At 41.2% G+C, this 121,896-nt stretch overlaps 3 long non-coding RNA genes across 3 annotated transcripts; all 3 read left to right on the top strand.

The window, feature by feature from the left end:
- Positions 1-542: 542 nt before the first annotated feature.
- On the top strand, positions 543-3,973 carry LOC139596606 (uncharacterized). Its single transcript, XR_011681368.1, has 3 exons — positions 543-674; positions 2,399-3,254; positions 3,938-3,973. It is a non-coding gene; the product is annotated as an uncharacterized lncRNA (long non-coding RNA).
- A 7,723-nt stretch (positions 3,974-11,696) lies between these two features.
- Positions 11,697-19,160, top strand: LOC139596769 (uncharacterized). The gene is made up of 3 exons (XR_011681450.1): positions 11,697-12,267; positions 17,073-17,259; positions 19,085-19,160. It is a non-coding gene; the product is annotated as an uncharacterized lncRNA (long non-coding RNA).
- Positions 19,161-27,909: 8,749 nt separating this feature from the next.
- LOC139596768 (uncharacterized) lies at positions 27,910-62,815 on the top strand. Its single transcript, XR_011681449.1, has 3 exons — positions 27,910-28,096; positions 38,939-39,058; positions 39,844-62,815. It is a non-coding gene; the product is annotated as an uncharacterized lncRNA (long non-coding RNA).
- Positions 62,816-121,896: the final 59,081 nt, after the last annotated feature.

The raw sequence follows: 121,896 nt of genomic DNA, 5'->3' as shown, positions 1-121,896 counted from the left end.
AACACCTGTCTGCTGGTGCATCTCAGGACCAACACTTTTGGGAGCTCATTCTTTGAGGACAAAATAAAAATTGTCAATCGCGTTGGCGTCACACTATTTGGAGGCTTTAATTACATTTATTTGATTTTTATTCCTCTCTGCAACTCTACTCATCTGTTTCCAGGCACAGTGGAGTCAAGGAAACCTGATGTTGTTTTCAATTTACCAACATCACTTTGGAAAACAGACCCATCTCACTGTAGAAATGTTCTGAAAACAAATTGAAACAATTCCTTCTACCCCCAACAAGAGCAAAAAGTGCCAGAGCTTTATTTTACACTTTGCTTGGATAGTATTTGGACGTAAATAATACCTGGCAGTTGTATGTTCATTGACATTGTTTTTTTAACATTTCAGGTGATTAAGCTGGACTCATAGACATTTAATTTTTAATTTTAAGAAAAAGCTTTCTCATGACAATGGAGTGCATAGTTTCAAGATGAAATTCAGCCTAGGAAAGACCTGTGGACTGGCACAGAAAGTGTGAAACACCGCATGAGCTCTGCTAAGAAGTCAGCACAGTTGTAAGAAGTCAATGCAGAATCAGCTGGTACCTGGGAGAAGAAAACCGCCAACACATTTCTCCCTGCAGAGCATTTCCAGCACACCTTAAGCCTGTGAAGGACGCTGGCATGGTGAGCAAATATTGCTGTCTGTGGGTTAAAGTTCAAATGCATCACTTGAGCAGATGAGGAGTTCAACCAGGGCAGAACAACTTGCCATTTCCTTCAGGGAGTGGTGGCCGTGGGGTGGGGAGGGACGTGGGTGTGAGAGTAGGATGCAGACAGTCACAGCCCTTCTACAGCAATTACCATAAAGATTAAATAAATACAATAGCCTAATTTCACATGGAAGTACACTTTAATTAAGTCTCTGCAGAACAATGAGCTGCTTCCATGAGAGCCGTGAAAATCATCACTAGGGACTGTCCAGAGGAAGAGAGAAACAAACAAGAAAAGGTCTCTTTGTATAGAAAATATGTACAGGAAGTATTTTGAAAAGCTTGTCCCCAGTTAATTTACTTAGGAAGAATTAATGACAAACTCCAGGGTTTTGCTCTGGTTTTATATAAGTTTCCCATCCCAGAGCCTCATGGTTCTTCCCAGACTGAGGGAGACAATTCATTTGCAGACCAGTACAATTTTTTCTTGCATTTCCAGACATTGCAAGAACATCACAGCTTATTGTGTGTGATGCATGCCAGTGGGTTTAGCTTGGCTGAAATGCTTCTGGGAGGCAAGGTTGTGCAAGATAAGCTCCAGGTATACAAAAAAAAATCAGTTCTCTCAACTCAGTTAATGATGCATTCCCTGTGTCAGTATGGTCAGGGATAGAGTTAGAGGGAGGTGTTAGGGGGAACATCACCTGCAGAACCTCCCTTCACCCTTTCCATTATTTTCTTTATCTTCCTGTATGATCAGGGATCCTAATGCACAAGGACTACATGGAAATGAACCAATTTGCCATTACCATTTTTACAAATACCTGGCTGCATTTTCTGAGTGCAGAGAAGTTTGGTCAGGGTCATGGTTATTCTCTTCCTGAGGTTAGGATGTTCAACAGAAAATGGTACAGCTGCTGGCATCACATCAACCACCCATGACTTGTGATGGATTTCAGCTCAATAACACCTACAGAAGAGGCACCTTCATTGCAAAGGCAGAACTGAGATGTTCCCTAAATCCCAGCCAGATACAAATCTTCACAGAATGTGAATGACAGGGCAGCTTGATGTTTGTGAAGGAAGATTTTGCCTTGAAGCTTGGATGGGTAGTGGGTGTAAATTGCAACTTTTTTTTTCACCTCAGAATCTATTATAAATCTATTTTAATCTATTACACTTTAAAAAATAATATTATTGCTTTAGAGAGTGCCATCTGGTAGCTATCAGCTCTGCAAGGCTCAGGAAGGTTAGACCTGGGGAAGCACAAAATCACTTTTGTGCTTGATGCTCATCTCACACCAAGGTTGTGGAGGCTTTTGGTCAAGCTCTGCCTTTGTTTGTTTTCTTTGTTTTTATGCAGCTAGGAAACATAGCTGGGCCCAGCTCCACTGAGGGTGTCTTGGGCATGGCTGCACTGCAACCCAAAAATCATTACAACCAGACCATCAGCTCTCAGAGCATGCCAGGGTCTGCTTTTTCTTTGAAAGGGAGTTGAGGCACTTGTGGAGGTTTAATCGAAATCTGAATGCATGTGACTGAAATTGGCTCCCTGTGATTATTTATACAAGTAAATCTCTGCTTCTCACAAGTTCCCAGAAATCAAATGCCAGACTTGTATGATCATTTTTTTTCTTAAAGAAGTAAATATTTGTTGAAAATTCTTTGCTGTATTAATTTTTCTCTGCCTTCTCTCAGGCAGCCCCGATAGCGATGGAGAGACTCCTGGTGTGCATCAATCAAGCCAGAGAAGAGGGACCAAAATTGCTGATTACTGGGTCTGTGATGTCTTATCCTCAGAACAAAACCAAATTTTCAGTTAGCTTTTAGCATGGCTTGTTTTCCTCATCCATCTGCATGCCCAGCTAAAATCTTCCAGGAAGCGATCCTTGTTTCAACAGTAGGTACATCAGGTACAGGTGTTTTAAGGAGGAGGCAGTTTAAGCCAAGGGCTGCATATTTCCATGTTTTTCTAATCCCCAGGCAAAAGTCCACCTGCCACTAAGTGGTTTTATAACTTGAGAGTCAGCCACCACTATTTTTTAAAATGTTCGATAATGTTTATAATGTCAGCCAGTCCCTGTTGTTAACCTTTTCTTTTTTTTTTTTTTCTTTTACTTTCTTTACTTTTTTCTTTTTTTTTTTTTTTTGGTAACCCTTTTACCTTCTTTTTCCCTGCTCAGACCCATTAGCAGGATGTTGTGCAATATGGTGCTTGTCATCTGTTTCAAAGACACAGTGATGAGATACAGGTATGCCAGATGGATAAACCTAGTGTGACTAATTATTGTGTATTTGCCTTTAATTATTATCATTTATTACCAGAGAAAAGACAATAGAGGTTCCCAGACTCGGAAGGGAATGTCGGCAGAAGGGGAATTTTTGTCTTTTTTGGTTTTTTTCTTTTTCTTTTTTCAAGAGACTGGCACATCAGCAAGAAAAGTTTTCTTCTCGGAGAGAAACGCTGCAAAACATCCGAGACAAGAGGAGACAACATGACCCAGGGAATACTTTCCTTTCCCTGGCACATACTTGAGGATCAGATCTCTCACAGGTAATAAATAGGTTTTGTGTAACTATAGAACAAGTATTCTCTTGGCTGAATGTCCACTCAGGGCATAAGGAATTTATGGATATCCTTCAGTGATCTCACAGACAGAGATCTGAGTTCAAAGCGACCTCCAAAAATCACCCAGCCCAACCCCCCTGGAGCTGGCAGGGACACCTTCCACGAGACCAGATTGCTCAGAGCCCCGTCCAACCTGGCCTTGAACACGGGCAGGAATGTGGCATCCACAGCTTCTCTGGGCAGCTTGTGCCTGTGGATAGGCTTCAGTCCTCTCCAGTCTGGTTTTGGAGATGTTTACAGCCCTGACTCTGCCCTTTTGGCACTGAAAAAAAAGACTAAATCATAAGATGTACATTATGTCCTCCATGGAGAGATGACACCTGAGGTCCTTAAGCAGCAATTTCTGACAAAATAGGCTCAGAGCAGCAGACACTGACATTGGTTTCTGTGCCATCACACTGAGCCTTCAACCCTTGAAATGAAATTTGCCTCCATATCTTGCCTCCTCACACACAACATTTCTACATTGTTTGGCAAAAATGCAGACTTTCTTATTTTCAGTATTATGATCTTATTTTCAATCAATCCCTTCACAAACACACAACATTTACAAACATGTTACAAAACAAACATTTTAAAACAAAGGGGACATTGCTGTTGCATTTCAGAAGGTGCCTACCGAGGACAGGCACTTCACTCAACTCAGAACCCACAGCTCGGCATGCTGGATGATTTCTAAAGGGTCTAGAAGGTTGACAATGGTAAGAAACTTTTGGAAATGTTTAATGCTCTGGTCCCAAAAGCTGCTTTCAGGTTACAGCTGAATCAGCTGCCATTTACAAGTGCATAGTGGGTTTATGATGGCTCATAAGCCTGATCTTGCTTATGGGGCGCTGCACTTTAATTTGAGAGCAGCCGCGCTGATTTGGTAAACAGATTGAGGAAGAGCTTCAGACTCCAGGCTTTAAAATTCATGAGGATCTGATTTAGTACATTTTACACTGGTATTTTAACATATTTGCTCTATGGCTAAATTGCAGTGTAACCTAAAGGACCAGTCATATACCACAATCTACCACAGATAATACAAGATATAATCAATGTCACCAGGCTGCTGAGCTATTTCTATATTTAGTATTTGTCAGACAAATACATGCAAAGGCATTAAAACAACAAAGTCCGTACATGGATGATTTGTGAACGGGAGAAAAGGCTAAATTTGCCACTGTTTGCTCTGAATAGCTTACCCAGATTACAGGCCAATTTTGTTTTGGACAGAAATATTTTCCATCACAGAGTCTGCTGAAGTCAAGAGAGTACTATTCCTTTGGCCACAGGATGGGCTGAAGGGCTGGGCTGTATTTTGGGATTGGCAGCTCTGACTGTCTCCCTTTAACCCATTTGAACACAATTTGATTGGGATTTGACTGAGCACTTAATAGTCTGTGATTGCCTTGATTGTGGACTTCTACTTTTAAACCAAATGCAATGTCATTATTATATATCAAGAAAGAACGGTCCCTGATAACCAAAAAAATATTACATTAAATTGGCACGCTGAGAATTAAATATGCAGATTCAGCCTAATGAACTATCTTGCCTTTGGTTGCAAGAGCCTTCATCATTCTTAAGAAGATTTAATGCTAATCTGACTTGGAGCTGTTTCAGTCCAATAATTTTTGAGCTTTATTTTTTCTTTTCAGCAGCATTATTCCATCTTGACAGTTTTTATTTTGTTATTTTTGTGGATATTGAGTAAATGGGAAACCAATTCAGAACCATTCTTAAGTAGAAATGAAATGCCCTGTAATCCAATTTTGATCAAAATTCATCTTCGCTTTTCGGGGACCGAGCAGCCTGTGCAGTTATCTCTGCACTGCACAAGTTGATAATAAAGCAAAGCAAAGCTCACATTCTTTTCCCTTTGCACGTGGTGGGAACTGGGCATTGTTCAGCTGGAGAACAATGTGCTGCTCCCCCAGCATGTGGCAAAGCAGCAGAATGGCAAGAAGAAGATTTCTCCCTGGGCTTCTACTCCTGTTTCTCTAATGTCTGAAGTAAACCTTTCTTCCCGCCTGTGGGTGGGTGGTTCTCTTCCCTGGAAACCTTCCTGTCTGCCTCCCCTGATGTCCTGTGTTTGCAGGAGATAGCTCAGTGCTGCAGCACCTTTCCCAAAAGCACTCCTAGGGAGCAGAGACACGTTCAGCTCATGTCACAGACCTGGTTCACAGCTCCTCTGCCTTCCACTTCAGTACCCATTGCCTTTTGGTTATGCACAGATACAAAAGCCAAGACACATCACAAAAATACAATCCCTGTCCAAGCAGTGACTGGACAAAGAGGCCTCGTATGTCTTACACGGTGCAGGGAGGGATCCCATACAACACAGGTTTTTGCTTTATGTTTGCTTCAATGACTCCAGCTGAGTTCTTAACTGGCTTTTATTCCACTTTGCCTGGCAAAAGCAATACCTCAAAGAAGGCTTTTCTGGTGCAGCATCAGCAAAAATTGGTGGCTTAGGAATGGCTGTTTGCAGTCAAGCAAAGCTGTTCCATTCCTCCTGAAAATGTCCTTATTCCTTCCCACCACTCATTTCTTCACCAGCTCCTCCTACCTACAGGCCAAGCTTTTTTTCAATGTTCATTTCATTTAACTAATGCAACAGGCATTCTTCTAGGATGAGACAGAACATTGAATATCAACAAGTTTTCAGGCATCCATCCACACTGGCTTCTAAGTCCACAGAATCCTGTGATAGGTCATAAAGGAGGGATACATCATTAAATAATCATCTCAACATTGTCATCACCTGTCCCCAAAAGGAAAAGTTAGGAGAGGGAACACATCAGTATGAGAGATGATTAAATATAAGTCTGTGGTACCTTCCCAAGACACAGAGCAAATGCCTTCTTTTCCTTGGTAGCAAGAAGCTCATTCCTGAGGGATAATCTCTTTTTAAAGAGATTGAGTTGTCTTTCCAAGGCATCTTTATGTTCAGCTACCCTTTATTAGTTACCTTCTTGATTGTGTCCAGTCATCACATCTCGTAATTTCTTGCTGCTTCACTCTTTCTGTTTCCTCACCATCTAACCTTAGACCATTCCCTTTCATTCTTTCTCTCTGAAAATCTGCCTGCTGGTATTTTCCATGAATCCATCTGCATTAAATTATTTATAGATACAATAAAGTCCGCTTTTGTCTAGTGTTTATTTTCTTTAATAACAAGAAACATGGGGAAAATGTTCCAAAGGACTGAAAAAGGACTTGAGTTTTCCTGGACGCTAGGCAACAGTAGCCAAAAAGTACAAAACAAGATGTAGGACGTTCATAAGATGCAACTAAAAATAATAATCTTAGTACTTTGGTATCTAATATGTTCTTTGAATATGCTATATTTCCCAAATCTGAGCCTTGGTTTTAATGCTATCATGACACTCTGAAGGTTTTAATGGACAATGAGTCACTATGGAGGCAACCAGGAGCAATAAGTAGATGGATTACTGCTGGTGCAGCCAGATCTCTGCTACCTTTTTTCCTTCTCTCAAGTGTTTTAAATAGGTCATGGAGGTCTCTTATGCTGGTCATTTTCCCAACCATTGGGCTTGTCTTGTACCTGGTAAAAATTAGAACAAACAATATATCTTGCTAAATGAGTCACTGCTCGTCCTTTGTTACCTTTTACTGTTTGTTTGAATTTACTTTCCATCATGAATTAAAGGCTTTTTCCCATCTCCTTTTCCAGTGGAGGGTTTATGCTTCTCATTGCTTCTTTCTTCCCTTCAATTATGCGAGCCATGCAAGCATTTCCCCTTGAACACTTTCCAGCTCCCCCACCCCGTACCTCACCCACTCCGTGTCCTCCCCCTCGTTTACACAGCTCCCTTCTCCACTGTGTTTCCTGCACTGCCTACACTAATTGCACTTAGCATGGATGTGGTGGGGGAGGGAGGCTGGGAAGGGAGAAAGTAAAGAGGGGACTTCTGAGGAATCCGTGTGAGTTTCGAACTGGAGGCTCCTCTGCACATGGAAAAGATGGAACACAAAAAATAGGCAGCAGAAGGAAGAGGAGAGAGGAACAGATTCAAGTTCCAGGTCCAGAGTGACCAGAGACAACCTCAAGGTAGGAGCATGTTGGTTCTCACCTTTTTAGAGGGAGCAAGGCAGCACCTGGAAGCTGCAGAGATGGGAGCCCAGGAGATCCAGCCCCTGCTCTCCACAGCACCCACACAATGCAAGATTCATGGGGTAAGGCTTGTGGAGCTCTCCCTGCCACCTCTCCTGGCAAAAGGTTATTCAGCATGTGGGAGAGGTTGCTCTGTTTCTTACTTATTGTTCCACACCCCTTGACCACTCACTTGACTGCAATTGCTTGTCTAAAATACTATTCACTGCCCCTGTCCCCACTCCCATTCCAAAACCACAGGAAAAAGGACACTGACACCACAGAAGCAACGAGCTGCACGTCGGGGCCATTCTTGCAGGCTGGGGATGAAATCTGCCTGCAGGACTTGCAAAATTCTGTCCCTGCTCTCCTCACAGTGGGATGTGGATGTAAACATCACCTCTTTCTCAGAGCAGCTTTTAAGGGTGAGTATTTGTCTCAGAAAGAACAAGCACACACCATCAAACAACAACCCAACTAACAAACAAGCCCTCAGAGAACAGCAGCTCCCAAAAATCAGCCCTCAGTACTCTCTGAAACTTCACTCATTTGGATTCAAAGGTACCTGGATGCAGAACACTTGAGCTAGAGAAACTGCACATCTGTGGCATGTGTTTATTTATTTATTTACCTGGTTTCCAATCTTGCACCTGCCTACTTTAGCTGATCTCTAGCTATCAAATTGTGATGGAGCAAAAGTAATAAAATGCCTGTAGGATAGAAAAACCCTGCCTGAAGTTCTCCCATAGCTCAACCAGACCTAGAAGATGCACAATTCAATTAAAAGAAATATAAAGTTTTTCTCTCTTCACCTTGCCATTTTCCCCTTCTCTTCTGTGCATTTCACACATCCATATATATATATATATATATAAATAAACACACACATACACACACACATACGCACACACACACAAACCCACCCCTCCCCTTCCCAATCCTTCCTTTAAGGTTTAATTTAACAATAACATTTGCGATCGGGGTCCTGAGCATCTCAAGGGCATTGCGCTTGAAATTGCACACACTCCGCACCATTTATCATAGCCTGACATGTGTCATGTTCCAGACTGCAGCTCCAAGAGGTTACAGCTCACGACTGCTCCTTTGTTGATCAGCTGCCGAGACAACTGAGGCACCTTTCTTTCTTTTTTTCTTCCTTTCCTCCTTTCATTTTTTTTTTTTTTATTATTAAAGCTGCACCGTCCTCTTTTCGTAGGGTTCATTCTGGCACAATGGAAAAAGAAAACAAATCCTTCTCTGCTCTGTGCAGTTCCCTCACCAGATCTTCATCAACCCAAATTCTGATCACATTTTATTTGGGTTCAACAGCAAAGCTTTGGCTGGTTAATATTACTGCTTAATACTGGATATAAGAGGGATAAACTGCTTTTAAGATAGTTCTGTGCTTGAGGAGAAGATAGGGTGTGTAACTGCTAAGGATATTGGGGACAGTGCTAAGGCAGTCCCAAAGTGCTTTCCTGTGGCAGCATCCAGGCTTGCCAGGCCAGTGAATTCCTTCCATTGCTAAACTTCAGTCTTGCAACTTCAGGGAAATGAATTTTTTCTTCTCAAGAGTTTCTATTTCATTTACTCCACCTCTCCTCCTTCACTTCCTTGGTGCCTTGCAGATTTCTTGCTGCGTGCAGACCACCTGAGACCTGCGTGTATCTTTGCAGGAATGATGCATACAGCAATTCAGCAAACCAGGCTGTTTTTAAACAAGAGCCACTGAATTGCATTCATAAATCACTTGGAGATCCTACTTTTGCCAGTCTTCATCCTGCCAATCAACATTTGTATAGGGTATGGGTACGGGTGTCACTGCAACTAAATGTGTAAAGGATGCAAGGTACTACTGATAGCAGGGAATGGGGTCTGAAGACTGCTCTAAGATCTGAACAAAAGAATTGTATTGTTCTCCATTCTCAAGAATGTCAGCATATCAGGTGAGCTACAGATTTCTTTTTAAACTATTTATAATGAAGAGTTCTTGAAGGCAGGAAATGCTGAACTGCAGCCGATTTCTCCATTTCCTCTCCCTATTTTCACGTTCTGCTCTGTCCTGGAAGACCTCAAGCCTGAAGGTTCAGATCCCAAAGTCTGTCAGTGTTTTGGAATGATACTTGATCTTTCAGATTCCTATTCCCCTCTGAGCTCTAAATCACGCAGTGTTCGTCACCACCTGTTAGCATCAAGCACAGCCTCTGCCGACACAGTTGGAGTTGTCTTACTTTCTCTCACACTCTCAGCTCTTGTCGATGGATATTTTTGGAGGTTTCCTCGGTTTAGAGGCACTTGATTAATCAGTAGTAGATGCCAGATGGGAAGGCTCAACTACTGCCACCATGTGTGTGTCACACGCCTATTAGATTCACTAACAGAGGGTTTTCTTGCCATTGGCCAGCAAGATTTTGCACTTTATCCTTCATTGTATGTTTTTTGCCCATGTCAGACCTCTTTGCCTTCCAGTTTAGCACTCTCTCCTCTAGAAGTCTGATCTGAACAGCACTTTGCTGCCTGAAGGATGCCTTGTTTGCTCCCTGTTTCTGAAGTAGAGAAAAGGCCAGTTTTGTGTCTGTGGCTGGGTAGTCCCACATTCACAGCATCCTCTCTGAGCTGCTCCCAGGCTCAGCCTGAAGGATGCCTTGTTTCCTCCCTGTTTCTCAAGGAAAGAAAAGCCCAGTTTCGTGTCTGTTGCTGGCTAGTCCCACATTCACAGCATCCTCTCCCAGCTGCACGGAGCCGGCTCCCCGCTGCCCGTGATGCATTTCCCCCTTGCATCTCTGCTCGCGTTGCTGACCTTGTGATGCATTTTCCCTTGCATCTCTGCTCGTGTTGCTGACCTTGACTCGTGTTTGATCCCTGCCCTCCCCCCGTGCCAGCGTCAAGGCTCCTGCTTGGCCCTGCAGGGATGATGCAGTGCCACCAGCTGGGATGGCGTAAAGCCGCGCCGGGGCTCGGCTGGCTTCCAGTCACATCCCTCTGCCTGGCCTGGGCACAGCCACCACCTGCACAGCCCCACCTTCCCCCACACTCAAAGGTGGCAGTTCAGCAAAAAAAAACAGGGCAAGGCACAGGGCACAGAGAGGCATGAGGGCAGAGAGCACCATAAATGCTGCTTCTCCATTGCTTTGCCACCCTAAAGCAGCACTTGTCAGTGTGTGCCTGACACTGGCGCTGCTCCTCTGCCCCCAAGCAGCAAGGGAGCTGCTTGACTGCTCAGTTTTAAAGGAATATGATGTCTCCCTAAAACTCTTAGGGAGGCTTGCTGAGGATATTTAAGAGGGTCGGAGTTCTGTTATTTATGGAGGGGCTGTGCCCAGGGTGTGCCTGTGCCTGTCTCTCTTTTTAGGACACCTGTTCCCATGAAAGCTGCTGTGGTGTTTTAATTCCTCACTCCAGACCACACAGGGGCCAGTCTAGCCCCCAGCAATTTTAAATGAAAGATGAATAATTTTAAGGGTATTTTGTGGATTTATAAGGAGGAAGTAAGGAGTATACACAAAGGGAAAAAATAACAGTCTATGGCAAAAATATTAAAAATAACTAAAAACCCACTGAAAATTAGAACCCCCCCTCAGCTTTCCCTCTCCAGCTGTGGATATTGTCATTATAATACTGCTCAGAAATGGGGTCTCTTTGGGCTGGGAGTGAAAGTGAAACGCAGATACTCTGAGTGTAATAGAAAAGCAATGAGGAAAGCAGCACACCCAGAAATCAGGTGAGCAGAGAGGGTTTCAGCTGAGACCATCCTCTGAATATCTCAACCACAGAGTAGAGCTAAGGCTGGATTCAGAACTGGCTCAACATCCTGGTCTCCCTGTGGAAGGAAATATGGCTACAGCAGCCTCTATTTATTGGGATGGCATTGGGGGATGCTGGAAATTAATTGGCTCCTCGGAAATGAAGAATAAAAGTAACCTTGGGTCTCTCTGCTAAAAAGAAAAGGAGAGAATCACCAAACCAAGCAACATATAAATAATAGGAGATCCAATAATGACTTAAAAAAAAGTATTTAAATGCAATCAGGCAGAGTGGAGGAAAGAATAATGACATGTGTACGGTAGACACAATGTAGATTACAATTTATAACAGGATACAGGATGGAGCCAGCACTTGATTAGGGGACCATGTTACAAATTTTTCAGCATATGTCCTCTGTTTTTCTTTGCCTTGGCATAGAAGGCTGGGCACTGCTGGTAAGTAAATCAGATCATCAGAAAATGCCCATGTTGATGGGAATTGCAGGATCCAAGGAAATTAACTTGACTTGTATTTTAGACAATTCTGCCATATCCATTCCTTGCCCAGAGCTGTCAACTGAGAAAGAGTTGTGCCTGCTTACAGCTTTAATCAGAGATAAAAATTACCCCTAGTTCATGAATATGTTTATCATGGAGATAAGTCAATGGCAGAGAATAGATTCTCAGCACACAGCTCTGCGTGTCTTGCACTAAAACATGTCATATACTGATGTGTTTTGCTCTACAAATAGCACCCTCACACTCCACTCATGGTCCAGACACAGACAGAGCCTGGGCAGGGAAAAGTCCTCCAGAAGGAAGCACAAGGAGCTTTTGCTGATGAGCTTGGAGGGCCTTAAAGCTCCTTGGGTGTCTGCTTGCTGTGGCTTGGCCACCATCTGTGAACCCTTCACCTGACTGCCAGGGGAGAGGTGAAGAGGGAAATTATCATTTGGTCTGATCACAAAGGCTGTTGGGGCTCCTTTGATCATCATCCTCTGTGTCTTGAGGCTCCGTCTCCCTCCTGGATGTGCTCCCAGCTGCTGTTGTCTGGACCCAACACTTCAGGCATGGCTCTTGACCATTAAAACCAGTAAGTCAAGCTCTGTGGCGGGGTGGGGGGAAGATGTGATGTGCTATTTCTTGTGGGTGGTCAGGCTATGATAAAAGAAACCTTTATTCATTAATAGAGTAATTTTTTTCCACTTTTAAATGTCTTTTTTCTCCCCAGCCTGGTAACATCACATCCCTCAGAGTACCCTAAATTAAAGAAAGTACTACCAGAATAACAACAAAAGCAGGAATGGGAATGACACAGCAGCAAACCAGAAAGCAAATGGCTGACAAGGGATATTTATATGTTGCATGGTGTTATTTTGGCTGCTCTGTTTGTCCAAATTGCCCTAGAAAACAGAAAGAGCAAAAGCAGCTAAATGAAGGCTCCTTGAAGTTGGGGTTTTGCTGGATCCTGACGTGTGTGTGCACTGGGTGTGGGTGTATTTGTGAGTGTACATTGGGGAAGAAGGAAGATTGTTATTGTGATCTCTTTCTAGACAGGCATAAACACCCCTGTTTATTTCCAGCATGCCATCTAAATTCAAAATTAGCATAAGCTGGTGGTGTTAATTGATTTATATGCATGCAGGCAGTGGTTTATCAAAGGTAGAGGGACATAAGGTCACTCCCCTAAGGGCCTCCTGGGAACAAGTATCCATCTGAGATAATATTGAGATTGGCATAGTTGGGAATATAACTGTGTCCAAGTATGAAGAAACTGAGTTCTTTGTCATTAGCAGCAAAATAATTTTCCTATTAATATTATAATTCTCCTTTTAATAAAGGCTGCTCTCATTGAGGTCTAGGAAAGTGCCCTCCAGGTCTGCTCTGAAGTGGCCCAGGCTGCAGCTGCAAGGCTGGCTGCCTTCCCAGAGAAGGGAAAAGTCCTGTCCAATTTGCCATCTGAGCCAGGCTCTCGGAATTTTGTTCCTTTCAGGTCAGTGTACCTCAGCCATTGTGGAAATGCCAGAATGTTTTCTCAGAGGAGGTCAGCAACGACACAGAGGCAGCAGGGACCAACAGGGACTTCTTTACTTTCTGAGGAAATTTCATTAAAATATTTTCCCTGAGCTGTACCAAGAGCAAAGCCAGAAAAGGGCCATGACTTACAAGTGTAAAAGGAGGAAAAATACATCCCCTCTTGCAGTGCTGGCCCCTCAGAAGGGAGGAAAGGAGAGGAGACAGTCTGAAAATGCTGTGTCCAAAATGTCTGCTATTGCTATTGTTCTTCACTATCTATTAAAAAAACCTTTGTTTTTTTCATGAAAATGGGTTAATCTGAACTGAACTTTCCTTTTTCCTTTCTCTCTCTCTGTTTGTTTGTTTGTTTGCTCGCCCCTCACCTTTTCCTGGGTCAATCTGGGGAATTCAGATGTGAAATCCATCTAAAAAAAGCATCCTTCACTTGTAAGCAAACCTCCCCTGCCTGGCAAATTGGGAATTTTGCCCTCTCTAGTGGGAGCTGTAGTATCTGATTGCTCTCTGACTAAGTAGGAGCTCAACAAGGCCACCTTTACACGGAACAATCCCATATATCAGAGGCCACCCCTTTGAATTCAATGGCTTTTCTGGTGCTAAGAGAGGGTATTGGAAACTTAGTCTGAAATCACACCTTTCATGTAATAAGCAGCAATGAATGGAAAAGAAAAGGAAACAGAAGGCTTATAGGATTTAAGGAGTTTCTTTTGAAGAAAGAATCCACCCTGCTGCTGATGGCTCATGTGGGTGTTGAGATGTGCAAATAAAGCAGGGTATAAAGCTGTTAGCAATGGTTCACAGCAACAGACCAGCTCCTGTCAAGGAGAAGCAGGTTAGGTAAACTTTTCAGGTGTTTGGAGGTGAATCTTTTCATTTGTGCGCAGCCCTTGTTTGACCCAACCATTTCACATCATTACCAATTGCTTTGTTCGTACATATCCAACTTCCTCCTGGCGCTTTATTGGTTTCTGCTCCTGCTGACCTCTTCCAGCAGTTTAGTTTCTAACATCCTGAATGCTTCATCACGACTGTTCAGCACACCTCACCGAGGGCTGAGATTAAAAGTTGAAAAAAGAGAAAGAGTGAACACAACAGGAGAGGAAACAGAAGAGCTTTTGGCAGCAGCCTGGTGACACCCTGGGGGGAGTCAAATGGGATGAGTAACCACCCGAAATAATGGCAGAGGGGAAAAAAAAGAGAGAAGAGACTCAAACAGCAGGGCCTGAGTGAGAGAATTAGTAGGAACATCAAGCTGAGAAGGCCAGGGGAGGGGAGGAAGGCAAAGTCTATCTCTCCATCTCAGCTCTCTGTTCCAAAGAGAGACACTGAGCCCTGTTAAAATAGAAAATGGGACCATTTAGTTTACAACACTAGGCACAGATATCTTGTATTCAGAGTCTGCTGCACTCCTGGACTGAAAGTCTGCTTGGCTCTAAGGTATAAGAGCAGTCCTGGGGAATTCTGAAATGAGGACAGAAAGGGGAGAAGGTGGGAATTATTTTTTTTTTGAACAGGGGAAGAGCAGATAGTGTCAGACCCACCTGCAGTGGCTGCAGGGCACTGGTGCAGCACAGCCAACACAGCACCAGCAATATCCTCCCTCCATAGGTGCTACAGAGCTGCATTTGTGTCCCCTCCCTGAGCACAAGGATGCAGGGACACAGGGAAAGGCTGAGAGCACATCAGCCTGGCCAGGGCTCACTCTGGCTGAGCCCAGGACCTTCTGCCTCCTCTACCCTGGCAAATCTCAGTGGGGTTATGTTTAGGCTGATCAGTACTTGGTGAAGGATAAACATTTCATTTATCACAGGGAGGATGAGATTTGGGAGCCTGGCTCCTTCTGGATAGAGTGACAATGGAAACATTCAGTACTCATGCCAGGAAACATCATAAGATTTATTTAGTGTCAATAAAAGAAAGAAATATTTTGACAAAACCAGAATATTTTACTTGGGTTAATTTTTTTTTTAATAATTCTCTATTATATGATAGAAAATTAAAATGTAAAGCCAAATATTGTTGTGTCCCCCTCAAAAAGTTGGCATGGGTTCTTTAGCACAGTCAAGATCTTTCTTCTAGTTTTCTTCCAAAAAGAAGCAGTGTCAAAATGAGTTTGAAGTTATGAAATGTTTCAGTGTTGATGGAAGCACCTAACTGATAGCCAGGGTATGTGTGGCTATCTCTGCTGTTAACATTACAAAGAGCCTGACCCCCAGGTGCTCTCCGAGGTTTTCAACTCAATTTGCAAATTCAGGCTTTTCTTTAGGTTTACAGTACCACGAAGCAACATAAAGTTCAGTGATGATTGGATTAGGTTTTGACAAATATGAGAAAAAACGTTGAGATGTAATGTTAAAGCAGAAGGAACTCCAGGAAAGAGCAACTGGAGGTCTATTTTCTATTTTGTGAACATACTGAATATGTGGCTACAGCTGCAGCAGATTCACACTGCATAAAGTCTCTAACAAAAGACATTATGTAAACTTTGCATTTGAATAAGAAAAAGAGTATTTGACCTGCATTCTTTTCTCATTAAGTACATTTTTTCTGTGCACATTCTGGTTCTTTTTTTTTTTTTTTTTTAATGCTAATGAAGAATTAAATTGTTACATCTTCAGACTAATGACTCTCATGAAGATTATTTTAACAATTCCTTCCGAGCATTTTCAAGTCCTGTTTCATGCTTAGGAGGCACAGAGAGTTTAAGTTTCCATGTCTGCCTTTGGTATTTCTACCAAGTGCAGATTTGTGACATGTGCTGCCATGTCCCAGGGTACATAAAGCTTCACTTTGGTGTCCTTGACATCTTTGGTCCTTTTTGTGGCTATCTCATAATTCATGCAAGTGATGCCATACAACTGTAAGTTTTTCATGAGGTCATAAAACTGATTTATAGAGGTTTTCCCATAATCTCCAAGCAAATTAAAGAAGGTTGATGGAGCTATGCAACTCACTGTTGCCTCAACAATGGTCTCATTCAGAAATGACACTGAACAAGATTGAGGTATTAAGATATCAAGAATGTCCTTAAGAAGCCTTGTCTGTCTGCAAAAAAAATGTGATGCCTACAAACCAAGAAGGGCTGTTTCTTCTCTACTCTTAGTTGATTTTAGCCATTACATCTACCTTAAGATTAGCCAGATAGTTTCTTACTTCACTTTCTGCTTTCAAATGGAAAAGTCTGATTAATCCAATGCAGATCAGCACTTACAGAAATAGTCTGAGGTTAACCTCCTTTCCCTTTTGAGATATTTGAAGTTTTAGATTATCCCTTTTACAAACAGTGTTTTATTTTGCTTTTCAGCTTTTAAAATAATTTTATAATAAGGGAAATATTCCAATAAAGAAAAATTCTAATTCCAAAAATTCCAATAAAGGAAACGATATTTATATATATTTATATATATATTTACCTGTATATATTTGCATATATATATATATATAATTCTATATACATATATATATATATTTAAAAACCAGATATATCAAAGTATATATTTGTATATCTAAAACTGTGGGGGTTTCACATATATAGATATTAAACTATTTAAAATGCACATATATAAAAACTAAACACAAACCTCAAACTCTATTTGGAAACTGTTAAAAGTGGACATTTCAGAATTGTGGGAACTTTATTCTTCCGTCTTTATTTCTGAAGCTGTTTGTGAAGCGCTTGCATTTTGACAGAACTATATAGTCCAAGAAAATGAGCTTTCACTAAACTGCCTCCAACTTCAATATATGCCCTGTGTCAAACTCAGAGAGAGCTTCCAACCTCTGTGGCTGGGGCTGAGTGCCAATTACACTGCACCCAATGGCCTATAACTGTCTTTTTTGCTTCTGTGAATATCACTTTTCTAGTTAAAATCTTCAGGACAGCTTGCAAAGTGTCTGCTACTATTGCTCTGGAGTTAAAAGTAACCTTGAAAACATTTCTCCATGGTAGTAATCGAGGTGATTCTTCCATCCCTTCTCAAAAATGGCAGCATATCATTCGTATCTTTCCTCCTCAAACTCTGCCCAGCAGGCTTCTGAAGACCTTTTTAAGGTGGGTGTTATCCTTTTTATTTTCTTCTTATTTGAATATTTCATCTCAAACTTCACAGGGAGATGACTATCTCCCAAGTGCATGAAACCAGTCAGGAGTGTTTTATACATTGTAAAGCATTTGATGTAATCTGTACTGTGATTATACACAAATAAGTAAAGAAAATCTTTTTTAAATCACCTTTGTATTGGGATGAGTGGGTCTTTACCAAAGAGATCATACAAACTAAGAGAGTTCTAAAGGTGAGAAATTCAGGCCCTTTAAAGAGTACTTGAAATAAAACCCAGGAAGCATAGACATTATAAGTATTGGTTTTATTATTAGAGTGAAGAAATAATTAGAATTATTTCCTGAGTGATTTAAAAGTGCTAATAGAAGTATTGAGCCATATTCTGATCACACAGTTTTGTAAATTGGAAGTAACTTAATAATATGAGTTCATTAAAAGGGAGATGGCATCAACCTTGCCATATTCAGGCACCGTCCAAAGAGATGTAAGTGTTTCAATAAAAGACAGACACATAACAAAACTATAGCTCAAGTTAATACTGCCTTATGGCCACTGTATTGCAACAGGCTGTAAAAGAAAGTAATGAAATCATTAGATACTGTGTCCTTGCATTCTATTTTCTATTTACATGATAATAAACCGTTATTAATATCATCATCCTAGTTATTGTTCTAGTATTGTGAATTCTTGTCATTTTCTCATTATTTTCCTTAAAGCCTTAGATGCTGGAATCAGGTGATCACCTAGTAAATTTCCAACTTCTTTTTTTTTATTTAAATGTAATACCCTAGTTTTCCTAGTTGTAGGAAGAAGTTCAAAAGCACATTTTGAGTGCAGCTCAAATCACCTAATTTTATGTAACTACATCAGATGAGTCAAAGCACAAAATTTATAAAATCCAGGCAGTGTGTGAAGCACAGAAGCTGCCCTGAAGGTCCCAGCATTTAAATGAAACTAACTCCGTTGTCGCCAGTGCCAGTAATTACAATAGGCCTGGCATTTCTTGTTACCCTGTGAAATTACCTGCAAGGCCTTTTCATATTGTCTCCATGCTGTTGTTTTCATGCTCAGCAGAGCATTCAGAGTCAATGATGGGCAGCTCTTGTGTTTGACTGCGAATCGTGGGGCATTTTGCTTCGGACTCTATAGAAAATCCTCAAGGTGTTTATTGACAAATGCTTCCTACGAGCTGCTGTAATAGAGAATTCTCCTCTCCGCCCGCTCCCCAGCTCCTACAAGGCCAATCTCCTCCACATCTAGGCATGCTGTTGCAAAAAAATATATTTTTTCCAGTAGCCTCCGTAATGTGCCTTCAACAGGAGCTATGGATCAAGCGTGCTCCAGACCAAAGGCACTCAGTCCTCCAGCTCGGAGCTGTGTGCTGCCATTTCCCCTCCATTTGTTTCTATGGAGCTGACTGTGTGTGCGGTCATCCATAAGGGTGCTGAGATACCCTGGAGAGAGGAGGAATAGCTGCAGCTATTTTTCATTATTATATACTTCACTTCGTAATAAATGAGATCCATAGCATGTGAACGCCGCTCTTGTAGATCATCGTATCGGCAAGCACGAGGAACCTTGTGTGCCGCAAAGCTAAATAAAATAAAGTAAGTAATCCCGAGAAAAATAGGCTGGGGGGAGGCCACTGAGTGTTCACAGTGCATCCTGTCAGCCTGAGAATGACCTCAGGACTTGCAGCAGCAAGAGAATGTGTAGTTTAAAAGCTAAAGCCATGGTCTTCATGCCTGTCTCATCTCTGTCTCTATCCACACACAATGCAGAAATGTACAGACTTGCACTTCCATTGCCTTGCAGGTGTCTTTGGGATAACAGGGACCAGCAAACAACTTGTGACCCAAGAGGGAAATAGCAGCAGCAGCAACTGGGCTCTCTCCAAAGCTCATGATAATGGTGAGTGCTGAGTGTCTCTATAAAGTAGGGCAGATCACATGTGAACTTTTCAGACCAAGTTTATGACAAATCTAGTTTTGCACAACCCCCATGGTCTTGCAGGTAGGGCAGGTATTTGTCTGCAGTGCAACACAGCAGATCTGGATGGTTCTGCTAAGAGTCCAAAGTGAGTTTCTCACCTGTTAACATTTTGACCAATAACCCAAAGATGTGAGCTATTGAATACCCAGTCAGGGCTAAAAAAATTACAGATATCTATTTCCTGCACGGCAGTTGTAATTCAGGAGAGGAACTTTGGTGTTATTTCCATAGGCCAGTGATGTTTTGGTACCTTCTGCCTTTGTAAAGTGATCTATTTATTGGGAGGCATAAGGAACCAGTCCTAAAGCTGGGTTTGGTGTACACAAGTGTTAGCAGGAGGCTCCAAAATACCAAAACTTAGTTCTGGAAAACCACACTCAGAGTCATAAAAAGAGTGAAAGAATGGAGATAGAATAAAATGTAGCTCTTTTCTGGAGGTGAGGATTCTACCTCTACAGTTTATTTGTCATTATAACACTTGTAAAATCACAAACAAAAATTTACACACATACACACACAAACAGAATTCTCCCGCTGTTCTAAAACACAGTGATTTTCTTCACTGTTTCCTTGGGTGTGAGTTGAGAGGATTCTGGTTTGGTTAAACTTTCTGCCTCTCAGATAAAAAACAGCAGCAATTTTCTGCTTGAATTTCTCTGTGACTAAATCCATTGATCATCCTTTCTCTCAGTGAGTGAGGAGTGTGTTTTCTCTTTAATAACTACTATCCTTCTCCCTGAATATTTTTTTCTCTCCCCTTCAGTTGTTTGTGTTGTGTTGGTCAGTCCACTGCACTATTCCTCTGAGAGACAGAGAGAGCGCAAAATTGAAGTTATTTTATGCTTCGTCTCCCTCGGTCCCAATTTTCAAATCTTCATGTCAATTTTCACACATCAGTGTCATATGGCGAATGCTATGGAAATTTCAGTGGGGTCCTTGGGACACAATTTATACATGACCCTCTATTCCCTCCCCCAGCCAGGCTGCAGACCCTGCCTTTACAAAGAATAAGTGGATTTATAATTAATGTGGATTTTAAAATATGAGTACATTTGGAAATTTTCCTATTTGTTTGCCTCTGTTGCAGTACTAGTTCAAAGGAATACAAGCTCTCTCTCTTTCTCCTTTCCAACCCTAATAAATTGGCCAAGTTAATTTAAAATTACCTTGTGTTGAAGTAAAAGATCAACTCATTATTAACTTTACTTTTTTCCCTAAAAGTTATGCTGATGAAGGTTTATCAATGAAATAATTTGGTAATCACCAGTTAGCAAATGCACTCATTGCCACCTACTTAGGTGGGCAAGGTTAGGAAGAAATGGAACATGGTGAGCTTGGATGGGCAATTATATCTTCTCTTAAATTAATGAATGTGCATGGTGTTAAGAGTCCTTGGTGAGTGAAATCCTAGGAGAAGATACAAAGGCTCAGCTGACACCAGAAGAGCATTTCAATCATTGACCTTAAAATGGGCCCCTGACATCAGAAAGGGGTACAGTCACCTGCTGAGTTTTACAGTGTTAATTATCCTCTCTTTGGGCAATGAAGGGATGACAAGTTTTCCAGGTTACATCTCAAAACATCTGAAAACTAAAGCCATTTGTGGGGAGACCTAAATTGCACCCAATCCCCACTCTTTAGATTTTACTTACAGATGGTACCAAAGCATCACAGGTACCTGATTTTCTGTGTCACCCACCACCAGCACCTAGAGAAGATTTTCTACCATCAGCCATGAAGTTTTGGATTGTTTGTTTCAGTTTGTTCTTTTTGTTCAGTTTGTTCTTTTTGTCAAAACCAGCAAATAATAATAAGGAAAACCTAATGCCTGACTTTGAAAGAGCTCCATCTTCCCTCCCGTTTTTTGTGGGCACTCAGCACCTCTTGCAGATTCCCTGCTCTACCAAAAAGAAATTTTTTTTAAATCCTTCAATCCCTTATATATCCTTCACCTCATCTTTGTCTGACTTTTTTTCAGTTTTGGAAAACTATCTTAGGAATTGCAGTGGTAGTAGAATGGTTGAGGGAGATTTTCTTCTGAAAAACTCTGGGGATTGGGCTTTGCAATGCAACCTCTCATCCAGGAGGTGTAGAAATCAGAATCACATCATCCTCCAGTTTATTTGAGTTGCTTCAAAGCCAGCTGCAACGTGTACAACAGCACACTGAAACCCTCCACCAAGCTTGCCTTCCCTGGTGATTTTGTGTGCAACCTCTGGATGAGATAGCTTTATTGGAATTGTTGTCCTCCTCCAATGTGGCCAGAGGGAAATGAACTGGATGAGCATTTTCTGTGCCACACAGGGAGCAGCCAATGCACTCCACGTGTGTGCAGGTAAGAACACACTGCAGTTTGAAGTAACATGACCCTCAGAAGGGCTGCAGAAAATATATTTGTTTGGCATGCTGCCATTTTGCTGCTGGCTGCAATCTTATCACCTCTCCCAGTCTAGGTCAGGGGAACCCCTGCAGAACAATTCAAGAGGGGAAAAAGAGCATCTGTAGGTCCTGGGGCTGCCTCATCCCTTAAGGTGCTGTTGTTTCTGGAGGCACCACTCAAGCAAAATCAGAGTTCCTCTGAGATGCTGAGGGCTGCAGGGATGGTCTTATGTAAAGCTGAAAGCTGCAGGAAATGTTCACTGTGAACCTCGTGAAGATCTCAGTTTTTTGCCTTGCTGGAGAAATTAATCTTGGAAGGAACAGTGACCAAGATTGCCCCAGTTTATCCAGGACATGCCCATAGCACTTCTCTAACAAGTCCTGTGGTGGTGGATGAGGTGCAAACTCAGACAACTTTGCACCATGCAGTCACAGGAGCATCAGTTGAGAGCTGCAAACCCGCTCCACTGAAAATCAGAATTGCCTGTATCTAGGGTTAAATGAGGCATTTTCACTGCTGGAGCAGCCTGCTTTACACTGATGTAGCTGGCAGAAGGATAGAGCCCTCAGCTATATTGTATATATTCCTGTAAAGACAGGGGTAATCCACCAAATTGAGGAAATAGGACATAACTCAGAGAGTGGGCACGTGCCTCTGCGTGTGTGCCTGCACCTGGGTGTGTGAGAGACAGAGGGAGAGATGAGATATATGGGGAAATACATGAGAGATGAGACTGGAGAGATAATTTCCAGAAAATACAGCGACCATCAGAAACTCTGTCTTTCCAGCTGGAGGGTTTTGCAGTGCTGGTGCCTCTCTCTTAACTTGACAGCTCCACTCTTAGCCCAGCTCGTAGTTGCTGCCTATAAATTTAATTAGAATGGGGGTAGGGGAGGAACAAGCCTGCACAGCACTTGGCACAGCTCTGAAAATAACCAGCTTTAATACCTTTGACATTGAAGCACCTGCTAAGGGCACAGGCTGCTGTACAGCTGACCCACCCTGCTCTGGAGACAGCATGTGTCACTTTGCTTGTCCTCAAACCGTGCAGCCCACCCATAACCCAGGGGCTGTGTGCATGGCTCTGGGGCTGGGCATCTCCCCGAGCACCACCAGGCAGCATTTCATCCTGGAGGCACCAGGGAGGGACACCAACACCCCTGAGCCTGTGAAAAGGGAGATGCTCAGGCACTGCAGCGTGCCTCGTGTATTTCATTTTCCTCTCTCTGATGTAGTGGGCTATTTTCTGTGTTTGCAACTAAGTGCTGCACTGCAGCCAGCCGTGAACATTTCTGTTGGCCCAGCTGGCCTCTTGTTTTAATGCTGTTCTCAGGGCTCTCCCTGGGTAGAGCGGGGAAGTAAACAGATTGGAACTTTGCCCACACATATATATTTAATTGTGAGCTGATTTTGTGCTAGGGAAATGTAATAGACCCATCACTTTAGGCAGACAACTCCCAGCTGAGGCAACAGGTTAGAGATTTTCCCCACTTCTGGAGCTTCCTGAGACGTAGCAGGTCTTATAGATGTAGGGACTCTTTGACAGAGATTGAACCTTTTATACTGTTTCTGATAAGCTCTAGGCAGTGTGGAGGCAATTTAGGGATTTGAGGGATATTTGACCTCTTTCCTATGCATGCTGTGGGGATGTGCTTGTGATTGTGGCTTTGGGTCATGTTTGGAGATGTCCCAGCTGAGAAAAGAAAGTCCCTGAGCTCCTCTCATGGAGTCCATCAGTGACACAGTGTCAGGATGCAAATGAAACCTGGACCACACCTGACCCTTTTGCCACCATTAAGTGGCACTGAGGCTGCTGCTAGAAACACTTTTCTAATGTGTAATTTGATTTTTTTTTAAATTGTGTTTGAATCTAACCCAATTTTAGTTCAATTCTAGTTAGCCAAATTCAAATCAAGATCAGATTGAATTCCTGAGGGTATTGAAATCTGAGAGTATTTTCATATCCTCCAGGGAAGGACTCATTGGACCTGAACTTAATTTGAGGAAAAAAAGGCTTCAAGTGTCTTGACATCATCTTCACAGAACCATGGAACAGGTTTGGGTTGGAAGGGTTGCTTAAGCTCATCTAGTCCATGAGCACAGGGACATCTCACACTAGACCAGGTTGCTCAAAGCCCCTTCAGATCTGACCTTGAATATTCATCACCCTCTTTCTTTTTAGGGGGTGTTTCTTTGTATTGCTCTGTCTCAAAGCCCTGCAAGCTGCTGCATTTGCTCAGACCTGAGGATGAAGCAGCACAGGAGGCTCTGAGCAGGGCACCACGCCAGGCAGAGGGGTGCACACAGCCTTTGCATACACCACGCAGGACCTGAGAGGGCAAGACAAAATCCATTTTAAATATGCGATCGAGTCGTGCAATTTTCAGCCTATTCAGGCTTAGCAAATGCCTTTGAGGGATCAGACTACCAAGCACCACAAGTACAGTTGTGACTATGCACCAGCCTGTAATGCAACAGCTCTGATGTGAAGTTATTACCGCAGGCACAGTGTTGATACCTGTGTTAAGCCTCTGAGCATTGCCCAGTGTGAACTATGTGTTTCCACAAGACTGAGCAGACCCAGACAGAGCTGATTGCTCTTGCAGTTAATAAAAAGCACTGCACTTTCTCTCTTGACAATCCCGACACCTGAGTGCTTCCTACGTATGACAGTTAGCACATTCTGGTTGCTCAGTGGCCTGTGAGAAATGAGCCTCTTCTCAATTTAGTTCCTATCATCAGACAAGCAGTACACACAATAAAAAACACACCTTGACAGTCAGCCCCCAAAGTAGCCCTGGGGACTGCAGGTCCGAACTTCCCTTTCTCTCCTACACAAAGCCATAAACCAGATGGAATTTATCGGCCTGGGCTTCCTTCAGGTAAATCAAGGTAACTCCACCAAGGTCAAAGGAGTCACTCTGGTCAGTGCAGAATGGCCTGGAGGAGGGGAACCTCTGCTGACCCCACCACGTTTCTTCTCTAGATGGGGCTTGTCAAGCCCCCCTGAGTTGCACTGGTGGCCATGGTTTGCCACAAGGTCCCCTCAATCAGAACAAGGTTGAAGTCCTGCCTCCGCCCATGAGCTGAGGAGCTGACCTTCTCACAGCAAAGAACACAGCATGGGAATGATGTCCCTTTTTTTCCAGGAGGCTGAGGAAGGCACAGGGCAGAGGGGCTGGACCAGCAGTGGGTGGAAGGTGGCTGCTGCAACAGGCTGTGCTCCAGCCAAGCCCAGCTCATCAGGTCATGTCAAACGGAGCTAATATAAATGTCAGTGTGCTGCTTTCCGTCGTGAAATCTGTGTTTGTTGAACTGCAGTTCATTTTCAGTCTTCCAGCTCTATGGATGCTATCAGCTGACATGTCTGGCTGGTATCCTCTGCCAAAAATACACACACTCTCAACATTTCTCAGGAGTTGGGTTTTTTCCCCCCTCCCTGTGACATGCTGATGTCAAATTTCTTCCTGGCTCTGTGATACACAAGACTGTCCACACCTACCAGATAATGAGTTTAACATTTCAAGGACAGAAGCTCTCAGTCTCAGTGAGACACGGGGTGGATGTGCAGGCCTGATTTGGGGTAGGTGCCAAAGGTGGCAGGGCTCTTTTAAGCTTTTTTGGCATGTTCTCTCTTAAGATAATCCAACCCAACAGAAACAGATGTGTATAGCTCAGAGTACCACTGGTATTCTTGTCACAGTTAAATACTTTGTTGTTGTTAACAGCAGCTTAAATTCTTCTCCCATTTTTCCTTGCTTTTAGAATAAATTCTGTTCTTCTGAGCACCCAGGTCTCAGTCTTCTATTTATGCTACTCTGGTTGACTCCAGGCTCTTCATCATCTCCCCACCCTACAATTTTATGTTGGCTTTACAAATAAAAATTCTTACTCTCTTCCATGCTGCTCCCCCACCTTTCTCTTGGCAACCTTATCTGCATATCCAAACTCAAGCATCCATGCTCTGACAATGACTCACAAGTCTACTCTGGACTTGTTTCTTTTTGTCCAAAACTGAAACTTCATGCAGTGCCCTTAACTTTCACTCACTCATGGTGAACTCTCATCTTAAGCTGACCATGAATTTCCAGTTTCCTCCCCACAAAATCCAGCCCCTTTGCCTCTCTCTCTTTTTTTTTTTTTTTTTTTCCTAGCATGACCTGGAACTCATATTTGTTACTAAGGCTCCAAATGTAAGGAATTTTTCAACTGGGACACCTCCCTCTAATTTATTACCTACAGAATGTGTCTATGTCTTTCCAAGTTTCAGTTATAACAAACAGAAAAGATGCTGAATTTACTGGTGCTCCACACCAAACTCTTACAGAGGTTTAGAATTACTTGGATTTTATCTGTGGAAACATTCTTTATTTTTCTGGACAAATTGAACCACATGTATGTTTTTCCAAATTACTCTGGAAATGTAATTTCTCCAGCTTATCAGTCTGACCAATGTACTGAAAATATTTCTCCATGAGAGTCCTTCTGTTTCAACAAATGCAAGTAAATCCTTACTATGAAGACACTCTTCTGCCTCATTCTTTAGCTCGGTCTGATGAGACACTGGTGATGCCAGTCAGGAGAAAGGCAGCCAAGGAGCCAGAATCGTGTCCACCCTCCCAGGCTGGCTCGCTAGGACAGACACACTGTCTCCTCATGACAGAGAGAAGTCTTCTCTTCCCTGGATGCAGCTGCAATTTAGGCTGGTGCACGTTCTCTTGATATTTCTCCTGTTCTTTTGCCAGTTCCTCTTCCCTTGATTTTGTCTGAGCATTTCCTGGGACAAGAGCAAGATTTTTTATTTCAACATCACCAAGTTCAGCAGGCTCCCAAACCTCAGTGCTGAGGACTGTGAGATGCCTCATGCAATGCTGGTAATCAATAACATAAATTAGAAAATAGTTATTTAATGGCAGTAGGGGAGCAGAAAGGGACAAGAACCAGAAAGTTCCAAACTGTGTATTTGAGACACCCATGCTTTGACCTTGATAACTGGTGGATCAAATAGGAGTTGCACTTCCATGGGGGTCCCTTCCCACCAGGGATATTCTACAATTCTGTGGTTGTTGCACTAATGTTTGCAGAAATGTAGGGTCACCAGGATCAGAATCCATTCTTCTGGCCAGTGAGTGACAGCAGTGTTTTTATTTTGGCAGGCCAGCATCATTCCAGCCACCAGCACAAGGCAAAAACATGCACACACAGAGCACCCTCCTGCCCGTGGCACCCTCCAGACATCCCACCTCACCTGCTGACACAAGCCTTCAGCGCCCACCAAACCCAAAGGCAGCTAATTGGGAGGTGATGACAGCCAGGGGATTGCTGGATTTGCGCGCTAATTTCTCTATTTTAGCATCACACAGCCCGAGTACAGGTAAAATGAGACTCTGCACTTCATTCCAGAAGTGCATTTCATTCTACTTCATTCCATTTCCTGCCTTCTCCACAGTACACATGAGCACACACACACACACCCACACACACACCCACACACACACACTCATTTTCTCTCTTGGGCTGTCCTGTAGCCAAAATTCAGCTGGAGATTGCATTACACGTGCTTTCCAAAAGGCTGGCCAACAACTTCAAGGGGCAACGTCTTTTTTTTTTGTTTCCTCTTGCTAGGACAGGGCTGCAAACTGCAGCTGTAGATGGGTCTTTAGAAATCACAGCAACCCAGCTCCTGTGGGGAAAACAGCTCTTTCCACAGGCTGGGTTACAGCTTCCTCACACTTTTTATGCCAGGGCTTAGGATGGATTCCTGGCTCTTGTACCACATGATGCTGTTGAAGCTCTGTTTCGAGTACCCAGCCTCCTCCCCTGTTCTACCACTGGCATCTGCCCCTGCTCTAAGTCTACCAATTATTTCCTTTAAGTGTCAGCAGCACACCAGACACACTGAGATATAACCTTTCTCCTAGTTGATGCTGTTAAACTATTACTTGAAACTGAAGTTGCAGTTGACAAGTGCTACTTCAGTCACTAATAACTACTCCAGGCGTGCTAGTGGTGTCTTGGCTCTTAATGCTGTGGCTCAGGGCTCAGGGAGTGTCTTTACAGGTCACTTAGAGCCATCCATCTGATCTGAAACAAGATCAGTCAATCTCTCCTCTGGCTCTGTGCCTTGCTTGCCAGGAGGTTCTGTCTAGGGCTGCAGCAGGGGCATACTTTGCATTTCTGGGTGGCTTTAGGGGCTGCCCATGTTCCAGAAGATCCTACTTTGGGATGTACCTGTGAAACTGTGGGCTCCAATTCCTTGAGCTTGAATACAGCCTTTTCAAGGGAGAAAGATCTCCTTTATTTTCCTGCATCAAAATTTACTTTCTATTTTAATCTTCTATTTTTTTTTTCCCAAGCAGTTTCCGTGTTCAACAAACACCTTCCTGAGAAAAACAGGATTTCTGCATGGATGGAGGATGAGTACTCAGACACACAGCTGAATGCTGCAGCAGCAGGTAAGGAATAGCTTTCCTTTCATTTCCCACTCCCCTTTCTTCAGGCTCAACTCTTTCAGTCCAATCAAAGCGCCTGAGGTATCTCAGACACAGAAGATTCAAGTTTGGCAGAGGTCACAAATATTTCCTTTATATTTTGGCAGGGTTTTGGCACAGTCTGAGGATAAATTTTGAGCATAAATAAGGCAAGGGCAGATCATCAGTGGCTTATGCCCTGTTACTGCAGAGAATCCTCTCAGAGATGCTAAACCCAGAGCAGCCTCCACTTTTCCTTTGTCTCCTGCATATAAGAAGCTACAATGTGGTATAACAAACTAGGTCTGGCTTTTCAACAGAAAAAGGATATGTCAGGTTTTAAGTCTCCTTGACATGACAACATCTTCATCTAAATCGTGAAGCCATCCTTTGGATAGCCCAGCCTTGGTCTAATGTCTTTTAGAAAATGATGCTCATTTAATTCCTGAAATGTGAAATCTAGGTCTCAGGTCAAGAGCATAGATGCTGTTTAGCTGAAAAATTTAGATCCATCAGACTGTCTGCAAGAGTCTGCAACTTTTCAAACTTTAGATTGCAGCTAGACTCTTACTGCTATATATAGTCTTTTAAAGAGTAGCATCTAAATAAAAATACCCTTGAAGTACAGGGCACTTTTTATGCTCCCACCCTCACAATTTTTTAGGAAACAAAAGGCTTCTTCAGGGCCACAACTTGTCTGCACAGAACAAACAGCCAGACCTCAGCTAAAAGTTTATTCCTTTTTTCACTCTTTATCCAGCCCTGAATTCTTCCCTCAGGCAGGATTTTGATGGGACTTGATGGGAGAATCCCCTAAGACAGGCAGGGTCAGATCACACAGATGAAGGGACTTGACAATATGGGAGATATGGAAGCACCTCAGCCAGAGCAGGGCAGCTACTTCATGGGAAAAATAAACCAAGTTCTTATCTTAGTAATTGTAAGGACAAATTAAATCTAGTCCCAAGCAATCAGGACTCACCCCTTCACTGTTACAAGATGACAGACCTCCAGCCAAGCCACATATCCTTTGGTAGAAGAGTGATCAGCTGAATCTCTTGTCAGGCAGATTTCTAATTCTCATAAGGTATGTTGGTTATGGGCAGGATATTTCTACAATACAGGGAAATTTTCATCCTCAATGGGAAACACAGCTGGGCCAAAGGAAAGCTTGCGTGGCACCTGTATCTAGAACAGATCACACACACATATGAGCTTCCAGAAGGCAACAGAAACTCCATTCATATGGCAATTGTGTCTTTATATCCTCTCTATGTGTATGAATTTATGGTTGTATGAACAGCCATATCCAGTTATTGAAGTATTTGATGATCCAAAGTGCTCAAGGCCTTCTTATTCCATCTCATTCACAGTTAAAGTTCTGCACAACCTTTTTACTGGCTTTCAGCCTGCCATAAATACAAATGACTTGCCAATAAAAGCTGGTATCTCCCTCTGTCAGGAGGACTATAGCATCGTTGTTATTTAAGAGGTGGCAGTTTTGACACAATTCTTATTTAAAATTTGTAAAAGGAAAAAAGATGATGTAATAAATCTGCATGTTCTTCCTAAGCAGCCATTGAGAGTGGATGCTCTTCCCCTTTCCAACAGCATCAGCCGTTTAATGTTTCCTGAGTTGTTTTTGCATGAATTAGGGCGTTGGAGTGAAGCACTGTCAGTTACAAAACCACGCTGTTGTCTCCAGCTAATTTTGCGTTAGTAGCTCTTTTAAACTGCTAAATCTAGTTTTTAGTGTATGATCATTTTGTTTAGTGATGGTGTAAAACAGCTGCTACTTTTCTGATGAGTTGCCTGTTTTCCATTTTATGTCTCTGCAAGATGTTGGGTTTCATCATGGCCCCGTCTGACAGGCAGCTGAGAACAACCTGTAAAAAAAACCTCCAAAACACAACAGAAAGCAAAGAACCCCAAATCCAGGGGTCCAACTGCCCATACAGCCAAATTTCAGAGTGATCAGTCCTTCTGTCTTTACTGGTACCCTCAGACCATCCCAATTCTACACTAGGATGATGTAAATGAGGAGAGCAGGGTGAGAAGGAAAGCAGGAAAATTGCTGCTCTAAAGGGGAGAGTGGCCATCCAACACCCCCAGACTGTTTCTGTGGGGCTGGTTCAGATTAGGGTGGCTGTGCTTTTTGTATCCTTGCTGCTCAGGCTGCTGCTCCCTGCTCTCTGCCTGGTTATGGCCAGAGGGCTGAAATTATGGCTTGGATGAAATTATGGCTTGGGGTGTCCTTCCAAAGTAATTAATCACTCTGCTTTCCTCAGATGCTGCTTGCAGCCACTGCTTCTTGAATGTTGTTTTGCCATTGAATTGTTTGGTGCCAAACTCTTCTCAGGATGTGGCTGCTCATGGCCATCAGGAGAAGGGAGCAAGGCCCAGACTGTTCATGGCTTATTTACCCCTCACTGACATTTCAAGGGGCCTCTCTAAAGCAAAATCCCCATCACCTTTGTGAAAGTTGTTTTGCGTTTGGTGCTCACCAGAGGTTCTCATGAGGAAACACTTAGTGGTCACCCCGTAGGTATTTGCTGCTGACTTTCCCAACCAGGGAAGCAGCCCCGCTTCATTCAGTGGCAGAAAGCTGAATGGTTGTCTTTGATCTTGCCTTATCCCCTGTATCCTGTGGGCTGGCATTTGTTCCATGTGTTCCAAGCAAGAAAATGACAAAACTCATAAAGGAAGCACTCAGAGAGCTTCTCAAAAAGGTGAAGACTAAGATCTTTCCAATAATAACCCACACTCCATAAAAAGATCTTAGATTCTGGATAGACAAATTGGAAGCAGCTTGCCTCCCTGATTCTTCCTTCCTTTTGCATTTACTCTCCTCCTCAGCACAACTCAGGCTTTTCCAAAAGCAGTGCAGCCCATTGAACAGCGGTGGTCTAAACTGTTATGGAGATCTTAAACTGCTGAATTGTTACAAGCTGAAATTGATTGCAACTGAAACTGTGAACTGAAGTGCTGGAAACAACACAAAGAGAAGTGGGGAAAGGGTACGAAAGATCTTGCTTTATTATTTTGGGTTTTTTCCCTCTTTTGTAAGATTTCTGAACAATTTGGCCTTGATGAGTTCTGCATCTCTCTCAAAAGCTGTTGGACTGTTTTTCCTGGTATTTTCAACACAAAAGGTATACTTGGTTTGTCTTCCAATTTGCTGGTTGCAGTGTAATTTCTAAAGAATTCTAAAAGTCTCCTTCAAAGTCAGATCCAGAGGGAAAATCTATGATGTCAGATCCAGAGGGAAAAATACTATTAAATTTACTCCTCCTCAAGCTAAACCTCCCCCCCCTCCCCTTTTTAACTTTCCAAAACTAAAAATCTTCTTAGCCTGTTTCACTCTACTCTGCCTTGATTTTATTTGCACCCTCATAACGAGAGCATCTGAACACCTTGGAGTAGTACATTAAGCAACGTGAGCAACATCTGTCACGTACGGTTTGCTCGCTGTCTCTCAGCATCCTTAAAATGAATTTACAGCTTCTGCAGGATCAATAGTGCTGGAGACAGACAGTCTCTGTTCATCCTCAGAGCTGGCACAGTTTGGGTGAGACCCTTGTGATGGTTCCCCCAGCCTGCTGTCCCTTTGTCCCCCAGGTGCCAGCTCATGCACCGGGGAGCACCCATGGAAAAACTGCTCTGCACCAAGGTTGTTTCCAGTGGGACAGAGAAGTCCAAGTAATTGGGAAATCAGATGAGGCTGTCACTGTTTCCCTGCTCTCAGTTGCATGTGTATGGTCTTGGGGGCCTGCAGTACTCAGGAGCCCAGATGGATCCAGCATCACTGATTTTCCAAGGTTTTCTGCCTCCCTCAGGTGGCTTTGCTTATTTCTTAGCATCAGTTACAACTTAGGGCTCTTGACGGACAAGGATGTTGCTGCTTCTCACCATCAAAAACTTCTCTGCCAATTTCTTTGACAGAGACAATGTTCTCAGCCACTGAAATCAGGTCAGTAAATGTCCCCTGCTGAACAGAGCTGGGAGCCCTCTCCTCTGAAGCCAGCACCACAAGCAAGATCTAGGCATCCTGGGGCACTGTAATTTCAAGCAATATGTTTTCTTAATGGGCCAAATATGCTTTGCTTAATTTTGCTTTCAGTGCATGGGATTGTTATTGCTCAGTGGCCCCACACAGGTGTTTAAGCAGTTTTGTGGCAGGATTTTCCAGTAGCAGCATGAGGTTTTATTGACTGTTACCTCAGGAGTAACTTCAGAGGAAATGACATCCCCAGCTGGTTGTGATGGATGCATGTGGAGCTGTGGCAGAAAACTCAGGAGCCAGTGACCTCTCTGTCATTGTCTATCATATTTTGGGTAAGAATGCAAAGCAACTGTAAAAGGACACTGCTTTTCATGCAGTGAGAAGAGTTAGGAGAGATGAAGTTACTAAATTACTTGTTTTCCCTGAAAACTGTCGGCTTGTCAGCTCTGATAACATGAACATACTGAGGATAGGTCAATAAGTAAAATAAGTTCCATATTTTGTGAGGATTCTAGGTTGTAGGGTTTAATTTGGTCTATGAGTGTGGATTAAATGGTAGACTAGGGGAATCTGGCCTCTGTGTGGTAACCTAAATTATAAATTACACAGCTTTTGACACATAAGAGACATCTGACCCACAACTTGCCCTTGTTCCAGTTCCACAGTAGGTCAAAACCCAGGTGAACACCACTAATTTCTCCTCAGTGCCATCAGCCTGTACTTTGCCATCCATAAAAAGCAAACCCATGTACCTGGCTGTTTGGAAACCCAGCAGGCTCCACCCAGGGCATATTCCAGAGCCTGTGTCTCTGGGCAATGTCTGAGACTGTGCTCCACTGTTAGCAGCAATGGAAACAGGAGCTATCTGATCAAGACAGATAAATACATCTATTTCAGAATACATAATCTTACCACATATGTGAAGTAGTTTAATCATTAGCAAGTTGTCAAGCTTTTATTGAATGGAATTAGCCTCTTTATTTCTGGTCAGGATCAATCTTTTTTTCCCCTTCCCAGTACAATGAATGCTTATATGTTACACGTTGCAGCGTCTGGGGCAGATGACACTTGCCAAAGGGTTTGATGATCAATTCTGATACAAATCTGACATGAAGAAACAGGAGAGAATCTGCATCAGATGATCAGTGGGAGAGATAAATTCACATTTAATGCTTCTAAATGTCTGTGCATGTTATATCCATCTCAAACACAGCATTCAAAAGCAAGCACAGTGCACAAGATGATGCTTGGGTGAGGACACAGAGTACAGGGGTGAGGGTGGCATTTCTCAGTGGAATGTTGTAGAACTGTGGGATGGAGAGCCTAGTTAGAATCAAGCGTGATATTAACTACAAAACTATGGGGCACAGAAATGGCCTCTTGCCCACCAACTCTGGCATACAGAGGCCATGGGCAGAATAAAAAAGACTTTCCATATTTGTCTATTCACTAAAAATCTCTGTTAGATTTGCACCTCCAATTTGGAGATGAAGGAGAGACCTATTACCAGTCCCAGACCTCGGAGCCATGCCTTCATTTACCACCAGTCTGCTTTGCTCCTCTTCCTTTCCCTTTCCAAGCAGGGCTGTAGATGAGTATTCATGAACACTCCTTATTATTTCTCCCCTCACAGTTGCTTTTTTCTTCCCACACCTGCCAACATTAGCTCCTTCCTTTGACTCACGCTGCTGTACAGCCTAATGCATGTGATCTCCATGCCAAGATGTTATTTAATTTCCCAACAAAGTTCTTTTGGCGTGGAATGAGCTGAGCAGCGAGAGCACAGGAGGGGAGGCATAGGCAGGGGTGGGAAGGGGAACCAGAAGGAACAGGGGCTCAAATTTATGTTGCCTCTGGCTTCACACACCCAAGTTGTGCTGTGTGTGTCCGGGGAGCGGCGTGGGTGGGTGGAGATGGCAGCAGGGGGTTCATCAATGGCAGGTTGCTGAATCAGGAACCCTGACACTTGTGAAGTACTCTGTCAGGAACATTAAGTATCCAAAAGTGATAAAGCTTCAATTTGCTAGTCCATTAGACTAATTACTGCAATAATTAAGTAACTACTTGATTAGAACTAATGGGTACCTAATTATCCAGGAGAAAAGTATCAGGTGGCAATTATCAGGTGGCAATTAATAGACTGGAGTTAATGTCTTAGCACTGTCTTTGTATGAATTCATAAGCAAGGTAAAGAAAACAAACAATAACTTATTAATATTTATTGGTGCCACAGTGTTTTTCAGCTTGTTTCATTTACACAGAACCAATTAGTGAAAAGACAGTTAGTGTTGCAAAGATGTAAAGTGACTGAAGCAGGAGTTTGATTTTAAAGGAACAGGATCACATTAGCACTTATAAGCAAAGACAAATGGGTATCAGCCAGGGACTTGATTCTGGTGCTACTAATTCATCAACAGAAGAAATCAGAGTAATTGAACTCAGTATTAATAATGAAACACACAGGAAGGCAGTTCCCGTCTTAATGGGGTTCACTTTAGTTTTGGTCCCTCCCTGGGTCTCCATCAGCTTTTTCTACAGTGCCTGGGAACTGCAGGGACACCTCAGTGCACAAAGGGAACTTCCTGCTGGCAGGGGTGGGAGACATGGCAATAAAACCCTCTGGATAATGCTGCCAGCTCTCTGAAGGAGACAGATTTCCTGGACAGCTGAAGCCTGGGTGCAACACAAGTTCCATCATGAAGGTGAGATGGTTCAGCTGAATTCCTGCCCGTTCACTGTGTTGGTGTAAAGAAACCACAACCAACAGCTCCATTCCTGGTAATTCCCCCTTAGCTCAGCACCCACTTGAAACATCACTGTGAGCTCCTGCAGATGATGTCCAAGAGTAAATTCAACCTCCTTTAGACCTCAGATTGGAGTGTGGTCAGTTTTTTGGGGGGAATGTCTTTTTTTTGTATTCTCTTTATTTTTTTCATGGCAATGCAAAGGTCCACCTTCTCAGATTACATAATTTGCTGCTGTTTCTTTGAGGTCAATTCAACTGTAGTGATTTTTGCAGAATGAAACTATGGCCTAGGATGCACTTCCCTAGCTCTCCTCTTCAAATTCAAGGAGCTTTAAATCTCCCAGCAGAAAAATGAAAAATACCAGGGTTTTCTTTCCTACAGATCTTTATGATCCTAATGATCCTCTGAAATGGCTTCAATCCAAAAACAGTTGTGCATGCAAGTTGTCTCCTTGTCTCTCTATGGGAGAGCTCATATTAGCCATAATTACTCTCCTGAGTAAGAGTTGTTAAAGTGTGATATACAATGAACTCGTGACTGATTTTAGAGCACAGAATGAAGAGTTCCCTTATAAACCTCAATCCTTTGAAATTCAGCTGTTAGTAAATGAAAGACCAAATTCCAAGATGGCTTTTGCAGCTCTGCACAGTGCCTGGTTTTATGGAAGTGGAGGATCTTGCCTCTACAACAGCTATTTCCCCCCCCCCCCCCCATCCTTTTTTCCATGTTATAAATAAGTGAAAGGTATCCTAATCATATTTTAGACTGTGTGCAGAGTCAGATGCTAAACCATAATGTCTGTATATGAGAACATGTGGAATGATAAATGGAGATAAATCTAAAATTTATAGAACATGAACATTTGCATAAACTGCAATATCCAAACACATAGGCTGTTAAGTAACAATTGTCACAAAGGGCATAAAAAATTCAACTTTGTTTCATGGAAAGAACTCAAATTCCTAACATGATTAAGATAATATATCATTTGTTCCTATCTTATTAAAGGCGTAATTGTTGTTAGACACAGAAGTGGCATTAACTCTAATCTGGCTTTATATATGTACAAATAGGAGGAGAGGTGGATCTGAAAATTGATGCTTTTGGTGATCCATAGGCATTTTATTAATGTTTGAATAATAACTGCCTGGAGGGCCTGTTATAAATTAAAGGGACGAATTGAGATATAAATTTTTATGAGGACTAGTTATACATTTCCATTATGTGTTTAAAAATGAAGGAATTACTGTGAACACAGCAGAACTCACATTTATTTGAGGTGATTTGGATGGGAGGGAAGGTGCAGTGAAGGAAGCTGCATGCTGGCTGTAAGAAAGATGTATCTGTCCCTGTGAAAAGATATATCATATGTCATGCATGAACTCTCTTCCACAGCAGACTTTTCTCTGCAGCTGATTTCGCATGATTATTTATTTGACAACAGCAAGTGATGATATAGCAGTGAGTTTTAGGCCACTTAGAGAAGAATTCTTATTCTTAAATCATAGAGGATTTCCCAAACCCAACCACTGTCAAACTAGAGTTAATCTAACAGAGAAACCCAGTAATCTCCTTGGCATACATTTCTCATTATTCCTCCTGCTTGGGTATACACATCTTCATTTGCAGTGCATCTGTGGGACCAGCAGCGCTTCAGAGCTTCCTCCTGCCCTTTGCTGAGGCTGCTTTTGGGAGCTCAGCTCTGATTGCTGAGAAAGCAGCAGCTCCCCTTTGCTATCCAGCAGCCCTGATGCCCTGGGAGATCCTCACACAGTCCCATCACCGTGCTTTGACGTGACAGTGCAGGGGATGACAACCCAATACCCTCACTCAGGCAGGCTTGGCCCAGACCCACATGTGCTCATCAGGGAGAGGAGGCAGGATGCCAGTATTTAGACAGCCACTTAATATGTGGGGACCTGTTTTCCATGCCCTGATTAATTGGAACTGACCACAGAGGGCAAAGTGTCCTAGATGAAATCCTCCAGTGTTTGACCCCCGTTTAGAGGCTTGATTGCTCTGGACTTCAGTAGGTGCCAGCAAGCTCAATGCCTTGGAGGTCTTTATCTGCATTCTCTGTGCCTCAGTTCCCTGTCTGGCTCACAAGAGTGCCTCACATGAGTGGTTTGAGGAGGAATGTGTTCATTGGGATGATATCCAGAGAGATGGCAATGTTGTTTCATCTGCAGACATCCACACCAAGGTAGCAGCTGTGCAAGTGTGTGCCAGGGGAGCTTTATTATAAGACACACAGCACAGGGGCCTTCCATTTTACAGCCTTTCATGTGAGTCAATTAATCAATTTAAATTTTGCAGGCTTTTTTTTTTTTGGTTTTTTCTCCCAACCCTCCCTTTAATTAGAATTGCAAGGGCTGGGCAAGTATTTTCTTTTTGGAATAGGTCTGATTCATTGGGAAATAAGACTTGAGGATGCTCTTGGCTTGCAGAGAGCCTGAAGCATTAATGAAGTTGATAAAACATCAAGACCCAGCTCAACCTTATTTTCCATCTTTGAAGCACCACACTTGGCTCTACCACTCATGGAGATCACTGTGCACACTTGCAGGGAGGTGGTTGGCATTGCCTTTTGATCTACAAACAGCATTATTTTTTTCTTTCCAGTGTGGAAGTGAAGTGGTCTACAAGAAATATGACCAAACGTCCTCATGGTTCTGATCCAGGTTCCTACTTTTAGCAGAGTTTTGAGTCTGGACTCTATTTCCAGGCAGCTTAGCCTGTGACAGTAAACCTGTTGTGACAGTGAGAGGAAGAAGGATCAGCTTCACTTGGTTCCTGCACAGTTGGCTCAGCTTTCTACAACCTCAGTGTTTTGTCTCCAATCTTTCAGCTGAGAAACACAATTTGTGACACTCCCAACCTTACTCAGATCAGCCTCTGTGTCTGCTACCTTCAAGGATAGTGCCACGGTTGTGTCTCTCTCTTTTTCCTGTAAAGTCATACAAACAAAGTGATTGTCATGAAAATATCATCCAACAAGCACTGAAGCAGCAAAAATTATTCTCCCAGTCAATTGGAATTTTTTCTAGATGCATTACAGTGCTGGACAAGTGACTAATTAGGCAAGACTTGTACTGTCTGTTTTTCAAAACTATGTTTTTTCTGTATGTGTTATTGAAGGGACAGATTCACAAGAGTTTCTTTAGGGAAGATGCAGGGGAATGTTATAGAGAGTAAGTTCTATGACAGAATTAGCAAATGTATTAAGTACAGTGCCAATCTGGTATAGCAGAAATGACTAAATACCCATCAGGGCCTGTCACTCGTCAAGAAGTGAAATCTTAGACCCATTTAAGTCAATGACAAATGTTCACAGAATCTGGCTGCAAGTTAATAAATGTTTGGAGCCTGTTTAACTCAAACTCTGATATTTGTCAGATTAATTATTTGACTGATCTTATTGTGTGTCAAACAATTTCTTTGTGGAGTTAGAATGCTTTGTGTTGCATTATCTATAATTCTGATTAAGAAAACATCATGCAAGTATCGAGATATATCAAGTTTTATATCAGGTCATAGAGAGCTATTATATAAAATATTAAATAATATAATTAAATATGGGATTGTAAAATGTTCAAAATAGGCCATGGTTGAGGCTGTATTTCATGCCTTATTTTTTGACATTTCCTGATTTAGGAGTACTTTAATGTTCAACCTGAACTTTCTTTTATCATATTCTTTTTATTAAGCTACATTTATGTAAAAGGAAAGAAAATAACTCCACATGCACACCAATTCCTTCAGCTTACACTTGCCTTTAATACAAAACAGAGGATTTCAGGACTATATACATCAGGTGTTTTCAGCAAAGTAGCAGCAGCAAATCATAGACATTTGTCATTCCTCGGAGCTGTCTGACAGTTCTGACAATTCATTAGGCTGGGCTGAAAAGAGGTTTAGAAAGCGAAGGAAGGATCACAGGTAGTGGAGTTGCCTTTGCATGATCCAGTAATAGCTGATTTGTATCATTTTTGGTGATGGATACACTCTTCAGATTAAACTCAGCTGAATTTTCCCCATTTATTCTTTTCTTTTCTCTTTCTCTTTTTTCCTCAACAGGAGCTTCTGGGCACATTAGTCTAGATTTAGACCTCGATTTACCCCAAGGAGGAGATGCCCAGGAAATTCTTCCTGGAACCTCCTGATATTTGTGGCTTTTCAGAGCTAAGGAGAAGTGAAGTGAGTTTTGCTATTCAGTTTCTACCCAGTGAGGCTTTTCTTTTCCAGCGTGTTTGAGTTACAATCCTTGCCGTGGCCGTACCATGACATGTGCCATTCTTCAAAGTCAGAGTCACTCCTGCCAGGATCTATGCAAATCAAACTTGTGCCTTTGTGCAGAGATAAGTGCCTCCATTATCCCACTCCTTCCACTTGCTGATTTGCTTTTGAGACTCGTACACAAGCAATTTTTTGACTTAAAGGCAAATCCTTTGCAATAACGCTGAATCCGCAGAACAGGCCACCTGGAAAATATGTGATCTTCCATTGGAAAGCATTTTCCTTTTCCAGGTTGGTGGGCTGCTTCAAATCATGCAACCATGTAAAACGTCAGGGTCAGAGCCTGAGTGGGTGAGGAGATGCTGTCCAGCCAGGGAGCATCCCTGGGGTCAGGCAGATGATGGTCCTCAGGATCAGCAATATCAGGGAGCCTGCTTAGCTCTGCTGAGGATGAATAGCTTTCCATCTTCATTCTGTCTGTTTTATAGCTGCCACAGAAGAAGCAGTCTGAGATTGAGCCTGACCCAGTAGTATTATATGTAGGTCTTACAAGAGCAATATTTGCTCTTGATGACCATTGGAACATAGTCCTTTAAAGAACACTAAAATAACCCCAAAAGAAGGGCTTGTTCACTGGCTGTTTTGGGGACTTATTTTTTAACATGTGAAATTTTTCAGACCCTCAAAACCATCTGTAAATTTTAAGTACTTCCTAATCTATACCTTTTTTTTTTTCCTCCTCTAAGGTTCAAAGTGCTGAAAGCACTACCTCACCATACATCTTGGGCACAACCCCTTCTTCAAGTTTCCTACCTGTATCAGCCAAATAGAGAGATTCAAACCAAGGTTTTAGCTGGAAAATCTCAGAAATCCAAATTATCTCAGCCTTCTCTTTCTTCCAGTGTGTCTTTATGGGCCCAAAGTCAGTCTCTACCCTGAAGAAATACAGGTATTTCCGTGTGATTCCACATCCAGAACTGGTCAGTATAAAGCAAATAAATGACACTCATGGATGCTGGATCGTGTGTCACCTTGTCTGATGTGCCTTCAGATTTGTTGGTAGCTTTTGGGGAGTTTGCAGTGATTTTTGCAGTCAGTTTTGAGTGGCAGGCTGTATGTGTTGGTTTATAATTCTGGAGTTGTGAGTGTGGGCTGAACTGTTGGCATTAATTATTTTCAATAGTGAGTCAGAGGCTGAATTACAGGATCCTACCCATGGATATAAGAGAAAATAAAGAAACAAGTGGCCTTCCTCTCCCTCCCCTGACATAAGTCATATTTTGTCTCCTACGACCTCAGCTGGCCCTTTAAATTTCATATCAAACATTAGAAAGAAAGAGGTCAAAGTAAGAGCCCTGCTGGAAAAAAAACCCACAGCCAACCCAGATATGAACTATGGGAACTTGTCATCTTATCATCCTAATTGAAGTCATTCTGCAATGTATGACAGTCCATCATATATTCTGCCAGTCAGTGTGTCATACATGATGTGTAACAAGAGAGCTCATAAACCCAGAGGGGAAGCCCCTTCTTTTTTATTACTTTATTTGATCATTTTCATAAAAAGTCCCCTTGCTCAATACAGAGGGACGTGTTTATTAGCCCCATTAAAGCTTTGTCCATTCATTTGACACTGTGATTTACACAGCTTTACCACCAAAGGATCCCATTATTTCCAGTCTGGGGAGGTGTCTTTTTTTATTGTGTGATGAAAAGTAAGTATTTAATTCCACAGGTGAAGGCAAAGAAAGGGGAGGTTGTTGTCAGAGGCTCAGAAGTAAACAAAAGGATGCTTTAGGTATAATTGACTCAGAGAAAGAAAACATTCCCAGTAAATAGAGAAAAATAAATAAATAAAGATGTTCTTCCTGTGGAGTGGGAATTTAACTGGGCTCAGCTGAACTTTTTTTTCCCCCCGCATGCCTTCATTAAAAACAGCAGAATTTGGCAAAATTTCCCTCTGTGTTCTACTCATGAATGTTTCTAGAAAATATCAGCTTTCATACGCAAATATTCTTGAAGTGAAATTGGTGGCTTCCTTTGAACACAGCTAGTGCCTCAAATCCCATCTGCTTTTCCTACAACACGCCCACTCATTATCTAGCTTATTTGGCTTTATTTTATTTTTTTTAAAATGAACACAAATTAAGCTATTTAATCAAATATGTACATGATTACATGGCATTTTTGCATAAGAGTTATACACCCACGGAAATCATTAATCACAGATAACAACACTATGTTAAAATTAGACATTTTGTTTTCTTTTTGTATGCGTGTGCTTTTTAACATAATATCCTGCGTAGCTCTAATTTCACCTCTACTCTCATTTGAATAAATCAGGATTGTTTTACAACAAATTATTCATTTGTCTGTAGCTCTGGTAATTGGTATTTATGTTTAGACTTGATCTCAGAGGAATAAAAATACAGAACTTGAAAATAAAATTGGTATGGTTCAAATCCCTCTTATTCTTTTTTCTTTTCCCCTTTTTTCTTGCGGAGAATGTCACCATGAATGTCCATTGGCAAACTGGATAAGAAAGAGCGTCACAGTGCAGGACAGCCTAGAAGATGACAGGTATTTCCAGGCATAGCAATGATGAGATCAAATTCCCCTCAACCTGCCTTGTTTGCTGATCTTTTAATCAGATTCAACTTCACTGCAGCTACAGCACAAGGTTCCCTGACAATGTATGACAGCATGTGACAGAAAAATATTTTGACTTTTTTTTCTTTTTTGGTCATTTGATGCTATTTGAGATAAATCTGAAGCCCCAGCAGCATCTGATAAATCTACCAAACTACTTTAGTGGAGGTTTTTAACTATTCCTAATTGAACTGGAGGGTCTGGGGTTTGTGTTCATGTGTTTGTAGTGGAATCCAAACAGGAAAGCTGGGAAATGATCTAAACCCTTTGAGGTTAACCTGCCATGAAATAGCATCAATGACAGAAGAGGACATTATTAAAAAGGAGCCAACCTCACTCAAAAAGAACCACTTTATGAAGCCAGAGCCCAAAGAACACCCAGGGCTGTTTGTGGTCCCACAGGGATAGGTATTTCATCCCCCATCTTCATCTCTCCAAATTTCCTCTGAACGGCTTCTGAGCTGAATTCTTCAGAAAGAAAAACACCAGCAAATTTTGAATGGGACTTATCAGCCTTTTCCCTACAATCTGCTCCGTATTCCTCTCACACCCATGTTCTTGCAGTGTCTTGGGGAAATGCTTGGATCACAGATAAGAGAGAACAAGGAAAGGAATGAAGCAAGAAACAAACAACAAAACAAAACCAGCAACCCCCCCAAACTTTTTGATGAAACTCCTCTGTGAATTGTGTGTATGGTTACAGCAAAGTTAAAACTGCCTTCTCCTTCACCAGTACTTAATTCCTGCTTTTAAAATCAGGCTCCCTTTGATCTTGAGGGTTGAAATGATCTGGAAATGAAACAGCCAGTGCTTTGCAGAAAATCTGGAGAGGGTCCCAGACATGGCTTTTACCTGGAAGGCTTCCAAAACAGGATGAAATCTCTCTGGTTTCAGAACAAATTGCGAGATTTTTTCTCTATGTCTAGTCCAACTGTGGAACTCTAGCCCTGATGTCTGTTGCTTCCCAAAGCACAGATGTAATAACCTCTGAGGTGAAATGAGAACGTTATTCCCCCATCTTCTCCCCTCTGCCTCCCCTCCGAGGGTTGAGGGCTGAGAGAATTTTATTACAGTGAAGGCTTAAAGTTTTGGGCAGACTTAATTTGAGGAGACAGTTGGTTATAACCCAGGCTAGGGCCATCTATGCGAAGGTTGGAGAGGACAGAGCACCAGGAGCATCTGTGACATCTGGATCCTGTTGAAAGCTCAGAAATATCTGCCTGGCTTCACGTGACCTGGCCCCAGAGCCAAAAGGGCTGAGAAATGTGGTTAAGAGACTGCAGCAAGCTCTGCCCTAGCAAATGAGTCCCACTGAGAAAGCAAGCACATCAATATTTCTTTGAGTCTGTTTCTTTTAGTGAATATATTTCCATATGTTGCATTAATATTTCTTTTATTGGGGCTTGTAAGTCCATCTGGTATTTGTATTGGGAGGGCTTGAGCTGGCAGATCCCTGTGCTGCTGTTACACACAGATCTGGACAGCCCTTGCAAGGGTAAGTGGTTGGATAGGGACAACATCTCCTCAGCTGCCTTTTTAATTGGATGAACTTCTCAAATCAATCAAGATAACCTGGTTACTTATGTCAATTAGCTCCCACTGTGCCAATGTTACAACGTAAGTATGGGCTGAGTATAAGGTATATAGCAGTTCACAGTAAAGAAACCTCTCAGACACTGTACAGTGTAACAACCCTGATCTAGGTGGTGTAAAGGAGGAAAGATACCTGGGTAACAATATTAAACAAAAAATGTGCTGAAATACCACAGTTTGCCAAGACAATAAGAATCACTTTCCTTTGCATGCATTATTAAGGAATTGGGGAATAATTATCTGCTTTAATACAAGCTTTTTCCTTCTGCATGATTAACTTCAGTGATATCAACAGAGAGTGTGATGACTCTGAAATGACAGCTCCTGGTAGCACGTTCTGGGATTAGCAAAAACAGGTTGTCACTTTACCCCAGTCAGGATCAGGCAGTCTCTGTGCGCCGAGTGCTGGACAGCAGAGCCACGTTCTGCACCAGACACCTGACAGCCCGAGTGGGCAGCAGGTCCTGCCTCCTGCCAGGTGGCTCCCAGGTCGGGCATGCAGGGCTCTGCTCCTGCAGGAGATTGGATTTCCTGAGGCAGCACCGTGTGATTTTTGGCTGTGCAGCTTCCAGACTGAAAGCACTCCGTGCTCCTCGTGCTGAGCTGTGACTCGCTCTGCTCTCTGCACAATGCACTGAGCTGATTTTAAAATAGTGTGTGCTTCTAAAATGCCTGCCTCTAATGCCAGTCCTGTGTCTGGCTGCTCAGTGTGCAGAGTGACAGCACACGCACCAGCCCCTGGAGGGGATGGAGAGAGAGGTAGGACAAACACGCCAGAGCTCTGAGCAATGGCATGAAACAACAACAAAAAAAAATCCTTTCATTCTTACTAAAGTTGTAAAAAGTCTGTCGTGGCTTCTGTGGAAATTAATCAATATATGGAAAACTGCATATCAACTGTGGGGGCAGCAAGAATCTCTCCATAAATTAAAATATTGTGAGTTTCTAGAGCTAACTGGGAAAAGCACGGGGGTTATTAGCGAGGCTCTGGAGCCAAGGCAGAGTCCATGGAATTGGATCCTTCACTAGAGTCCATATTTTGTCAATGTCAGGATACATAAGAACTGTGAAACAAAGCAAATTGTATGTATGGAAGGAAACTAGAAATTTAGTCCTGCATCACAATCCTTTGAAAAATTCATATTAATTAAAAAAAAAGATGAAATGTCCACATATTTTTTTTAAAGAGAAATAGGAGGTGAGAAGATTAATTCTCAAAATCCGTGAAATATACAGTGATGAGTTACTGGGGTTTGCAGTGAGGGGGGTGTTTTTGTAATTCTGTAGGCATCTCAGTCCTCTGGTGAAATGATGTATGGGGCAATCGTCTGGTAGGGGCTGATGGGATGTAAATGAAACTAATTAAGGAAATGTCAAACATAATTAATAAAACAGGTTTAAGTTGCAAAAGCACTGTCAGCTGAATGAATGGGGAAGAATGCCTCATTCCCATTGTTTTGGGGCTTGCTTGCTTATTTATATATTTCTTTATTTATTCCTTGCTCAGCCCTTTGCCCTCCCAGCAGCTTTTACAGTTGCACCATTCAATTAGATCTCAGAAAGCTCTTGGTAGGCTCCTGCATTTTCACCTTGCCCCCCTTGCGAGCTGGGGTCCCATAGAATAGGAGGAATATAAATTTGCCTTGTCGGCTTGCAGCCTGGGAAGAAGAAGGAAAAAAAAAATTAATTGCTAACTCCTCGTCTTCCCCAAGTACTACAGGACATTAACATAACCAATTTGCTTGAACTCCTCACTGGCTGCTTAATAGAGCATCTGACCAGCTGATAAGACCTGGGTGCTGCTGCCTATGATACCTTGTTATTAGCATTTTCATAATATTCAAATTTACAGCCCCATGATTCACTAGCCTCCATTCATTATTGATAAGTACAAAAAATAAATAAAAAAGGTTTATAAATAGCAAAGGGGGGTGAGCGACCTATAATTATGGCAAGCAAATTAGGGTGCATGGTAGAGTCAGTTACATTTGCCTAGGAGTAATGATGCTCAAGAACTTTTTCTCCCCAGGGACCAGAAAAATAATGGATTCCCTGGCAGCTGCAGATGGGCCAGGAAAGGCTGTCACCCAGGACGCTGTTTATATAAGTTAGGCAGAGCATATGGCTCCGTGTCCTGCCTGTAGCCACCTCCAGACATTGCAGTTTCAATGGAAAGAAATAAATACATAAATAAAAATAGCCCCTCGCTGGAAGGTGGTGGTGCAGGGATATGAGGAGGAGGAGAGTAGAAGGGAGAAAAAAGCAAACAACCAAAGGGAGTCTGCTCAGAAGTTTCTGTCGAGAGCAACCCCAGCAGCTCAGGGATCAAGTAGGGGTGATAGCCTTAAAGCCAGGGGCTGTTTAGCTGCATCACTGAAGAGAGAAAGATGAAATGTGATTTCTGCTAAAGCAAAACCTTTCCATGTTGCAGTCCAAGGCAGTCAAACACAAAAGCTTTGAGCCTGAGATGATAAAAATCATGATCCCAGTTGAAAGTAGGAGCTACTAGAAATAACCACTGGATACTTTATAATTTAAACCCTGTGGTTCTATTTCCATTAATCCAATCAAAGGCCTTTTTTTCTTTACTAATGAAACTAGAATGAAACACAAAAGGGAGGCTGACCTGTTAGCAGGTGACTGTTTCTTGCAAGTTATTCATTAAAAACACCCTAATGCTCTGGTGCTGAAGGAGGCTGTACCTATTTCTGTATAAATTAAACATAAGTGAGTTGGCTGAAAGATAAAAAAAAAAAAAAAAAAGGTATTTCTCCTGACTCTCAATCCTTGTACAGGGTACATATAGAGAAAACAGCCCTTGCAGACATTTGCAGTGGGTTGGGGACATTGATGTGCCAGCTGCACCCAAATTTCTCAATTTTAGGTAGCTCCAGTTTTATTGTGTGAATGAATATTACCAATACGGTGCAGTCAACATACTCTAGATAAGAATGAGCCTTGGTTTGGCTCTTCTTGATAGAGCCAAAGCAGGCTCAGAAATAAAAGGGAAGAACTTTGGCAGGAAAACTGCAGTTCGGATGTTTTCACACTTGGTTTTTTTCTTTACTAAATTTAATTAAATTATTAGTGAATCTGTGTTGATTTGCATCATTCCATCCTTCTATTCTGATGTTTGGATAATGTGCCACTGGCTTTTCTTGTAAACACCAATTGGCCTGCAAATTTCTGAGCTACTTTTCCAATTATTCCTGTGTTATTTTCAGATACTCCCAGCTCTTCTATTATGCAGCAGTATTAGCAAGTATCCGCTCTGAACTGCAGCCATGTCTGAATTTACAGTTCTTGAGAACTTTCCTGCATCTTTGCAAAAAAATGAAGAGAGGATATTGGAGTAATCTTCCAATTAGCCTGCCTCAACAGCCTGTGCCTGGAGCCTTGTCCATTTTAATATGCCGCAAAAAGTGCAAACTGAAACTTATTCATCTTTATTTTCTGAATTGTGGCAAAGTTTACGAGTGGACATAAGCTCAGGAAGGAATCCTCCTCCTGCAGCAAACCTTCTCCCCAGAACATCCCCAGTCCTGCAGAAGCTCACACCTGGACCTGAGCTGTCCATCTTCCACACATGCATTCATCTTCCAGAAACATCCTTAGGCATCCTGTGGGCTCTGCTCTGCCTTAAACCTCACATTAGCATCATCAGGGGAAAATATAAATTTAAACTGACACAGACTTGCTTGTCTCTTCCTTTGTGTTTAAACACAGATGGTTGCTTTTGTTGTGCCGCCGCATTTCAGCCAATGCAAGCAGCAAAGTACTTAACTGGAATATATATCTCTTTTCCTTTCCAAACATTCACAGCAGTGAGGTTTTTTTGTGGTGGTTTTTTTTTTTTTGGTAGGTGAAGTATCATTCTTCAGAATATATACAATGTTTTCATGCATCTTAATCTAATCCATTAGTCCTTGTAATTTATTGTTAACTGCTTGGATGTAGGGGCCATGACAGCTTTGAGTAAAGCATTTAAGCAGGCATCTGCTTTGTATAAATTATAAGAACCTTGGTCACACAAGGTTTCAGACAGAGACAAAGGTCTCTTACCAGCATCTGTAGCCCTGGGGATGATAATTTTTTTAGTCTTTCTTTTTTACTGTAAGAAGCTTTGGATATTGGAAACAGTAAAACTATCTGCAGACTTGCATTTACTTTTGTATTTGGTATTGTTAACAGCTCCAAGGCAGGAGTAACGTGATTGGCATGGGGTTTGGGAGCTGGAAAACACTTTGTTAGTCTCAAATCAGTTCCTTGGAGGCTAAAGCCCTGATTAACTATAACTGGAGTGGATTGTTTTAATCTGACTGCTGCAGTATTTTATGTCTGGTCATTTAGGCTTATTTCTGTAAATACTTCAATAAGCCTGAATCAATTCCTTCAATGTGTCCCTTTGTCTCCTGCCATCGGACATGGCATGGTGTCATGACATAAGTAAGCAGAACAGCAGGATCAGGGAAAAGATACCTTGTGCCACTGAGCAAGGAACTTAATTGTGAACAGGAAAGCAAAAACAAATTCTTAATATTATCCTAATATGTCCCAAAGCCCTTTCTCTCCTCTTTTGATTATCTTCCTGGTTTTTTGCCTGGTTATGAGACATCTGAAAGGACAGCAAGATTTTGTTGGGGATGCACAGATGAACAAAGGTCTGCTGTACAAATGCACTTACTGCCGTCTCACTTTTGCTGCTTAGATTAATTTGGCTCATTCCTGAAGGTTTCTGCATTGCATATTTCCTAACTAAACCAGAAGAAGTCTGCTGGAGCAAACTAATTGAAGCAGAGTACTCTGCATCTCACTTTGGCGCCATCGTTCCATGCTGCAGACACACAGTTCAGAGTTAATAAGGATGCCATGTCAGGGATGCCACTCACCAAGGTGAAATGCAATGCAGTGGTGGACAAGCCTGGTGAGTGGTTTTCCTCTTCAAAAGTAGCTTGGAGACATGGCTTCACTCTCCTTGGTACCTCTGGCTGCACAAAGGCAGAGCTGTGAAGGTGATGGGATCATAGCAAATCTACCCGAGTGCAGAGCTTTGGTTTAATTTTTTTTTATATCAATGGCTGGTCTCAGCTCTAATTAACCTACTCCCCTATCAGTCCATTCCCTCCCCACATGCTGTCTTTTCCCCTTCCTCCCTGTGATCTCCATTTCACTGCAGAGATGGCCTGGCAAAGAGACATTATTCTATTTAGAAGCTGAGCACCTCACTAGGGGTGACAGGCCTGTTTTTAGGTCATTTATCTAATTGCTCTTTGCAGATAAGAATTAATTAGCCCGATTATTTTTCTTAGTTTTTGGATGGGTTCCCCACCTGGAGAGAAGAAATTCCTCCATGTCAGTGATTAATTGCTGAGCCAGAAGCTTTCTGCCTTGCATTTGTAATAAATGCCGACTAGTTCTTTAGGTCGCATTAGGAACCAGACAGATTGTGGTTAAAATGCACGGGATAATAAAGCATTTCTACAAACAAGATCACTGCCATTAGATTTTGATTAAATATTTTAATTTATCTGGAGGTTGAGGGACTGCGGGAATCAAAAGGTTTAAGGTCTCCTATTCCCAGCACTTTCTGATGAGAGTCGCCCTATAGCCCTTTGATCTAAACCAGATGAACCTCATGGCAAAGCTTCAGCTCAGGATTTGGCACAGCTGGTTTGTCTCATACTGGTCTGAATGCTCCTAGGGCCGTGAGTGTGCAGCCAGCTCAACTCGCTTGTGATAACATTTTGTGAACTACAGGAGTCTGGTCGAGCTGAGGGAGGAAAGGTTAAGATTTGTGTGTGAAATTATGGCAGGCTCATATCCAGCTGCGTTTAACACAGTAGAAATTATTTCATTCCCCCCTTTCCTTCCACTTTCTCTTCCCCTTCACCTCTTTTTTTCCTTTCCCTTTCCCTTCCCCCTCCATTTCCGTTTCCTTTTTATTTCCATTCCCTTTTTTCACCTTTTTATTTCCATAGGAATTCTGAGCATTGAGCTCAAAGAAAAATCTATTTTTTCTGCAGGGCCAACTAAAGAAAAAACAGTGGCCTCGATTCACAAGCTGGTCAGCCTAGGACAGGTCTCTTTTCCAGGATTATAGAGCAAGCCAGACAGTATGATCTCCTGTGCCCTTAAAACCTGATTTCTGACCTAGAAAGTTCATGGAAGAAAATTGGAGTCTTGCCATCTATTTTGCCGTGCTTGTGAACTGTTTGAAGCCCCTGATGTCCCAATAGGAGAAATTAATTGCTGGTGTTAGAGCAGCTTCTCTGATCACAAAAGATGTGGAGCTGCCTATGCTGTGGTGATCATTGCTGCCTGGGAGAGAGGAGGGTTGGGAAGGCACAGGGATGAGATCCTGGGTCCGAGTCCCTCTGTCCCACAGCTGAGAGGTGTTAGCAGGGCAGTATCAGGGCACCAAATACCTTGGCTGTGTTTGTTGTCCAGGAAAAAAAAAAGTAAATCTTCCTATTGCTGAAATACTTGCAAAACATTTACATTGGAGAGGAGTAAACTAGGGGCCCTGGGTGGATTTTGTTAGAGGGCAGTTATTTTTCTGGGGATTTTGTTCGTTTGCTTTTTAATGGAAAGGAGGAAAAAAAAATGAGAAAACCTGAAAACATGACAATTTTTTCTCCTGACAAGTGGGCTGAAGACAGACGAGGAGAACTGATATTTCTCTAATGTATAGGAACAATATTGCATTGTGAAAAGTAACTTTCCATGGAACTTCGTTCGATTCTTACTCAACCATAGTATTTTGAGAATACCATTCCCAGCTGTGATTTAAAGACAGAAAAATCTAGTGCTACACTGATGGTTAGTCAAAAATCAATGCTTAAAAATTGCTCCTAACTTCAACTTTGAGCTATGGGACTACGAGAGCTATTTTGGCTTTGAGTATTGAGTAAAGCTCATGTGTATCAGAGATAGTTGATATTTCTCACTACCTACAAAACCATCAAAATTATTTTATCTTTTCTTTTGGTAAATTGAAGTTTTTATTCTGGTCACCATTGCTGCCTGTATTTCATAACTAGACAGAAATACACATGCAAGACAGAGCACCTATTTTTTTTTTTTCCTTGCCAGATACCCAAGCAGAGTCAGATACTTGAATTCAGTGGGAGTCGAGGTGCTAAATGCTATTTTTGTTCTTAGCAATTGGACCCCATTTTAACTAATATATTACATAATAATTTGGGAATAAAAACAACATCTCCCCATATCAGTGGGAAATTACATTACAACCCAGTTTTCGGATGTAGAAATGGAGTCCCTGTGAGTCTGAGCTTTTTCCTTAATGCCACAAAATGTGTCACTGGAAAAACTTCACACAAAACCTTAGCAATATCTGCTCTTGTTTTAAGCCCACACCAAACCATTTAATTTAAGTAAGATTTACCTCCCCCACCTGCAATGCCATTTCTGGCACTGTACATGAGGAAATTTAACAATATCGAGTGGCCTGAGTTATGATAATGAAAGATGGTTGCTAAGAAAAAGCATGATGATAGCCAAGAAATTAATATTACAGAGATGAAAATCTTCTTATAGACCCAAAATAATAGATGTTCTGTATCAATATATGACTAATCAGCACTCAAGGATTTATCTTTCAAATTACAGAACATGGTGGAGACATTTAATGCAATATGGTCTCCCTTCAGAGAGATACAGTATGTGACTAAATATCTCCAGTGAGTAATATTCACACTTACTCAAGTACTGTAAATATATCCCTGATAAATCTGGAGAGCGAATTCTTGTAAATTCTTGTTTAACACTGCAAGGAAGCTTAATAACTTTCCAATCTATCAACATGTTTTAATTTCCTACTGTGCAGTTTCTAACCGAAACAAGGCATTTAACAGAAGAGATTCAAACCTAATGGATAATGGGCTGTCATGTACTAAAAAACCTTGGTACCAAATGTGACACTGAATTGTGTGGGTTTGGGCAGGACATTTCCAAATGGGAATGTTTCATCGCTGCTATGCCTAATTATGCATGCATTTTTATGTAAAATTAAATGCATGTGCAATGTGCAGATTAAAATAAGAAAAAACCCTCTCTCCTAATAAGTGGGAATGGCTAAGAACTTGATGGAGGGTTGCAGCCAGGTGGCTACATCAGCCAGTGACACGTGTACCTACATGTGCTCCCTGAGGTCCAGAATCCAGGCGAGCAGAACACCCAGTAAAAATCATGCCACACTTAACAAAACCAACCTATTTTTAAGTGGCATTTAATAATGTTAACCTACATGTATTTTACAGGGCTTGGAAGGGTGCAGACTGGATGATCAGTAAATCCAGTTTATGTAATGTTTCAAGCCCCTAGTATGGGCTTTTTCTGCCCTCCTTATTTTAAGCAGGTACCTCAAAAAATTAAATCCAACAAACACGTTGGCATGCACATATCAGGCTGGGCTTTTGGAGGGGGTAGAAGGATCAGTCTAATTTCTGTATCCTCTTTTCTGAAAAAGCTGCCCCTGAACTGGTGCTCAGTGGAGGATGCCTGTTGCAATGGTGTGCCCATAAGCTCATGCTGGTCGGAGACAACCAATGAATTTTTGTTGTCTTGGGCTTGAAGGGAAGCAAGTTTCAGAGTGAACATGCCATCTCTGGGACATCCTCAGGATAGTTCTTCTTCCTTGAAGCATATTTCTACATCTCTGCCATGAGAGCAGAAGAATTTCCAGTCAGACCCTTGAACCAACTGGGCCATGCAAGGCTGTGAGGAGCAGTAGGGAAATCAGCACTGCTCCTTGGAACCTGGTGTTGGCAGCCACACCACCCAAAATCTGAGCTGCCTGGTAGCTTCAGGTACTGTCACAGGAAGAAAATTCAGAAATAATCAGAGTTGTGATGGAGAGAGGCCTGAATCATAACTGCTACTTTTGTGTGCTGCATGCATCAATCTTTACCAATAAACTGAAATTACCTCAGACTTTTTATTTATAGGTGGTAATTGTCTTTAGCTAAGTATCATTTTTTTCCCCTAAAACATTGGGACATTTTCTAGGCAGAGATTTGCTGTGGAGCTTTACATGAGCAAGCGCAACAATACCTGTACACTGTTTTATAAAATGTGCAAGGTTTTTTTTAAAAATATAAATTATTCAGTTATTATGATGCTGATGCTGCTGCTACTGTGTATATAAACGTTTCCAGTCCCAGAATGGGCATAAAATACTTACTGTGAATAGTAAACATGAAAGAAAACAACTGAGCTGAGAATTAATGATTCACTATTTCCTTTTTTTTTTTTTTCCTCAGCTCTGGGGGTCTCTACAAAAGAAACAGCTTCCTACAAGTGATAATGTTAAATCTTCTTGTTCTTCCTACTTGCCTTTTTCCTCTCTGGGGTCTTTAAACTTACTTCAAGCATTTGAAAAACTTCCCTAATTTTTCCTATAGTCCTCCAAACCAAGCTTCCATGGCTAGTGGAAGATGTTTTAATCTCCTGTTATGTGATAGAACTATCCAGTATTCTCTGTAAAATTGATCAGATGTGATTTTTCTTCTCTCTTTTTTAAATTTTCTGCCCAAAAATATTATATAGGAAAATAAGCACAGAAAACCAAGTACTCAAAGCATTACCAGAGACATGTAATAGGGCAAGGAATCAAATCATTATTTCCTGACCCCCTCAAGCCACCTTTTGCCTACCACAGTGCAAAGAAATTAAGAGTACAGAAAGGCACCTCCTTTTTGTCTGTTATTCATGAGATGAGGAGCATTAAAACAATTCACAGTAGTCTTTTAAATGCAAATATTATCAATATCAGCACTTCCATTTCAATAATACATTCCCAGACATTTCTGGTTATGATTCACAACTGTCTGGTGTGATCGAGCCTCTGGTAACTCTCTCAAAAGTTCTTGAGACTTATATTTATTTCCATCATTTCAGGACACTCTTTGTAAAGATGAATATCTTTTAATACCTCTTGCCTGGGTGCAAGGGGTGACCCTGATTTTTGCAAAATCTCATTTTGCAAAACACACGCTGAGTGTATTAAGGCCCTGATGAGATAGAGCGCTGGCTAGAGAAACCTTCAAGCATTACTTTTTTTCTCCTCCATAAAGAGGAAAACTCTAAATGATATTGTTGATTAGATACAGCATATTGGTAAAGGTCTTGCTAGCTCTCCTGAGCATGTCTGCTTGACTTCTAAATTCACAGCACTAAAATGTTTTCATTCCCTTTCCCTTCACTCCCCACTTAATCCTTAAGCATTTTCACCTTAATCCAGAAGTTTTCAAATGCCCTGACAAACCAGCTAAATGTAAAGAAATAGCTGCTTCTCTTAGCTTTTTTTCCTGTCAATCATTTAAAACCCAGTGTAATGTGTGATGAGGATGACTCAGTTTGTAGAAAAGCAGCAACTTAGCAGTTGGCTAATGTTTTGTGAGCTGCTCAGCTTAAGCAGATGGAATACTTGTATTTCATATCTCAGCCCCATCCCTGATTATGGTTTTTTAGCAGTCCCAGGTACTAACTACCTCAGCATCAGAAGAGATTGGTGGCAGGCTGGTGTTCACAGCTTACTTGTGATTCTGGAAGGTTTTCTTATTATATGCAATAGTTCTGTCAGACAGGTGTTGGAGGGATGCATTTGTGCTTTGGGGAATAGCAGGTAAATTTATGCAGCTTTAAAGGACTGGCAGATTTAGCTGCCTACATATGATTTAAGGGCCTGATCCCAAACCCATTAAAATTAATGGGAGTTTTTCATTGACTTAGTTGGCTTTGGATTAGCTCCTAAGTGAATTTCCAGTAGAAGGCAAAATCCCAGCCAACAAAGCTGCTGATTTCTTGGCATCCTTGTCTCCTTTTAGTGAGCAGTGGCAGAGCTAAACCTTCCAGAGCTGCCCAGTGGAGTTATTCTGACAAACCCAACCTTTATCTGCAGACAGTTTTATCCCTTACCTGGTACTCCCAGAATATTTAAATAAAAAAATGGAAAAAACAGAAATGTGGACTTTATGTAAATAAATCTGCCTCTCTTGCCTTAGAATAGAGAATTCCTGCACCATGTTGGACCTAAGAGTTGTATAAATGTGTGTGCTCTCTGGATTTGGATATAAGTAGATAGCCTGGGAACAATGCAAGCATATTTTTCTAAACTTCTGTGCTGTTTTTCAGAAAAAAAATCCCCATGGCCCAGACACTCCTTAAACAAAAGCTCTCTATGCATTGAATAACTCTCAGTGTGTTTTTCTTCCATGAATTTCTCCATAGATTGTTTTTGAAGCTATACAACCACCCCTAAATCTTTTTGCAAGGAATTTGCAAGTTACCTTTGTGCTACGCAGACAGAAGTCTTGTACATTTTGAATATACCCTGTGCTAGTTTCCTTTGATGACTTTTAAATCTTGCATTACTAGAGACAGTGAACATTCATTATCTATTTGCCATTTCCAGGCCAGTCAGTATGTTAAAGACCTATCTCTGACCTCCTTATCCCTCTTCTAGGTTGTTCTTTTACAAGATAAAAAGTCTTGATCTATTTAGCTTAACTCAGAAACTATAATGTAACTTTTCCTAACCTCAAATAATTCAGGACCTGCAATTAAATTTTGTGGTCAGCTTGGATTCAATCAATACATTCGGCTTACTGGACACAATGATATTTGTTCTGAATTTTTTTTTTTTAATACCAAAATTAGTCTGACTCCAGCTCCCTCATGAGATATTGCAGGGGGAGATAGGGGTGGGCAGGGGATCTGTATTTGGAGGATTCCTGACATTGCATTAGTTAATAATGAGGGACATATTAGTATTCTTAAAGTTCCTATAGTCTCTAAGCTTCATACAGAGCTGTAAAATAAAACAGCCATAGCCATTAATATGCTAATGTTATATGCTATGACCATGTTGCTGTCTCTCTTGAGTATCTCCCCAGTCTTCCTATCTCTTTCCACATCATATTAACACTCCCTGGGTGAAATCCTGACCCTGTTGAAGTCAATGGCAAAACTCCCATTGACTTCACTAGAGGCAGGATTATCTCCTCCAAGGAGCTTTATGGCTTCACTCCTGACTGCTTTGCTGTTTTCACATCCTACTGTATCCCCTACTTGCTCTCCCTCTTTTCTGATAAATGCTCACCCTCTTGCTATCATTTATTTTGGTCTTGCACTCCTGGTTCTGCACCTTTTTGAAATGAGTCTGCCAGTGTGGAAAAGTCTTCCTCTGCTCTGCCTGCCCATTGACTCCCTCCTCCTGCTATCAGATCCTGCTTAAATTTTGTATGCTAATCTTTCCCTGCTAGCCACTGCATTCTCCTCTCCTTTCCCTGCATCCCATCATGATATAGTATATACTAACACTAAGAATAGGTGAAAATTGCCTGTCTGCCTCCTCAGATGACTTCAGACAAGGTTTTCATATGCAAGACATCTATAGCAAGGGAAATGCTTCCCAGGCATTTTCTTCCTCTCGTTTTTCCGCCTTGTATTCAGTCCTTGCATTAGATAGACCTGTAATATTAATTCCTTGCTGTCCAGCCTTATATTTTTAGTTTAATTTTATTATAGTTATGCACAGTTATAGAAAAAATAAATTGCCCTAAAATTAGCATGCTGAATAGGCTAAAGGAGTATTTAGAAATGAGCAGAGAACAATGCTCTCTAGATAATTTATCATGCAGGCAAGAAGAAAGAGTTGCCTTACTAAGGACTTCAGACTCTCCATGAATATATAGTGCAATCAGTAAAGAGTTTGCATGATCAAGTACTAACCAGAAAAAATTTGAAATACAAAGTTCATTTAAATCAATAGAAAGCCTCCCACTGTCTTGGCTATAGGCCTAAAGAAGGATTTCAGGATTTTACCCATTGCATCAGATTGCAAAGAAACCTTGTAATGCATTGTGGGTTTTTTTATTTTATTTTTCTTTAATTTAAGTACATAGGCTGAGCAGCTTTATACTGTTGACTTTGTATAGTTATGAGCCTAAGCTGAAAGATCCGAGAAACTATTAATACCCTCCAGAGAAATATCAGCTTGCAATAGTGAGTATGGATCCCTCTTGTTGACCTAGTTTATATCTACAGAATCAACCTACACAATTCCTTTCACCAGCTGCTCTGTGGCTTAGGGAGATGGGGTGTTAATTAATGAGACATTTGTTGAAATTTATAAGGGCTTTTCCTATCCAGGTTAGACATAAATTATGAAGGCTCTGGCAAAGTGGGCAGAATATTGTTGACTGTAACTGTTCTGCTTATTTTAGCCAGTACTAGAGAAAATAGGTCTTCAAAGAACAATTTATGTGCAGGAGCAAGCTTGATGAGAAAAAGAGAAGAATATTTTAAAGAAAAAATAAAGTCACAGTATGAAGTGATTTGTTTTTCTTATTCACGGTACTATTACTTTTTCAAATTTCTATTTTCAGTATGGCCTTTTAGTCCCTGATTTGTTAGGAAAAGATACTTGTACGGTGATGAAACTGTGATCTGTTTGAAATGCATATGATGTCATACAAAATTCACTATTATCTGCTACTTGGGTTTTATACAGATAAATATATGGGAAATGTACATGTAGAGAAAAAATTAGATTTTTTTTTGATTATGTGTAGTCTCCATTTTAATGTTAATTTCTAACAAATATTCTAGCATGGGAATTTAACAGCAGACGTGTTGGTAGAAATAGATTCTTTCAAGTGAGTGTTGGAGTACAGTGGTTTTCTTAATAATGAAAAGCAAATTTCCATTTCTGAATCATAAGCATTGTCATCGTCGAGCTAATTCAAAGCCTGACATTTTATCAGTCAGGAAAAGAAACATGTTACATGCATTTAATTAATATCTCCCTCTGAGGGTTCGAACACGCACAGGAGTCTATAATAGCTGTTCATTTAGGAGCCTTTCAGTTCAAGCAGTAGATCCAGATCTGGAGGTCCCTGTTCCCATTCACCCTCAACCCTTTTCATTTCTTATGACATGTGCAGGATTATGTGCCAATGGAGCAGACATTTTGCAATAAAATGTATTTTCATCAGAAAATGCTGATTCACTAAAAGCAAAATGTTACATGGAAACATATTGCTTTTGATAAGCTTCTGAGAAAATACACATAGGGTCTGCTGATTGTTTCTGATTTTCCATTCAGCTTGCTTGTTTTCCTAATTTTTGAAGAAAAGTTTATTTCATTTTGAAACTAAAAAAAAATAAATCCATCCACGTTTACTTTCTTCCAGCTTTTTCTCCAGAATTTCTTGCAAAATCACTTTCTTTTTTCAAAACTGTTTTGTTCATGAGCACCAAGCACAGTAAACCCATTAACAATTCTCAATATGAGAACCCAAATTGAGTGACCAGATAATTCTAAAAGCTAAGAGCTGCTACAAGCTGAAAGAAAAGAGGTGAATCCATCAAACAAATATCTTTCTGAATTACCACTATGGCAAATTCTGGCAGGGGCTGCTTTCTTTCATGGTTACTTAATCATGAGGAAAAAAAACCCCACATGTCCTGAAGATAATAGTTCACCCTTGGAAGACATTTCATGACCTCCTGCAAATCTTATTTTCCTGAGGGTAATCAGAGACTCAAAAATCAAAAAGACCTGGTGCTCAAATTGTTTAGATCATCCTTTTCTCTTCTCCCTGTGACTGTGCTTCCCCAGGAGCCATGTGAGCTCCTTGCTAGTTGTGATCTTTGGGGCAATCAAAGAAGCCATTTCATGTTCCTTGTCAGTCATTGGGCCTCCTGATCTCTTATCAATTACCTGTCAAAAGAGGTGGGTGTTCTTCTTCATTAACACATTGCAGTGTGGTAATTAACAACCAGATAGCAAAGGGCTTAGAAAGTGGCCTCTCTTGACCACTTGTTCAATAAATATTGACATAAGCACCAGTAAAAGTATGTCATATGGGTCTTTGCTAAAAACAACAAGCAAGGAAAGAGTAGGAAAGCAAACAAAGTGTATCATGACTTGTTTTTTGAAGAAACCTCCACCAGATTTTAGCAGCAAATGGGAGCAATTTGGGCGTTATTCAAGCCCAAGTTGCCTTGTTTTTTGTTTCTCTCCTGACTGAAGATGTGTCCCCCTCCCCCTGCTTTTTGGGTGGGGGGCAGAAAGGGGAGGTTACCTTCCCGTTGAAATAAACCAGCAAGAACTTTGTCAAGGAATGAACTCTTACTGTAACCCACACCTCATTTGTCACCCTGATGGGCTGAGGAAAAGTGACATTTACAAACTGAGAATGAAAGTACATCCATTTCACCAGTCTGACACCCTGATATAATAACTATTTACCTTGAGAAAGAGGGACTGAGATTTCCGATTCTTGTGAATCTTCTCACTTTGGCACTTATTTTCTCACTCTGTCAAACAGCCCCAGATTAATGGAACAATTTGTTCAACAAATCATATTAGCAGAAAGCGCACAGGGTAAAGAGAAGGAGGCGGGGGAGCAGGAAATTTTTACTCATTCATAGCAGTGGTATCTCTGCAAATAAAAATGTAGTTATGCCTGACATTTACAGAGGTACAATGTGAAAGGGAAAAAGTGTAATGACTTTGGGCAGTTGAGAGATCACTTTGCAAGAACAGTAGTGCTCAAAAGGGAATAAGATAAAGTTACACATAACATCTAGATTGAGCTTCTTTCTGGAACATATTTGTCAAACACAGCAGGATCCGTCTGTGTTTAAAAAAGAGTTTTCCATTAAAATTAAGCACCGTGTTCTTTTCCTAACTATAAAGAAATGCTCCCTTACAATCTGCTTTTCAGAAATGTTAGGTAAAGAATTAAAGTAAGTTGGAGCCATAGGGTGAATGCTATGAATCCTTCTGGATGGATTGATAATGTCTAAGGGACTGATATAAACCCTGCCTAAGCCAGCAGAAGATTTTCCATTGCCTTCACAGGATGAATTGGGCACAGAACAATCAGAAACCCAACTATTCTTCTGCATTTACTCCTTATTTACACTTTATAACCAGACAAACAAGGTTCCTTCTATTTCCCTATACACAGATAGCTCCTGCCATGGAGTCAAGAGAATGCAAGAATGCAAGAATAGTTTTTCCAGCTTTACAGAGGCCCAGGTATAAGTATAATCAATTCTAGAAAATTATTATTTACATTGGGTAAATGTTTTGGTTAGGAATTGCAAACAAGTTACGACTGTATTGATGAGTAATTCACTGGGCAGCAAACCATACTTTTTCCTTTCAGCTCTTTAACCCAGAGCTCCTTGCAAAACTGTGTGTTGGTATTTATAGCATATACAGAACAGATTATCTTTAAAAAGTGTTTCTTTTTAAGTCTGAGCAGCCTGTTTCTGCTAGCCATGAAAATATAGAGAGCAATGCAGCATCATCCCCCTGCATGCACACTCACACACTTATAAACACATTTTAAGAGGATACTCTAAGTTTTCCATCACATTAATTTATTTCTGTTAGCTTGGTACAGCAGCACTGTACCCTGTTCTCCAATGAAAATTGACGCTCCCTTGTTCCACGTTTCTTTATGCCATGACCTTGAGTGTCAAGAGAAAATATTGCTTTGCATCCTTGTGTTGCTTGAGTCCTGCTTCTCTCTTTATAGCTTATTACTTGGCATACTTCAGAGCCTATGTACTGCAATGAGATATGCACTGTACACCAGGTAACACTTGGAATACTTCAGGCTATAGAGATAAGAAGAGCTGACTCTGTTGTGCACATAATATTTTGCCCCAAATTCAGGAATTTAAAGGAATGGTTCAAAGGTTTCAGGTGGCAAATTGTTAGTTGCTTAATAAAAGTAATCAGCCTTCTACATGACTGAAAAAAAAAAAAAAACAAACAAAAAGCTGAACACACAAAATCATTACTTATTAATTCAACTGGGTTTTATACCGGTGACAGTGAATGAGATGCATGCACAATTTGGTAAGGATCTAGGCAAGGGGAGTCTGGCACAATTAATGCAGTTGGGATTTCCAGCAGCACCACAGAGAGCAGAATCCATCCTCTTCAAAATACAGTGCAGGTAAGGGTCACCGGTGACATTTCCTGAGCAAGCACAGCAAAAGAACTAAAACTAACCTGATTTTAAGTGGCTCAACCTCTTCAACCTATTTCAGTAAATGGAGAGCTTCTGAGAAAACCTTGCCCCAGTCCACCCACCCCACACTGAACAAGCCCCAGACATTAGGTAGGCTGGTCCCTCTGCTGACCTTTCTCCTCCCTTTTCCCACTCACACATGGTTTTACTCTTCATTGATTTTGTGAATTCCTGAAGCGCCCTGTTCTTGATGGCCCTGAGGACAAAAACGTTGCTGTCCACTACGGCTGGAACAGTGACCAAGGGTGAAGGTAGCAGAGACTTGGCTGCTCTTCCGTGGCCATCTCCAACCTAAGACACACATGAGTAACAACATTATTAGTTCAGAACAAAAGATGCCTTGTACACTTTAAGGTTTACACCTCACTGATCCTTCTGGATACTTCCCTGTTCCATGGAAAGTAGATTACAGCACAAGGACTCGGCTGCAAGGAGAACTTGGCATGTGCCATGCTCAGATGGCAGGTTCTCCTGCCAGTCTGCAACCCCCAAGGTAAACAGAGATCAGTCCCAGCCTGGAAGGAGGAGTTTCTGGGTATTTTGTTGGTTTTTGTTTTATTTTGTTTTGTTTTTTCATGACAATCTCTTCTTTCATTTTAGTACGCTACCACAAGGGGGAAAATAAAATCTGGTTTTGTATCTTGAGCATTCCAAAAAATACTGGATTTTTTGGTCAAATTTGAAATTTTGTGGATGGAGCCTGTGAACAGTTTTGTTATATAGATACAGAGTCAATCTTCTGGTGCAAGCCTGTCTTCCTTACAGAAGCATAAAACAAAGAGAAAGGAGGTGCCAAGGTGGCTATAGTGGAAATATGCTACAGGGAGGCTAAAACTAAAACAAAAATAAAAAACAAAACAGCCCTCCCTCTCCAGAGAATCTGAAAAGAAAGAAACACAAAGCACTGATTGTTGGTCTGTCCTTCCCAAAACATCTCTGTTTGCCAACATATTAATATTCCAGAAGCAAATGCTCTCATCTTTTCCCAGCTGGGGATTCTCCATCTCTCCAGGCCTGTTCACTCCCATTAAGTCACAGATGTAAAGATGGACTAGAGATGTTCGACACATTTTTCTAATTTTCTAGAAATTACTAACAAGCACAAGGACCCTATTTCAGAAATGGGCTTCACAGCAGAGGTCAGTTTGAAGGTGTATTAACAGTCAGGGATTCTCCAAGAGATTGTGTCCTGAATGTAAAAGAAAAAAAAATTAAAAATTGAATCTGAAAAACTAAAATCCACAAGCTATGTGTGTGTGTAGCACTTTCTTTGTGAAGAGTAAATCATGTATTTTAATTTTGACCTCTTTGAATATTTCACATTTTCATTGTCATGGCAACTGCTGTTTTTCCTTTAGAAATATCAGCAATTCAAACTGTAATTCCCTTCCTCTTTCTGGTTTCTCCATATCCCTGGATTATTTGTCCCAAAAGAACTCCAGTAAATTGTCTGTGATCCAACTGTAACAATGAGCTGTGACAGTGGGTAAATGGGCACAAATGCCTAACGGGGTACTAGAGTAACTCTCCAAGTCAGAGATAGATTTTGGCAGGAGCCAGGACTTCTCCAGGTGCAATCACAGCTGTTTGAGTTGGATTTTCTGTGTAAGCAACAGCACAGCCCAATTCTTTGCTTTTTGTGTGAACCCCAGTGCCAAGGCCATATATATATATATATATAAAATAATCCTCAAAACATTAAACACCAGGAAAAGAAATTAAACCACTGTCCTATATTAAATACCATATTAAATCCTAAGTTCATAATTAGGCCTTATGGGGCTTAATCTTCATGGGCTGTTGCTGAAGGAGCACTCAGGTCCATCAGCAGAAGTTGTGCTAATCAGACCTTTCTCTGGAATTGTATTTTACAGAGCATGGGGGCTAAATGCTCACAAATCACTCATGAGCATTTGGAGGGCAACTTTAACTCCCAAATAGAAATATTAGTCCTTGTGTGACGTGAGATGGTCTTGGTCATGTGGGAGTGCAATATCCTGAAAGCGGAACTCTGCCCAGAGCGGCAAACTTACTTGTGTATAGCCAAGAGGAGAATTTTGTAAACTGAAAAGTAGAACCTTTAAAAGTGAATCTCTTGCAGTGAAAAATGTAGCAGATTAATAAGAAATATGAGTAGCATTTTGCTTCTTTGGTGACTCCTTATTCATAGTAATCCTTTAGATATGGAGCAAACAGTTCTATGAGTACAGGATTTAATAAAGCCTAATGAAGATTTTTAGTGGAGACGTGTCTCATAGCTGGGTTCACTCTGTTTCTTTAAGGTGAAAACACTGACAGCAGCTATTTCTCCAGGAAGCTTTTCCTGGTCTAGGGACATTCATAATGCCTCTCTCCTGTGTAAATTATCTGATGTCTAATGGTGACAGACGCGTACACACATACACAGACTGTGATTGCATAAGCCTGGATTCCTGAGTAAACCATGCTGAAAGAATCCATCAAGAATGCTAATCAGAATTGGAGACCTTCAAATACCATATGAAGCAACACAGCTACTGCTTGTCATGCAAAGTTGCAAAACATCTATACATAGGTCCCATATAGGTGTGCATGTAGAGGTTATAGATAGATGTGCGTATATTTGTGTATGTATCTATATCTGCAGAGTTTCCATGTGCTAGAACCTCCCTTCTTCAGGCAACACATTATTGGTTTTGTTGCCTGTGCAACTGTGAATGAGTATTAATTTGAGATGACTCAGTTTGCTGCATGATTCATCCCAAATGTGAAAGGGGGGCAGACTGAGTGGAATCTCATTTCCCCATAACAGTCTGGGGCAAATGGGCCCTGGACACCCACGTATTTAGAAATCTTACATACCTGTGAAACTTTTATTTTTTTCACCCCTCTGATGAATAAGGAGACGCCAGTGTGAGTTTTATACACTCTGCTCATCAGGCCAATGTATAGAAACTCGCTGAGCTGAGACATAAATATGGTCTAATCATCAAATGTGGATTCAGGTCTCCCCTGCTGAGCAGGTAACAGTCTAAAGTGTTTAAACTGATACCTGCCCAGCATGTGGTATCTTAATCAGCATCACATTCCTGCACTTCCTCCCTCAATTTGGTCTACAGAGACAATGACCTCAGGAAGACAATTTTATTTTAGTGTTCAAATTTGTCTATATGAATATATTTTTAACTCATGCACTGCCTGGTGGATGAGCTTTGTGTCATCTGTGCAAAAGAAAACGTCACTCATATGTAGGGAATTATAAAGAGGTCATCAGATGGAAGGTAGAAAAGTGAAAACCCTAATGAGCAGTTTAAGAGATCTTATTTTTTTTCAATTTTACAATTTAGACCAAAATCAGAAGTTGGGCTGACATGGAACAAGTTCCAGACAGGGGCAGCTCATCCCTGAAGATGCCATCTCCCCAACCCTCACACAGTGTCTGGGGTCTCCCAACACCTGCCATCATCCTTCTTTCTGGGCAGCTCCAGCCACAAGGGAAAATTTGTTTTTTTTACTTCTGTTCAACTCCTTCTGGGCACAGATAGTGTGTGTATGAACTTTAAAAGAAATCAGTGCAGTGGTTGCTTTTTGAATTCCAGCCCTGTTTATTGTGATTAGGGACACATTTCCTTCGAGGAGGCCTGGTTTCATATTGCCCAGAGGGAGGGACCAAACTCCCTGAAAACCACAGAATTCATATCTGTCTGAAACAACCCATTTACATCCCAGTTTTTAGACCGGCTGGCAGATTGGGAAGGGATGTGAAAGCTTCGACACCTGACTCCAACCTTGAACATCCTTCACCCACACCTCTCCTGGGAGGCTGGCGGTTCCAGCATATTCCCTTGCTCCTGTCCAGCGAGCTGCTTGGTGCTGCCCTTCCCTCAAACCATGGCTGGAGACACCCAGTGTCCCCTTTCAGGACAGGGTGTCCTTAGGAGCATGGAAATTCATCTGCTGCTCTTCAACTCTGCTGCTGCTGGAGGCTCTCAGCTCCTCAAATGGTTCCTCTGCTTTGTTCCTGGAAAGGTTTTGCGTGCTGCAGGATTTGAGGGCATTTGTGAGTGGAATAAGCACAGAGCAGGATGGGGTAGTGGTTATGGTGTCCTTGCTCTGTTTCCAGGTTCTTTTGGTCTCCCTGGATTTCTGACTGGTGGGGTTCTCCTCTGAACATACTCTTCCAGGTAGGAGAGGACCTGGAAGATCATGGCGAGGCTCCCAGGCGCCTTGGCCTTATTTTCCACTTTCACCGCGGCCGACCAGCTGGTGCTGCAGCAGCAGCAGGAGCAGCGCTTATCTCCAGCTCCCAGCACTTCCCCCGGCGTGCGTGTGGGAGCCGGCGTGCCACGGCCTTGCCTCGGCAGGGGGAGAAGCGCGGCCGGGCCAACAGGAAGGCTCCCTCGCCGTGCGCCGCATGGCCGGGCCTGCAATCGGGCGGCTGCAGGGATTTCCCGTCCCTTCCGCCCGGGCGGCTGCAAGGCCGCGCCATCTCTTCCTGCGAGGCCGGCGGAGCGTCGGCAGCACCCGCTGGGCCTCAGGAAGCCGCCGGCCATGAGCGAGCGGCGGCGGGTGGGCAGGCGGGGGCGAGGGGGTGACACTGGCCAAAACTCGTTTGTTTGGTGGCCGCCAGGCCGACACGCGCTGGCTGGGCCGGAGGAAAACAAAAGCGGGATGTCTGCTTCAAAAAAGGCAGGAAATGGAGCAGCACGGGGGGACGGAGAGACCTATTGGGACTGGGCTGGGGCTTCTCTCTTAACCTATTGTTTCATTATATATTAAAAAAAAAAAAAAAAAAAGAAAAAAGAGAGAGAAAAAAAAGGAAAATAAATTGAACACATCCTGTGACCTCTTATCAAGCTATCAGGAAGAAAAACAAACAGCTCATTCATCTAAAGGCTCTGGGTGTTTTTGATGTGACTGCTGGACTTGTTAAATCTGTCAGGCCAGGCAGGCATAGAGGGGTCGGGACCGGCACTGTCCCTTTGCTTTTTATGACTTTTGGGCCAGGCAGGAGCTGTTTGTTTGCCAGGGTTTCTATAAACAGCATTAGGCATTTCCCAGCTGGCTCTGGCCCCCAGGGCCTCTGCTCCCTGTGTGCAGGAAGTCTTTCATTCCCCTCTTATCTGCAAACCAGACGATTTTGATGGCTGATGGTTCTGCTTCATGTCCCCTCCCTTTTTTCTGGCCATGCACCTATAATTTTCCACTTCTCTTCTTCCAAAGAATGTGACATTTGAGGGATTTGAGCCACTGCTTTATTTAGCTCTCAGCCATGATATTATTATTCTTTTTAATTATTCTTTTATGACTTCTGTACTCATGAAGAAGTGGCCTTATGCTCTAAAGTGCTTCAAATCTGACCAAGCAAAACCTCAGTGAGTCCTGGTTCACAAAACATCCACATAAACTTGTTTACATCGTGCCTATAAAAAAGCTGTATTCACTTCTGAGATCTTTGGCTAAGGTGTTAGATTTTTAAAACCAGGGAGGGTCATCAGGTCACTTATGCTAAGCGGCTTTATAATTCCAGTCTTAGTATTTCACTCATTTCCCACTGTAGTGGGGCTAATAAATCATTTTGTGCTAAATGGTATCTTTCAGAAAGGCATCCACTCCTGATTTGAAGTCTTCAAGAAGTGGAGAACCCATGACCTCCACTAGGAACCTGGGTTATACAACTTAAGCAAAAGAAAAAAAACTTAAAATATCTTTTGAGTAGAAACTAGAGTGCTGTTCTGACCCATGGTGCAATGCTGTGAACAGGGTCTTTTCCAGCCTGAGAAGAAGAGCATAGTTAAGTGAATAACTTGAAGGACATATTAAGGAGTGATAATATCTGATTCAACCAACTTAAGCCTAAAGAATTCTCAACAATTTTACTCCTTGGCCTGCTCCAGATGGGTGGTAGGAATTTGGGCTGTGCTGACTTGGTCCAACACCAGAAAATCCTACAACCATAATATCTCCATACCATAGCCAGTCCACTGAATAATTGAAACATCAGCAGGTGCCTGCAAAAAATGACACAAGTGTAGACAGACTCTCTTGATACCAACAGAGATTTAAAATTTTCAGCAGAGACAATGATTCCTACAGCAAATTTAAATAAAACTTACAAATACATAACTGAAAAGTGGACCATGGCACAGTTCAGATCATTCCTTTCGGTGCATCACTGGTAGTGGTGTTTCATTTTCTAGAAAGCAGGACATGGTAAAGTGCAATGATATATCATTGTGAAACACTGTTTGGAAGCTCACTTGACCTTTCAATCTTGGTACTTTCCATATTAATCCCATGCTGCATGAATTATAAGAGGGAAGATAAATATTTAGTTTCTTACTGTTCTGAACAAAGTCCCACAATGTTTTCTTTGCTGGCTGGAGCAATTCAGAGCAACCAGGAAGGAGGCAGGCAGCCTGGTCGTCTTCCCAGGATACTGGTAACACAGACTGCACATCTAATTGCAAAAACAGAGAGTAAGGAATGGAATTGCAGGCAGGTTTTTTGCAGATTTTCAGAGAGACATAAATACAAGAGAGTGGAGGAAGAAAAGGAAGTAGAAGACTAAGGAAAACTACTTTATTCAATTCACTGACACTGTGGTACCTAAATTTGCTGTTGATTTATGGAAAAGCTTTCAAAGCCCCCTCCCTCAAATTAATATTCAGTACAAATTACTCTCAGAGGCTTTGAACATTTCCCCACCAAGCACTTCAGGAAAGAAAAACCAAAAGATCCTTCCAAATCAAAACATACAGCTCAGAATCTGATTTTTCTTTTTTGTCTGATTTATCAGCCTAAATTAGGACTGTTTGGTATGAAAATTTTGCCCAGAGGATTTAGATACATGTAAGCAATTTTTCTCTTATTCCCACCACAGTGTTGGAGTCAAAAGCATTTAAAAAACTTTAAAGTTGCCCAGTAGGTCTAATGGTTAACTCAAACCAATTACCCTGAGTAACATCAGTGCTTTCTTCAACTAATTTATCCTTGGCTATCTTCAGTGAGCTAAATCTGTGTACTCAAGTCTCTTGCAAGTTCCCATGAAGTTTAGCTCCAGTTTTTGGCTTTAGCAGAAGCAGATACTGCACAGTGCAGGGATTGTGAGTTAAATCACTATTGCAGATGATTGTAGATCTACAAGGGAAGAGGTCAAGGGTGGATCTTTATATATAATGTTGATATCACTTGTGAAACTGGAGGGACAAGTTAAAGCAGAAGTGAGAAAGTTGGGAGACAGCTGATTAAAAACTGATAACTTGTATTTCTAAGAAGTTTGAAACGGTTCAATTGTCTCTAGTTTTTTTTGTTGTTTTTTTCTTTTTTTTTTTTGCTCTTGCTGGCAACTCGACCAGCTGATGTCATCAGCGTCTTAGTTTCCAGATTGTTAAAAAATTGACACACATTCAAATACACAATCAATTTTTGTATGGAGCAGATTTGGAATTTGTAAGGTGTGTTCAGCTGAGTTTCTTGGCCTCTTGTAAACTGTTCATTTTACTAAAGCCACCATATACTGATGGTCCTGTGGCAAAAAGGACTTCCAGAGCCTTTAGAGGGAGTCCTATACAAAGAGTAAGTGTGAAACTCTGAAGTCTATCTTATCCCCTCATCGAGTGTTAATGGGATTTGTATTGATTCATTGATGGGAGATTACACTCCTTAGTGCCTTTGTCATTAATACTTATTGGTAAAATGTACAACATGTGGAAGGTCAATATCTCATCCATATCCTTTCTTTTTTTTCTAATTTGGTTTCTAGTAGTTGGAAAAGGGGCTCTGAGATAACAGCCAAGTGCAACAGGGGTTATTAAAGAGGCCCCAGCTACCAGCAGCCAAGAGGAAATCTTCAAACACTGATTTTCACAAACAGATTGACTTCACTTCTCCCCATACATACAGTACCAGAATGATTAAAAAAAAGTTAGACAAATATTTATACATATGGCTAATGAGAACACCTGGCATAGCAGGCAAACAAGCTAATGGGGAAGAGATGGAATGGATGTGGATCTCACGGTGTGTGTTGCATCCCAAGCAGCTTGTTTTCTCCACTGATGTCTCCTTCAAAGAGCCTTTTGCTCCAGACAATGAACGTGCTGGAGCTGCTGCCCTTGAAAGCAGTTGGGTTCCCACTCTACCTCAGGGCAAAAGCAAAAGCCACCCCCCTTTGGAGGAGGGCTGGTTAAAAGCTCCAGGTGCCAGTGCCTTTGCTGGGATTTTGAGTAGGCTGGTGATGGCATTTGGACAGAGACATTTGTCTCCTAGGACCTGGGCTGGCACCACCAATTTATCTCATGCTGACCACAAAACAACCATCACCTGATAAAGACTTTCATTTATTGCCAGTGACTGGTGGACCTCTGGAGGTTTGCTTGGGACAAATACCAATTCAGCTGCCAAACCTTATCTGAACTATCTGAACCTCTGGTGTCTAAAAGAATTGGGCTGGAAATCTCATCAGATAAGGATTTACTCTGTGATTGACTCTAGTTATTGCTTCCAGATGGGTTAGAATTACTGACATAACTGCCCCTTTTGCTTGGTATTTGGTGTATCCAGTTCTGGCTCAGAACATGGGAAAAAAGTATAATTGACCAAAAATATATGTATCTTTTATATTGGGTTAATTTTGATTGTTCTTCATTTTTAAAGTTTTTATCCTTCAGTCTCCATTTCCTTATTGTTCCTGAACTGTAGAGAAATCAGAACTTTTTCAGCAGAGAGCCCACTGATTTCAGTGAAATCTTTTAATATTGGCCTGCCTTGTTTTGGTAAGTCATAATAAAAGCAGATAATCATGAAGACTGGGAGATGGTTATATCACCTCCTTTAGAAGAGATTCTGAATGAAAAGCCAGTATATATACAGATAACTGAACTGCCTCCCTGTACTTCTTTTTTATTTTTCTTCTTACATAAAGAAGTCAGATAAATAAAGTATTCTGTCAAGAGAAAGTCACAATTCCGTTTCTAAATAAATATTTCCTTTGCTTATTTACATTTTTACAGTGTACTCACAATTTTAAGTGCAATGTTTCATTCAATCAACAAGTCTTCCCCCCTCTCCCCACCCCCTTACTAATTTCTTGGTTTTCAGACATTCTGAGAAATTTTAATTTTTTACTGGTGTTGATTGACAACAGTTCCCACCTCCCTGGCCAGACTTTTTCTGAACAAGATGAAAGCTGAAAATTACTTTGTTTTATGGAATAAATCAAAGGCTACTGTAGCAGTAAAGAAGCAACCAGAAAGACAATATCATTGGGATGAGGAGGGAAAAGCCCTGCACTGAAAACTGGCCAGGAATCTGTGAGAATTAAAAACTTGAACTTTACATGAGAAGTGCAGGGATCCAGACAGGAACAGAGGTTGTTCAGATGGATTTTTAGCATCAAGCCATTGCTTGTTAGGGCCTGGCAGATGCCCCAGAGGGATTGGGATGAAAAGGGAACAGAAGTTGGTAGGTTTGGAGGAGCAAAGTGCATCTTGCAAATGAGAAGACAAATTTCCCTTACTGTAACTCTGCGACATGTCCACAAACACCATGAGATTTTGGTGGTGCAGCCTCTTCATGCAGGATCATCTAGTGATTAGGAAGGGAGGAATTCCCAAATGACTACAGGTCAATGGTCCCTCTAGTTCTCTAGTCTGTCTCTGACAGTGCCAATTTTGAAAGATGAACTGTGGAGAAGTTTCCCAAGGGAAGCAGTGGAAGTCCCACGTCAGGGGACTTTTACATCTAGACCAGACAAAACACTAGAAAATGTACTGTAGCCCTAGCGAGCAATTCTGCATCAGCAGGGAGATGGGCTGAATGATCTAATATGGCTCTTCCATCTGCAATTCCTGTGAGTCTATGAATCACATTTCTGTGTGGCAATGCAGCCGAGTAAATACAGTGCAGAGCAATAGCAGCAGCTATCTTGGTATCTCTGTAACAGTAACATGAGTAAATTAGGCAGACAAATTCCAAAAAGGGATATATTTGAGTCTCCAGTTCTAAATCCATCTGTTCAAACTGCCTATAGCACAGTATGCAACTGCTAATTCCTAAGTGGTTCAGGCTGGATAACAAGATATTTTGTGTCAGGTATGCTATTAGCAAAGAACTAACCCATTACTCGTTCCTGTTTTGTTGTACAGAGGTAGTGTTCCCTAACCAGGCACATTTTTGGATAAATACAAAGACTGGCCCAGCTATCTATAGCCTCTGTGAATTTTAACTTTAACCATATGGAAGGATCTTGCAAAAGTAGACTATAAAATTTGAAAATATGTCAGTTTAAGATGCAAAGTGTCTTCTGACTGGGAAAGCAAGGGTGGAAGGATTGAAACATCTTATTACCAGACAAATGTGCTCAAGCTTTATCCTGGTCCTGTGCCTAGATGATCCAGACAGAACTGAATTCACGGACAGTTGGGTGGGTGTCAAAGCTGCCCATATGTCAGACTAAGCAAACATTTCTTTTGTACACGCTACCCAGTCCAGTGGGTCAACTAGGCTTAGAAAAACCTCTAACTTCGTTGATTGATTTGGGAAAGGGAAGTATCAAACATATCAAACTCCACTGTCAGCAGTAATCACCACTGAACAGGATTATGTGGAACAAATTTTCAAGATACTTCTGTGGAAATAAGGGCTGTATACAGAGATGTTACACAGATGTTACACAGTTGACAAAAAAGTCCAGTGTTTCATTGCTTACTTCACAGGAGAAATTTCTCTAGCAGCCAGGAAGATACTTTTTCCATAAATCAACAGGAAAGGAAGTGTTTATGACTTTTCTTTTTCTTTTTACTGAGGTTGCAAAATCCTGCAATTCCAACCACCAAAGGCTTATGTTTCTCATCACTGCTCAACCCACCCCCTCACAGCCATGACCTTCCCACAGCCTTCCTTAACTATCTTCATTAAGTGTTACTCCATTTTCTGGGATTGTAGCATGATGTTTCTGCCACACCTGTGGGATCATATTTGATGACTTGTGATCCTAAAAAGTCTTTTCCCCTTAACTGGCTTCTGAGAGTGCAAGAAGGTCACCACCTCCTGAGCATCACTTTTAATGGGGGAGGCTGCAGCACCTACAGCACATCCAAACCAAGAGGCTGGACATGTATATGGGAAATAATTTTAGACCAAATACATACATTTATTTGTGTGTGACTAGCTCCACCACCTCATGAGATATCCAGGTATTTAGTTGTCAACAGGCCTCCTAGAGTACCCTGACTATTCATGAAGACACTGAAGAATTCAGTTTCATGACATCCAGACCTGGTGATTTATTCATTCTGAACTGCAGCATCATTTCTTCGCTATTCTTCATTCATTTTTCCCACATTTAAAAAGTTTCATTCACCCAGTCATAAATAAGTGAGTAAATAAATAAATAAAAAATTCCACACCTTTGTGAAGAATGAAATTGAACTGTTTATAAATAAACCATAAGCTGAAATGCGTTTGCATAAACTGTTTGATAAACACTTAGGAAAAGAGAAATTGGGGGAAAAATCCATCTTTGTATTTTTCACTGGGAAAATGAAGACTGTTTTCAGGTAGGAGAAATATTTTCACTTTTTTCCTCTATTTTTGAACTGGCTCAGTATAAAATCCATTGCCAGAAAATGTTGAAATTGGTAACACATTGAATGTAATAGTTAAAAAGTTCTTCCCCTAGTACTTAAAAAAGGCTTGGACTTGTTTATTACTGTTAAAGGAGAATGTCTTGTTTGTAGCTGTCTTAAGGTTTGGCACCTGATCTGGACAAATCAGCCAAATCCCCTTGACAGTCAGAGGAAAGAAACAGGCTCCTTTCCAGCCCAGCCCAAGAAAGACATCTGCAGTAGGTGTATGAAGAGCTATGAAGAGACAACCTGGACAAGTAGCTTTGACATCTGAATTTTGGCTGGTTAAAGCTGGATTAGATGAATTCCCCCATAAGGTCCTCTCAAGCTAAGAGAACATTTGTTTCCCATGCTATTTACAGATGTTACCCAATGGCCAAAGGTCCTATAGGCATCAGATGAACTACATCAGTATAAACCCAGTAATTACAAAATGCAGAAACTTTGACATAGCTGTAGAATGAATGCCAGCATTTAATTATTAGATGTCTACATTTACATTATAACTTTTTTGCACCTGGATTTACAGGAAAGGAACCTAAAATTACAACAAGCAAACTGCTTATATAACTTCAATGCAAAATAGACTGCAACTAAACTCAGGAAGGATTATTATTACCTGTAGGTTTCTGGATTAAGTAAGGCATTCACTGAGAGGTTTGTACTACAATATAGCCCCCAAACTTAAATGTTGTGACATTAGCAAGTAGCTTATAATTAAAGTATGTTGCCATTTCACCAGGCTTTCATTTATAGGATAAAGTGCAAATTCTATTCTCTGTGAACTTTAGATACATCCAACTTTTTTCTTTGTTCTTTTCTTTAAAGCTTTGCAACAAATGCATCTCCATATGCTTATATTAGTTAATCTAGTATTAAACATATTGGCTGCGCAAAATGTTGGCATGCATTAATAAATGTTTTCATTTTTTTATTCTTTTTTTTTTCCCCCCCCTTACTTTAAATTCTTCCTTTGACTACACAAGCAACAGCTGTCTAGCTTCCTGTTCAGTACTGGATCTAATGCCTCTACAGAAATCTAGGTCAAAACACTTGGAATGCATGAATATCAAACAGAGTTTTCAAAACAGCAAATGAATACATCTTTAACTGGTGACATTTTCCTGTAGCATATGGCTGCAAGCTCAGGGGACTGCATGCTTTTTTGATGAATATGTTCCGTCAAAAACTAAGGAATGGCAGTGGGCTTATATCACCTTCTGTTTTGCCTTATGAAATGATAATACAAACTCATAAATGGATACTACTATCACAAGACTCCTGCCTTTTGTCCAATCCCAAAGTAGTACAAGGCCTACTGGTTAAGAGCCTCACTCTTTGGTCATGTTAAAGTGTGAAAGATAACTGTCAAAGATGCATTTTTGTAAAGCACTTGCCCATGTCACGGAGGGCATAAGATTACCTGCATTTCCATACCAGTGGAAAACAGCAACATACGGTACCAGGAAAGAGGCACACATTAATTCTAGAATTCCACTAAGACATTAAACCCTGCATATCATTTCTGCAAAAGAATGGCACACTAGAACAAAGGTAATATTAATATAGTTTAGCTTGACACCACAAATATGCAGGGAAAGTTGTACATTTTCAATGATAGAAATAAGAGAATAAAGAAATAAACTAAAATTAAAGTGCTGGCATCTCAATAAACCCCATATCAACATAAAAGTGCCAGTCCAAAGAAAGCTGCTCTAACGAGCTTGTCTGCTCCTCTCTGAGAAGAAAGCATGGGTTTGGCAGCAACACCAGGGACTGTTGAATAATTAACCAACTACCAATTCTGACCAGTAGGAAACGATGGAGTAATTATTTCTGGTCATCTATTTATCTTAAACAGCAAAAAAATATTCCTGTCTAATACCTCCTTAGGCTGATGAAACACATAGAAAATCACCTAAATACTCTGGAACATTCTATAAAACCCGGGATTGGAAATGCTATCTCAGCTGGAAGCACCCTGGCTCCCTTGTGAGATTTGCAGGGGGTTGTGCAGGGTTTTAGAACAGGAGTGTGGCCAAGGTGTCTGCAGGTTCTGACCTCCAATACCCTGTGAGATGTAGTGGGGCAAACAAATACTGAATTCAGGTTCTGTTCTAAGCAGCCAACAGTTTTTTTCTGGGTTGACACTCATGGAACAAATGTGAGAATTGAACCCATCTAGATAAGCTGTGACCATATAAAATTGTTTTCATAGAAAAGATTTTAAACAACTGTGATATAAAGGCTGTGCAATGCTGAGTACCAGGGCTTCTCCTGTATTTTGAAGTTTCTTTTCAGTTATGTAGACTCCCCCCACTTTTTGCCCTTCCTCATCTCCCAAGTGCCATATTAAAACAATCCAGGATCTAAATTTCACTGTTCCTCTCTGATATTTCAATAGTTTCACACCACCTTGCTGGCTCAGCTTGTAGCTCCAGGCAGAGACTGAGGAAATAGAGTCTGAGAGGGAAAAAAAAAATCTGAATTCAGTCAATTTTGAGGGATTTTTAACATTTTGTAAACAAAGCCAGTTCATTAAAAGATGGATGGATGAACAAAGGAAGTGATCAAATAAAGAATGATTATCATTAGCCTCCTATGCATTCCTCACAGTTTATAGAAAGTACATCTGTTTTCAAAGCTATTTAGGATAGGTGCTTTATATGTATTTTACAAAAAGAAAAAAAAAGTAATCAGTTAAATAAAAATGAAAAATATAAATCCTTTTGAAACAAATTCTTTTATTTCCCTGCATTTTTTCTACTATTTCTAGATGCAGCTTTGGAAACACAGTCTTTTTTTCTTCCCTTTGTCTCCCTGGCTGTCTTTTATATATCTTATTGTCACTTAGCTGAAACTTTAGTACATTTAACCCTACAAAGGGAACAGCATGTGTTTAACCTTCATACTTTGAGCAAGTGTATTTCTTATAAACATCCCTATCAGCATAATATTTATAGTAGGGCTAAACTGATTAAACTTTGGATGTAGTCACTGGTGACCCCTTCTTTATGTTACCCAGTGGTCCACTTAATATCTTCTCCCTGGTTGAGAAATATTAACATTTCATCCCATGTTATACATTTGAATGACTCTTTGTTTTTTCAGCAAAATAAAAATTAAGAGCATTTTCATAATGCCTTTTTGAGAAGTTGGATGGCATATTTTTAAAATATTCTTTCCATTTATGAAACTTTAAATTTTTATTGTTGTAATAGTTTAACTTAGGTACATTTTTTTCTCTCAGGAAAGTAGTTGAATTTCAATTCACTTGATGTTGGGTAAATGAACCAGAGTGCCTGGTTGGTACAGGACATGAAGTAACAAATTAAATTATTTCATTTTGAAGATGAAGAGATAGTTTCTCTGAAATCAACAGAAAAAAATAGTACAATTTAGTTGTACTTTCTTTAGTTCTAAAATTCATCTGTTTACATTAAAAAGAAGGGTTTGTGTCAATCCAGTTATGGGAAGGAGAAAGCCAGCAGAGCTACACAGCCAGCTGAGCAGGGACAGTAATGTTTGAGTTGTGAAAGCAAAGCTCATTTATGTGCTAAGCTTATTTTATTTTTCTTAAATCAACATTAAGAAGGAAAAGTTGAGATATTAATTACCCGTTTACTGCCAATGTAGCGGAAAATGTAATTTATAGACCACTTGCAAAAAAAGTGCTTGCTTAATTTAAGAACTCAAATTATTCAAATAACATTTTGAATTTGATTATTCGTATAATTGAAATGTTGCTCTCGCCGCCTGAATTGCTTCTCTGAGTTACAACCTGAGCAACAGTTAACTAAGATCACACTCACTGTGGAGACTGGCACCAATGTGAGCAGGAAAGGGAGGGAGACTAAGCCAATGTACAGCACTTACCTGGAGAAATTTATGGGCCAAGCATCAAGATTTAATTGGAATTTGACATTTTCATAGGCTCTCTACACACAAAGTTGTTGTCCTGCCCTTCATTTTCCCATATGGACTATACCAAATTAATTTGGTCCCACAAATCTGCATGCCTGAAATGAGTGATGTGCAGAAGGTAAATTGTCCATGTCTGAACTGTCTGTGCCTTCAGTCAGGCATTGACCATTGTGTTGTGACCAAGGTACAACCATGTTTACATTCTGCTTCACCAAGCCAGGAATTTTGGAACTGGTATAGATGTTGAAACTGAAGTTTGTCCAGCCCTTCTCTAAGAGCCTCCTGAAATCTCAGTATATTGTCACTGAATACAGTCTATGGAGCATTACCACTGAAAGCAGGCATCTGCAGTGCTCAAATTCTGACACTGATAATATGAAATGTACTTCCCTTCTCTGCAATGCCAACAAAAACAGGGCAGAATCAATACACCCAGATACAGGCAGATATTGACGAAAATCTTCATTTCGCTTAGGAAAGATACCTTTGAACTCGAAGATATCTACCTGTATCTAATTTCCCAAATAAGTGTTTCCTATCCCTAGTAAGAGGGAGAAAGAGATTAAATAGGATGAAAGACAAATGGAACATTCCACACTTGGCATCTAAAACACTCATGGATATAAACCTTTGAAGCATAGAGCACACGAGGCTTTAGTGAAACTGGAGAAGACCTACTTTGTATTTCAAAAATGGATTAAGATATTTAAACAATCCTGCATCCATACAGAAAGGGTCTCAACTGGCCTAGTGCAAGTTTGATTTCAATGCACCTGGACTTTCTTAGCAAGAATACCTCAGCTTTTTCAGGATTTAGAAAACTGATTCAAACAGATCTAACACTAATTTTTAAATTCTCTTCAGCAAATGCATGTCAATTACTTTTTACTTAATATATAAAGGGTATTATATTTATTTATTAGTTATAGATTAGATATAATCATTAGCATTAATTTATTATTCTTGGCACAATTTCTATTATTTTATCCTCCCTCCCCTCTCTACCTGGCTGTTAGTGAAGCCAAGGGATCCTCAGAAGAATCTGGAGCAGAAGCTCATGTTAGGAACTACAGGAGAAAAACATTAAGATTTTCTTCCTAACAAAGAAATAAGCTGAGAAAAGGACAAAATTTCATAACGGAAGATATGTCCACAAAATTTTCTCAATTCCCATGTGTTTGACTTGGGCAAGCAATACAAACCCTTTCAATCTCTCAGAATGACTGAAACTTTTCTTGCTGAAAAGTAGAAATGATAAAAATTAATATTAAAACCTGAAGTTTACTCAGAAATGATTAAGAAGTGTTTATGAGGAAGTAAAAGTAAAGTATTGTAAAAAAAAGGTGCCTCACATCTTTAGGTATAGGTATTTTTGCTTCTTTTCTATATGACTAGAAATTCTCAGGAAAACATTAGTCCATTGTGAAAAATTTTTGGCCCCTGAGTTGTTATTTCAAATCTAATGACATCCTGCTAAATCAAACAAATCAAAACAGACCCCGAACTGTGGGATTTTCAAAGGAAATGTGACGATTCATGTCACATTGAGTTTAAATACCTAACTTCATCAGACTCTAAAAATCCTATCCATAGTCAAAGACTTGGTGTATAACAAGTTGGAAGGATTTTAAATGACAGATGAGCTTTGAGAATTATGGATGAAATTAAGTAGAGGCTTTTTTTTTTCCCAAATTCTCAATGTCTCCAACAACTATGCTTCGTACTTTGCTGCCGAGAATATGAAACACTTGGACAGCCAATGGCATGATGTTTTCTGGGGTTTTTTTTTCACACCCTTCTTTCCCAGCTTGTCTTTTCTTGTCTAGTCTTTTCTTTTCTAAACAAGTCTAATTCACTCTTCACATTTCAGCTTCCCCATCCTCCAATCTTTATTATTCTTTCCTTCTAGTCAGCCTGCCTTTCAGCTAAGAAAAAGAGGGGTTAATAAAGCCATGATTAAGCTGTAAAAGGCTGACATTTAGATATCAACTATGAATCAACAGCTGAAGTATTAGTGAAATGATTTTGTAACTTTTTTTTTTTCTCTAACACAGGCACCCTGTGCTGCAGCTCTTCTCTTATGTTCCACTTTTCCAAGGTGCAAAGGGACAAATCACAAGTTGTGTCACTCCATCCACGGCCTTGCCCCGCTGTATGCTTGCCTGCCAAGTCTTGATGATAAAAAATCAGAATCTTTTTTTGCCCCTGAGAAACCAAAGGTGGAGTTATTAAACCCATCAGAGCAGCTTATCTCAGGAACATTTTAGCCTGGCTCACAGGCAGCCAACGGAGGCGTGAGCCAAACTAGACAGAGAGAGACGGAGGAGAGGAGAGAGGCAGCACAGAGACCCCATTAGTGATTCCCCCGCTGCAGTCTGAGTGGCAGCTGGGAACAAGGCACTAACTGTTTGCCCGTTGCCCATTCTTGTGTTATTGGGTAAAATAAAAGTTCTTTTCTCTGAGAATCTTTGTACAATAAAACAACTCTCAGTCATTCGCGAGTCAGGGGAGAGGAGAAAAGGGCCTCAGTGTAAAGTGCTCCAAACTGGCACATTGTTTCCAGTCATTTTCTCACTATTCACATATAAGGGGAAAGAAGAGGGAAAAAAAAAAAAGGGCAGAGGGATGAGAAAGGAGGAGGAGGAGGGAGGAGGGGCGGCTCAGGGTATCTTTTGACAGAAATGTCAGATGCGCGGGGCTGCCGGGGGAGGAGAGGGTGAAGTGTGTGTCTAAGGAGGGCAAGTTTTGCCTGAAAGTCTCCAGATGAACTCCTGGCCACACACTTCCCCCAGCCCTGACTCTTTGCCCATCACCTTTTTCTCTCCTTGGCTAAGATGGGATAGAAACCAGCTTCTCTGAGACCTAGAGGTCGGAGCGCTCCAAATGCTGCTCTGCAGATAAAGGACAAGATGGGCACTTCTCTCCCTCCCCTTGCTGCATTTCTCATGGTTTTCCTAATAACAGACACACTTAGCAATTTAATTAGCAGAAACTCTACAGAGCTGAAGGTCTGGCTCCTGCACATGACATCTTCTATTTCCAGGGATCAACAGCATAATAAATAGCCACATAAAGGTTTTTAATGAAATCTTTTATTCAAGAGTCTGCATGAACTTGGCTCATATTAGGTGTTTCCACAATAATAATAATTAAAACTCCAAAGAGCCACATGACACTTGTCAAATGCACAAAGTAGGGCACAATAACTCCCTAAACCACAATATCAAAACTTTAGCACTTGGATGAACCTGCACCTGGAAGTCCTGACTGAAGGTTCTCTGCTCAGAAGTTACATACTGAGTTCTGAAATTTGGAGAAAAGCATTTCCCCCAGCCCAAATTCAAGACTCTTCAAATAATTGTGAAGTAACAACACAAGTGAATACAGGATTAGTGGCACTAAAACAAAGTTTCCTTCATGGTTCCTTTAAAGTAGGAAAGCCATCCTGAACAATTTAGGTGTGAATCTAAAAGCAAGGAGAACTTAAAGGACTGATAAAGAAGTGGTAGGTAAGAGTAATGCAGGTCAGCATGACACATGGAAAATCATGGCACAGTATTAGTTTGATGACCAATTTATTCTCATGCCAAGTCCTGCATGTAGATCCAGTCTGAACAGAGAGGCTGCTGAATTTCTTGAACATGCCCACATCAAGCCAGCCCTTGGTCTGTGGGGTTTGTACCAGGGGGAGGTTGCACATTCCCAAAACCTTCCACTCAGAAATCCCATATGTGATTATACACATGATGGAGTCCTCAGTGAATGTCCCATGCCCAGAGTGTCACTGTGTAACTAAAGTTACCATGGGATTTTAATTCAGTAGAGGGAGCTGTGGGTGAGACTGATGCAGTTCCAGCCCAGGGAAGATTGATTGTGTTCATTCAGCCCCCACAGCCTGAAAATGCTCCCTATTTATTTTATTCAAGTTCTTGTTACAACACATCCCTGAGTTGCCAAGACTTTTTTTTTTTCCCCACTAACAAAAGTCCTTTCCTTTTCCCTTGTTCACTTCTGTGTACAATCAATCCCAAGAGCACTCTGGTATTTCACTCTGTTTTTGCCCCCTTAGTGCCAAGTCTGTTTCATAATGGCTACATGTATTACACCAGAGAAAGCTCAATATTTTTGAGAACTCATAGAGACTTGGCTGCCACTTGTTTTGCATTTAAACATGATACTGATCTGGATCAGATACATCCCAACCTTTGGGATAGCCAGGACCTATCATCTGAGCAATTCAATCTAGGTTATCTCCAATACCCTTGGCAAGCTTTTTTTTAAAGTAGACTAGAGTTAAAAACAACATTTACTGTGATTTTGCATAATGATTACAATTATTTCATAGCTTTGTGGCTGCCAGTGAAGCCCTACATAATGCTAGAGAGATAGTTCTATCACTTTAACTGTCATCCAGTAAAAATAAAAAATTATTGGCCAAAGACTAAAGGATAAAGTAAGTTCAAGTACTGGAGCAGAAGTTTGTGAGCCAGAACTGATCCAGCAGAAGCTAGAAGTACATTTGCACATAAGCTAGTAAATTATGTATTTGTCCTCTTAGTAAGTGTAAAAAATGCCAGTCCACCCAGCAAGGAGAGTGTATTACAAGTCAGGTGCTGTTTCCGTAAAAGCACCTCAGGAGCCCCTGTCTTTCCTACCTGTCTGTGGAATTGGTAAGGTTTATTTGAACAGAAGCTGCAGACTGTATTAGGCTAGGGCTTTTGTAATTTACCTCCCAACTCTCTGCTCAGAAATAAAAAAGTCTATTTCTCTTCATGGGCTCTAATCTTCTGAAAATAGCTGTTTTTCTGATTTCAAAATTGGGCTGAATAAATAACATTGTCATTAATGAGCTTCATAAAGCTGTTGTATGAACTGAACTAAATCAGAAAATAAAAAATGGCATGGGTGCAACAGTTTATTTGCATTACTTTTCCACTCGTTTCCATTTTTCCTTTCTCCTTACTTCACATCTATCAAGACTGATAGACAACACAAACACACTAACTTTCTCTGTGGGTTCAAGACAGTGATAACAGTTGTCAACAAAAAATTGCAGAGTAATGGTACATGTAAGGACACCCTGTCAACTGATACTACTTTTTGTCACGTTCAGATTTGGAAAAAAATGCTTTGACACTGAATTTCCTTGGTAATGTTCCTGCGCTGCTCCTAACCTCTACCATACATTAGAAGTGAGCTCTGGAGCAGTGGAAGCAGTGGCAGTAGAGAGAACATCATGCTCCAAGTCTGCAGCTGGAGGTGGATCTACTTCTCTGTAGAGAAGTAAAACAGATCAATCACACTTTCAGAAAGTTTCATATAAAGCTGCCTGTGGAGCAGAAACACTCATTGACAGCTCATCCTTGTTTAGTGTCTGATGAAAAAGATTTTCAGTGTATTTGAAATGGCTTTGTCCCATTAGCCCAGTGAACAACCACTTGCTTATGTGAGTTATGAGAAACCTTTATGTTCATAAACAGTGGATTTAGATGCAGTGGATGAACATCCACAGGGACTTATTCAGTCCAATTTTAGGCCACCAAAATTATCACCACTGTCATTACTTGTTGTTGTTATACTACTATTATTATTATTATTATTATTATTATTATTATTATTATTATATTTTATTTTGGGCTGCTCTATCATGTTGTCAAAAGGCTTTAAAGCAAGATAAATAGCAAATTTAAAAACACTTTGAAATTAGCATGCAGCTATTAGAAAATCTGTAAAACCTTGTGGTCCTGTTAATGCAATGTTTTGTGGAAAATGTCTTAAAACTGTTTTTTTTTTTTTTGCAAGATATCATGATGAGCACACAGGAAGTTCAAAACAGTGAAAGCATGGAGAATGAAGGAAAAAATATATGTGGTCATTGGGCTGAGACACTAAAAGACTTTCCAGTGTTTAATTTGTACCTGGTTCATACATATATTCAGCTGTACATCAGCATGACCTTCAGATATTGTCTTATTATAATTACTGTTTAAGCATTCACTTTGTAATTTGAACCTGTAAAAAACTCCTTTTCCTGGCAATTTGGGGTGTAGAGAGAGTGAAATCCACTGGAGATGTGGAGTCTGTGACTAGGAACTCCTGACTGCTGTCCCTGCGGCTGATTTGGAAATCACTGTTTTATCTTGCTCAGTAATAATCGCCCTCATCCAGCAAAAATAGTGGCTGTGCCTTTTACTCCCATTATTTTATGCAGCAAGTACATTGCAAGAAGGTACAGATGATATACAATTTGTTGTGATTTTTTCTTTGCTGTCCCATCTTCCAACTAGTTAAAATTCAAAGGCCACAAATAAAATATGATGGAAATACCAAATTCATCTTTTCAGTGTGAATTGCAGCAGGCAGAATTTTCCAAAGGCCTTTGGATTCCAGCACAACTTCATGATTTCAGAGGCTTATAAATGACAGTAGCATTTTAACCTTAAAATGTGTCATGAAAATGAAACTGCAGAATTTTCTCTGCAATTCTGACTTCAGAACATATGCTATATGGAATAACCTTCCAGCTCTAACTTCTTTGCTTTTAACAGCTGCAATCAGAGCCATGACTGAGGGAAGAAAATGTATCAGTGCACCCTTGAGCAGAAAGCTGAGGACCTTCATTGGAGTTCCCAATGAAAATATATGTCTAAAAGCAAATAGAATATTTTATGCTATACCTAAATTAATTTTTATTAACGTGATATTCACATAAAAAGAATATTTATGATTGTGATCATCAAAGTGGTTCAACCCTGTCTCCTTATAGGTCTCCAAGAAGATTTTCAAATTAGTTCCAAATTAGTTCCATGGCATCTGAATGATTCTCTAAACTCCAACTTTCAAGTGACTTTCATGAATATCACTACAAATGTAAGGATGCTGATGCTCTTTTGTCTAAACTTGACATCTGGACCCAAAAGGACTCATTTAACTGAATGAAATGAAGAATCACTTTGCTGAAAAACGGCTTTTGAAGGATCATCCTTTACCACCACTTATCCTTAAAGAAAAATAAGTGTACACAAGCACACATCGATGCAGCTCCCCAAATCTCTGAATAAACTCCTAACTCTCTGTGTACAGTGTTATTTGGCAGAGCTATAGGGCTGCATAATTACCCCAACTCCCGCATCAGGCAGGGAAAGTTGGTGACATGTTGAGTGAAATGCTACACTGTGTTAATAACGGTTTTGAAAGAAATCAGAAAAGTTAATCATGTGTGGACACAAGGTTAAGAAGCAATGTAACAGACTATTAAGTTTAATATAGATATGTGATATAAGCATATGCAGACAGCCATTAGCATAAATTCATGTTACAGAAGAGCAGTGCAGCATCGTGCGCGATGGATTTATTGCGCACGCGGTGTGCGGGGCGGGCACCAGAACGAGGGAGAAATGGGCCAACAAATTCACAGGCAGGTCTTGAGTCAGATTGGCAGAACCAGGGCAAATGCAACCAGTCTGCTTTTCAGTGGTGATGTTGTCTCAGAGTGACTATCTATCACACAACAGTCAAATCACTTGGCTGCTGTTTTCTGTGGGTTTGAACATGAAGACGTCAAAGTCTGGAGTGCACATGAGGTCCTCTGCTTTGCATTCTTACTGTGTGATGAGGACAGCTCCCACAGATCAATTTCTGCTCCCTGGCTCTGTAATGGATATACTGACAAATTCTGCAAAAGCGAAAAGTCTGATGCTGCTCACCAAGAATAAGAATTTCAGGAGCCTCCTTATATTTGTCCCATTTACCTGATTTCAGGATCCCTCATTCATACTGTATTGATTTTACCCAGTTACCAACAGAGACGAGTGAAGAATCTGTAACAAGTTCTGAGAATTTGCCTCCTTTTTTTCTTCATAGAATGTTAAAAATGTTCATTACACAAATCCACTGAAGAATTCCCCGTTTGCTAACTGCCTGCACTGCTATTTGACATTATCTAAATATATGTGGTTAAAACTGGCTCCTGCTAACTATTCTTTCTTGAAAAAAATTGATCACAGGCACATTTCTTGAAGATGACTAAAAAAAAAATTTCAAAATAATTTAGAGCTAAATTGGCCAAAATGATTTGTGTCATATCTGAAGAGACTGCAAGATGGAATAGTGAGAACTTCTAAAATTTGTTTATAACAATCAGCATTTTTCCTCTTCCTCTCTGGTTAGTGCAAAACAGAGTAATTGGGAAGAGGTCACAACTGGACTTTTGACAACATTTATAACATGTATAAATTGCACTGAACCACTTGTCCTTCATAATCCCAGAAAGAGCTTTTACACTCAAGATGTTTCCTGCATTCTATGTTCCTCCTAGCAATAAAAGCCCGCAACAAAACAGTGGTAGGGCCTGATTCAATTTAATAGTGGTCTCCTCACAATACCTACAACTGTTTAATGTTATGAATCCTTAGAGTTATGCTACTCTTTCATCAACAAAAGGAAGGGTTACAACCTTCCCCATGTACAATGTTTTTATTGTATTTTGCCTTTGGGAATTGCCAGCCCAGTCTAATCTCTATCTAATGGTGTGTGAGGGAGAAAGGGTCCCATCAGCTCAAAAAGTCATTGATATTCAGGTGAGATCCAAGCTGTTTTCCAAAGTTTGATCATTCCTTCATCTTCAAGGGCTGTTTGGCATCTTATCACTCATATGTCAAGTCAGGTCTAAAGGTGATTGTGCTTTATGAACTTCATTGTGGGTCCTGAATTTTGCTCAGCATATTTGGAAAATTCTCCAGATTTCAGATTTTTAGCTGTCCTTAACATGGAGGAATTTGCAATTTGTTTTAACAAATTACTCAGTTAAGATATTTTTCATTACTCCTGTAACCCCGGTGCCAAAGACTGAACACCTCAAAATTATCAGTAGAGCATCTTATTAGGACTACCCCAAGAGGCAAATCTGAGTACAGGAGCCAATTTAGTGCTGAAATATGAGCTTCCACTATGGAAGACAAGTGTTTGGCAGGAGAATATGGTTTTCATGGATGTAAAGTTGTCTGTAATGATTTTATGAAGTATGGACTTTCCTGCATAAAAGGTTATTATGGATCCTAATGAGCTTTCCTATCATTCCTAAAGATGATAACAACAAAACACTGGGCTACTGAAATCAGTTATCTCATGGACGAGGTTAGCATACAGCAGAAAGAGGCTTCCCATTTTTGAGGGGAAGGAGAGGAGAAGGAATGGAAATATGTACATTCTCAGCCATTTGTTCTAGACATCTTGACAAACAAGGAGAAAAAGGGTTGAGAGTAAATGCAACATTCACACTGGAACCAAATGCAGTATATCTACAGACTGATTTATATAGTGCAGATACTTTATGGAAAATTTTAATGCTGAATTCTAGCTATGGTATTTAGAATATAGCATTTTCTTGCTACCACTCTACTATATCATGAACATCTCCATTTCCCTCTACCACGCCAATCAATATTTCAGTAAGAAAAGAAGGTAGATGATAAAACAAGGAAGATTTCCAGTGAAGTTCAAATGTAGGTTTCATAGGAAGAAAGCTCCAGAACTGTCCTGGCCTTTGAGTGGCTGAAGAACTGAGCTAACTGCTCTGTATTCCCAGCCTGGCTCCTTCCTCCCCACCTTAAATAAAAAGCCCTCCCATCATGCTTATTAACATTCCAGTTCATCAAAGCAATTGTTAAATAAAAAAATCAGAAAAAATAAAAAAAAAAAAGGAAAAGAAAAAAGTTATTTCAGCGCCGACGGAAATTATTCCAACATTACATTTCAATAAAATCCCCCCTCCCCTGGTCCCTGTGTGTATAAGCAATCAATGGGTTAAGTTTAGATCACTAGCGTATGTTCCATGACCCCAGAATGCTTCATCAAATGTACTCATTACCAACTGAGCAAGTGAATGAGTAGTTGTGAGCCGCAGTTTAAGCGCTGATGGGATTGTGTGTGAGCCCCAACGTGGCCGAGGTATTTAAATTTTGATTTTTGTAATGGGCTTTGACATGTTTCATTTCCTCCGAGGGAGCACTCAAGACCTCTGAAAGTAAATGTTGCTAAAAAGTCATCAAGGCAGAATATTAAAATGCCATCAAATGAAAATTTCACTAATGCAATCCGGCTAGGCCTTCAGGTACCCGAGCGAAAAGGGGAGTGTCAAAGGTCCCGCTTCTTTTAGTGAAACATTATTTGTTCCTCTTCACTGACTGTTTCTCCAAAATAAATTATTTAAAGTCTTATTTCTTTTTTCTCCTGGGCCTTTTAAAGTTCAACTACGCTGAGAGGAAATGTGGGGAGGGCTGCCGGGGGAAGGAGGTGTCATATGTGGAAATTTAACAAATTGCTGTGCATGCATCACGCGCTGGGAAGATTGGTTTACACTCTCTGGATGTCTGGAGCCTCGATACGGGCAGGGGACAGGCACTGACACGCTCTGGTACAGGACTTCAAACAAGCACAAGGGCAGAGACCCACACAGGATCACAGCTCAAGGACAGGGTTCAGCCTAGAAGATATTAAGCACATTCCCCAGGAAATAGGAGGGATTGGAGAGCTGGCGAGCTCACCCAGCACCTTCCAGGGTTCCTCTCCTCCCCTGGAGACAAGATGGAGGTTGTAAATTTCTCAGACCCGTTCCCCATTGAAATGGTAAAGCAAGAAGCATTCAGAGAAGAGTAATGAGGTGGTAGGAAAGCAATGTGGTGGTGGGTGTAGGGATCTTTCTTTTCAGTGGAAGACAGAGCAAAGGCGAAAGGGCATTGTGCTCAGGATAAAAGAACTGGAGACTCTGGTTTCACTTCCACTTGTTTTATGCCTGTGTAAATCTGCAAAACTCTGGCCATTCCTCCCGACTTACAACACTGGGCAAGACTTAAGCCCCTTGTTCCCAGCAATCTGGAGGGAAATCAAAAAAGAGAAATAACAAGACATTATTTAAAGGAGCGTCATTCTGCTAAGCTTCATTCAGAATTTACAAGAAGGATGAAACAGAGGCACTCTGACCTCATGCAGAATCCCTTCCTGGCTGACTCCACCAAGGATATTGGAACAATGAACTCAACCAGTGGAACAGGGAAGAGGAGAACTGCACCATCAGGCCAACCACTGATTGACCGAGTATAGGCAGGAGGCTTGCTACGGTCAAACTTCATAAAGCTGATTAACACATCTCTGCCTGATACAGACACCACTGGGAAGAGGGCAGGCAGCAACTGTCAGGGGGACAAGCAACTATTAAAAGATAGTTGAAAAACAAGAGTTTCCAAATGATTCGTAACTACCCTTTGTAACCTTCTCAGGGATGTTTTTTTCGAGTGAAGGGAGCGAGTGGAGTTGTTTTTCCCTTCTCTCAGCCATTTGTGTATCACTCTTGACTTGATGTAAATTCTGTACAATGTAGTTAATAAAAGTAAGTGAAAAGATATCTGAAGCAATCTCCCCAGTGGCTCCCCAAGTCCAGGGGAAAAAAAAAAATCCTCTCTGCACACCCACAAAGTAAGCAATCTCATTTCAAAACCCATTCTACCAGTTCCTGACATTGTCTGATTTCACATTAGCACAACGGATGGAAATGGCATTCAAGCTAATTATCTACAGGAGACTGAGCAAGAGGTTGAGGTGAGCTCCAAAAATTAAATAGGAAAAAGAAAAGAAACTAGAAAAACACAAAAAGCATTCCCCCAAAAGGCCCTGTAAAATCCTTTCAAAAATATTTCATGGCAGAAAACAGAGGGCATGTTTTTTGGGAAATCCCTTGAAAACGAAGCCCTGTCTGAATGCCCAAGGAGAGAATTGGGCTCTTTGTCACCAGGGGAGTTTTGGAATTTACAAAGCATACACAAATACTTCCCACTTTTGGGGGGGGATTTTGAAAACACCTGATTTGTGAGCCATCTGCCAAAGTTGTGGCTCAGATGTGTTTCATCTCAATTGGGATTAGGGTGAGTGATCCAAAAATGTGCGTCTCAATCTAAATGTTGCGGGTCACGTCCCACGACATTGGTACCTTGTCTCTGCTGGTATTCAGTATGCAAATGGGATGCAGCATGAAGTGATCCAACAGCAAGATGTGATTGGGAGGCAAAAGATAGGACAGCATGTTGGGGAAAGGGAGAGAAGTATAGCAGGATGCAGAAAAATGGAAATGAGATATTGGGGTAAAGCTGTTACAAGGAATTGAAGGTTGCAGCGCTTGTGATTGGGAGAGCTGCTGGGAGAGCATGGCTGGAAAATTATACAGAGACTGGAGGGGACAACATCACATCTGAGGTGGGACCTCAGGGACAGAAACATGAAGTCAATGGGAATATTTTTCTGAAAAGAGAATAGATCTCAGATTGGGAGAAAAAAGGGCTATTTCCAAATAATGCTACTTCTTTTTCTACTTGCAAGGGGTTTTGTTTGCTTGTTTTCAGAGTTTCAACTAAACTTGAAATACTAGAATTGCATTAAAACAAATATAGCCCCCCCTTAGGGCACCCAAGGTTGCTCAGAACCCAATATATATTTTCTTTCAGGTCACTTTTAATTTCAATATATTTTGACATTTAAATTGAGAGCTCAAGATCTGATATGCAAAACCAAAGACTGGAAGAACAACAGAAATTACAGAAAAGATAATACTCAATTTCCTCACACTTGGCAGTCATTTTCAGCAATAGTTACAGCTAGACAAATATTTTGGTTGTAAAAGCTTCTTTCAAAATGCCTTTTTGGTTTAAGAGCAAAGAAAAGAAAAAGTCAGACTGACCAAATTGTTTCTTTTGAAGAAGTCTAAGAAAAACTGCAACGTTTTGTTAATTTTCTTTTTCAACTTGAATCGCTCTGTTCTCAGTACACTTTAAGTTAATTAAAATTAAGACTTCCCAAGAATAAAATATTTCACTGTGGATTGTTTTTTTCTTCAACTCACTGAGGCATTCAGGACATTAACAAAGGCTCTTTTTCAGCTGGACTTTAAACAGTCTATTTACAAAAAAAAAAAAAAATCACAAACAAGCTGAAAAATCAATTATTCACACAAATCTAGTATTGACCTTCTCTATAAATTACTCAGCCATCCAGTTCTGCCCACAAATTCATATGTAAGTCACAGTGATACCAAAGGAAATTGTGAATATGAATCTGACTGTGACTAGGCTGTTTAGCAAATCTTACGAGAAAACATATACTCAAAAAATAATCTAGCAAAGAAAACATGAGAACTAGCAAAACAAGTTACATTTTCATTGCTTTTGAAGACAATTTTTGAAATTTCCGAAGAGTTCATTGGCAGTGAACAAGAAACCCCAAATTCTCTTCTGCTTCGCAGATAACTCTTCTTTATGGTTTGTATTTTAGGATTAGATTGAAGGACTGCGAGCCTCTGCTCTCTGCTGGTTTCTGGTGTGATTTTTAATATGCCCAGAAAACAACAGGGAGACATCTGGAAGCACGATAGGATGAAGAAGCCTCGGAACAGGACAGGCAGCCTGCAGGTGAATTTTAACCTAGCTGATCCAAGCAGACATTTGACCTTTGCTAAAGCCTGGTGGTTCCCATCTTCAGAGTTTCAGTGTCACACCACATTCACTGGGATGATGGCAGAAGAGCCATGAGGGGTGCTCAAACTTCATCCATTCCTGTGGCCCAATTCCGTGCTTTAAATTCCACATATACTTGGAATTGCTTTGAATCTGAAACAGTTGGAAACCATTTGGGACTTTAAAGAGAATCTCTGTTTCAAAAGCAATCAAAACTTGTTGTTCTTGCTGTTGTTTTCTATTTGTGAGGTTCTTTCTTCGTGGCAAATGGCACAGAAAAGAAGCAAACCCTTCTAGAGACACCCTTTTGGAGGGAAGATACTCAGTTGTCAAGGGGAGCATTTGACAAACTCCTTCTATAGCAGAAAATCCTCTGTCCCTTTTTTGTCTAACTTGGCATAATGAAGGTGTGATGCTTACAGAATGCACTGTGTTTACTTAAGTTTCTCTTCCAAAAACTCAATCAGTAGTGCAGCCTCACCATCTTATTCTGTAATTAGCAATTACAGCCTGGCTGCCTTGATATTTTCATGCGTGTTACTCTTTTTCCTGCACAGGCAGTGCCAAGCAGGGCAGCAGCATGTCTGCATCAAGGAACAGGGTCAGCAGTTTGTGTTTAAGCCACTGACTCCACACATGAACTTCCCTCACATTTTTTGCCTTTCTTTGACCTTCATGTATCTAACTGGAAAATGACTTTTTGAAGAAAGAAGTGCTATTCATTGTAGAAGATTCCTGAACAGCAACAACAACCGAAGAAGGGTTAAAAGGGCCTTCCAAATTTTCCATTGGGAGTATTGACCTAAATCTTGGAATCATGAAAGCTTGATTTTTCCCCCCCTCCTCTGGTTGGATCTCTGAATTTCATAGCAGAGTCTTACTGCAGTTATGTGCCTCCATGCAGTTTGGGAAGCTGCTTCTGACTGACAGCTCCTGAAAGGCCCATAAGAAACACCATGTTGATTGCCTCAAAACAAAAGCTTTAGAGTCTCTTCTGATGAGCCTGCCTCCTCCACTTAATATCTGAGATCTGCTGAGGTGGGTTCTGGAAAGAAAATTATTCAGGAAGCACTAACAATGCACTTTAATTTTCGTCTGGACCTACTTGCTGCTGAAACACTCCCAGTTTGCTTCTGAGAAAACTACTTTCTGATTAATATTATTTTAAAAGTTAGTGCTTTGTCCAGGAGAAAAATGAAGACAATTAGTTCTGTCTAATAATGAGAAAAATACTCAGCATATTATTTGTACAAATCACGTTATGGCAAACTCAGGTTTTTGTAGGTAAAGGGCCTTATTACATTCATCCTGCAAAAGCATTCTGCTTTCAAAAGCAAAAAAAAAAAAAAAAAACAAACCCCAAAACAAACCCCAAACCTGCAGCTGTTGTAAACCTTCATGTTTGGTAAAAAAGGAAATCCCAAATAAGCACATAGCTCTGATTACATAGACCTGTAGTTTCCAGAGTTCCCTTGTATTTATAATCTTTCAAGGGAGAAAAAAAGGAAAAGATGCAGAAGTTTTGGGTATTAGGGAAAGGTGAATAAAGCCATGGTAAAATGTATAGCTGCTGTGAAAATAATAAAACAACATTTGGAATAAACCTGTAAGGTAGTGGTACCAATATACTGTATGAATAAGCAGTTTATCATCGCTTTGTCTGCAAAGTTATACAAAACAGAAATTCACAGAAATGCCAGAAAAATAAAAAGCAGTAGTGAAATTATTTCTTAAAATCATACTTGAAAACTAGGAGGATCCTTTAGCACTGGGAGATGGTGAGTCAGAGAGAAGACGATTGGAAGAGTTTGGCAAAATAATGAACAGCTAAGAGAAGTTAAATCAAGGAATGATTTATCACTCTTCCTATAACCCAAGAACAATGGAGTGCATTTAAATTTGAGAAAGTAAACAGTTTCCTTGGTGTTGCTTTTTTACCCAGTGACTTATTAACCTATGAGATTCATTACCACAAAGCCTCTCTGGAGTCCAAAGCAAGATTGAAAAAGCCATTTGACATTTATTTTGATAATGACAAAAACTACTGTTCATTTTGAACATCTTCAGCACACTTTTTCCAAGGGGTTGGGATAAACCCTCGGGCTCCCTGGCAGAAATCTAAACTCTAATTATTGAGGGTCAGGAAGAAACTTCTTCTCCTGGCAGGTCATCCCAGAGTTGCCCACTAGAGGGTCTCCAGGGTGTTCCTTGAAGGCATCTGGTCTTGGTCATCATTAATAGCAAAGAGAGGCCTTATCCAGGATAATCATTCCCATTTTCCCATGTGTTGGTGTATTCCCGTATGCAAACCCTCTGCAAATGTCTGTGTCTTGCAGAACACCCCTTTCACTGGAGAGCTTCCCCACAGGAAAAAGGGAAGCCTGCTTGTCCCTCTGCCTGGTTTTACCTCCCCAGTCCTCCAGGCTCAGATCAGAACAAAGAGCTGTGGGGGAGCAAGGGGAAGACGTAAACCAGGAGTAACAATCCTGCATCCCTTTGCAGAGATTTTAATGGTATATGTGTGGAAAAGTAATAAATGGGACATAGCCCATTAGGCAAGAACAAATTCTCTTCCCATAATTTTATCTTTGTTTAATTGAATATTTAATTAGTATAAATACCAAACTAATTTTTTTTTTTTTTTTTACGTGTTCAGTACATTTAGCAAGAAGTGTTGATCCCGGTCTGCGTCTTGAGAGGCATTTATGCAGACACGGACAGCAGCCATGCCCTTCTTGTCCCCTTCTGTGTGCTAATAGAAGTGAGCGGGTCATTTGGCATTAGCAAAGGAGTAACTTAGCATTTGCACTGAGCTGAATCTTGCCAGACTGTGTGCATATTGGAGCCAGTAGACAGCGGCTCCTTTCACGTTGATGAATGGCTTTTTTCAAGCGTTCTGCTCCCTAGTTATGAGAAGGGTGACCCGGTCAGGAGACGACTTTATGAAGCTATAAAAAATGTATGTCACTTCGGACTCTCTAATGTCACAGGGAAAAAAAAAAAAGGGAGAGAGAGGGAGAGAGAGAAGAGAGAGAGAGAGGGAGGGTAAAAAAAAAAAATCCTGTGCACAAAAAAATAGCAGGGTAATAAGCCTGTTTTCAATGCTCTAAATAGCTTTCTGTCTACAGCCCCTGTGTATCCCTGTGAGCTGGGGCTGCCGCTTGCTTCAACAAAGCAGCGAGGGTTTTGTGTGTGTTTAAAAAGGTTGATTCTCTTTGCCTTCCTATCACAGTAAATGCTTATCATGATGACAACAAGGCATTGGGAACTCAGGTCGGGTGGCTGTTATGTCGGCTGCTGCGAAAAAGCTATAATGCACTTTAAAAAAAAATAAAAATGTAATCCACTCAAGGTGCCTCTGACTTAAGTATGCAGAACAGCTCGAGAGAAAGGCACCATAAAAGCAAAGTAGCTTTGAAAGGGCCCTTTCATCTAGTATTTTATAAAGTATTTTCTCTGTGTCACAAAGAATAAAAAGTAAAGGGTTGCCAGGTATGTTTGCCCCCATGCCTTTGGTTAATACTCTGGAGTTTAAAGATACCGCCATGTAGATTTTAAGAGATGACCCTCTGTAGATCCATAATTTAGCATGCATTGAATTTCCCTATTTCTTTTTAGGCTTTGATATGCATATTTCATTGCATTAGATGCTTCCCCCTCCCTCATGTCCCCCTCCACCCACCTCCCAGAGATGTAGCACATTTTATAACTGATGTTAAAATGTTAATTTGCACAAGGTAAGTGGCCCGGAGGACTGAGGGCAGAGGCCTTTTCTTTATTAGGATTTCAATTAGTCACGGGCCAAGTTGGGAACGCCCAAGTTCTGGGTTTGAACACCGCCCTTGCCAAAGCTGAGATGCAAAAGCTCCTGAACTCCTAGACCCAACCACTAGTCTGCTTTCCTGTTTTTCCTGGTGAGATTTCCAGTTCTCACCCCGCCCGCCACTGGAACAACTTGCATCACAGCAGAAACAGAACTAAGCTGTGAGTCGAGTGCCAGGCTGAGATAAATCATGGACATGTCTTTGTAGAGACTTGGAAACCTCTGTGGTTTTTTGACAAGCAAAAATTGGCCTGGGAGGAACACAAATCAGCAGGATTCAATAACAGCAACATGCAAGTCAGTGCAAATGGGCGGAGGTGACACAGAAATGGAACTTGCACCTTTCTGGGATTCTGTGGGGGCACAAAATGGATGTAGCTTTAATTCATTTAGAAGCCCCTGGAGACTGAACTGAGTCCTAATGAAAGTTCCCACCAAAGTTAATGGACCTGATTCTCTTCTCATTGCAGGGCGTAATTTTAATTAAGTCAATCGAGTTACACTAGCATTAAAGTGGTGGATGTGAGGGGACTAGCAGGTCTTGGGAGAGTTGAGCCTCCTAATGACAGGACTAAAATGGAACCCTGGAAATTCCAAACACACTTGCACGGAAATAAATTCAGCGTAATTACATCAAAACACATCCAGCAAGCAGTGGCCTGAATTCTGAGGGAATGTTCCATGCTCGTCACTGTGTAATCCCACTCTCTTACTCATGGAAGCAAGATTAGGATTTTGCTTTCAGGGGTTGGAGAGCAGAAGGAAATACAAATCCAGAGAAAGAAACGCTTTGATTATATTTTCATTGGTCTTGACTTTTACCAGTATATACTGAAATCAATAGCAGAGCTCTTGCTTCTTCCTCACTGAAGGAGACAGACCCTAAACAATAAAGGAAATGGAAGCAAAACACAATCTCTGCTTCCAAAAGCTTCTTATCTATGGAAATGCCTTACAAAGCATGGGATGGAGGGGGAGCTTACACTGACCTCTAAGAAGGGGTAACAGCTTGTGACAGTGCTGGCTGTCATCACCACAGCATCCTGCCTTAAGCCTAGTGGCACTTTTCATGCCATGAAAGAAGGAAAACCATCACCTGGCATTAACTCAGTGGCCCCCTTCTGATCCAGCTGGAGAGCAGGTGACCCCAAATCACCAGTGTCTGAGATGGAGATAGTGCAGCAAATCCCAAGAGAGCTATTTAAAGCCACACTCCTTCTTTTTTTTTTCTCCCATACTTTCATCCACTGAAAATATTTAAGCTTGGTAATGCATAAAATATATATTTTTGCAGGAAAAAAGATTTCCCTCCATTTAAGAATTTATTAACAATTTACATAATTGCTTAAGTAATCTGCATAATTGACAGAAAGTTTAATTTGACCCTAGTTCAAATGCAACACTTATGGTTTTAAATTGAAATGGGTATAATTCATTTATGAGAGTAATTAAGCCATAGTGTCTAACAAATACAATGTATGCTGCCTGAGGCCTTCAAGGCCAGAACATACTATTAGGATGTTTTATTTAAATATGTCAAATCTGTTCATCTCCAAAGCTGCCTGTGTTAAAATATATCAAATGTCTTACTTGACCTTTAAGGTGCCCTACTGAAAACAGGGCATTAAAAAAAAATTAAAAATAAAAAAAAAATCACAGGCTTTCCTGTGTGCCTAAGGAAAGACAGCAGTGGTGGAAGGGAGACCAGAGGAGGAGTGCTCTGACTGAGATTATGCTGCCCTACCAGAACTATACAATTTAAGGAACTGCGCGTGCCTTCATTAAGTGAAATTCACTGCTGTGGGCAAAGCCAGCACCAGGCTATTTCCAGCATTGTGAACCATCCAAATAGACCTGAGTGCTGCAGAAATCCTTGTGTTTGCCCTCTGCAGAGACAACCAGGCAATCCCTGGGAATCCCTTGGCTGAGAGCATCCAGCTTCTGCTACCATGAGCCAGGAGAGGGAAGGCCACCCCCAGATGCCAGAGCTAGACAGTGATCTCCTCCCAAATTACCCTCCTTGAGGATGGCTGCTCAAAGCTACAGCTGTGAGGACAAGGTCCCCCAGTCCTTCCTCAGTCTGCCCAATAATTTCCTTCAGTTTTATTCCCCTTGAAATTTTGGCTGCCAAGGTCCCAGACTGTCCCTATATTTGGGTATTCAGAGTCTGATCAGCCCATTTTGTCTTCAGGATTAGTAAATAAAAGGCTGCTTAATATGGTTTCTGAAAAGCAGGTTCTAAATCTGTGGATGTGTAACACATTTTTAAATCAAGTCTTCTTCTCTAGGGCCGTGGTCAGAAGAGTTGAGATTTGTCTTGAGGAAACCTGTTAGCTGGAAGAATTTTTATTTTTGTTGTGGAATATGTTATCTCTGCCATGTTGCTATGCTGAGATCCCCTTCTGGGCCTGTAATTTCCCAGGGTTTAGGACTCAGGCTGTGAACCCACGCCTGATTTCATCTGATTCCCCATGTTGGACAGCTTGACTGACTCATCCTCCAAATGCAGTTCCAGACTTGCTGGTGTACAGCAAAACCTCAGCTCCTCAGTCTTTTCAACAAGTTGCCAGTTAGGTACTAAAATGCTGATCATTCTTTCCTGAAAGGACACTCACTGTCATCAGGTAGAAAAATTCATGGCTATGTGGTACATGCTATAACTTCTAATCCTTCTGTAGTCAAAAGAAATGGAATATGAAACAAGACTTTGCTTTTTTTTTTCCTCAAGAGGCATGTTCCTAGTGTATTCCAAGGCAGACCTACTCACTTTTCTAATTAAGATATGATGTGATATACATAGGAGGGAGAGATGAGATGCAGGATGAATGTATGCCAAGTAGCGATCTCAATTACCAGCCATGTAGATTAAAACTGTCTGATATCAAGGAATTTATTAAATGCCTTCCATAAGCTACAAGAATATGCAGAAGAGCAGTTTTGCCCACTCTTGTAGCTGTGTCACTAGTTTGATGATGGATGGGGTTTTTATCCTAAGGAACAGCTTCAGAGAATGAGGAGCTTGAAAAAAAGGAGCTTGAAAAAAAAATTCTGCTTTCATTAAAAAAAAATGGAAGAGATGATCAAATCACAACAGTTCAACAAGTCAGCATGAGCCAGCTAAGCTGCAGCAACCATTCCTGGGCATGCTTTTATCTCAAAGGAAAGGCCAGTTTACAGGGCAAGGCTCAGCCTGCCATGAGAGAGGGCAAAGTGATGTGTGTAATTTTGCATTTGCCCCAGGCATAGGAATGCACTTGCAGCAAATCACTGCAGCTCAGCTGGCACATGGTAACTGTTCCCTGGCAGCAGGTAGGAAAACATGCATTTGAGCTTGTTCATAGTGATGGATAATTGGAAACACCACCCTAATTAATCCTAAATAAATATGGCCCATTAATGGAAGCACATGCTGATTGATTGATTTTCTTAATTTAGATTAAGAACTAAACAGCTAGATATCTTTTCCCACCCCAAAAATGCAACCTATGGTTTCAGAATTATTTTCTAGGAAATCAATATTAGGACTAGGAAGAAGAAATGCCCAGTTAGTTGATGAGCCTGAGTGACCATGCATTGTTCCAAATTGTCAGGAGTTTTACAGTCCTGACTGACAGAGCCAAGGAAATGTTTACAGGGACCTCAGAGAACAGAGGCAAGACCCAGATTTTGGAGAAAAAAAAATCAACACCTCTTCAAATGTTTTTTTTTGCATCATTGGATTATCTTCAGCTGCATTGGTCCAGGATGAATGGGTTAAGAATGCTAGAGCCAGCATCATGTAAGGGAGAGAGTACATTGTGGTTTTAAGGAAAGGTTACATTTAAATGTCAAAAAGTGTTTCTGGCATTGTGTTCCAAAGTAACAAGTGGGATTATTAACTTTTCTTAAAAAAAAGGATTACATTCTTTTGCTAGTGTCCAATGCCACCTGAGAGGAGGTTTTCCTCTTGTCTGGGAACTGTCCAGGTGAGATTTAGAAGGAGCATCTTCAGAATGGGAGAGGAGGGTGATTTTGTGTTGGGGCTGTTCCGAGGTGATTCCCATCACAACCCCAGGATCAGCCCAGTGAGGCTGCCTGGAACATCTGCAAGGCAACCTGACCTCAGCCCAAAAACCTGGCCACTGTGCAGATCTCTCCAAACAAGTTTGATTCCAGAACATCTGCCCGGAATCAAGCACCACCAGTGAATTACTGATCATCATTGCTGATCTAATAATAATCTCATAAATAATACATCGCCCTCAGCTCCAGGCAGCCAAGGCTGCAGCATGAAGTACTACTCACCCTGAGGCACAGATTCTTCTGAAGGGCCTCAGTTGAGCTTGTACCATCAGTTAAAAGGGAATGGGCTTCACAGCGTTTAATTGCCTGATTTGGAGTTTCTAGGGAGGCATCTAGATAGTAGTTGGACAGTAGGTAGCACAGAGTGATTTTATATCTGTACTAGATAGGCTATTTCTATAATAAAAAATATATTTCAACTGATTAATAAAATATCATATATAATTATTGTATGGAAAATAAAATATTTCTTGGCTTAAATAAAAAATCCCCAGAAGCAATTTCATATAGTGTGAAAGTTTAACAAAGTTTCTATTTGTAAACCTCCAGTTCTGCTTTAGTAAGAAGAGAAAGGCAGTGATTAAATCAATCAATTGATCATCATTCAGCCCATTTCTTTCTGAACATCCTTGCCTAATTCAGCAATCTGTGTTTACCATTTTAGCCTACTCAGAAGCAGTGTGGGAGCAAATCTGTATGTGGAATTATACTCTGTAGCCCTATGTAATTAACTTTCCATCCTGCTATTCTTCATCACAGAATCATGGAATCATTAAGATTGGAAAAGACCACGCTAAACATAATTTTTTTTAAGAAAAGAACTAATATAAACTAAAATAAACTAAGCACAGGTTCCAATGTGAACATAGGTTGGACCTTCACCAGCAAGTCACCAAGGAGCATTGCAGCTCTCTTAAGGAATATCCAGGCAAAATCTGCCTTGTTTTCCAAACCCTGCCAGTTCAAAGAAAGTGGTGATTAGTTTTGAAAACTTATCCAGACCGGTCTGACATAACCCTGAAATATCTTTAATGTATCTCCTACCTCAGTTGAAATGTGAACAAAGGGCTTCACACCAAAGTTTGGAATCATTGTGTAAGAAGTAATCTTTAACTATTTTTCAAAAGCCAACTACATTTAATGACTGAGAGGTAGATTCTCCTACCAGAAAAGACTTGCCAGAGTTCTTGGAGTGCTTGGACAATGCTCTCAGGCACATGGTGTGATTCATGGGGCCAGGAGTTGGACTTTGATGATCCTTCCAACTCAGGATATCCTATGATTCTACCCCGTTTTCCATGGTGAATTACTCCAGAAGAAATGCACTGAAATTGTTAAGGCTTCCAAGGATCAGATGTGATGTGGTAGGAAAAGCAGTGGACAAACTGACAGGAGAGAGGGAAGGGACGGGTCCTAGGAAAACTGCACTGACTAAAGTAAAATATCAGGAACAAATCCCACAACCTGAAGTTTTACCCACCTACATTATTTTCCTTCTTTCATTCCATGTTTTTCTGATATTCTTTGCTCAGGCCCTGGTGCATTATTGCGTATTCCCACAAATAATTGTAAGGGCAGCTGACATCATTTAGGGCATCAAAAAAACCTACTAGGGCACTTAGATGTGCAGGTGACCTTAAATACACCCACTGAGAGCACAGAAGTGGAAAGAGGGCTTTGAAGACTGGCCTCTAGTGTTTAAGTGCAGGTGATTCTGTATCGTTTCATTTGAAGTGGTTCTAGCTGGGCTTGGAATTTGTGTCCCTGCTCCATCAGAATGGCCTGGAGTTTCTTAATTACCAAACAAATGGAGAGTAGCTGCTTGATTTTGACAGCTCCTTTGTGTATCATTCTTCACAGAACATGAATGATTAATGGAATTTTCCCAACACAGTCAAAGTTGTTTACTGATGGAATTAAAGCTGAAATTGGCAGTGCTCTTTAGGGAGGACTTTTTCTATAATGTCACCAGACCTGCCAAGCTCTCCTAAAAAATAGGAACAATTAGTGATGGGTCAGAAGGATTCTGGGTATTAAAAGGTTTGGTTCTCTCCAGTGAAAGAGAAAAGGGGGGTGGATGGGTGAAAAAGAAAAGAGGATAAATGAAAAAAACTAAAGCCTGTTATTGATTATTTCCTTCAGGGAGTAATATCCTTGGACCCAAGTCCTATTTTTGAATTAAAAGGGAAAAAATGTTAGATTTCAGTATCTGAAGATGTGAAATACAGAGAAGAAAATGGATAAAGGAAGCCAATGGTCAAATTTTTATGGTTAAGCACTTCTCATAGGATAAACAAACATGAAAACTACTTGGCCTCAGTGACTGTAGACTTCACATCGTCAACACAAGGTGACACTTTATGTGTCAGTGTCAAATGTGTTGAGGCAGTAAATGTCAAGGGGTGGAAGAACAGCACAACTGCACATCTGGAACAGCTGTATTTAGAACATGGCACTTGTGGTTATGCTGCCACTTCGAGCCTTAGAAACGCCTGGAGGAGCAGCTGTCTGGTGCAGAAGGCAACCATTGCTGGAGGACATGGAGTATCTTGTGCATTTTCTCTTGTAGGAAGTCACAGGGCTCTAGGATGGCCATGGAAATGTACCAGTAGAGCCTCTGGGAATGGGAATGTGCAGGTGAAGAAGATAGGTAAGATTGTGGGGTTACTGACATGTTTTGAGAGCATGAAAGGAAGCTGACTGGAGTGAATCGGGCAAAACTCCTGACTAAATAATTTGGAATTATTCTGAATTTATCCATGATTACTGTTTTTCCCCACGTATTTCCAACATTTGCCTTCTTGTCCCCTTGCATTGCCAGATTCTACAGGCAGAAAAATTTGTGGGAGTAATATCCTCCCATCAGCAGTGGTTCATCTGGGACACACTTACAAAGTTCATAATAAAGGCAAGCCCTACAGAGCGTGCTCAATGTTTAAAGTGTTTTATGAACAACTTCACACCAACCCCAGGAGATAGTTAGATAAGCATGTGATTTATTTTTATTCCCATTTTCCAGATGGAGAAAAAATAGTGGAGTGACCTTCTAAAGGCCGCAGAAGGAGTTGAAACAGAGATGAGATCAAGGAGTTCCTGACTACCCTGTGTGTGGGGAAAACATCAGATTCTTCTGCATCTCTCTTCTGCATCTATTGCACTGACAAAGGCCTTTCACCACACTCACGTGAACATGTCCACAAGATGGATTTTTATGACTGTAGTGGAATCTGGTAGAGGGCCAGGACGTTTTGGTTTTTAGCTATCCTGTATAATACTTGCCTGATGTGCTTCTCTCTCTCCTGCCTCTAAGCATTTTTCAATAAATAGGCAAAATTATCCAGGAGCAAGGCTGCAAGGGCCAGCAGGGAGCCAGTGAAGTCACGTCTCCCGTACTTGTAAGGTTAGCAGCAAGTAAATATAACACAGCCCTGCCCTTCCTCTTCTAATGAAAGTGGCTCACCACCAGGTAGGTGATCAGCTGCCAAAGGAGATTAATCTCCCTTTTTAGCATGTGTTTTGGGGTTGGAAGGGATATCAGTTGCTTTAGTATGTTTTTAACATCATCTAAAGCGTAGCCAAGGGTTATAATCAGACCCTTGGGAGAGCAAAGGTACAATAGATAGCTAAGTGGCTCTAATCCACAGCAGCATGATTATCTATTGATAACTGCCTCCTCCCCTTTAGCTGTCCCACTGATGCAGAGTTTGGTTAATAAAAACAAATGAATTCAGCATGCCATGGTCAGTAAAGAACATGCATTGGGGGTGTGCGGGCGGGGGAAGGTTAACTGTTCTCTTTGTTTGCTTTTCTTTTAATGCAAAACCCAACTGGCTTGGTGATGTCCAGATATGCACAAGCACCCATGCCAGATATTCACTTGCACAGGCTGGAGTAATCCAAGTACAAAAGGGAAGACTGGGGTGGAGGAAGGGGAAGTGGCTGGGGCCAAGTGATGGGAGCCAATTCTTGCTGTGATGTACTCCTGCTGCCTTTGTGATCTTGGGCAAGACTCTTGGATTAAATTTAATAGCTGGGGCTGGATCCAGTGACTGATTTTAATTAGAAAGCAAAAGGGCCCTTTCACCTTCCGCTACTAAATTTGACCTGAAGTTAGTTATCCATAGTTAATTCTGTACTGTTGCGCCCTAAAGTCGGGCTTCAGGACCAATGAAAATGTAGCTTCTACTGATCTTTGTAGGATATTTAGCTTGATAATACCAGTCATGATTTCCCCACATATAATTTTCACACATATTTTTCATTTTCTGTGGGAAAGGAACAGCAGAAGCCCCTTTCTTCCATATTCCCCTGGCAAATTTATGAGGAAATATACAATTTTGGAGGTTTTTAAGAATTACTTTTAAGAAAACAGTAAAACTTAGTGTTGGAAACACTTTCTGAAAAATCTAGAACTGAGTCTCCTCAAGCATAGATCATGGATTGTGGGTGTTGTGCCCAAGCCTGGTCAGAGTCACCATGGGGCTATTCAGAGTTATTTGCATTGCACCATAATAATGTCACAAGGAAAGTTCAGCACAGCAAGATGGTACCAATCCAAACCATGTATGTACCACACTGTCCATTGGCTTTTACCATTCCGTCACTGGGAATTAAACTCTGAGGGTTAAATGCTGAGGAAAATGAATGCTTTTCCATATTTGAAAAGCATCTGCAGAAGGTAGAAAGTCTTAGAAAATAAAAAAAGAAAAAAAAAATAAAATTCCCCAAATAAAAAAATTCAACCCCCAGCTTATTTGTTCATCTATCATATTTTCCAGGCAACTGGTCTCTTGAGAAACCTTGAAACAAATAGCCAGAAGTGAGTGGTGGGGAGAGGAAAGATATATATGAATTCTTTCAAGCAAGGCATGTCATGGAGCTACCTAGATTTTCTATGGAATGTAACTTTCATGTATTTTCCTGATGCTAGCAAGGGTGGGGTGCTGGTTTGACAGTAAATCAGTGTACCTAATTACAGGGACACTACTAGAAGAAATCAAAATTCCTCAAACGAATGGTTTGCCCAGCCACTGCAAGTGTCCTTGAAGTTCAAGCGCTTTTATAACATTCATTTGATCATAAGACTGCCTGGTCTTGTGCTATTTTAAGCATTTCAGAGACAGATAAACATCTGCTACAGTAAAAAAAAAAAAATTAAAAAATCAATTGATCACATGCCCAGGCAATGCTTACCATGGTCTGTACTTATTTTGGCTAAAGACATACAGAGGAGTTTTCAAAATAATGCCCTGGAGGGAATAAATTAGCAAGGTAGTTGAAACAGCAACCACAACACCCTACCTTAATGGAGCCATTAAAAAAAAAAAATCCAAATAATTTAATCCCTAACAAAGGAGGGCCTGTCAGGTCAGTAACCCAGATCTGAGGTAGTGGTGTCATGTAACAATACTGCTTGACTTGGTGTTCATTTCCAACACAAAGTTCAGCCTAACAGCAGCTGTCAAATACCTGTGGTTAATCCCCCCGTAGCTGCTTTGGTACAATTTTGGTGGTGTAATACACAGGATCACCCGACCCCAACAAGGGCACCACACTGTTAACACTTTGCCCTTGGGAGGCACTTGAGTGGGTTGGAGCAGTTAGAAAATTCCCCTCGGGTGTTTAGGAGAAGGACCTGCTCAGGCTCCTGACTGCATCTCCACTGTACTTCGTGCCACAGTAGTGCTGAAATGTGTTTTTCAAAGTCATTAAAGCCTGGCATTTCAGAGCTGGGCTCCAGGGAAAATGTCCCTGGCTCTCTGCGCCTTTCCTCCTCTGTTTTGAAACATCGATGCTAAGCTTCAGTGCACCTTCCTGCTGGATTTTCAAACAGCTCGGTGTTTTACAGGCTTCAGGATATTATAAATATTGGTGCTGTTCAAGCTCTTTTCTTGCTTGGTTTGTGCAACATCCTGTGTGTAGTAGGATGGAAATTTTTACATTCTGTTGAGCTCCACCTTTTCTTCCTTCATCATCTGTACCTGCACAGGCTTTCTCTTAACTCATACCTGAATAATTCCCCTGGAATCTTTTTGATGAGCTCTTCCAAATATCTTGAATTCAGGCTGGGAAATGAATAGAAGGCAGGGATGAGAAATGTCCTCTCTCATCATGGCACTGCTCATGTCCTGAGTCTATGCCTCCTTTTGGAGAGAAACTCAGATAAAGCTGAAGGATGTGGCCAACAGCCTCTGCATGTCTGGACAATCTCTGCATAGTTCTCACTATCCAAACAGGCGAGTCAGAGACATTGGAAAAAAAGATCTTGGGGTGAGCTTCTAGTTCCTTTCAGTAGCTCTTCAAGTCTCACCTTACCCTCAGTCTTCCATCTCTTTGGATGGTACTTTGGATTGGGAACCTTAATTAATGGAAATTTTCAGGATTGTTCTTGCCACAGGGGATACCCCATATGGGCAAAACACCAGAAGATGAAGTGCTTCCTAATACCATTTCATATCAATTTATCTGGGAATCACTGGCAGTCACTTTTTCAACTATGAGCAGATTTATTTTGCACCCCAGGAAAACTAAAATTCTTTCACTTTGGAGATGTGTTTGCTACCTAAATCTACTATTCTAGTTCTTTAGTGTTCTCACATTGGACTAATAATAAATAAATAGATAATTATAATTTTTACTATTATTATCAATAATAATAGTAGTAATGATAATAATATTAATTAGTAAGTAACAACCATTTTAAAAAATCCAACATTTTCTTTAAGGCACAACTCTGTTCCACATGACTGGCTGTAACAGACTCAAGTTCTTTGAAAGTAATGGAATTACACTGCCAGCACAGCTCACTGGTCTCCCTCATTTTTTGAAAATTCACCTCTTTTAATGTATTGGCCATACTGAAGCTCAGAATCTCTTGCTAAACTGTGGGAACTCAGGATTGCAACCCAGCAGTCCCAAATCTAAGCTATGCCCTGAAAGGACCCAATACTGAAATTGGCATCATGGGGCCAAGGATCTGGTCTGGACTGCATGATCTGAGGCTTTTCTTGGAAGTGAAGTGGGAGGTGACATGACTAAGATCAGAGGGAAATGTTTCCTACAGTTTTGGTGGACAACATCCACCTGTATCCTCATCTCAGTGTTGCAGCAACTCATGAGTTCTCATGGAATGATTTATTGATCAATTGAATGTACAGGATTGTCCCTGCTTGTATGGATTTTAAGCACTCACAGAAAGCAGAAGGACCCTGTTAAATCAGCTATTCCACCTTCCTGGATCAGAGTCCGGAGTATTTATATCACAAAGTTCACAACCAGATACCAGTAGATGTTGATAACATTACATATTCACTGGAAACAATGCATCACCTGTACCTGCTGATAAACATCAATATTTTCTCCTCAAAACATCTTAAAATTATCAGCCAGGCTTTTCAAGTACAAACTCCAGTGCCTCACACACACATGGGGGATGATTTCCAGAGCATTTGAATTTTTAACAGGGACACAGCTCTAACATCGATTCCCCAGGCACAGAGGAATGAGAAATTCATTAGCCAGGCTGGGGACATTCCCCCATCACAGCATGCACGCCCTGGGAAAGGAGTCACATTTAGCACACTACAGTTTACCTGCATGATTAACCAGCGACGCTGTTTTTGGATGTCTAATCAGATTATATTGGGTTTATGTACAATTTCCTAAGCAGGCCGACTGATAGATTGATCAAGGGTAGATGGGATCTGACAGCAGAATATTATGGCAGAATTCTTCCAGTGATGGATGAGCCCACCTTGACACAAACTCCAAAGCTTTGCCTCTCAGTAATAAATCTCAGCATGAAGTCATCTGTCTCTGACCTGAAGCTCGAAATCAACGACTCAGGATACTGAAGTTTCATCGTCTTTATGAACATTTAAGTTGGCTCAATGGCATAAATACACACCTCCTGCATTCAATCTCTTTAATAGTGGCAGCCCTTATAATGTTGTTTTTATTTTTTTTTTTTTTCTGTTTTATAAAAGTTAGCGACTCACAACTGATTTTTTCACCAGCCAAGGAGATCGCTGCTAATAGATTACATTCTGCATGATGCTTAATGAGCCATGATTGGGAAAGGAGATGGGAAATGGCACTTTGGATTGATTTAGCAAGGATTCAGTGGATGCAATGCCACGACTCCACAAGTAGCAGCAGGTTTTACGTGGTGCCATGAAATTATATAACAGGCACCTCAGCTAATACCTTCAAAACACCTTGCTGGCTTGAGAGCCAGCATTTTCAAAAGCTAGTTCAAGTCAGATTCTGAAAAATATGCTTGGTTAACCAGAGGGCTTTTTCAAGCAATGTTGTGATTAACTTTCAGTAGGAAATGAACAAACAACAAAAAAGGAATTTTTCCCCAAGCCCACCTGAAAAATCCTCTGTGTGATCTGGAACTCTAAAAGTGGAGATAACTTCTACATTGCACATAAACTGCATTATGCTCAGAATATATGATGGTGCAATATGGTGCTCACACCACCAAGAACAATAATCTCATTTGCCTAGGACTTAATCCTAGGCCACATACGAGACTGTAGCCCTATTTTTTCATGGGATTTAAGCACCTAATTTTTATCAATTTCAGCAAGAGGTCAAGGTTTAGTTTCTTTTTGAGTGTCTGGATGCTCAAGTTCTCAGATCATGTTTGCATGCACTCTCAGTGTAAAATTGTGAGGGTGTGTAACAGAAGTCCTCCAAGCCCCCTGTGCCTGGCTGACATCCTGGGTACCCACAGCAGCTCTCTGAATTAATTCAGTAATGCCTTCAAGTGACCTACTGCAGGCATTCTCATCTGACAGAGTCAGGAAATGGGGTAGCTAATAGACCATTTTGGAGTGTTGTAAGATCACGGCAATCCCATATTTTTAGAGGTTAATATAATGCTAATTGGGCCTTGGGTGAAGAGTTCATAAGACAGATGAACCCACATTAGTTTTGAGAATTTGAGCAGCCAGATTCTTAATCCATATTCACTACTGCTTGGGAGTGGTTTTGCTCTTTAACTAAGAAGGAAAAAAAATATCAGGAGATTTCTGTAATTGTCAGCTTTTCCTGACTAACCTTCTTGACTGCATCTTCTGCGTTCATGATGGCTGATAACATACCAAAGTCATGGCCAATGAGAAAAGTCAACTTGTAGGACCAAATTCACCTCCTGACTGACTCTGGCAGACCTAACTGCACTCTGAGATTTTATTCCTGCTAATATCAAAGTCCAGAAACTGACAAAGCTGTATTATTGTCAACCCCTGTAGTGAGGCTGGGAAAGTAGGAATAACAGTTAAGTTAGACCTGCGTGAATAATTCATAGGGAATAATTTATTTGATGAATTGACCTCCTTTTTTTTTTTTTTTTATCTGTTCATGGCCCTGTCCACAAGCAGCCTCTGATTTTCTCTCTTCTGTTGTTACTCAAATTGAAAATATCTCCTGAATAATTTCTGAGGATAATTCTTGTTCTGCAAATTTGTCCCTGAGCAGTTCATTGTGAACATTTGCTATCTGAAATCCCAGTGCTAGCTAGACACACAGATCTCATGGTGTTATTTCTGTTCCTTGCATAAAGGGCACATACATTCAAAACAGTGTCTTTTCCACTCTGCCTATTGGTAGTTCTGAGTCTTTTAATGTAGTGTTCAGCTCTGCAAGGTGTGTATTTGATTTTAAGGTCCAATTTTTGATTTGTGTGAGATAAATAATATGTAAAACGAGAGGAAACCGCTTTTTCTTTAGGGATTTTCCTACAAACCTGCAGGTGCCTCCCAGTCAAATCCTCTAGCTGCTCAATGAGAGGACAAGAAAATCACAAAGGGGAACAAATTTAGGTATAAAGCACAAATCTTAGTGCTTACATCACCCTCCATGAGATTCCCATGAGCAGGAACCATCCTGACCCAGATCCTGCCTCACAAACCCAGGGACAACGTGCACAGGGGATGCAGCACAATCCACAGGACACGTAGAGGACAAGGCAAGCAGCCCTGGCTGTCCTCCACAGCTCTGGAGGGGCACAAAACCACCTTCACACCTTCCATCCTGCTTTCCACAGGCTTTGGTGCTGAGCAGCTTCTCAATTCCCTTTGCAGCAGGGTCTCTTGTTTACTCACTGCGCTCATAAGGCTGCACATTGACTTTCAGAACCAGGAGGGGGAGGAAAAATGGGAGCAAGACAGAGTTAAAAGTTTCAGCCATAAAAGCTTTTGACACATCTTTCTGTCTCTTTCTGTCCAAGTAATCAATCTTCTAAGTTTCCAGGAGCGGCTGAGATTTTTAAAAACAGCTGTAATCTGCGGTCATTGATGGTGGAGTGGATTGTTTGCCAAACTATTACCATAACTGTCAACCAAAATCAGAAAAATAATCTCATTGTGCTGGACAGATGCCTTTCCTGCATTATTGATATAGTCACTCCAGAGTAATCGAGAAATATAAAGCATTGTTCTATTTACAAAAGGAGATTGGCCAAGTCCTTGAGAGTGAGCAGGAGGGACAGGCACTTAAAGGAAGTGAGATATAGTCAACTCAGTAAAAGTTATGTGTCAGGGTCATGTGGCCTCCATAGTCAGCAGTAGAATCTCAGTTTTCAATAGCTTTTCCTCTCCTTTCTCACTTTCAGATTTAGCTCCAGAGTTTAATCTCTGACTAAATGAGCTTTCCAGGGTTTTAATGCAGCACCATGGAATCTACCCAGCTTTTTCCCCTTTCCACCTTCCCTCTGGCTGCCAGCACAACAACCCCAAATACATCTCCGGGACTGCTGCATTTCCAAAATTGACAAAAAACACTGCACGTTCCCCATGCTGCTCTTGGGAGCGAGGATAAATCAGGTCAGCTCTGCACATTATAATACAATACAAGAGAATTTTGTCTGCTTGCCACCGAGATGTCTCTGAAAGCACTTTGCAAGGCAGTGCACTAAATATGAGCGTCGCAGCAAATCTTCAGGCAGATGGAGCAGCCAGCCTGCATTTAGCCATAGCGCCCACAGAGTCTTTTGCTGTTACAAATGTTTGTATATAGAGAGGGGCCCAATTTTGCATTGGAATCTGCTACAGTGAACCCATAACCCCGAGTTCCCCATTTATAGCACAAATGAATAAATATCTATACAGTCAGAGGACTGGAGGTGGGACTGGAGCTTCTATTTTCATTTGAACTCCATGCAGGGGTCAGGCACAGTGAGAGTCCCGTGATCAGCTGAGGACAGGCTCTGGGAGATATGTGGTCTCCTGCCCTTTTTTCCTTTTATTTTTTTAAATTTTAAAATTGCCTCACATTTCACTGCAGGAAAAAGTTTATTTTTTCATCAGCATTTTGAAAACATTTGATTTTTTTTTTTGGGGGGGGGAGCAGGAATCATCTATCTATTATAGATGTAGTCCTCCATTTAACTTGAAAAGAGAAATTAGCTTTTACAAAATGAGAGCAGTTTTTAGCTTATTCTTGTTCAAAAGCAGATATATGAGCTGCTAGCCTCATTTTGGTAGCAACAAAAGAACTTTTCGGCAGCTTAATGCTTTGAGGCAACACATGGCTTTTTTCTTTCTTTCTTGCAACAAAAACATACAGATGCAATCTTTGTCTCAGTAGAAAAAAGATGGAAATAAAAATAATTTCATCAAATTTGGTGTAATGAGAATTATTGTCATACTATAAAAATAATTTAAATAACAACAACAACAAAATTGCTTTTACCCCAGTTTTACTGAAACGCCTACAAAAGAGCCATTCTAGGGAAGCAAATGGATGCTCTGGTCTGAAGTGTGAAAATCAACAATACACAGAAAAAAGCAGGGCTAATTGAAGGACTAATTCATGCTGGGTGACCACCAGCCAAACAATAGCTCCAACTCACCATGCTGACAAAAACATTTGTAGCTCTCAAATAAGAAAAAAAAAAAATTTGTGAGGAAAATGCCTGACTGTCTTCGTGCAGAAGGACGAACAGCCTGTGGTCAGGAAACAAATGCATAAAGTGTCCTTGACACCACGTTTGTGGTGACTCTCTTGCTCTGGAGTTGTTGTACTCTGGTTAGAGAGATGTTCTGAATTCATCAACACGTGTTGTGGACAAGAGGTTTGGCCCAACCCCTCACACATCACACCCCTAACTCCTCTAACTCACACCCATCTCCAGCACGCCCGAGCACACACCAAGCCCCACAGTGGTTTTAATTGAAAAGCATAAATTTGGCCTGCTAAATCTATTAACGATTTGTTTTAATTAGGAACCCAGCTGCTTCCTGAGATTCTGCAGTCTGGGTTTCAGAACTTTAACCACACTGAAAATGAGTCTCAAGTGAGCTGCTTCAAGTCTTTCAGCTCAGCGTTTTTACAGACTTGTTGGAAGGGAGATGTTTGGAAAAGTTTCCACAGTGTGCCCATCGCCCCTCCTCTCGTCCTCAGATGATGATGATACTGACTCAGGGAGGGTAAAACTGGACCTCCTTCTATCCAAGTGCTTCTGAAAGCCAGATTAAGTTTGCCTTTCTTTATAGAGAGCAGTTAACATCCACTGCCCATCGTAAGTGGAGTTTCCAGAGAGACAAATATGGGACCAAATTAAAACATCTTTAAGATCTATGGACCCTATATAGGGACTTGGTGAAGCCAGGCAAGACGTTGTCTTTTCTTGGAACATTTAACAGATCACACACTAGTGAATTTCTGGGCACTGGGGCACCCATTCCTGCTAGGTTTGCATTGCCACTACTGCCCAAAGGAAAAGCACTGGCTTTTGGCTGATCCTTTTGTGGACCTGTGATGATTTCCAAAGCCTTTTTAAGTCAGTAGTTAAGATACTTTTCCAGCTTCTCCTTTCCTTCCTGGGGCTGTGAGCCTGTGCCAAGAGGGAGACATTTGTGCACTTGTAGGCAAAGATCAATGGGAAAATGAAGAGGAATTGGTTTTTTGAGCATTTACAACTCTAGAAGGCATCGACCTTTCCCTGAAATTACCTGACAGAAACACACATGTGTGACAGTGCATGGTCACAAGGACCCAGGCAGAACACACACAGCTAAAAATGCAGCAAATACTATTTCATTTTTTATTAATGATTCACTGTTCATATTTCTACCCTTGCTCCATGATCCAGCCACTGTACAGGTGGAAATGACAGTCATGAAGTTCAGTGAGATCTGTACATAACCCCTTCACCCTTCACCATTTTCTCTTGGCTTTTCTGCCTTACTTTCCTTCAGCTTTTTCCTTCTTTCATGTGAAACTATCTTTTACAATGGTTTTGGATTTTTTTTCTATCTAGCTAATGCCAGTTTCAGAGGTGGGTATCCACATAACTACCCGAGACTCCAGCCCATGAAAATGCTCTAAGAGAAGAAAGGAAAGCAAAGTAAAGTGAGGTAAAAATCCATGTCATCAGGACACCAGAGCTCTGACTTCAACAGTGTTCACCACTCCTCCTAGACTAATGTTGGCTTTGCTCATTTTGGATGCCCAGGATGATTTTCTCAATATCTATGAGTAGAGAGGAATTAGACTTCTAATTGTCTTTTTCCATCCAGCCAAGAGGTGAAAGCTGGCATAGGTTATCTTTCTCTTCAGCTTTGATTCAGCCACTCAGAGAAACTTTTCAAATAGCTCAACTCTTGACCACATTAGTTTATTTTATCAATCAAGCTTTGATTCACTGATAATAAACACATCAGTATAATTCTTGGAAGTGTTCATGAATAATAAACAGAAAACGAAGCTCACGCTAAAACTGGTCAGACAATGGGATTATGTTTTTTTCTACCAAAAAAAAAAACCCTGTTGATAAAATATAAAAACCAGGCTTGAAATGTTTTCATGTGTGCCATTTAACGTTTCCTCTAACTAATGAGATTTCCATCTCCTTCCAACAGGAGGGCACCTCTCAGAGTCTGAAGTTCCCCCATATAACAAGGCCATGCAGACCCAAAGCAGACGGTCGATCCTTGGACTTCTCAGAGTTCCCTTAACCAGACCTACAGACACAAATTTAAAGTTTCTCAGTCCCATTTTTTCATTATTCTTGCGTGTCCTGTATTTTCATCTCCTTCTGACATCATGATATTCTATGAAATTCAGACTGCATTAAAGGTCTCTGGTCTGTACACAGGAAAATGGAAATTTGAAATCTAAACATTAAATGAGGAGCCCACCAGTAATCCTCCTATGCTAAGAATTTAACTACTTTTTTTTTTAATTATGCAACCTCATTATATTTAAACCAATCTTATGCTTTGAGGTGGAAGGATATGCTTTTGATTTTTATATAATTCAGTATATATTTTATATAAATCTGAATGTTGCATTTATCTTAAAGATATAACTCAATTTTCTCAAGTCCAGCCTAAAATTTTCAAATTGCAGGTGATTTTTTAAATTTTTATTTTCATTTGACATTTCAAATTCTATATCAAATAGCAGGAAAAAGTCCAGCAGGGATACTGTTATCTGCTCTTCCTTTCCAATTGAGTTGGATCTTGGGTTCCAACAGAAGCCAAGCTATGAGTTACCACATTGACAATTAAATTCAAAGCTCACACAGATTTTCTTGTGCAGGGAAGGAAAGGGTTTGTACAGAGAAATTTTTCCCAGTTTTCCCTAGTGGGAAGTTTCCTACTGTCTTGGGACTTTGTGGACACATCCTTTGCATAGACAAAACCATAAATCAATATCTGTGGGTGCTTAACTTACAAAAACCTGCTGATTTTAGAGTGCTACAAGGGAGAACCCTCATCCCATTTCTTCCCATGCAGCTGAGTGATTCCTTCTCACTAACATCTTCCTTGTCCCTTCTCCCAAGGGGCTTCTCAGTCCTCTTAAGTCTTTTTTGGCTCGTTCACTGAATCTTCAGTCTGCTCACTCAGGATTAAGGACACTCAGCTTAGGTATGTTCCTCCACTGTGTGCTTTGGTTCCAGGGTTGACTCATAACAGAAGAGTCCTTAAGCCTTAAAAAGCAGATTGAAAACTCAGTAAAAAAGCTGAAGAAGAGAAACTTAAGATAAGAATTCCAAATCTCCCACCACAGGGGCATGAAAAGCACTTTATATAATATATTGTTGCAAAGAGTTTTTTAGTGACTTTGTAATGATTTATAGGTTACCTTTTGTATTTTTTATTATTTTTACTCCTCCCACAACCCTTGCAAGTCAAAGATGGGTTTATTGTGTACCCATTTGTCCACATTTAGCTCAATAATTTTCTCATTTAAATACTGAGAAGCAGTATGTAGAATTGCTTGTTTCTCTCAAAAAGAACAAATGCCAAAGAACTTTAAGTAATTTCTTTTTTAAAAATGTGTTTCTGCAACCTAGCAATATAAACGTTCTGGAGGTATATTGGATACAAACTTACATAATCTTGGGTATATTTAAAAGTTTCCATGGAAACCATTTCTTTGTCAAAAGAACAACATTGCTCTGGGCTATTTGTAACCCACACCTAGCACTGTCCAGCTCAGTATGGAGACCAGGAGGTGACTCTGATGGCAGTAACGGAGTGGTCTTGGCTGGTTTTAGATTCTTAGCCAGAGCAGAAGGTGCTAAGCAACATTTCTGCACTATCCATACATGAAAACAGCAACAGTGAGAGAGTTGAGGCAATCTGACCCCTGGGAACCACCAAACGCAAAGACACCTGCCTTCCCTAGCAGGGGCCCTTCTGGTTGTGTTAAGTGCTTCTGGAAGAGGGAATGAGAGTGCAAGGTCTCAGCTCTCCTCAAGCAAGGATATTTTTTCTGCATGCTGCAGGTTTTCCCTCCAGAATAAGCTGCTCTTCTAATGAGCTCTGTTTTGACAGCAGCATTGCAGCTTGCCAGGAGCTGCTCCCAGTGCAGCATGTCTGTCTGTGCATCTGCAAAGGCGTCTGCAAGGTTGCAGCCCTGATTCCCACACTGTTCCTCGTGCCCTCTTTTATCCATTTTTTAAAGACAGAATGGGAGGGGGGAAAGGAAAGGGCAAACGAGTCCAGAGTGACCTTCCTCCTGCCTCCGGAAACACTCCAGCTGGCAGGGGCAGTGAGGTGGACCTGGGTTTCCAGCTGTCAGCAGCTGGGAGTCAACAGCAGCCCATCTTATCCACTTCAGAAATGAGCCCTGGCTGATTGGACAAATATTTCCTATTTACCAGCTTCTCCCCCCTCCTGGATAATTCTAGGGTTAATCCACCACACCACCTCCTCAGCCCAGCCCCGTGATATTGACACTTAAGAAACACAGAGCTGTTTATATTTCATTGGAGAGCTCATACTATCAATTTTCACATTAGTGAGTCCAGCTATTGCTCTCTTCTATCGGGATCTATTGAGTGGTGGCAGTAGAGATATCCGCTGTAGTGAAGGAAAAAAAAATACTTAGCTGTCTGATGAAATGTTTTAAATGCATAGGGTTCACCTTGGGGTTGGCTGCTGCTCAGATTTTATCCATTAATAACACGCAGGGCTGCCACACTACTCTCCAGGGCTGATAGGAAAAATAGTACCACTTACAGATCCCCTGGTTTGCCTCAGGGAGAGTGCACCAAATGCAGCACATATCATACATTTCGGGGCTGAAATTTACTCCACAAGAAGAAGAAAAAAAACAATAAACAACCCCCCCCTGCCCCCCATCCCCAAACATTCTCTGTATTAAAAAACAAAACCCAACCCTATTCCTGACACACAGACAAAGAAAAGTTGCCATGTAGGCCAGTAGTTGCAGACCTCAAGTGTTTTACTTATGCTATGAAACGCCTCTGGGCAAAACAGGGGCAAGATTTCAGTGTAAACGGCCTTTTTTAGCTTACTGCTCTGCAGGTTGACATTTCACCCAGCAGGGAGAAGAATCTGAATTGTTACAAGGAACCAGGCAGTAAAGAGTAGGCTCTTGGTAAGTCATCATCTTTCCAGCAAGAAAGCCTCATTTATTTATATTTTCTCTTTTTTTTTTTTTTTTTCCTACCCCTGAAACAATTCACAGGAAAATGATCATCAGAATAAGAATTGTTAACTGATTAGATTATTGTCGGCATTCGGTACAAGAACATCACCAGGCGCTCAAGGGTAAGTATTATTTTCATCTACTGATGAGGCTAAGAAAGGATTGTGCACCCAATTCCCTGTGCATTAATGATCTGAAGATATTTGGGTTGGGTTGCATTGTTTTCCCCTCTCTTTCAAAGTGAGCCACAGAGCTCTGCTGCCAGGAAGTGTTATTTAAGAATATGAGCTTCTTTTGTAAAGGGAAGGGCATAATTAGATGTTAAGAGCTGATTATTGCATTGTTCTCCACAGAGATTTCCAAAAGGAACAGCACTTGAAGAAAGAAAGGAAAGTATGCATTGTGCTTGGAAAGTGAGAGATATCTGCCTTAAACATTCTCTGTCTCCATATCTGAAAACTTTACAAAAGATGAGATGGCAGGCAACCTCCAATTGCACATTGCCTGCCAGGAGCCCACTGACCGAATGTACCTGCTGTGAGACTAGGGCTCCCACCAAAAAACCAGAAAAATCCCCCATCTCCTCCAGCAGGAATCACTTGGAACAGAAAACCATGATTTTTTTTTTTTTTTTTTTTAATAAGGACTTGAAACAAGCTGAACTTGTGCCTACACACTGCTGTTTCCTGCTACTCCAGCCCCAGGGAGCTGACACACCTCATGCTTCCTCCTCTAGGCACTCAGAGGAGCTAGATGTTTCTATCAGGCAAGCCTCAAAAGGAACCTTGGTAAGAAATAAACCCTCCTGAGCAGATGAGGACTCATCCAACTCACCCAGACTCTAAGGAGCTAAATGTAGGACAGACCATGGGCACTTATCCATGGTGCACACAGAGAGGAGGCAGGCTTCAGGCTGATAGCCACTAAGAACCTCCCTACTCCATGCCATACTACACAGAATAGATGTTCTCTAGGTGCCATCCCCCCAAAAAGTGTTAAAAATCAAGCAGACTAACCTCATGCATTTCTCTGGAGGCTCCTGGCACAGTGTCTGGCACATTGGTCAGGGGGAGCAGCCAACACAGGCCTTTAGCTGCTGCCTGAGCTCCATTTGGTTGTCAGCAGTGGCAGCTGGAGGGGATGTCCACCTGACTTGAGCATTCACTTAATTATTCTTCTCAAAGTGAGGAAGGACTGCTTCAGATTTGCTTAACACCTCCTGAAGCCAGAGGGACATCACCTTCTCCAAGCTGCCTCTTTCTGCTGCTGCTTTTTCTTCCGCAGCCTTCATTATGTATCATGAATATATGGAGCTCTTCTAAAACACACCTTAAAGCTCAGGTTCCTACCAGGAAAACCCCAGCAGATCCTCAACCCCTCTTTCCCCTCCACTCCTGGAGTTTCCAGAAGTTCAGATCAGCTGTGAAATGCTGCAGTTTTAAACAACTGGACTTCTTTCTAGCAGTTCCCAAGGAATTTTCCCTCTCTTTCTAGGAGAAAAAATAGGACTTGGTGCTGCAGCCTACTCACAGTGTCCTCACTATTTTTCAAGGTTGCTTCAGGTATTTCATTATTAATGTCTTTAAGGCCCATTTTAAAGCTCATTTAGATAACATTTTCCAACTACTCTTACCAGAAGTTTGCTCTGAAACCTATTGGATGTCATACAAAAAAAGTTCTAATCCTCAAAATATCATTTATATGAAACAGAAATGTAAACCATACCCTGTACTACCTAAAGATTTGCATCTAATCTACATATACAAGCACAGAGGAAAGGTGTAAGAGCACCTCAGCCTTTCTGATCTCAGGTAAAAGGATTCTCCTAGCCCAGGCATGCTTTTATTTCCCTTTTTTTGGTATGGGTTTGATTTATTTTTTTTTTGCTCTCCATTGGATGACAGATTCACTTGGATTAAAAAAAAAAAAAAAAAAACTCCCTACATACAAGAAATAAACCAGTTTCACATTTTACCATACTTTGTCAAAAAAGGGCTTCTTCATGACAAGGCAAAGTTCTTGGGACCAAAGCCTGAGCTGAAGCCACCACAGCTTTGGAGACAGGTGTCGCAGTCCTTTTTTCAAATCTGCAATAACAGCCTTTAGCTGTATCACAATTAACACACTCTGTGTGCCAAACTGTAACGAACTTGCCTGTTCTCTCTGGACCTGCTTGCAGTCTGAGGTGAGAACTAATGAATTGTCGGGGCCACAGGAGGAGGACAAGGACGGGGAAGCAGAGGGGAAGGAATAAGAGTACAAACATCTGCGTGTAGAGGACAAAGCTCTTCACAGTCTCCCAGGTTATGCAGCCACTTTGTAAGTATTTGGCAGCTGAGCCATCCCTTTCCTTGCAATCACTCTGTTTGCTTAGGAGCAAACCCAAATTCAGTTTGCACCGGAGTTTGTTTGAACACATCCCTTCGCTCCATTGTTGTGATTCGGGATTTTTTTTTTCTTTTTTTTCCCTTCTATGCATCTTCATCCTTCATGGTTGATTTGGATTATGATGTAAACTAAGCGAACATGACACAGCTGCTCTCTCCAATAACTAAGGAGATGCCGGCTGCCACTCACCCCGGCACTTTGGTGCTTCACAGCAGGGCTGGTGGGCTGATGGGGGCCCTCTCTTTTGGCATCTGTCTGTGCCATCCTCGTGCCGTTTGCTGAAACAAAACCAGTGATGTTAGCAGCATATGGGCAGCCAGAACAGGGGTCATTTCCCTTATTTGCCAGCAAAGTAAAGGACAAGGCCCAGTGGAATGGGGATATACGGAAGAGAGCTGGCAGCATGGTGGCAGACGAGGAGACCACAGGCAGGAAGGATCCCAGGAGTCACCTCTGCCCATGCGTCCCTTTCCCGTGACATGTGGAGTCTCTGAGCTTTGCATGGACTGTTTGATGCTAAGCTCTGTGAGTTTTGATCAGCTGAGCTGACTCTGGCAAACCAAACTCATCTGGCTGAGGTGGACACCCCACCTCAGATACAAAGCCTGACTCCAAACCTCGCTGAAAGCTGAGAGAGATTTTGCTGACAATCAAATTCGTGTAACAGCTAACAGAAAATAAATCACTTCCATCTGCATGCTCTTGGACTAATAAAGGCTTGGTCTGAAACTGGAGGAGCCAAGAACCTGTCAGGGATCCAATCTAATTGTATATCTAACCTGATCAGAAGTAAGAATAATTGGAAACCTCTCAACTAGATTGTTCTTCTTAACTTACCGGGACAAGCCACACACCAACAGCTTGCACAATCTGACTTCTGCAAACAAAAGCAGTCTAGATAATTTTGGAGAAGACACTGAGCATTCAAACTTCCAGGTTACCTGTCTCTGTTTGCTGCCAGGAAAAAAAAATTAGGCATTTTTTCCTTCAGAGCAGTACCTCTAGGCACAAGGTTACAGCACTGGGCATGTTTTAACATATAGGCTGTGCTGAAACAGAGAACTTGAGGAAGATGCTTAGCAAAGAAAAATAGCTCTGAATAGAATGATGTCTGCAGAAACCAGGGATGACAAATCTACTGCAATATGAAAATATATGTATATGGCATTGTGAATTTAAACGGCGCCCTGCATAGCAGACATAGCTCAGATATTTATTAAGATTCCTTTTTGTTAGAAATCCCCCTTTTTGTTAGAAATTTTTGCCTGCGAAATTTAACTCACTTGTCTGTGCTCTCATAATATGCAAGTATTCTTCAAAATTGCTACCTCTCTTTCTATGTCTATAGCAATGCTTACCTAAGTCTCCATCCTCTTTCAAAGTATCACTTATAGTATCTGAGAACCTATATATTTTTATAAAACCCTTCATTTTGGGAGTTCACTATTTGCTCAAATTGTCTGGGAATTATAGGCTCAGAGGGTGTTATTTCTATCTGATAATTTTACAAAAATCTTTACATTTAAAAAAATATGTTGGGTTTTTGTGTGATTATTATAAAAAAATAATGTTAAAATTTGAGAAAAATGTGATTTCATATCTTGCTCAAATTTAAATAAATATCATTCCCAAAAAAATATTATCAGACTTTTTAGTGTTTTGTCAATTATATCAGGGATATACATTAAAATGCATGTTTCAATCCATGACCATGTGGCTCTACCTCTTGATTGAGTAAAATGTTTACCAAAAACCTTGAGTGTTTTAAAAAAATGAGCAGAGTTGTATCTATGTATGAAAAGTAAAAATGTTGTAAATAAGGGAGTTGGCTTTTTTTTTTCTCTCACAGTTTCAAGCTCCACTTTCTAACTTAAATGCATAAAGATTTTTTTTTTGTCAGCTTCAGTGCAGAGAAACATTAAAATTCATCTCACCCCAAACCTTTGTCGGGAAAAAAAGATGTTAAATATCAGCAAATGGATCTGATAAGCTGCAGACTATTTCTGCTGTCAGAGAATGACTGTAGGACAAAAACACATGTTCAGGATTTGACATCCCTTGGCATCTTGTAAATAGCCTGCATGAATCCACACCTAAAAACTGCCAACACAAGCAAAATTGTGCCCAAGTTTCTTGTAAGTTAAGCAAGCAAAGCAGAGACATGAAACGTGGTTGGATTGAATATAGAAACCTAAAGACCCCCAAAACTGACCTTGAGATCATTTTAGCGAAAGATCTTCTCTGCACTTTTGCAGCGCCAGCCTGATTTTCCCTGTATAAAGAGCTCTGTGTGTGTGTGGATGGGTGAATGTGCAGGACTGCGTGATAAACACGTTATTAGGGAAAAAAACCAACAACTTTCCATAGAAGAATGATAAGAAAAAAGAACTGCTGAGTAATACAAAATAAACCCTTCCTTTTTTTTTTTCTTTTTCTTTTTTTTTTTTTTTTTTTTTTTTTAAGGATTCATTCCTTAGGAGAAATGAGAAGTAATCCCTTGGCCTGGTTTTCTTCCACTTCAATTCCACCCCCTGACCAAAAGCAAAGCTTTTTTTCTGATTTGTGATTCAAAGGACATCTCTTCCCTGTCTGGGTGGCAAATTGTTTTCTCCTTTTTCTGTACAAAAACAACAACAACAACAACAAAGAAAAGGTTAAGAAGAAGGAAAGGAGGGATATTTAAAAAGATGAGGAGGAAATCTGTTTCAAGAACCAATTTCTTCTGATACAACATGAATGTTTGTGCCACAGATGCAAGAAGAGATTACTTCCCTTCTTTTCCCCAGTCCCTTTATTTTTCAATCTCTCAATTCTTTTCAGAGATGTTGGTCTTCCTTTCTTGGATTCAGGTTTGCCCACTGCCAGCAGGATATGTCAAAGCTTCTGGACTGAATGGAGAAATCTCTTTTTCCTGAAAACCTGGGGATTGTCTCAGCATTGGAGGGATAGATTATTCAGGGGGCTATCACAGAATTAGTGGTTTCTGCTGGAAAGGAAATCCACACTGTGGTGGGAGATTCCACAGCCATGATTATCCCAGTCACCTAAATGGGAGCACATTCCAAACTTTCCCTGGGTGAATACAATCTTTGGGTCTCCTCTATAAATAAAGATTGACGTCTGTGTGGTCCATGATGGCTCTAATTCAGAGTTCAGGGCCAAAAAGGATGGTCCTACACTTGGTTTGGCTGGGACCATGGTGCAAACACACATGGGCACTTTTTCCAACCTGAAAAGTGAGAAGGGAAGTGGGATGGGGTCTGTGGAGCTGAGAAAGGTTATGGAGCAGTCAAATGCTGTGTGCCAGGACATGGTTGGGCTGGGATCCGGAAAGTGATTCTCTCCAAAGGACATGGAACAGCTGGCAGCATGCCTCCTCCCCTCCTCTTCCTCTGAAGCACCCCTGGAGTCAGGATGCTGGCCATAATGACTCAGTAGTCTGCTTGGCTGTGGCAGATCTTGTATTTCTGGAGAGAATCAATATAAACACTTTCTTTTGTATTTCCTTATTTTTTTTTTCCCTTACCCATTGTAGTGCCTCTTATTTCACTGTCTGCTGCCTGTCCCCAGCACCAAAGGAAACTGTGATCCCTAATTCCCAGCCTGCTATAAAACCGCTCAGTGTGAAACGTAATATGCAAAGAAAAAAAAAATTTTTTTTTCTTTTTTTTTTCTTTTTTTTTTTTTCCCCTCCTTTTTGGCAGGCTCTGGAAAAGGCCTGTTTCCTGGCAGGAGAAAAAGCCAGCCTTGGCTTCAAGCAGCCACTGACAATTCCCAGCATATGGTAAGAGAGGGAGCTTCCGCCTACCCCATCAGGTAAGTGCCATCTTCCTCACGGCAGCAATGATCGATGTCATGCCTGGAGAGCGCTGGCTGCTGGGAGAGGAGCCAAGCAGCCAACTGGCCACTACAAGGGAACAGGTCAGGCTGGACAAGGCCTCTGGGTGAGGAAAGCATGCTAGCATAAGCATGCAACCAGGAAACGTGGTGTCCTAGTGCACCGTCATCTGCCTCGCGTTTTTGGCTCTGCGGCCGAGTTCGAAAGGCTTAATTTGCTCACGCTCACACTTGGGTTTTAGGGCTTTCCAAAGGTGGATTGGAGCTTTTTTGCAAATGCCTTTCAGCATCATTTGTGTGCTACTCCCTTCCCTTCCCTTCCCTTCCCTTCCCTTCCCTTCCCTTCCCTTCCCTTCCCTTCCCTTCCCTTCCCTTCCCTTCCCTTCCCTTCCCTTCCCTTCCCTTCCCTTCCCTTCCCTTCCCTTCCCTTCCCTTCCCTTCCCTTCCCTTCCCTTCCCTTCCCTTCCCTTCCCTTCCCTTCCCTTCCCTTCCCTTCCCTTCCCTTCCCTTCCCTTCCCTTCCCTTCCCTTCCCTTCCCTTCCCTTCCCTTCCCTTCCCTTCCCTTCCCTTCCCTTCCCTTCCCTTCCCTTCCCTTCCCTTCCCTTCCCTTCCCTTCCCTTCCCTTCCCTTCCCTTCCCTTCCCTTCCCTTCCCTTCCCTTCCCTTCCCTTCCCTTCCCTTCCCTTCCCTTCCCTTCCCTTCCCTTCCCTTCCCTTCCCTTCCCTTCCCTTCCCTTCCCTTCCCTTCCCTTCCCTTCCCTTCCCTTCCCTTCCCTTCCCTTCCCTTCCCTTCCCTTCCCTTCCCTTCCCTTCCCTTCCCTTCCCTTCCCTTCCCTTCCCTTCCCTTCCCTTCCCTTCCCTTCCCTTCCCTTCCCTTTCCCTTCCCTTTCCCTTCCCTTCCCTTCCCTTCCCTTCCCTTCCCTTCCCTTCCCTTCCCTTCCCTTCCCTTCCCTTCCCTTCCCTTCCCTTCCCTTCCCTTCCCTTCCCTTCCCTTCCCTTCCCTTCCCTTCCCTTCCCTTCCCTTCCCTTCCCTTCCCTTCCCTTCCCTTCCCTTCCCTTCCCTTCCCTTCCCTTCCCTTCCCTTCCCTTCCCTTCCCTTCCCTTCCCTTCCCTTCCCTTCCCTTCCCTTCCCTTCCCTTCCCTTCCCTTCCCTTCCCTTCCCTTCCCTTCCCTCTTCCACTGTCAATTCTTGCCGTTCTCATAATGAGCTTTTCCTTGTTGGTTAGAAGAAGACCTGATCCCACATCCTTTCCAGCTCAGCTCATTGAGTCCATATTATTTTGAAGCAGTCTCCCAAAGTACAAAGAGCCAAGGAAGTTTCCTTAAATTAGCCCAAATTTTGCCCTGTTTAGTCCTGGGCAATGATTCAGCCCCACTTTGCCTCAGGATCTCCTCCAACCCCATCTTGCACCATGCTCTTCAGTA

The sequence above is a fragment of the Agelaius tricolor genome, unplaced genomic scaffold (assembly GCF_023055355.1).
Source record: "Agelaius tricolor isolate 1412-34295 unplaced genomic scaffold, bAgeTri1.0.p SCAF_16, whole genome shotgun sequence".
Classification (NCBI taxonomy): Eukaryota; Metazoa; Chordata; class Aves; order Passeriformes; family Icteridae; genus Agelaius; species Agelaius tricolor.
The sequence above is the reverse complement of the archived record's forward strand: the minus strand, read 5'-3'. Positions and strand labels throughout refer to the sequence as shown.